Source organism: Argentina silus (genome assembly GCF_951799395.1).
Source record: "Argentina silus genome assembly, chromosome: 2".
NCBI lineage: Eukaryota > Metazoa > Chordata > Actinopteri > Argentiniformes > Argentinidae > Argentina > Argentina silus.
The window spans coordinates 27,018,990-27,127,231 of NC_139656.1; the positions used below are offsets into that span (position 1 = coordinate 27,018,990).

At 46.5% G+C, this 108,242-nt stretch overlaps 5 protein-coding genes across 9 annotated transcripts in view; all 5 read right to left on the reverse strand.

The window, feature by feature from the left end:
- Nucleotides 1-4,206, reverse strand: part of LOC310820328 (polymerase delta-interacting protein 2-like) — a gene marked incomplete at its 5' end in the record, with an annotated part of 12,046 nt that extends 7,840 nt beyond the window's left edge. For all 4 annotated transcript variants that reach the window (XR_014554810.1, XM_083691910.1, XM_083691911.1 and 1 more), the window contains 10 exons: nucleotides 104-183; nucleotides 403-528; nucleotides 746-772; nucleotides 933-1,069; nucleotides 1,537-1,644; nucleotides 1,767-1,842; nucleotides 1,966-2,065; nucleotides 2,242-2,342; nucleotides 2,479-2,554; nucleotides 4,028-4,206. Coding sequence is in view for 3 of the 4 variants with exons in the window: in XM_083691910.1 (XP_083548036.1) it covers nucleotides 104-183; nucleotides 403-528; nucleotides 746-772; nucleotides 933-1,069; nucleotides 1,537-1,644; nucleotides 1,767-1,842; nucleotides 1,966-2,065; nucleotides 2,242-2,342; nucleotides 2,479-2,554; nucleotides 4,028-4,206 (1,010 nt within the window). The remainder of the gene's footprint in view (nucleotides 1-103; nucleotides 184-402; nucleotides 529-745; nucleotides 773-932; nucleotides 1,070-1,536; nucleotides 1,645-1,766; nucleotides 1,843-1,965; nucleotides 2,066-2,241; nucleotides 2,343-2,478; nucleotides 2,555-4,027) is intronic.
- A 634-nt stretch (nucleotides 4,207-4,840) lies between these two features.
- LOC310801286 (smoothelin-like protein 2) lies at nucleotides 4,841-14,461 on the reverse strand (the record flags this gene model as incomplete). The annotated part of the gene is made up of 11 exons (XM_083665280.1): nucleotides 4,841-5,511; nucleotides 5,634-5,785; nucleotides 6,136-6,256; nucleotides 6,360-6,482; nucleotides 6,649-6,718; nucleotides 6,877-6,942; nucleotides 7,105-7,344; nucleotides 7,491-7,553; nucleotides 7,718-7,942; nucleotides 8,505-8,580; nucleotides 13,913-14,461. The coding sequence occupies 11 exons, from the start codon at nucleotides 14,459-14,461 to the stop codon at nucleotides 5,385-5,387; spliced, it is 1,812 nt and encodes a 603-aa protein (XP_083521406.1). The 3' UTR covers nucleotides 4,841-5,384.
- Nucleotides 14,462-24,406: 9,945 nt separating this feature from the next.
- tlcd3a (TLC domain containing 3A) lies at nucleotides 24,407-35,626 on the reverse strand (the record flags this gene model as incomplete). The annotated part of the gene is made up of 5 exons (XM_083665283.1): nucleotides 35,327-35,626; nucleotides 31,252-31,338; nucleotides 28,457-28,676; nucleotides 26,076-26,171; nucleotides 24,407-24,748 (listed from the first exon to the last, which is right to left on the reverse strand). Exons 1-5 carry the CDS (start codon nucleotides 35,446-35,448, stop codon nucleotides 24,407-24,409), a joined length of 867 nt encoding a protein of 288 aa, XP_083521409.1. The 5' UTR covers nucleotides 35,449-35,626.
- Nucleotides 35,627-44,635: 9,009 nt separating this feature from the next.
- Nucleotides 44,636-54,780, reverse strand: usp2b (ubiquitin specific peptidase 2b). Of its 2 annotated transcripts, none has more exons than XM_083691891.1 (12): nucleotides 54,214-54,780; nucleotides 49,733-49,780; nucleotides 49,316-49,439; nucleotides 48,480-48,591; nucleotides 48,108-48,218; nucleotides 47,593-47,657; nucleotides 47,362-47,465; nucleotides 47,106-47,186; nucleotides 46,759-46,837; nucleotides 45,971-46,078; nucleotides 45,445-45,565; nucleotides 44,636-45,221 (listed from the first exon to the last, which is right to left on the reverse strand). In XM_083691891.1, exons 1-12 carry the CDS (start codon nucleotides 54,370-54,372, stop codon nucleotides 45,137-45,139), a joined length of 1,197 nt encoding a protein of 398 aa, XP_083548017.1. In that variant the 5' UTR covers nucleotides 54,373-54,780; the 3' UTR covers nucleotides 44,636-45,136. The 2 variants fall into 2 exon arrangements, with proteins under 2 accessions (XP_083548017.1, XP_083548018.1); XM_083691892.1 differs by lacking the exon at nucleotides 54,214-54,780 and adding an exon at nucleotides 51,403-51,870.
- A 15,469-nt stretch (nucleotides 54,781-70,249) lies between these two features.
- On the reverse strand, nucleotides 70,250-104,388 carry tecta (tectorin alpha). Its single transcript, XM_083691850.1, has 31 exons — nucleotides 104,383-104,388; nucleotides 101,931-102,110; nucleotides 101,403-101,554; nucleotides 101,143-101,282; nucleotides 100,765-100,946; nucleotides 100,302-100,558; nucleotides 99,995-100,121; nucleotides 99,752-99,868; nucleotides 86,131-86,195; nucleotides 85,731-85,870; nucleotides 85,273-85,560; nucleotides 84,756-84,893; nucleotides 84,457-84,622; nucleotides 83,438-83,850; nucleotides 82,622-83,192; nucleotides 81,499-82,109; nucleotides 80,661-81,231; nucleotides 79,796-80,433; nucleotides 78,324-78,975; nucleotides 77,742-77,941; nucleotides 76,362-76,742; nucleotides 75,603-75,889; nucleotides 74,927-75,207; nucleotides 74,452-74,562; nucleotides 74,083-74,285; nucleotides 73,420-73,583; nucleotides 72,690-72,938; nucleotides 72,354-72,516; nucleotides 72,024-72,108; nucleotides 71,473-71,592; nucleotides 70,250-70,362 (listed from the first exon to the last, which is right to left on the reverse strand). The coding sequence occupies exons 2-31, from the start codon at nucleotides 101,951-101,953 to the stop codon at nucleotides 70,259-70,261; spliced, it is 7,599 nt and encodes a 2,532-aa protein (XP_083547976.1). The 5' UTR covers nucleotides 101,954-102,110; nucleotides 104,383-104,388; the 3' UTR covers nucleotides 70,250-70,258.
- Nucleotides 104,389-108,242: the final 3,854 nt, after the last annotated feature.

Sequence of the window (108,242 nt, forward strand, 5' to 3'; positions counted from 1 at the left end):
CAATATGTGTTGTTGATAAGCCGGCAGCAGTCGACTTTGCGTTTCACAGTGTGTGGGTGTGTGTGTGTGTGTGTGTGTGTGTGAAATGCTTGGCAGGACTCACCACATATGTCCACTGGGTGCCTGCAGGGAGACGTGACTGCTGTACTGGAAGGCTGGCTGCTCTTTGGACAACACAGGCTCCTGCACACGTGCACAGACACACACAATACTGTTAATTACACTGGGGTCACAACAGCAAATCATTTTGAAGTGATGCACCTCAACAAAAAAGAAGAGGGGGAATAAAATGGAGAATACCCAACTAAGAGAGATGAAATACTATATAATATAAATACTATATGTACAATTTACTAAGAGAGATGAAATGCATGCACGCACGCACATCTTTCTCTAACTCACCCGGCCCACCACTCCTCTCCCCCTGACAGTCTCCAGAGTGCCTGATAGGCTGAAGATCCTCCAGTGTCTCTCTCTCAGCTGCACCACCTCTTCCCCCATGTTCTCCAGGCGGATACAGTACCTCCACTGAGGGAGGGAGGGAGGGAGGGAGGGGGGGAGGGAGCGACAACACACAGCACATGGAAACATTCACTTGGAAACAGTTTGCTATACAAATGTACAAGACCACATGTGATATGTCAAAGCAAATCCCTATCAGCATGGTTGAATAGCAATTACAGTTTATAGATAATATCTCATATTATGATATATCATATTGTATATCTCAATTCAAGTCACTCACCCAATACACATGGGAATTCTGGGCTTCCTGACATTGAAAAGAGTAAAAAGAACAAACACACATTAGTATACATAAAATACAATTCAACGTGTTTAAAAAGTGAAGTAATTCCTCAGTGCCTTGGTTTAGATCAGTATAGATGAAGTGCCTTGGTTTAGATACCGTCAGTAGAGCCAGCCATACGTACCCTCATGCCCATGTAGAAGGGGATGACTGTGACCCGGATGTTCTCTGTGGTCTCTCTGTGTACGTCAGACAGCTCCAGCCAGGGGTGGTTCTTCTCCTGCCAGGCCCGCAGGGTGTCCCTGGGGATGAAGGGGGGGACTGGGGAGAAAGGCCACACCAAAAGGTCACACAAGAGGCAAAGAGGACCAAAACGCATCTTGAAAGGTCCCTCCCTCAATAGCCATTGGCTCAATCCCAATTTCAAGACACAGTACAACAGACTAGTGTAGCCACAGTCATTTAAATCCATTTCACTGCTACTTCAGACAGCGAGTGACAGCTAAGTTAAGCTTGCATTTACAATACATCTGAAGACAAGTCGAGTGAGATATCCTGTTGACATTTAAATAGCTCTTCACCCCCACTACCCCTCTGTACAGTTCCCCTACTGCACCTGGTTCTCGCATAGAGTTTTGCTTACGATGACTGAAGTATAGATGATTCACTTAGACAAATGTACTTTGTCTAAAGTTGCTTTGGATAAAAGTGTCTGCTAAATGTCAAAAATGTAAACGTCAAATGTAGTAGTCCTATGCACACTGGCTAGCTGACTAACGGGAGTGTACCTTTGGCTGCGTTGAACATGAGGAAACGCTCAAACAGCTCATGCTGAATGGGGACCTGGTCGGTGGAGTTGTAGGGGAGGATGTCTTCATGACTCACGTAGTCCAGGCCTGAGAGAGAGAGAGAGAGAAACTTGAAGGAGAAATTCTCTTGCCAAGCACAATTAGGCTGTCTACCATACAGACGACTACTGTCACATCTGGGTTAGAGTTACGCATCGCATCACAATCACCTGGAATGGCATAGAGCGCCCTGCTATCGTCGTGATTGGCCAGAAACGTCACCGCCTCCGTCTGTGATCTCTGGGACTGAGACAGAGACAGACAGGCACGTCATTTACATCAGTGGAAACGTCCACCAAAGAAAGCCAGTTCGGTATATCGACGTAAATGGGGAGACTTTGGGCGTTTCGGGTCGGACAGCCTACTCACAATGTGGGGGCAGTCCCTTGTGTCTATCAGGACCTGATAGTATGTGTGTGTCTTCCCCTTCACCTCTTTAGACCCATGGGCCCCTGGGGGTTCAGGCTTACTGAGGACAAAAAGCAGAGTGGGGGGTGAGAGGGAGTGGCGATCACGAACTAAGGTTGAGGCGACACGATCCAGTATTATTAAGTCAAGAGGTTCATTCAACACATTGAATTCCAGTTTCACACCGACAGTCACATTGTGGCGGGAGTAAATAGCATGCGGGTCAGACACACTCACCTCTCAGTGCTGGCAGGGGGAGTGACATCGCGGTCATAGAGACGGGCGTGCCAGGGGAAGAGCACAATCCCTCTGTACCCAAACACACTGTGCAGGAAGAGCTGACGAGGAGAAAACACACATGCACACACATGTAAGGCGATGATCTTGAAGGTATTAGTGAGAGAGAGAGGGAAGGAATTAGTTGAAAAAACATACAGGCCCAGGCAAAGTAGAAAGCCTCTCTCTCTTTCTCACCTGTCCTGTTTCATATTTCCCCTGCTGTTTCGGTGCCTCAAACACTCCTACCGTCTCCAACACCTTCCCCTCTGGCCTGGAGGACAAAGGCAACGTTTGGGATTCAAATTAATACAAAAACAGAACACACACACACAGTTTTAGATGCCCCTTTAAATGACTACATGCAGCTCTGTTTGAGTGTGTGTGTGTGTGTGTGTGTAGGAGATGACGGTGTTATGGCTAGACCTAAAGTGTGCTTGTGTGAGCCGAGCTAAGGCAATGAGGCTAAATACAGGAAGTGGGACCGCTCGTTCAGCTATGGAAGAACAGCAGGCTGTCTAAACTGGCATCAGACCAAAGGGCAGCGCCTCAAACACCTCACTGCGTTGGTGTTGTGGTGTCACCAGGGTTGCCATGTCTGTGGTTTTCAGGGCAAATTGGGCTACTTTGAAAAAACGAGGACGCAGGTGAAAATGTTTTGGTCGCGGGGTTCAGGTTTTTTGGGCGACCAGGTCATTTCTCTTTTTCACTGTTACCTGCTGTTGCTGACTATATGTCAGTCAGGCAGGCTGTTGATGAGTGATTGAGTAGGGACGGGAGGGAGGGGGAGCCGGATGGTGTGTGTGTGTGTGTGTGTGTGTGTGTGTTGCGAGAGCATGGGACTCTCACAATTTTGTGAGTGTGTGGGTGTGTAGATTAGACTGTATTAACTTGAGGCTTTTAGACCTGAGCATGCAACAACAAACTAACTGCACTAACTATAATGTTTGTTCTATCTGACCACCCCTGAATCATTTTTAATTAAATAAAAAAGCAAACTGTTTAGGCTTTTCGATTTGTCTACTTCAGTTGAAAATGTGATCATTTTAACATTGTGTAACACCATTTCAATAACATTTTCAGATTTTCTGTGATGAACAAATAACAAAGGGACAAATGCAGAGAACGAAGTAAAGCAATTATAACAGTTGTGTTTATATTGTCATTATAAGACACATGGATAAATGTGGCAACCCCTCTCTCTTGCTGCCTGGCCTTATGGGCGGTTTTTGAGTGGCCATTGGGCTGGAAATTTTAGCCAGACCTGGCAACCCTGGATGTAACTACGTAGCACTGTGGCCTAACAGTTAGCAGTCCGGCTCCATCCAGCATGGAGCACGGAACATTTAGTAAACGTACAACAAAGATCAACATCTGCTTGACAAATGACAAACTCAGACTACATTTGCTCAAAGCTGATGTGCTAACGCCAGCGGATAAAATGACATAACAGTACAACTACGTAGCTGGGAAGCTGACCTTGCCATGCTGTGGCTGCGCTGCGATGCGATTACACAACTGCAGCGAGCAATTATCAAGATGGTTAGCTGGCTAACAAACGACTAATTATTTACCAGATGTAAACCAGTAGCGCTACGTCAGCATGTTGAAAGATAAATCTGTCCAACTGATGAACTGTTCTAACACAAATTTGACAGCTGTCAGGCTCAGCGAGCTAGTCGAAGTTAGCTTGCTAACGACATAAAAACATAGCTAGCTAGCTAGCCTAGCAGCATATGTAACTTACCTTGACGACATAAACCGTTTCTGTTGGAGGTTGAGTAAGCTACATGATGAACAGGATAATAGCGCTCTATTCGGATTGTGTCTGCTGTTTAAATCAACATTCAATGCGCGAATAACTTGCTTTCTACTGTATTTATTCACGCTGGACAGCAGGGTCCGTCGTATGACGCAGGCTGCCATCTTTGTTTAGATGAGCAGTGCGGGCTGCGCGTTCACGTGAACGGTCCACGCGCCTAGTACGTGCAGAGATGTTACATTCACGTCCGCTTGTTGTGTTTTACTGTCATCTACAGCATTTATGTGTCAGTGTAAATTACAGTGTGTGCTTGGGTGTTCCTTTCATTGGGTACCTCATGTAAAGTATGCCGGATTGATTCCTGCAACAACAAAAAGTATTCAGTAACAATAGTTGCAATAGTTGCAATAGTTGCATCAGGGTCCTAAAGATGAGCAGGTGTACAGAGCTGGGTTGGAACAAAAGTGTGAACACTGTAGGTTTCCAGAAGCAGGACACTGGAATCAAAGGTGTTTTTAAGTGCCCCAGTTTGCATTGAGGTTTGTGCAGTGCAGGCACCACTTTTCCAGAGATGTACGAAACATGACCTCAGCTAAGAGGTCTGGACCATATCGGAAGGAGGCTGCGCAAAATCAACATCTCTGGCACCACCCTGTATAAAAGGTTGCTGATTCAAGCCCCAGTTGTTTATATCATACAGTATTTAAAACAGTACAGTGGTAAACCCAACAGCAGATTCACAGACGGTAAAGCTAGAGAAGTGACACATATTGCAGTCGTAGTTGGTTTAATAGTTTGAAACGAAAGCTTGAAAGTATTGACACCCAATGTTGGAACTCCTGCATGTTGTCTTATGCTTAATTTTATGTATTTTAAGTGGTTTGCTACATGTAACAAAAATAAGATATAGTTCAACTTAATTGGATTGTTAAAGATTTTCTTTTGCTTTGGGTCACATAAATTTAACCACTAAAAATGACCAGCAGGTGGCACTCTTGAGTTAAACTCTGTAAAACTATACAGCACAATTAAACATACGTTTGCGTATGTGTTACCTCTAAATGAGCTCAAATCCTTATACACAGCACATTACACAACTAGAATAATTCCAATACAATTGTATTTGATAAATTCTCTGATAATCATCCAACAAAAAAAGGCAACAATTTAAACAATCACAAAACAGGCAGCAGAAAAAACTGGTATGGCAGAATACTTATCAAATTGATTGATATAGAGGGATTGAATACATGTTCTGAGACTTGTTTCAGTTTCTGGAGACTATCATTGTGGTGTGGTGCAATGGAGGTGATGTCACAGGAAGTCGTATCTATTCCGAAGGTCACTCAAACGTCTTCAGGTGACTGTAGAGGGACTGGACGTAGGTGAACACACACATGGGGTCTGGCTTATTGCCCATCACCATCATATCATCCACCTCTATGAGACGCACACAGTCAGCTTGCTTCCTGAACGAGAGGGAGAGGAGGAATGTTAAACACACTCTCAAATAAACACGTTTTACTTACGTTTTTGACAAACACATCTCTCCCATCATATGGGACACGCACACACTTTTGAATACACTTACTCTGCCGTGGTGAAGGCCACTTCAAAGTTGTGTTTGCGATTGGCACGGTCCAGTGTGTTGTAGTCAAACTCCAGGGGGAAGAAGGAGTGGACAAGGGCACAGAAGGCCAACCCATCACACCAGCTGGACGAGAAGTTCTGGATGTCTATGTTCTGGTGGAGGAGGAGGATGGTAAGGGAGTGAAATGGAGTATGACTTCCATTTTTGGGTTTTAAAAAAACCCAATTAAAAACATATGAACAATCCTATATATTGACTGAGGCCTGAATCCAAATGAGAAGTGTGTAGTGTAACTATATCATTATATAATTTTTGCAAACAACGTATCTGAAGTTGGAATTCAGCGTTGTTGAGCCTGCTACTGTCTCGATCAAGGCTCAGGTGGAGCTATAGCCCAAACTTGGGGAGGGGGGGGGGGGTAGAGACTTGCCGTCAACTTCCCGTCCCCAATATCTCAATCGGGAGATGAGATTCTGGGTTGCGAGATAAGGTCTTGACTCACCTTGTAGCCGATGGTTTTGGAGCGGCACCACTCAAGGAGGATCTGCTTGATGCTGCTGGCGCTGGACACTCCAAAACTCTGAGAACGCTTCAGCTTAGGCCTGGAGTCTGGGGCCTTGGGCCTGTAAAATAGGATTATACAGTTTTAGAATATTACAGTAGATTATCGTAGTAGTACAGTATTCGGTTAGGGGGTAGAGGTCAGAACAGGTAGCTCTGCCCTACCTGCCAGGCTCTGTGTCCATTCTCTCAAAGAGAGCTCGTTTGGCCTGGGTCCCATTGCTGCGGGGCAGTGTCTGTGTGTCCAAACTACCACCAAATGACACACTCCCAAGCTTGTCCAGGCTCCTAGACGTGATAAGAAAACATAGATGCAATACTTGGTCATAAATCATAGACGCAATGCAAATTGCAATTGTAAATACCCTACAAAAACACAATTGTAGTAGTGTAGACATTTGAACAGTCAGTCTTGAACAGACTAGGTTTGACATGTCCAGGATGTATACTGTACCTATCTGTGCTTGCCGTGGAGAAACCAGATTTTCCCACTGATTTGGAGGACAAGCAGGGGAGGAGTGTTTCTGCACGGCATACAGAGGAGGGGAGAGAGGAGACAATGTTAACTAGACCATATAAAAGAGGGGCTGTGGCAGATGGAAGATCATCAGATGCACGACCATACAAACAGATAACATAGGCATTGGCTAGCTTGGCCCACTTCAAACCAGTTATGTTCTACCTGCTGGTTGGGGAAAGCTCACGCTCCGCATCAGATTGGGACTACTCGCTGTCTTAAGTGGTGGTCCTGATGTAACAAAGTCCGAAACGGAAAGGATGGAAAGGAATAGAAGTGAGGAGAAGTTAGACAAAGAAACAACAGGACAGAACAAAGTCAGAAATGGAGAGACGAGAGGAGATAGAGAGGAAGACAGGAGCCGTGGAGCCGTAGTGTCCTTGTTTCACTCACCACGCTTAAAAGGATATTGTCCTGTAGGGTTCGGTGAAGGGACATCTTTTGAGAGACTAGGTGACTTGGGCACTGAAGCAGGAGATTGTGTTGGGGTGAGTGCAGTGGGTGAGTCAGGGCTGCTTTTGGCCATAGCAGTGAAGGGGATATGAGGCTTGGTCAGGGACACAGGTTCTGTGTGCTCCTGTGATACCTGACCAATGATTGGTGACTTTACTTCCTGTGGCCCAGAGGAATTATCTGATTGGTTGAGAAGAGAAGCAAGAGAAGAACAGGTTACCTGGTAAGGTTTTGAGTTACCAAGTGTTGAAGAGAGCAGCAGACTGACAAATATTTACAATCTGTCAGACAGAAAATGTAGTACACTTTACTTGTGAGGCCCTTACCTGTTGCTTGAGGAAGGGTTATTGTACGCATTGGGACAGGGGTCTCCTTTGTCAGAGCTGATGCTGAAACAACCAAGATCAAAGCCAGACATCAGTGATCTTTCATTAGTCTTTACCTTCTGTACTGAAGTAGTAGATTACTAAGAACACATCTTTAATTATAAAAGTAAGAGGACAATCACAGGAGACGGTCAAAGCAAAGCCCTTGTGTCCTGAGTTTCACTCACGAGATCTGAAAGGATATTCTGATGTTGGTTTGGGAGTGGTGACGTCTGGTACAAAGTGACCGGGTGACTTTGGCTCTACTGAAGCAGGAGACTCGAGGCTACTCTTCTTCATGGCAGTGAGGGGGAAATGGGGCCTGCTCTGAGGCACAGGGTCTGAATGCTCCTGTGTTACCTGACCCTCCCCTAGTGACCCCACTTCTGGTGGCTTTGAGGTACTTTCTGGAGCTGAAACGACAAAAGTCATGCATTTGTTTATTCATGTGTTTTTTTTTACTTTAACCGTGAAGGTTGACCTGCTGACAAACTTTTATTTCCATCATATGAAAATAAGAAAGAAGAACCTCTTGAATACACATTTCACTCACAAAGTGTAAACACAGAATCAGGCCCTGGCTTGGGGGAGGTGGCATCTGCTATTGAGTGACTTGGTGTCCTGGGTACTGAGGCAGGAGACTGAGCTGCTTTGGGGACAGTTGGGGACTCTGTTTTGGTTACAGCAGTGAGAGGGAGATGGGGCCTGCTCAGATTCAAGGGGGCTTCAATGTTCTCATGTGACATATGACTGTCCACAAATGATCTCTCGGCCTCTGGCCTGGAGGAGATACCTGATTGGATGAGAGTAGATACACAGATGGGTAGAAGTTCAGAGCAGGGAGGGACGTTTGGGTTATCCGAGGGGGTAAGCTGTGGTATGGCTATCGCTGTGTGTCCCTGTGACAGTGTGTGTGTGTGTCTGTTTGTGTGTATGTGTGTGTGTGTGTGTGTGTGTGTGTGTCAGTGTACATACCTTTATTTCTATTTCCATTCTCCTGAACAGCTGTGGATACAGGGGCTACATCAATCGCTTCCGTTACACCAACACCCTATACAACAGATGACAGACCACACTTTATGCAAATAAGAGGATGCTACCTGGGCTCCATTCACTCACATAGATTTTGGGTCATTAATGCTAATGTAAGCAAATAATGGCTTTGGGAAAGAATATTGCATTGGATTGCAACCCCTCATAGCGCATATACGAGCCTACTTTTAAGGTAAAGCAATGCAATTTGGGAACTATCCCTTTAATCAACCACTGCATATTTCCCAGAGCGCCCAGCCTGCCTCTCCTACTCAAGCACTGTCTCTCCTCCATGACGGCCTGTCAGAGAGCCTGTCTGCCCCTTCTCCTCCTCCTCCAATAGAGTAGAGACAGCGAGTGAACGCTGCCTTACCTGCCGGCCGCCACACCACCCTGCACCCACTGATGGCTCGTCTGGGAAGCTAAGCAGGGTATGCCTCTGTGGATCCAGTAGGTAGCATTCTACCTCCATTTACATTTACATTTACGGCATTTAGCAGATGCCTTTATCCAAAGCGACTTACAAGAAATATATTTGTTTAAGTAAGTGAATCGTCTATCCATCAGTCATCATAAGATAAAGTAATCAATGCTCGGACCAGGGGCCAATGGCAGTCACAATGCTAGAAGAAGGAAATTTTTTTTTTCTTTTACAGGAGAGAAACTTGTACAGGGGGGTAGTGGGGGTGAAGAGGTCTTTAGGAGGGACAGTTATGATGTAGCCTGAAGAGTTGGGTCTTCAATCTACGGCGGAAGATTGGTAGTGACTCTGCAGTCCTGACAGCAGCTCATTCTATCTAACTATACATGGGTAGTGATGGGGTGTGTTCTCTCCTCATACAGCGTAAAGTGCTTTAGGTGTTTCAAAAAGTCGTTATATGAATGTAATTCATTATTATCTACCTCCTCACACACTCACACTCTCTCTCTCACACACACACACTCGCACTCTCTCTCTCACACACACACACTCGCACTCTCTCTCTCACACACACACACACTCACACACTCTCTCTCACACACACACACACACTCTCTCTCTCTCTCTGTGTGAGTGGGTGTGTGTGCGTGCACGTGTGTGTGTCAGTGCAGCACACATAACCCAGTCCATGGGGAGGAGGCTTGTCAAAAACAAAATGGACTGGAAGCACAGCCATAGATGGCTATAAGATCAAGTGCGCACATGCCCCTCCTTGTTCATAGAAATGGGAGTACAGCCTCCATCTCAATTGCCCCCCAAAAACCCCCTAGTCAAATTGACCCCAAATTGACCCCACGGCCAGTAACATAATCTCTCATTGTTTTTTTGCCCTGACTATCATACCCACCTACTGGTTTCAGCAGGTCTCCATTGTGGAACAGATCTTCAGTGGCTTTCAGCTCAAAGAAGCATGTTCTTAATGACGTGAAGTGTGGCTAGGCTCAGGTCTTTGGGCTATTTTAGATGTGTAATCAGTCCCCCCCCCCACTCCTCTTACTTCCTAATATAGCCCCAAACGGAGCCTTTTGAAATCCAGGAAGTGGTGGACCAGCCAAAACAGTGTCTATGGGTATCATATTATTCAGTGCCAGTTCAGAGCCTCACGCGCTGCGGTTGCTCCCCTGGCTGACCCCCCCTGGCTGACCCCCCCTGGCGAAGCTCCTTTGGCCTGGCACTAGCCGTGTCGGCCAGCAGCAGAAAGCTACAACCTGAGCCCCGTCTACTCATCACCTCAGTGCAGTGAGGCTCGGGCGGCGGGGATTAGCACCAGAGATGATCTGGTTGCTCAGCTCACATGCCTACTGTATCACTGTCTGTCTGTTTCTCTATTTATCACTTCATCCTGCTCCCCTCCTCCCCCCCCCCTCCTCCTCCTGCTCCCCTCCTCCTCTCTTTTAGTCCCCTCTCTCCCTCTTTCTTAGAAACCTGCCAGCATGCACAGAAGAGCGCTCTCTCACACACACACACACACGCACACACGCACACACGCACACACGCACACACACACAAACAAAGGCACACACGCACACAGACACACACACACACACGCACGCACGCACACAGACACACACACACGCACAAACAAAGGCACACACGCACACACGCACACAGACACACACACAATTCTGACAGAGTGGCTCATTCAGCACTGGGGTTGATAGAGGAAGAGCCAGGTGACATCAGCGCTGTGGAATGTTGGCATGGTGTGTGTTTCGAGAGGGGAACAGCTGGCAGTCCTACTCAGGGGGGATATCGACGGGGAGACGGAATTCAACTTTCCATCAGGAGACTCAGGACTGGGATAGGCTGGGCATAGCACTCGCTGTGCTGCACTAAAAAGAACTAGACCCCCCCCCCCCCGGGCCAACTCTTTTAAGGGTTTGCGTATGACATATGCTCCTCTGAGAGGGCCTGTAGGTGTGTGTGTGTGTGTGTGTGTGTGTGTGTGTGTGTGTGTGTGTGTGTGTGTGTGTGCGCAGTAAATGTATGTCTGTATGTATTCTGTATGAGAATATGTATGTTTGTCTGTGTGTGAGTGTGTGTGTGTGTGTGTGTGTGTGTGTGTGTGGGTGTGTGTGTGTGTGTGTGAGAGTGTGTGTGTGTGGGTGTATGTGTGTGTGAGAGTGTGTGTGTGTGTGGGTGTGGGTGTATGTGTATGTGTATGTGAGAGTGTGTGTGTGTGTGGGTGTGTGTGTGTGTGTGTGTGTGTGTGTGTGGGTGTGGGTGTGGGTGTGGGTGATGAGTGAAGTTGGAGAAGGGGGTGGGGTCACATAAATCACCCTTACGAGCCAGAGAACCCACACCTACATCTCCTACACACACTGATGACCACCTGTTCCAATCTCTTCTCACTAACAACCAACCAATCATAGCTAAGCCAACACAATTCCCCAAAGTGATACTCTTTTTTTTTTCTTTGAGAGCAAGCTGGCTCTTTCCTCCATACATATCTATAGAAGCTCTTTAGACAGATTCCAATGGAGACGCTGCATCACACTGTAACAAATACACTACATAGACTGCAGGGGAGGCTGGGTTAGGGTTAGGGTTTAGGGTTAGGATTATATACAGTCTATCAGGGGAGGCTGGGTTAGGGTTAGGGTTATATATAGTCTATCAGGGGAGGCTGGGATATGTTTAGGGTTTAGGGTTAGGGTTATATACAGTCTATCAGGGGAGGCTGGGTTAGGGTTATATATAGTCTATCAGGGGAGGCTGGTGGAGGTAGAAATCCGAGGCCGGGCTCGTAGGATGAGGAAGGGTATCAAACACAGGGTGTTAAACACATTCCTCATTCCATTCCATGCATTACAACAAGTTGTTCCAGTTCATTTTTGCTCACACTGGCATGTTTCCATACTTCAGCAATGAAGGATATGATTGTATATTGTGACATTTGATATATATCGTGGTATTATCATGAATGACATTTTGATATCGCCCAACCCTACTCCCTCCGTCTGTAGTACAGTTCTGTCTAGCACCATCTCACATTCTGTGCCTTGACCCCGACGTGACCCGAGCACGACAACGCAACATGGACCATGGTGGTGAGGTCATCTCCCAAACGTTGGAGCTTTACGGACCCATAACCGAGGTGAACCACAAACACTCATCAGTCACAAAAACAACTGTTGTGGAAATGGCGCAGGGAGCCATAAGGGTGCTGGACAAGTGAGAGCTAGGTTCCTCCCCCCCCCCCCCCTCTCTCTCCCTCTCTCTCTCCCTCTCTCCCCCCCTCCCCCCCTCTCTCTCTCCTCCCCCCCCTCTCTCTCTCCCTCTCTCTCTCCCTCCCCCCCTCTCCCTCTCCCTCCCCCCCCCCTCTCCCTCCCTCCCCCCCTCTCTCTCTCCTCCCCCCCCCCCTCTCCCTCTCTCTCTCCTCCCCCCCCCCCTCTCTCTCCTCCTTTTACTGTCGCTGTTTCGAACCATCCATCCCTGAACGACGTCAGAGTTCTGGGGAGGCAGGAAATGTGTGGCGCTATTAAAATCAATCCTGCACGCAGAGGCAGAAACACACACACACACACACACACACACACACACACACACACACACACACACACACACACACACACACACACACACACACACACACACACACACACACACACACACACACACACACACACACACACACCATTGGGCAGCTATAAAAAGTGAAGCCTGCTATAAAAGTTTAAAAATGACCCCCTAAAGCCTCGAATGTCCCCCCCTAACCAGCCCCACACTGGGCTGTCTAACCAGGGGGGTACAGAGTGCCCCCAAACAGCCACAACCCAAACCCCCAGGACCAGGGGGCTATCAATCAGTCCTGCCCTGCCAAAAATACATGTGCCCTTTTTGGGGGACGGGAGAAGCAGAGAGGGGGATGAGCACGCTAATCCCAGGGTAACAACAGGAAGATGGTCTATCTGTGGGATCCGTGAGTTCAATGGGAGGCACCATCTGCTGACAGTGAGAGGTCCACTGGATCTCAACTTCCAGAGCTGGGGTTTATGGTGGCATGGTGGGGCTCTCCACAATGAGCCAACTAGCAAATCCCCTGCACCGATGCTACTGATGCTAATGTGTGATGTATGTGGCAGTGGTTGAATGTGTGGAGGCAATTCTACTTAAAGGGATAGTTCACCCCAAAAATGTATTATGTATTTTAGGTGGGTGAGTGAGTGAGTGAGTTAGTGAATGAATTAATGAATTAATGAGAGAGAGGGAGGGAGGGAGAAAGTGTGTAAATGTGAGTGCAGGGAATGTGACTACAAGGACACGAGCCCAGTGATAATTACATCTGCGGTTGCCGAGTTTTCAAACTAATCTGAACAATGCAAGATATCTTTATAGATGTTTATAATTGGATGTTGAGCAAGAGGATGGGGAGCTTATTTCCTGTTACTGCCAGTGTACAATAGGACATGATACACCGTCATCTTCACACCGTGTGATTTATTGACACCTTGCTAAGCCCTGAGATTTAAAGGGAATTACCAGGAGCAGCACGGCACCCTTCTCACGAGAGAGACATGACAGATTTACAACTTAGAGCTTTGGAAGTTACACACAATCATATACAAACACACATACGGAATACTGTAAACAGGTTGCGTAAGCGAGCACGCACACAAGCACACACACACACACACACACACACACACGTAAATACACCCTGTACATACACAGAGTACAGAGAGGAATATGCATCCAGAGAAACAGTTTACACATGTGTGTGCTGCTTGGTTCCCAAAAATATGCTGTCAACCCAAATCTAACCGCGACTAACAGACAAATAAAAATCAACCCCAATGCACTCTGCCAGTGATGCTGAATTCTCCAGAACTGCAGTACCCTTTTGGAGGGTCGCTCAGGGAGTACTCACTTTGGACTGGGTCTTCCCACTGCTGGGCTGGGGAGCTGGGAGTGGAGCACCTGGAGAGGGGCATGGTTCAGAGCTAAGACCTGGACCTGAGGCTAGACCTGCTGGGAGGCCAGAACCTGATGACCCTGGGACTGTGGAGGTGGAGAGACTGGGTTGGCTGCGATGTGACATCCCTGAGGGAACCCGACTGGTCTGGGTCTGGCCTTCTCTCATACTGTCCCTCTCCCCCTGTGCCCCAGCCAGACCCTCCACCAGGTGGGCCAGAGCCTCCAGCTGTCTCCTGAGCTGCTGGTTCTCCTGCTGCAGCCGGGCCACCGCCTCGGCCAGGGGCCCGCCGGCCCCGCACGCCTCCTCCACCCGCCGCTCTATGCCCCGCTTGAACACGCTCACGTCCATGTGCACCTCGCACACCGCCGCCCGCAGCGTGCTCTCGAAGCGCCCCAGCGCCTCGCACACCGTCTCCTCGCTGCGCTCACCCTCTGCAGGCCCAGCAGAGTCCCCCCTCGCCGCCACCGCCGCCGCCGGGATTGAGGTAGGAGTCCCGTCCATGTCCCCCAGAGCTACTCTCAACCCCAGCTTGGAGGAAATGGGAGTGTTGAGGTTGGTTGGTTGGTGACCACAAGGACTTTAGAGTCTCTGAGTCCTGTTCGTCTCTTCTCCCTCCTCCAGTCTCCACTGCCTGAGGTGATGAGGAAAGGGGTAGATCCTCTCTCTCTCTCTCTCTCTCTGCAGAGTCAACGGGGCTGTTTCCAGGGGGAGAGGGTGTTCTATGACAGCTTCCCGGTACATGTAAAGGTTTAAAGGTTTAAAAGGAGGGCCGGGGGGTTGGCGGAGGGATTCCTGAGCAGTCAAGCCATTAAAGCCTCACAGGAGACTCACTGTTCCTAAGAGAACAAGAGCTGTTGTTATTTATAGACCGGGCTCTGTCGGAAAACGGAGTAGAGCGAATGCCCAAATGATACCCTGCGAAATGAAATGAAACATTAGCTTCTAATCGTTGACAGTTAAAGAAGAAGTGTTAATGAAGGGAGACGCATCAAACAAACCTTTCTGTCTGTTGGCAGTTGAGTCCTGTTGAAGAGGTCCAGTCGTGGTGTGGTCCGGTCCACGTGTGTGTGTGTGTGTGTGTGTGTGTTTGGTTGTGTGGAATACCCACAGCTCTACATGAGACTTGCAATCATCTGGGGTGGGTGTGTGTGTGTGTGTGTGTATGTGTGTGTTGTCTGTGCTCTACTGCTCTGCTGAAACCACAAGACTTGTGAGCAGGTTCATCTCTGTATTAGAGGGAGTTAGGGGGAGGAGGAAGTCAAAGGGGGAGGGCACAGTCTTCATGAAGCATATCTCCCCTTCTGCCTGGCCTGCGGTTGGCCCGACTTGCGTTGGAGTTGTGTGTGTGTGTGTGTGTGTGTGTGTGAGATGTATGTTCACATCACCCAAATGTTCACAACATAGGAAGATAAGAACGTGTTAGAGAGAGAGTGCCAGGCCCAAAGTGATTTAACAGTAATAAATATCTCCTACTGTTATCTGATGATGCAAGCAGACATGAGACGAGAGTCAGGAGTCTGGAATCTGGCACCCAATGGGATCTTATGGGGAGACATGTTCCTAGTGATAACTATGAACACGCCACAACACACCTAACCCTATGAACACGCCACACCGTAGCAGACCGCGTCAAGAATGCAATATGCACACAGTACAAAAATGCATGCCAGAAACACCCGCATATATGACAGACAGGTAGAGAAACACAGCGAGCTTTGATCTGCAGATGAACCACTATAAAACAGTGGATGGATTGATGTCTGTGTCGTGTGTTGTGTTATCCTCGGTCATGACATCATGGTTGCCATGCTAACCAGAGTACTAGAACCAAACAAAATCAAACTCCATGGAATGATATCATGTTTTTGTTTTTTTTAAAGGAAGCCCACCTTATCAGACAGGAACTGAGGAAGGGGGGGGGGGGGCAGAGAGGGCAGTAAAAGTGATTTATTTGTGGAGGTATTGTTCCCATGGCTGGTGGTGGTTCTTAAGTGTGGAGTGATTTGAGCCTGTTTCAGCATGTGTGTCAAACTAAAACACATACACGCACGCACGCACGCACACCTCAGACCTCACAAGACAAGAGTGGAGAGTGATGTGTTGAAATCTCCACCCAGCCTATTGGAAGTATTAACCACATTGCATAAACCCATCTGATCCTAGGAGATGGGGGTTGATGGCATGAAGGCCTTTGGCTTTGAGGTTCATCTCACAGCTCCTGGCCTCGTGTTGTCACCCCTCTGCTCCCCCGTCACTCTGGGAATCTGACAGGGAATGAGACATCTGTTCCCTGCCACCACACCACTTCTCTTTGACCTGTGACACGTACTGACCTAAGAGAGAGAGAGGGAGAGAGAGAGAGAGAAAGAGAGAGAGGGGGGGAGAAAGAACATCCAACCCACCACAGTAAACACACACTGGATTGACACAGCAGATCCTGACCCAGTGAGAAGACAGACAAACTGATTATCCATGAATTCAGATTAAACTCTTAAAGTTGCATTATGGAAGATGTGACTTTGGAGGTGCTCTTGAGCCAAAAGGGGTCCCCTAAAGTCAAAAAGAATGTCCAGAAATGACCTCATTGCACAGAAAGGGGCACACCTCCCCATTGGCTTATTTTGCCAAAGTGTGTAAGGCTATAGCTAATGATTGTGTAGTTTAATAAGGCAAAAGATGTATTGATAATATTTCACATGAGTACTGTATAACCATACAGTCAACACTAAAGCAGACATTTGATGCAAACAATTACCGACTAAACTTCCATCGTGTACCTTTAAAGCTGTCCTCGGTAAGTAGGAATTGGCTGATCCACCATTCCATGTAAACAAAATAGAGAACATGGCATTGCGCAGTGAAAGTAACCAAGGAGACAGTTTATCAGCATAACAACCCTGAAAAGTTGAGGTTCATAGCAGAGTTGTTGGGAGATAGCAGCTTATAAGGTCACCCGATCGCCTTCGCTGCTCCGCGGTCTGAGAGGTAGCGTGTAAACAACAACAACAACAAATGGAATCCAAGTGGAGCGTAAACCAGCGCTGCAGATTGTCCTTGTGCTGCTGGAACCTCAAACCTTACTATGACCTCACCTCTGCACGTCATGTTTAAGGGCAGTCTCTTAATGTTTAAGGTTTCTCAGTTAATTATACAAGTTGCAACACCACACCTTTCGCATTGTATACAAAGTGGTGGGCCAGCCAATTCACAACCGCGGAGAGCAGGTTTAAGGGCCATGTTTTCACTGTGTTAGGTAAATGGGGCTAGTGGGCCAGTATAACCAACACTCGGCTCATCCAAAGAGCTTTGTGAGATCGCCCTCTTGTGGCTCTGGACAGATCATCACCCTTAAATTTTCCACTGGAATGTCGAGGGAAAAAAACAGGTGCACCTCAATAATCTGAAGTGGCATCCTCACCGCCTCTCCTTCATCTGCACTGATCGGAAAAGACAGGGTCGGGAAAAGCCATATGGCAGACGCCTTCCGGGAATGTGCTATCACCTGTCTACTTCTTTCAGATGGAGGTAGGGGAGGACACCCCTTAAGAAAGATATCTGAGATAAGTGAGGGATGGGGTGTGCAAAAAATAAAATGGCAACTCATTTAAAAGGATTCATCAAATCAGATTTATTTGTCTTTAAGGGGTGTCTGAATTCACAAGTTGCAACAAAATAATTCCTCTCAATCAATGCTTAGGTTATTTCATTAAAGAGCCCATTCTCTTTTCTGATAAGAAATTCCTCAAAAAAGGTCACACTACAAACAAAAAACGTATATATGTATATATCAAATCAATATATAAATATATATGAAAAATCAGAATGTTATCAAAAATAACAGGAGGCAGGGAGTGTTAAAGGTTGTGAATTAGCTGCATATAGTAAACTACTCAGCCAAGGGGGGGACAGGAAGTGACAGAGACTATGGGCGACATCCTAACTCGAGATCCGCGAGGGTAACTCCGACATTCGTGTAAATCTTGCACTGGTGTCAACGGGAAATGTGCACGATGACTCGAGTTAGGATTCTACCCCGTTGTGAGGATGGAAGTCTGAATCAGGACAGAAAACGTTAACATACACCTTACTGTCAGAGAGAAGTCTGAATCCAAAACAAACAAGCACAGCAAACAAATTATGAACTTGAGTATATATATATATATGTATATATATTAAAAAAATAAAAATAAATGTGACGATGGAAGAGAAACACACACTGTATTGGAAGGGTCATGAGGAGAACAAATCGTTTAAAAAACACTTTTCAGTCTTCCCCAAAATAAAAAGATAGAAACAGAAGGAAGGGGGGGGGGCTTTTCAACATGAGATGTGTACAGTACTATTGTACCAAGAGGGCGGCGGGTGAACATGCAACGGATAAAACTGGCGCCTCCTCGTATGATAATGCCCCGGGTTTGTAAAATAGTTTGGAGTCGACCCGAAAGAAATACAGCCACAACCTGTAAACACTACCTGCCGACTCTGGCCCGTGCCGAGCTCGTTGGCATCACAAACAGATTTCTCACAAGGCACTGGATGCCAATTTGGTTCGCTTGTCCAGGGTTCAAAATCAATCTGGATGACACACCATTTTGCCCGGAGTTCAAATCCAAATTCGAGACAACAGAGTGTTTTGCTTGATAGTTGTTGATCGTTTTCTTTTTATTTTATTTTTTTGCATTTCATTAGCCCAGGTGTAAGGGGGTATTGGAACCCCCTTCCCAACTTGAAACCTGATTCAGTCTTGACTTAAATCCACTGGCCAGCCAGTCAGTGGGCCCCCCCCCCGCCCCTGTAGTCCCTGGATAGGTGGGACCGGCCCTGTATGGATATGTGAGAAATCAAAGCAGCAAAATACTGTATAAGTTCGGCCTCTACACCTCTATACACACACACACACACACACACACACACACACACACACACACCTCATGCTCCACCTAATGCTAATGCTCCTACATAGACTGGATCTGGATGGGCCTTTGGAGTTGGTGCTGTGTTGGTAGAAAGAGATGAGACGCTGCCATGCAGTCTGATTTGGTAAGACATGCATCCCTTCCTCCCTCCACTTCCCAGGGAAGCAGGCTCAAGGGAAGAGGAGGAGGAGGAAGGGGATGGGGATGGGGATGGGAGCGTGACATGAGATGACGGATCATGTTGAGGGATCTGTGCTACTGTACGACTGTGATTCTTTGAGACTTCTTTTTTGATTAACATGGTTGACTAAAGTGCCTGACAGTCTTTGGTCGACCAACCCTACAGGTTGCCAATATCGCAAGCCATGTCAGAAAGCATTTGGAAGAAATGAAAGGAAGAAAAAAAAAAAAAAAAAAAAACTCCCCGGCAAAAGCAGGAGAAGACAGCACACCATCATTCCAGGTCATTTCATATTCAGAATCCATCATTTTCATCATAACTCTTGTTTCACTCACAGTTTCATCATCTTAAAATAAACCTCTAAGGTATACAGATATATGTTAACATTTTCTTCATCAAACCCTGAGCAAAGAGAGGACGCCTCATGGGAGGCTGAACATAAGACTTCATATATTTTTGTTTAAAACAATCAATTCCTTCAGGAATAATAAAAAAAAAAAAAAAAAAAAAAAAAAAGATTATCATCAGGATATGTGTATGCATGCTGACCCTTGAACCGCAGGGTTCGAGGACTCCGGATTGGATGTTGGAGGGGGGGGAGATTGCACTTCAGTGACACGGTGAGGTTGAGCAAGTGTCAATGTGTATGAGACAACAAATTTCATAACCTCTGAACAGAGACCTAATCAATAAACAAAGGGAAACATCTACAAATACAACTGAAATGACCAATGCCACCATCATCATCATCATCTTCATCCATGCCTTCCTTATCATAACTGCTCGTCAATATCTGTCACTATATAGGCTAAAAATAATAAAATTCAAACTAAATATCCATATAAAGAACAACAGAGTACTTCAGGAAGAAGCAGATGCCTGTGAAATACAGATGTCGACCTCACACGTTCCTAAACAACATGGTGGACATGTGACTGTGAGGGCAGGGTAAGGGCGTTTTGGCCCTGCCCTGCTGACCTGTGCGAACAGTGTGTGCAGATGGTGCGTTGGGCCTTTAGGCTGCTGTGGGCTGAGTCAGAGCAGACAGCAGGAGAGAGAGAGACAGAGAGCTGCACTAAGCACATCTACAGCCTCCAAATCCACAGCCTCATTATAAAACAGCCTGCTGGCCCATTTAACCCCCTGCTCTCCCCCCCCTGAACTGCTGAGTGGACAGACAGACACAGGGAGCCAGACAGGGCCTCTCTCAAAGGACAAGGTTTCAAAGAGGAAAAGGGGGGAGGGGAGAGGCCATGTTCCAAGCCAAGACCCTGAACTACCCTTGGATCTAATAACACTGCAATCCAAGGCTATCTAAGTGATGCAATTCACCACTAGGCTTTCCTACTGGGCAAACGGGGGGGGGGGGGGGGGGGGGTGGAAAAGATTCAGAGGTGTTGAGCAGGGGAGGCTGGTGGAGGCAGAAATCGGAGGACAGGCTCGATGGTAATGCATGGAATGACACGTTACATACCACTCCTCATTCTGTTCCATGCATTACAATGCATTTCGACCTCCACCTAACCTCATCCCCTGCCTATTGCGCACAACGCATATAAGCCTGGAATAACAACGACTCAAACCTGGCCTTAGTGGGACTGAATTTACTGGGGATGCTGTGGGAGATGATTGATGTGAGGTAAAGCCAATGGCTACGTGCCGTCCGTTTCTCGACTGTCTTTCTATTGGCTTTAATGAAGGCCAAGTCTGACACGTTGGCCCACCAGACCTTTAAAACCATTTGGGCGGGGAAGTGTCTGGGAACGAGACTAACCTCCACCAGCCTCCACGGGCATTGAGAGAGTGTCGAAAAGGAGATAAATGTAGAGAGAGAAAGAAATTTTTAAAAAAAAGGGCACAAGCATGAGGGAAATGGATGGAGAGACAGAGTAGGAGAGGAGGATAGAGATAGAGGGGGGGGGGGGGGGGGGAATCTAGTCAGAGAAGAGAAGAGAAGAGGGGGCATGAGAGAGAAAGAGAGCACAACAAGGGGCCCTGGGATGTTTCCAGAAGCAGCAGCGCGGTGGATGGCCTCCACACAAAAGAGGCCGAGCGAGGCACATAAAGCTGGACTGAACTGCACCGCCTTGCTCTGCTCTGCTCTGCTCTGCTCTGCTCTGGACCGCAGCCAAACGGGACAAACAAGCCCATCATTCAGCCCTGCTGGGCTCCGCCCCGCCCGCCCCCCCCCCCCCCCGGCTCTGCTCCATCGGTTAGCGAACGGCCCGTGTGATACCGTCTGCCAGCCCACCAGCCCCACACAGCGCACTCATCACCATCACATGGAAGAGCACGCCGGAAGCACCAGGGAGGGCCTGGCACGCCCCAGGTTGGCCTAGCGTGGTTTCTGGACTGCAGCCCTCCCCCTCCTCCCCCTCCCCCTCCTCCCCTCCCCTCCCGAGGAAAAAAGAGCAGTCGCCACGACGTGGCCCAAACACAAGCACACTGGGTTACGCTGACATCACCGGCGTGCGGATAGGGCCTCTGTGCATAGATCACCGACGTTGGGTACGGCACGCCACCGATCATGCAGTGCCCCTCCGTATAGGTGTCGGAAAGAGAAAGCGTTTTGGCGCCTTTCAAGCTCAAAAAAGAGAGAATCTCTACCGTGACGCCATAGTAATCGTTTGATTTCACATCCAACCGGTTGGAGTGTAGAGCTGAAAGGAGACAAAATGCTTCCTCTTTCCAATAAGTATGGAGGACACCGTATATACAGACCAGGGCCTCCATTTTAAAATGGCCTCTTTAAGACCTGATAACTTTCGATAAATCAGTGTGATTTACTAAAGCTTCATGTAGTCATCGGGTGTAAGCTTGAGTTTTTTCCCCCATACACACACACAAACAGCCCGTCAAGTGTATCCAATCAACTCAGTCTGATCTGACACATACATCTCTACACACACAAGTCCGGGCAGTGTTTAAAAACATAAGAATGTGATGAGTGGTTAGGAGCAGAAATTGCTGTGTGTGTGTGTGTGTGTGTGTGTGTTATAAATGTACCTCTCAAGTGTGGCTAGATGGCGTCAACAGACTTTCAAAGTGCTAACAGAATGTACAGAAGTTTGTCAATTTGTCATAAAAAACTAGAATTCATATGGTATGCATTCTCTAAAAACATATTTTGTCATCCAGTATTTACATCCCTATGGTGGGTGCTCCATGCTAACGCTAATGCTAACACACAAGCGTCAGTCCTCACATGCCATGGGGGCACTCTGGAGTAAAATAACCAGCACCTCAATTACCGGTTAGCAATAATTATCGTAATACATTAACAAACGTTAACGTATACGTTAACAAATCATTTCATTTATACAGAATTATGCCTTCAAAAGATTTGCTGCCCCTCTGCAGTTCAAGGCCATGAGTATTTTTGACGACAACACAAAACTCAGGGGGAAGCATTTATCACCGTAGGACTTTAGGCCCTCATAAGGTATCGCATAAAAACTGTGCGTTATACAGGTTTCAGGTATGACTTGAGTCTCCCACTCTCTGACGCAGACAAAGAGCCAAGAAAGTCAGGAGAACTCCATCCCCCACAATGCGTAATCATGAGGAAAATGTAACATATGAAGTGAAAGTATCACTGTATCAAGCCTTCTTCTATCAGACAACTTTGTTTGAAAATATAGAGTATATTTTTTTGGAGCAGGGCCACATGCAGCTGTTTAGTCATCCTGCTCCAGCTTCATGCTAGGAACTCACTCAATATTTCTCGATACGTCTAACATTGGGGTACCTCAACTACGCGTGTGTGTCTACTTTACCATTGGCGGGCCCCGCCCCATCTTATTGCTGTAACTGGCGCCTGTGGCGATCCCGGGCGCCATGTTACCCCCCCAGTGTAATACGACTCCTCCCACATGCCCCCTGACCCCCCTCCTTGGAGGGAAACATTGACCTATAGAGAACCCCCCCCCCCCCCCCCCCTCGACCACCCACACAAACTTGACCTCAAGTGACCCTAAAAAAAGGCTCCACCCCTAGCAGCTCAGCCTGTCACCATGGCAACCGAGCATATAGTACCAAAAAAAAAAAAAAAAAAAAAAGCTGCAGCGCTCTGAGAAGAAGTCCTATGTGTGTGTAAACATACAGACTGAGCTTTGTCCATCAGGTAGGGAGGACAAAGAGATTAGAGCGACTCCTCCCACCTCCTGGGGGAGGGGTGGAGCTTGTGGTGCCCCGTCCCCTGTGATGCCGAGGGGCGGGGCATAGACTAGTGTAAACAGACGCAGCAGACTCTGTTGGGCCGTAAACAGAGGGACAGAGCAGCGCTGCAGCGCACTGGCCGGCGCCATGGAGACAGGCGAATGAGGAAACAAATGAGGGGGGGGGGGGGGGGTTGAAGTGGAAAAGGGGTGGAGTCCCACAATCAATCACATTAAATGGGTTTTGTGTAGCTATGCTGGTGCAAAGAGCTCGGTGGAAAAACAAAATAAACAAAACTAAAAAAACCTAAAAAACATGAGGTGACACCCGTACCTATAGGTTTGTAAACGCAGCACCTCAGTCTAACCACCCAGCAGCACTGCCTCTCCCTGCCCTCCTACTCCTCAGGGGGAAGAACTGGGTGGGGGACAACACTTCAACATGGGATTTCCTCAGGACTTCACACTTTAAAAACAACAACAACAACAACAACAACAAACGGAGAACAACTAATCAAAACCGGAGCGTCATTCAATCCACACTTGTAACAGATTGTCCATCAGTAGAGCCAGAGAACAGGAGAGGAGGAGGAGGAGGAGGAGGAGGAGGAGGAGAGACCAGGAGTGTGTCCCTCATCAGGAAGGGGACAGAGGGGGGGGTCTCAGCCTCCTCGCGTTCAAATGGCAGCAGCTCACATCATCATCATCTCTATTCTTCTCTAGGAGGTAACCCCCCTATTCGCCATGCCATCTTCGTCAGAAAACAGTGTAGGATTCAGTCCAGAACATTCCAAGTAGGAAGGAACCCAAAAACAATCAATCAATCAAAAAGGGGGAGGACATAAATCACCATTATCATCATCATCATCAGTAGTGGTTGGACTGGTGGGCTGGGTCAAGTGGGGCAGTAGTATTGCAGCAAGGGGAACGTAAGGGGGCGGGGGGGTGGGGGGGGTGGATGGAGAGCGAGGGGGAGCAGTAGCAGTACTAGTGTAATCATAGTAGTAACAATTGTAGTAGTAGACATAGTAGTAGTAAGTAGTTGGGACTGTGGTAAGGAGCAGAAGTGCCTTTGCAGTAGTAGTAGTAGTAGTAATAGTAGTAGTAGTAGTAGTAGTAGTAGTAGTAGTAGTAGTCGATGGTGGGTTCATTTTTGTGAGACTCGAGCGCAGCTGGAGACAAGGGGAACGCTCTACTGGTCGCCCTTGGTGTTGTCCGAGACGGCAGCGTGGGCGGGCGCCGGGGGCAGGGGGGAGGAGTCTTGGGACGCCGCGGCCGCGCGGCGGTTGCGCATGTAGAGCCGGTAGCCCTTGCGGCACAGCAGGACGAACCAGTAGACCTGCGGCGCCAAGATGCAAAAGTTGCCCACGTTGACGGCCAGGGATAGGTGGAAGGGCACGCCGTAGATAGGGATGCCGTAGTGACGCCCGTACACCCAGTACATGTAAGGGAACAGGGCGATCCGACACAGGAAGAAGCTGAGGAGGACCATCCCCCCGTTGGCCTTGTGGATCCAGCAGTCCTGGAGCCCCAGCTGAACGAGAGAGGGGGTGGGGTGGATGGAGGGGAGGGGAGGGAGGGTTAGGGTTAGGGAAGACAAAAGAGAGAGAGAGAGAGAGAGAGAGAAAAGGGAGTCAAGCGAGTCATTTGGATGAAGCGTAGTGCTAGCTGTTCGATCTGGCTGCACACTAGATTGTACCGAGAACCACAGTGGAAATAAGTCATCAGATTGGTTTTGAGTCCTCTGATTTGTTGTTTGGTTTGTGTTTCGCCTGTGTCGCGGTATCCGCATCCTGACATCTGTCAAACATAAAATAGACTCACGCTACACAATGGTGCGGAAGAATATCTGTGATACCGGACCTGTCAATTGTGTTTTTTGCTTTTCTCATACCTTTCTAGGTCTGAAAATGGTAAATATTTGATTCCATACTTCACAGACTTTTTCCAGACCCATGTAGGAGCACTGCTTTGTGTGTATTTTTGAATGTGTGTCTTAATAGTTAAAAGGTAAATAGCATATAATAGCATTAGCAATAGCAAATATCTTCAGTGGTGTGACACTGCCTGATTAAGCCACAAGAGGGCAATGTGAGTAAAGACAGGGGGGGCCCAGTGGCGAGGCTTTGCTCTTTTCTCTCTCCAGATGAAGTCAGACGTCAGCAGAAACTGCTCACTGTGCTTTTCACTGCTCTTTTCTTCACAGACAATATACACACAATGTCAGTGTATTTGCCGAGCAGGTGTGTGAAGTTGTGTGTGTGTGTATACAACTGCACATACACTCACCGAGCACTTTATTCGGAACACCTGTACACCTTGTCATGGTGGAGGTGGTGTAATGGTGTGGGTTTTCTTGGCACACTTTGGGCCCGTTAACACCAATTAATCATCGCTTGAATGCCACAGCCTATTTGAGTGTTGTTGCTGACCATGTGCATCCCTTCATGGCCACAATTTACCCATCTTCTAATGGCTACTTCCAGCATGATAATGCACCATGTCACAAAGTAAAAGTCGTCTCAAACTGGTTTCATGAACACTTCAGTGGCCTTCCCAGTCACCAGATCTGAATCCAATAGAACACCTTTGGGATGTGGTAGAACGGGAGATTCACAGCTTGAAAGTGCACCTGAAAAATCTGCGGGAATTGCATGATGCAATCAGGTCATCATGGACCAGAATCTCAAAGGGATGTTTCCAGCATCTTGTCGAATCAGTGCCCTGAAGAATTGAGGCTGTTTTGAGAGCAAAGGGAGGCCCTACCCAGTATAGTGTTCCTAATAAAGTGTTAAGTGAATGTATTGTAGGCACAGTGAATGTATATATGGGGTGTGTGTGTGTGTGTCTGTGTGTCTCACCTGGATGAGGATCTTCCCTAGGGAGACGAAGGGTGTGCTGAGCTCTGTAAGGAACAGGCAACCGATGAAGTAATCACCCTGGTCACTCCTGTAGAACTGAGGCACGGGGAGAGAAGAGCAGAGTCACTCACAACACAGACACAGAGACAGAGATACAGACACAGACACAGACACACAAACAGAGACAGACACAGAGACACACAGACAGAGACACAGACACACAGACACAATCAAGGCCAGACTTTGAGACATTCCTGGGGAAGTAAATAGCAGAGACTGGGGAAGTGAAAGCACAGTCGTCCCATGGCTTACACCAACCCAACCTCAGATCTATGATTACACCCAGGAAGGAAGGATGGAAGGAAGGAAGAAAGGATGGATGGAAGGAAGGAAGGAGGCATTTTCCAATGTATAGACCAGATAGACAGAGAGAGGGATGGCCAGACAGACAATAACATGTTGACAAGGCGGTGAAAGACATCCTGCATTCATATGAAAGGGTTACTGATGGATAATGTAAAAGTGTTCTTGGTGGATAATGTAAAAGGGTTACTGATGGATAATGTAAAAGTGTTCTTGGTGGATAATGTAAAAGGGTTACTGATGGATAATGTAAAAGTGTTCCTGGTGGATAATGTAAAAGGGTTACTGATGGATAATGTAAAAGGGTTACTGATGGATAATGTAAAGGGGTTCCTGATGGATAATGTAAAAGGGTTACTGATGGATAATGTAAAAGGGTTCCTGGTGGATAATGTAAAAGGGGTTACTGATGGATAATGTAAAAGGGGTTACGGATGGATAATGTAAATGGGGTTACTGATGGATAATGTAAATGGGGTTACTAGTGGATAATGTAAAAGGGGTTACTGATGGGTAATGCAAAAGGGTTACTGATGGATAATGTAAAAGGGGTTACTGATGGATAATGTAAAAGGGTTACTGATGGATAATGTAAAAGGGGTTACTGATGGATAATGTAAAAGGGTTACTGATGGATAATGTAAAAGGGGTTACTGATGGATAATGTAAAAGGGTTACTGATGGATAATGTAAAAGGGTTACTGATGGATAATGTACTAGACAGAGAGGACAAATGGTCTTGGTGTAATGATGAATAAGGCAGCAGCGACGCCAGGCCAGGCAGACACAGGTCTGCCATCTGCCCTGGAACACTGACCTGCGGCCCTGGGTGGAACACTATACCTGCCCACACCACCTCTACCTGCCTGCTGCTGCTGATGCCACCCTACCCTCTGGTGTGTGTGTGTGTCTGTGTGTGTGTGTGTGTGTGTGTGTGTGTGCTTTAGAGTGAGAGAGAAAGTATGTGTGTGTGTGTGTGTGTGTGACAGCCTGTGTGTGTTTGTATTTTAGAGTCAGAGAGAAAGTATGTGCATGTGTGTGAGAGAGAGATTGTGTGTGACAGCCTTTGTGTGTGTGTGTGTAAGCATGTGTGTTACCTGAGTGTGTGGGAGTAGAGACAAAGCAGGGAGCGCGGGAGGGAGGGAGGGAGGGGAGGAGAGGAGAGGAGGATCACAGCAGCTGGAGCTGAATAATGGAGGGGTGGGGTAAGGTGATCTCATATCACCATTGACAGCCACAGCAAACAAAGGGCCAGGTTTCCAATGCACCTGGCCTGCTACCACTGGGCGCTACATGAAATGGACGCTGCAGTGCCTACGCATGTGGATAGAGTGTGTGTGTGTGTGTGTGTGTGTGCACGCGTATGTGTGTGTGTGCGTATGTGCGTGTGCGTACGTGCGTGCGTGTGTCGATGGTGGGGGGTGGATAAACTCTGTCAACCTGATTTAGATTAGTGCCTAAAGGTACAAGGTGAATGCAGTTACATTAAGGCACTGTTACATTAAGTCTATTCAGATAAAGGGTGTTGACCCCAGTGTCAGTTCACATAGTTTACGTTTTTTACTAAATTACGATATTCATATTTTTTTTAGATAATTTCACATGGTCATAATATAATCCCCTTGTAATTTTCAGCAAACGTTTCTACATTTATCCAAAGATTGAATTAATCGCATTTTCATGGTGTTGAGTTGTAGGGGGGGCTGGCCAGGGAGAGGGTCCCGCCACTCAACTTCATCTGGGCTTGTGGCCTGGGGTGGTCCAGTGGTCCAGCACCACGGCCTGGGGTGGTCTACAGTGCACACATACACCCATGTTGGCATGTGTTCGAACCCGGCCCGTGCCCTGCTGACATACCCTGTCTCCTTCTTACTTTCCTGTCTCTGTCCAATAAAAACTGCAACCAAAATACGAGAGTAAAAAAAACAAAAGAAAAGAAAGACGACGTCTGGGCTTACACAACTTCATCCTACACCCCCCCCCCCCACACACACACACACCCCTCCCCCCCCTTTTACCAGAGTGACGGGCAGCAGGATGGTCAACAGGGCAATGTGATGCAGCACCAACAGGAACTCGCGGCGGACGAAGGAGTTGACCGTCCTCAGGGAGTGCTCTTTGTACTCCTCGTGCCCTTTGACCCGGAAGCGGTAGTAGTGGCTGAGGTACATGGCGTAGATGTCGTACGTCATGTAGGGCACGCCGTACCAGATGACAAAGTAGGTGGCCAGCCAGTGCCTGGGGAGGAAAACAGAAACGGAGAGAGGCCGTAGGTGGTTAGCATGGAGTGGTGAAGCCTGTCTGGAGTATGGCACGTCAGGCGTGTTGAGGACCTTCCCACGTTCCAACGTAACACACCATTATGGACTTCCACTGAATCATTCGCACGCATGGCGCATGGCATACGACACACACACACACACACACACACTTCTCATTCTCTCACATGGGCCGCAGGCCCACGCGCACACAGGTGTACACACTGGTGCACGCGCACACACACATGCACGCACACACCAACAGGGCTTTACCGGCAGCTTACGAGACTTGTAAGGAAGAGCTTGGATGGAGCAGCGCAGCAGAAGTCTAATAAAAGCTGACTGGCCTGGTTCATGACGTGGCCGGAGCTGGCGGTGAGCAGAGCTGCATGGAAGAAAGAGCTGATCCTCTGACCTCTGACCCCTGGCCCCCCCCCCGGGGATTCACCTGTAGAGCACTGCTCTCAAAGTCACGCGCTAGGGCCTTCATACACCTGCTACAGCTCAGAGCCGGCGTAGTTGTTGTGCGCCTAAGTGTGATAAGTTACAGACTTATCAAATACAGCGCAGTCTGTGCAGCTCGCGTGCGAGAGTGCAGATTGTGTGCGGGCCAACAGTTTAAATCAGCAAGTTAAACATGAATATGAGATCTATGGATCTATGGCTCTATGGCAACAGTCAAACGTTAGCTCCCCTCCGTGAAAACGTGCAGCTTTTTTTATATTTACGCGTCAGTCAGCACAAAATAGCTGAGCTACAGCAGAGAACTGGCATCAATAGGCACCCTACGTGCTACAGCAACGCACCCTATGAAATACGGGATAAAGTGAGGACTGTTCGTGTGACAGGAGTCAGTATTAGAGGTTCATATATGCCATTTAGCTGACGCTTTTATCCAAAGCGACTTACATTGCAGTGAGTGCATACATTTCAGTATATATGGTCCCAGCGGGAATCAAACCCACGACCTAAGCGTTGTTAGCGCCATGCTCTACCAACTGAGCCACAGAGGACCACAGCATTGGGACTTATCCAGGACAGGAGAACATCATTTCCTTTTCCTTGCCATGCCACCCTTGACTCTGGACGGTTGATGTCATGGCCATGGCGTGACAGAGACAGGAGACCGACGCATTTAATAAGTCCCTTGTTCTGTTATTTGAGGGAGGAAAGGACAAAAAGGATATTCTTTTACTTGGTCTGATGTTTTTTTCTTTTTGCCGTGGAATCGAAAACCGTGACACTTAAGCTGGTATCGGTATGGAAGTCAAAATGTTGGTCTTGTGACAACACTACTGCAACCGTATCTTAGATGGGGGGGTTTATAACACATGACTATGTTTCTAGGAGAAGAGTCAAGAAGCAGGAGGCACACTTCCACTCACTAGACTATTACGTATGTTTGCTCTTAAATTGAGATGTTTCTACATCACCATTTTGTTTTAGGTGCTGTATTTGTTTATTTCTGTTAAAAGTATTGCGTGGTGTAGGCAGGCAAGACTCCTTAATTGAGGTACGTCAGGTTCATTTGTGCTTGACATGGTACGGTGGTGGCTCTCTCGGTGACTATTATGCCGATGTGGCTCCCTGGCAGAAACGAGTGACTCCCACTGGCTTAGAGCAGATTTTGATATCCCTCATTATTTTGGAACACACACACACACACACACACACACACACACACACACACACACACACACACACACAGTCCAATTAGCTAAGTTGATCAGAGCATGGTGCTACCAGTGCCAACGCCCTGAGGGTTGTGACCATGACACCTTGCAGCTCTGCTACTGTGTGTGTGTGTGTGTGTGTGTCTGTGTGTGTCTGGCTTGCACCCAGTGACTCACACGCTCCCGGGCTGTGCTGTGCTATGGGGGGTATTAAGCCCGGGGGGGATTAGCAGCCTGATGATGGGTCATAAGGTAGCCAGAGCAATGCTCTGAGGCTGGGCTTGGCTGGGGCTCGTCTGCCTGGCAAATGAATCTGCTGGATTACACTATTAGCATCAGCCCATCCCTGTCCAGACTGGGACAGAACAGGGATGCAGGGGAGGGGGGGGGGGGGGTGGGATGATGGGTCTGGACCCAGGACAGCAGCTGGTACATTGGGGCTGGAGCTAACAGACGGGTGGGCTGTCCTTGAGGGACAGAACATGGGGTCACCAGATGTGGCGTGGGAATAGAGGCGGTAGGGAGGGGCGGGGGGGAGTGGGAAGCCAGCCATGGCCCGGGCCTGCATCTGGATCATCATTCGGCCTAGCTAGCTAGACAGAGAGAGAGGTACCGCCCTCGCTTACACTCAAGTGCACATCAACGGGCTCAAATGTGTCTGTCTGTCTGTGAGTGTGAGAGTGTGAGAATATATATTTGTTTTCACTCAGCAACAAATAGGGGGGGGGGGTAATAATCCCACTTTCCACACATGGTGGTGATTGGTTGAAAGATAGAGGGGTGTGGCCAAGTGATGAGATGCCAACAGATCAGGTCAGGAGAACTGGGAGGCGGAGGGGGGGGGGGGGGCACCAAGGTCGAGATTGTGTGTGGGTGCCTTACTTGTCCACCATGACGTTGCCCCGGCACGATGACACCACGATGACGCCCGCTGTGGTGGCCATGATGGCGTGGATGGAGGACACGAGCCTGAGGGAGAGAAAGAGAGAGACAGTTAATTTATGATGCTTGTAGCCAATCAAAGTATTGTTGCTAGGTAAACACCTCATAAAAAAAATTGACATGCTAGGTGGTGAGTGTTCCGGAATTCTTTGGCAGTTAGTGAGTTAATATCTAGCAGACATACATACGCATATGCGCTTTTGACACAACTGCAGTAGAACAGTTAAAGGTGAAGCATGTCGTTTTTCTGCCCTCTCGACATTCCGAAAAAGCTGCAAAGTTTCAGAAGAAACTTTGCAGCAAGTAACAGTAAGCTTATTACAGTAAATCAGCCTAGTATTACTCCCCCCAGGTATAGCCTACAGTATTTACATTCAATAAACTAACCCGAAAAGGTAACAAGAGGTAATTAAAGGCAAAAGCTGACTTCCGTACAGATACATGCACAACGGTCAGGACTCGGAGACAAAGCATAACCAGAGAGCATCTTAGTTGATTCACACGGTCGCTATGGGTTTGAGTATCGTGTTTCCTCTGCGTTTCAGCCAAATGAAAGATGTAAGCATTCTTCTGTACCCAGGGTTCTCTACATCCTGCCTCACAAGCAATTATAGTGGCAGGCTAACAGACAGAAGAACTATCGGTTTGTCTTCCATTTTGTCCAAGCCTGCAAACGCCTATTAACCACATTGTGACAGAGACGCATAAGGGACTTTTGATTGACCAGAGTCATCTAACCAGGGTGTTGGCGAGGGTGATTATGGATCACTCATCCATATAACATTTATTCTCCATAGATGGGATCGGGAGTTTGTTTCAAACATCAGTCATTCCAATGGAGAGTCCCCCTTGAATATTTGGACGCCAGGCTTTAGACAGCCAGGAACTTCCCTTGGCTTTGACAGACTTTGGCACCTCCGCTAATCAGCAGCTCTGAAATATGACGAAGCCTCATTCAATCGCCCTTACCACAGCGACTTGCTAATCATGGGTTTTATGCTCTGTTCGATTTTCAAATGATTAAAGGTGATTGTGTACAGCAATACAGACAGAGTCTCACTCCAAGCACACACACACAGAGAGAGAGAGAGAGAGAGAGAGAGAGAGGCAGTCGTACATTTCCTGTTTGAACCTGCGACCTGCTGCTCTGGAGGCCCCTTCTCCACAGGACCACAGCCATGACGCTGGCTCGGCATGGCAACAGCGGTCATGTGACCTGCCCCGGCCAGCCCTAGGCCTGAGCTGGATAAGACTAACCAGCCCTTCCTCTCCAACCCCCCCTTCGTTTTTACCCCTACGCCTCACTGCCTCCTAGGGCCGTACTCAGTCACAAGACCTAGATTTGCACAAACCATTCATTGTGTCCTCCAGTACCCCTTTAAAGGCTTGAGAGAGAGAGAGGGGGGGTTTGTTTTGTAATGTTTGTTTTGTAATGTTTTCTTGTTTACGATGATAACCTCGGTTTCTCTTCTGAGAACGGTGTCTTCTACTTTTTACTGTTACTGTACATGGCCATGTTTCTAGACTGCCCCTTCTCTCTCTCTCTCTCTCTCTCTCTCTCTCTCTGTGTCTACATCTCCTCTGAAGCAGTGTTTTCTGCTACTACGGTTAATGGGGTGTGTAATTTAGAGCAGCACAGTGCACTGGTGCCGGGAAGAGGGTGCAGAGCGTGAGGAAAAGTGACAGAGAAGAGAAAAGAGCAAACAGAGCAACACTCATTTACAGGCACTGAGATTCGGCCCCAGTCTCCTCTCTCCTCTCCGTCCCTCGCTTCCCCCCTATACAGTCACACATGGACGCAGGCTACTGACTGCTCCGTTTAACAGCCTAATCTGGGCACTGCCTGCCACACAAGCTCGGCCGTTGCTGACTTATTGACAACAAGGGGGACTGTGGAGAGAGTTTCAACCGACACAATCATATTCGTTCACATAATCACGCCATTGTCATCCCCTGTTTATTGGTAGGACGAAAAGCTGCTGGGAATCTGTTTTGGAGGGATGGGTTGAGCTCACCCACACATTGCTCGGCATTCATGAACGATGATTCACTTGAGATCTCTGGTTCATCATTTTGTATTATTTTTCTATTAAGTGTTTTGTTTTGTTTTGTTTTCCCTTTTTTGTTGACATGGCCGATTTGCTTAGCTGCCATCCCGGAGGTTGTCCTGTCCCATTGTGATTTGTGTACGCCTCGGTCTACTTATGTACTCAGCCTTGGGGAGGGAGTGGAGCTGTTAGTGGGAGAGGTTCTCTCTTTACACCACAGGTGGAGGAGCACAGCTGAGGTTTCCTCTGAGTTCGCTTGATGCAGGAGAGCCACGTTGGCATGGCGTCAAGAAGTTTGGGTATCACCCGTCCAGCGTGGTTCAGCACTTTATTGACAGGCGAAATCGGAAAGGGACGAGCAGCAAATGCCTTCTTGGCTGTTTTGTGAGTGTTTAAGGATCAGATAGAGGTCACATCCCCTGGTGCAATGCTATGACCATGACTTCTACGCTGGTGAGTGTGTGTAGGCCCAAATGAACACAGTGCTTTTTAAACTGGGACAAGGTCATGCCTTTAAGTACCCTCAGCTGATGTGACTTTATAAACAGTGCCACACAATAGGCAACAATACCACACAAGTGAAAGCAGCCCTAAACAGCGCGATTTGACACGATTCTTAAAGCTCAGCTGGTTTGAGCACGGTGCTTGTGACACACAAATTGTGGGTTTCCTGCATGGACCGCGTAGAACACTGAACTGATGTTTTGTTCACTGAGTTACTTTGGTTACAACTAAATGCATCTTGCTAAATGGCCGGGTAAGGCCTATAAAAAGGGAAAGCATGACCCAACGAGATGGCTACATGGGGATGTTTGGTAGAGATTGGGATACGTAGGCCCTGTGAATAGAAAGCCTGACTATACATCAGTCCTGTGGATGCAGCTGCAGGTGGTGATAAGACGTATCGTTTTACCCAGGCGACAAACACCCTCCACTACTGTTGAGAACAATCACATGGGGAGTTAGGACCAATGAGCGCAAAATGTGTTTTATGTTAATCTCTAAATACTTATATATATATATATATGATACAGTAAGGACTACGTATGGGACTGAAAACAAATACTGTCACTGTAGCTCATGCCGACGGCGAATGACCCACTGGCACTTTAACTGTAGCAAGCCATGAAATAGTAAAACAGGTCTAGGCCTATGCATCACTTTTTGTTGATGAGCGATGTCAGTGAGAATATGATGGTCTTCCATCAGTAGGTTAGCCGGCTCTACTGTATATATGATCAATGGACTGGAGTCCCACATAGTTGATCCTTGCAACCCCAAAGAACATCAACATGAGCTTAGAGATACTGTAGCAAACTGGCGAGGCATTGACTTGACGGAAGCTACCGAGCTATGGTAGCAACCCCCCCCCCCCCCTCCCCACCCCACCACCACCACCACCACCCCCCCACCCCCAGGCATCAACACATGCGTCTAAGAAATGCATTTCCCGTTAGATGAGCATTAGCGAATTAATAAGAGCGTGATTAAGGCCAAGCGATCTGCTCGGTATAGTTCAGCGCTTTACATTGCGTAACTGAACCTCGGAGGAGGATTACCAGTTTGAGTGACAGGGTTCAAATGAGCATCGAACTGACCCCTGCGCATGTGAGCGTGTCATTTTGACCAAGACAGAGCGAAATAGTCCGATGTTCTAACGTTGCAATATCAGTAAAGCCAACGACAGTGATAAATGCAACAACAACATGACACTAGGCTACGACAAATGTCGCTCATTATGGCAAATCAAATTCATTATGCCATCATTTTGTAATCTAATAATATATTTTGGCGCTGTTTAGAGTAACTGTGGCTAATTTAGTTAAAGCCCCTGCCAAGGCAGCTAGAGAGCTAGTGATGATAGCCTCTCTTGGCTAGCTAGGGGAGCTAATGCATGCCCCGGCAAGCTAATGGCCATGGATAAACCAACCGTTAGCTGCTATGTAAGAAAGGACAGAAATACTTACCTCTCACTGACAAGCACAACGTCGGCATCTGTCCACTGTTTGAAAATGGACGGTAGTACTTTCCGAAAGACGAAGAACAGACCGGGGAAAACTACGACGCCGCAAGCCAGCACTTGCAACATCCTTGCGCTGCACTTGTCCCGCTATGGAGCTGGTGACCTATCTATTCTTATAATCTGGGTCGAGGACTGTCGTAGTATTTCACACACCGCGTTTAAACACCGGTGACTGGGAATCGCCGTATTTGCTAGACTGCATTAGTGCTCACGCCACAAGATCCAGCCACCGGTGACCGCTGCGCTTTTTCCCTTGCCTCAGCAGCACCACACTCACTGTACACAAAAACTAGCGGTGAAGGTATCCGGTGATTGATTGGTCTTCACTCCTGGCGCAAAGCCGGTAGTTAGCCAACAAGCTACCTACATGCCGCGGGATAGGATCTCATATAGAGCCTTGAGCCAAGAATATTCCAGCAGCGAAAATGGGGCATGTTAGTCCACGTTAAAATATTCAAAATACTGAAGTCACCAAGAGGCAAGGGCTTCTCCGAGATGAGGTACCGTTAGCTATGCTAACCATCAACGACTCGACAAGCGCTTTTAATTCCTGACGGTGCAGAGACCCCACAAACCCAGTCGGTCGGACAAGTGCATGGGCATTCCGCAAGACAGCGCCATCTAGGCAGCAGCGGACTGGCACTGGACTATCATCCAAAATAGATTTTAGATTGACTGTCCTTTCATTAAATAGTCTCAAGAGAGAACTCAAAAACAGCAAAATTATGCATGTTTGCACTACAAAACAAAATAACCCTACGCATGAGCCTCTGTCTCGAAAAGTAATACAATGATCTGTTCTTCTCAAAATAATGTATGTGCAGGATTCCCTTTACACTGACCATGGGACATTCGGTGGGCTGTGGCTGCTCCATAGTATCCTATGGTAAACATTGTGAATTCAAATTCACATGAAAGTGCCAAACTGAGCTGTACTGGTTGCTGTACACAGCGCTAAAAAAAGGACCGTATGAAAGGAACATATTGGAGCCAGCACAGTGTGGTTGGGGATTTTGGCTGTGTCCCGTTGTGTATAAAGCCAATTCAGGTTTGACAGTTCTGAAGATATTAGTTTCTGTGGTACTTGCAATGGGAGCAGTAGTGAGCACCGATGGCTTGCATAAGGGGGCGGGGAGGTGGCATTGTAGTATTAGTCTGTGGGCTCACTGAGTGGTGGAGTGCTCGTGGTGTGAGGGCTTAGTGACCCACGGGTCACCCAGTGCTGCTGAGTCCACACAGGATCCCCTTTGTTCTCTGTGCAGCGCTAGGCCGTCAGAGCTTTAATCCTGCCCCCCCCCCACCCCCATCACCACACACACACACAGGCACGCACAGGGGTGATCCTGGTGGCACAACTTTCTCGCAGGGTCCAATCACCATGGCTGCCTGGGGGCAAACCCTCTCTCTCCATACATTAACATCAACCTATATTCAACCATCTCACACTAGCCTGAAGGCTTTCACAAGAGCACAGTATCCTCATTAACCTATATGGGATATGCATCCAGTATAGCTGCATTGTCTTCACCATCCCATTTCACTTTGCCCATTTGTTATTCGAGTTATTAGAGAGCCACTCTGTCCATTATCAATGTAGGAAACCGTCTGACCACTTGGCTCCTACCACTCAAGCTTCTATGGTCCAGTAGTGTATTATAATGACATGAGTTTACATAGGCGTTCAAGAGGGAAGGAGATTGGCTCTGCATATCAGTTAGGAGAGGAGCGCATTACAGTTGATAATACATTTATAATACCTAATAGAATTAGCATCTTTCCCTCTTGATATCCTAACTTACAGCTAACTTGTGATAAACATCGTATTAGTGGCCGTACAGCCTTAGAACATATCCCACACAGTAGTATTCTTTCCTCATTGGCCTAAGATAAGATACTGAAAGCACACCGGTCCTGTTATATACTTTTTATGGCTCTCTGGCCATAAATTGGCAATATATGAACGCTCATTAAGCAAATTTCAGGACGTACATCCTCAATCCACCTGGAAATAAATAAATGAGGAAATACACAGTCTCGATGGTGATGTCGACATGGTGAGGTGTTATAAACTGGGTTGGGTTGACTTGGGTATAAAAACGGATGTAAGGGAGTGAATCGTTCTTGAACGGAGAAAGACTGATACCCTCGCCACCATTTCAGGTTAGTAGTGCAGCTTATTTGATGATAGTACATACGTAGCAGGATTTTGATGATGTTTCCATATATGCGAAAACAGAATTCATGAATGTGGTGTTTGTGAAGAAGCAATAGAGAACAACACAGGTTGAAAACAGGAAGTAAGTGTGTAGGCCTTTATTGATTTAAGGTAGATAGAGTTGTTGTATCTGAGGTGTCGATTGTTTAAGGAATATCAGTTTGAAACATGGCTCACATACGCAGAAAGACAACCATTTTCAAAAACACTTGAATGTCTGACTGATCAAACAAAATGATTGGCAAATGGCACTGAATTGAATGTCCTCTTCTTTAAAAAGGCGGCAAAACAAAGCTGTTTTATTATGAACCGCTCCTTAGTCACAAACCTTACTGTCTCTCTACTTGTCGAAGGATGTTAATCCAAACCACAGTGGAGAATTGTTTTGTGTCTGTCAATATGTTAATTTCCTTTTTTTGTGGATTGACTGTCATGATAGATTTGTGAAAAGTCGTTAAATTAATTTCATCAGCATATGCCCTCTTTCTCCCTCAACTCTCTCTCTCTCTCTCTCTCTCTCTCTCTCTCTCTCCCTCTCTCCCTCTCTCTCTCTCTCTCTCTCTCTCTCTCTCTCTCTCTCTCTCTCTCTCTCTCCTCTCTCTCTCTCTCTCTTGTTCTCTGTATCCCTTTGTTTCTCTCAGTACACTTGAATTCCAAGCGATATCCGGGACGACAGTATGCCTCGTGTGAACCTGCCAACACTCACTGTTTGCCTTCTTGGCGCAGGTATGAAATAGTATAGACATGGTCAGATGCATAGCACAAATAAATGAGCAATAAATGAATACAGAAAAAGTACAGATTTACTGTAAGGTACCTAACTCCTTAACACTGTGTTGCCTTGTAATACTAAAACATCCAGTACTATTTACTTGTGCCTGTATTGTACTCAAGCAAGCTGAATGTCAACACTTTTTTTATTTTTTATTGACAGTGATCCTATTCGCAGCCACAACCACTTCTACTAACACTAGTATTAACGGTACTACAGATGCCCCCTCCAGCTCCTCTAGTCCAGGTAACGATAGCACCACAGCATCCACTGGCAGTCCTGAGTCCCCCTCTAGTCCAGGTAACGATACCACCACAGTATCCACTGGCAGTCCTGAGTCCCCCTCTAGTCCAGGTAACGATACCACCACAGTATCCACTGGCAGTAACGATACCACCTCCAGTACAGACTCTACTTTGAGCACTGAAGGCACCACCACTGAGGCCCCCCCGGGAGGATTCTCACCGGGAGAGACGGCTGGCATCGCCATTGGCACCATAGCTGGGGTGGCCGCTGTCGGTGAGTGTGATACATAGATAGCGCAATAGTGTTCACACGCACGCACCCACCCACCCACCCACGCACGCACCCACCCACCCACGCACGCACCCACCCACGCACGCACCCACGCACGCACGCACGCACGCACGCACCCACGCACGCACCCACCCACCCACGCACGCACGCACCCCCCCACCCACCCACCCACGCACGCACGCACGCACGCACCCACCCACCCACGCACGCACGCACGCACGCACGCACGCACGCACCCACACACCCACACACCCGTACTGTGAACCGTACTCCCACCTTGAATACTCTCCACCTTATCTTTCAATTATCAACAAAGGAGGCAGATCCAGTATTGAACCATAAAACTGAGACTCATAGATTTATTGCCAATCATGGTCTCCTGCTGTTCCTGTGTACCCAAATGAATGCAAATGCCACTATTCAAATAACCCTATTAGGCAGGAGGACCAACTCCAACTGCCAAATTAGAACACAAACAAACGCAACATAATGGACGACCGAGAGTGACATGGGGTTGTGGTTGTGGTTCTAAAGGCAGGACACAGCTGGAGGCGTGGTTCAGGGGGAAAGGGTGGTTTTGTTTGTCAAAGAAGAAGTTAATTGACCTGCTGCAGTAAATGATAGTCCTTACAAAACACACACACACACACACACACACACACACACACACACGCATACAACAGAGATCCATAGACACACACATACAATCAGAGTTTGTTATAACGCCTCTTACCAGGCTCTTTTTATTTTTTATTAACCGAAAATGTAATGTTTGTGTAAGGTTTGAAGTTGACAGCATATGGTATGGTAACGTTAGCATCACTGTGACTGGAAATGTACTGTTTGATTGAGCTACAGCAGCACACTGTCATCACAGTGCCATTTTTTACTTTCGTGATCAATGTTACTCCTAAATACCCTCCCCCCCCCCTCTCTCTCTCTCTCTCTCCTGCTAGGTGGAGGTATCTTTGCTGGTCTGAAGTTCAGTGGAAAGCTTGGGGGTTAGAGCTGCTGCGGATGGCAGGGTTAGGGGGGGGGTGGTGGGTGGTGGGTAGGTGAGGAGTGTGTGTGGGGGGGGGGTGTAGTGGTAAATGCTGGTAAAGAGGAGAATCTATGTTGACAGCAGTCCTAGACCAATCCTGATGTACCACAGTGTCAAATGTCTAGGGCCTCCCTATCCTACTCTGTCTGACATTCTCACCAAACAATAATACTACATTTACTGCATTTTTTAATTCAGAGTATAAGATAAGATGATTGAAAACTGTATAGCATGTTATAAGAATGCTAAAGAATGTTGAAGAATACAAGTGTTCTCTGTCCCCACAGAGAACCATATATATTAATTACACACTGAACTGTATATCACTTGTTCTGATTGGGTGATGCATCACAAATGTAACATAATGTTTTTCCAAGGGACAAATTCCTCCATACAGTATCTAGTGAAAGAGGAAGCATGTGGAGATAGGAGAACAGAAACATACAAAAAAATATATTATTGTACTGTAACAATTACTGCACTGTCTATATACTGTAGGCCTAATTTATCATTTATTTTTTCAAATCCTGTTGACATTTTAATCATGATGTTAAAATGCTGTAAAGTTTGTAAGCTATTGGTTATGAGAATGTTCTGCAGACAACTTGTTTGTTTCTGCCATGCAGAATGTTCTGACCAACTTTTAAACAGAGTCTCTTTAGCAATTGTCACTGAAATGAAGGCATAAGCACTTGTCAAAGGAACAATTAACTTATCATATCAATCATAATGCTTTCATAACGAATCACATAATCACTTTTTATAATGTTGTATCTTGATGAACTATACTGTACATAATAAACACATGATGCATTTCGTAATCACGTCATGCTTTTGTAATAAAGACATTTTTTTTTGTGTACAGTAGAATGTAGATTCAATGTAATAGTGTAGTATTCTACACTATTAGATTAGCATTAGTGGCTACTACTCGTAGCTACGTCTCTCCAATATTGGAGTACACTATGACAGATGAATTAGGCCTATAACATTTTGTTAAACCTGTTTTTGGCTCAAATCAAAAAAAAATTCAAATCAAATTTTTTGGGGAAAGTGTGTGTGTGTGTGTGTGTGTGTGTGCGTGTGCGCGCGTGCATGTGTGCGTTGTTCATTTGCAAACAAATGAACAACGCACACATGCACACGCGCGCACACACACACACACACACACAGCCCTGGGGCCTGCTCTGTCTGCAGGTTTTCATTGTGCCTCAGCACTTAGCTAATTACAGCCATTGATTGGCCAGACAGTGGTTTCACCTGGCTCCTCAAGCCTGAATAGACCCCTGATTGAAATGTCATAGTGAAAACAAACCCCACAGACAGGCCTAATAGGCTGGAGCTGAGAACCACTGCTACGCTGAGATATTAGAACACACACAGTGTGTATATTGCATGATGACATATTATGCAGAGTACAATGTATGTGTGATCTTTTTTTTTTTTTTTTTAACTCATGACATAAGAAACATCTCTTTTCAATCTATTTGTTTATTTCTCAACAGAGAAATAAACAAACAAAATGGTTGATACTAAGTCAGGGGTCATTACTTATGACGATATCGCTATACCAACGGGCTCAAAGTAGAATACTACACTATTACATTGAATCTACAGTAGGAACTCAAGTAAGTTTTCATACATTCTATAAATGGAAATGTTGATGTCAGTGAATCCAACCATGTTGTGTAAAGAGAGAGAGGGCGTTCTAGCTAGCCAATGGCTCCAGAGACTAGCAGAGTGACCTTTAGCCTTCAACGCCATTTACGATATGGTCATTAGCTATGAGAAGTGTCAATACATGCTGTTTGATGAGAACATTGCTGGGAGGGGTACATAGTAAAACTGCACAGCTGTTCTAATATCACTAGGGTGTGTGCGTGTGTGTGCGTCCGTGCGTGTGTGTGTGTGTGCGCGTGTGTGTGTGTGATAAAATCATGTGTTATGTGATTATGTAATGAATGCCTTCATTGAATGTGAACAAGTGATGTGAGGCTGCTGTACAACAAAGTTGTGTGTGTTTGTGTGTGGGTGTGCATGGATATATGTGTATCAAGGGAGGCTGGTGGAGGCAGACATCGAAAGACACGTGTTTCATACCATTCCTCATTCCATTCTATGCATTACAATGAGCCCGTCCTCCAATTCCTACCTCTACCAGCCTCCCCTGGTGTGTATGTCATGGTGTGTGTTGTGTAGCCCAATAGCAATTGAGTGTACATGAGTGTGAGCGGAAGGATTGTGGGTAGGTCATGCGTGGATCACATGGGGCACACAGGTTAAGTGGCATGTATTAAAAAAAGATAGCAAAGAAAGGAGTGACATCTCCCCCTCTCCCAGTCCCTCCCCCAGTCCCTCCCTCTCCCTCCCCCAGTCCCTCCCATCTCAGCCCCTAACAGAGCAGCATATAAAATATTCATCCCTCTCTGAACAGCTGCTTTCTAAACAGGATCCAATTTAATCCAGCACAGCGTCCTGTTCAACTAAAGCCTCTAAGCTGCACTCACCATGCCTTGGAAGAAGAGAGAAGAGAGGGGGAGAAGAAGGGAAATAGGAGAGAGGGAAAGTAAGACAGAGAGAGAGCCAAAAACAGGTTTAACAAAATGTTATAGGCCTAATTCATCTGTCATAGTGTACTCCAATATTGGAGAGACGTAGCTACGAGTAGTAGCCACTAATGCTAATCTAATCAGGCCTTCATTCAATATTAAGGCAGGATCCTGGTACAACTAGAACACTGTATTTAAGGCAAGGTGGTAAACTAAGCATGGGCTAGTTTGCAGAGGGGATGACAGGGGACAGTGTAGCCACCATGTTGCTGATGGCAGGGTCCATGTCCCGGCCTCTCGGTCCAGTGGGCCCAGGCTTATGGGGGTTGTGTTACGCCTGACACACCAGCCAGCCCCAGTGAGATAATTCTATCCTTCTTCTCCTCACAAGCAGATCATCTGTGTTTAGCCTGGAAACCTTATCTGTGGAGTCAGTGAGAACACGCACACACACACACACACACACACACACTCATTAACCTGCCCTTGTTAATAAGATCAGTGATATAAAGATTAGAGACCAACTCAGAGGTCACTCAGAAGAGAGATAGTGAGGAAGGGTGAGGTCAAGGGATAGACATAGAGAGAGAGAGAGAGAGAGAGAAAGAAAGAGAGGCGCAACTGGGTTTCTGTACCTCTAAATAAGCCCTACACTAAATAACAACTGGCCACTGTGTTTGGGCCAAACTGCTACTGAGAGGATTTAGACTCAAATAACCTTGAAGGACACACACACACACACACACACACACACACACACACACACACTCATTAACCTGCCCTTGTTAATAAGATCAGTGATATAAAGATTAGAGACCAACTCAGAGGTCACTCAGAAGAGAGATAGTGAGGAAGGGTGAGGTCAAGGGATAGACATAGAGAGAGAGAGAGAGAGAGAGAGAAAGAAAGAGAGGCGCAACTGGGTTTCTGTACCTCTAAATAAGCCCTACACTAAATAACAACTGGCCACTGTGTTTGGGCCAAACTGCTACTGAGAGGATTTAGACTCAAATAACCTTGAAGGACACACACACACACACACACACACACACACACACACACACACACACACACACACACACACACACACACACACACACACACACACACACACACACACACACACACACACACACGATGTGGTAATCTCCCTTGGGACAATGTTAGTGGATACAACACCCTCCAGTGGATGCTCATTGAAATAACATCACTTTTGGAGTCTGTTACAGTCATACGTTTAAACAATAACGTGTAAAAGATCACTATCATGGCCATAAATAATGAATCAATCAGTTCTCTTATGTAATTGATCCCACAAAAAGACAAACATCTGACTATCTAACAGTAGTGGTTGACGTGGAGAAGATTGCACTGTTCATCTAAGTCCATGAAATGTTGGTGTCTTTGAATACGATAGCAAACAATGCAAATGTGAGCCACATTTTTTAAAGCGGAGTTGTTCTATTACTTTTTTCCGCCAAGTAAAAAAAAAAAGAAAACAATTTTGAGTATTCAATCTCCTATAGGCTTTCGCAACTGTAAACATACTGAAAAAGATCCAAGATACCAATTTTGTGTTTACATTTTATTCATTTATAGACATTTAATTGACTTTTTAGGGGGGGGGGGGAAGTCAACATAATTTATAATCTGCATTTGATACTTCAAAAAAGTCACTCTTCACTGTTCAAAATCAGTCATTGTTTGACATTTACTCTCCAGAAACAGATATGTTTTTAAATGATTAGTAGTACCACAGTACGGTTTACATTCATGTCGCTTCATAAATACAAAAATAAAACGTGTTTAGTCATAAAAACATCATCTCCATCTCGTTGTACCATGGCATCATGATACATCCGCTTGTCCAGAGTGTGAGGAGGGAGACCAGGGTCTCTCATTGTCTGGGAGGCAGACGAACATGTACAGGCCCTCTCTTTAGCCCTACTGCTCTGACATTACACCACCAGATGGCGACAGAGAGTGATCCATTCAAGCTTCTAAGGTCACAGATACAGGCTATAAAATGAAATAGTCATTTACAAGGAAAGGTCAACGTGATAAGTCTTTGACGTCTTGGCAGTGACCTTGAAACAGATGACCAAACTCCAGCGTGGCGTGTAGTAGTCCATGTTGAAGTGCATAGAGAGTTGTATTACTCATCGACCTTGAGAAAACACACACATACACACACACACACACACACACACACACACACACACACACACACACACACACACACACTCACACACACACACTCACACACACACACACTCACACACACCCAGCTCAATTTGTCCGCTCTCTCACAGGGTTGAGAGGTGAGTCTATTAGGGTAGTCCTTCAGCTTTCCCTCTACAACAGATATGATTGGCTGTGTTGCAGCCCAACCTACTGTCCACATCTGTAGAGTCCAGTGCCGGGCTTACAGTCGACACAGTCCACAGAGCAAGGCTCACAACGTTACTACTGAGACCCAACTCAATCCATAGGCTTACAGTACACACAGTCCACAGAGCAAGGCTCACAACGTTGACTACTGAGACCCAACTCAATCCATAGGCGGCAGGCTCTATGTAGTCCACTCTGCCAGGCTTTATGAAGTCTGTATGTCCGTGATATGTAGCTTTGGTTTCGTCCTACATGCGTGAGGAGGTGGCCAGCTCGTAGAAGAGCACGTAGGCGTCACTGCTGCGCACCTGGCTGGACGACATGGGGCTCACTCTGCACAGAGGAAACAGAGAAACATGGGTTAGAACTGCGCTGTCGACACACAATGCATGCACGCACCCACGCACACACACACACACACACACACACAGACACACGCATAGACACACACACACACACACACACACACACACACACACACACACACACCCTTTTATCAATTAAACGTGTTATGAAGCAGAAGAATGGTAATCTTGGTTGGGGTGGTATCTCATACCTGGAGTCGTTGTAGCTGTACCACTCTCCCAGGGAAGGGTTCCTACAGTAGGCTGTGTAGTGGCCGCCCAGAGTGTTCCCAGAGTGGTTGGACACTGCATAAAGGTTATACACTGCATTCGCTACAAAGGGAGACAGAAAGAGGGAGAAAGAAATGAATATTGTTTTTGTCATCACTCCCAAAATCCCAACAAACCCATTTATGTATTAAGCAATTCAGTTGACAGGGACAGTACACAAATGAACCAACATATCAGTTTACACACCAATGTAAACGTGTCAGAGTTAGCTAGAGAGCTCATTTACATCCCTCGTCCCTGAGGTCTCAGGTTAAAAAAAAACATCAAACATCAACACAAAAAAAAACAGCGTTACATTAGACAACAAAATAGTCAGCGTATTATACAGACGACAGACTTGTTTTCAGCCATGTCTTCAGTTTGTGTTGGTGAAAGTGTTTTGCAGCTTCCTAATCCAACCTAAATAACTGCCTCAACAAATACCACAGTTTTTTGTTATACACTTACTGCTGTTCTCAGAGGTGAATTCCCGCAGGTCCAGCTCCTTGAGGGGGAAGTTGACGAAGGTGGACAGCTTGCTGGTTCTGACCCAAGACTCTGAGAAGCGCTTGAGGTCTGGGAGAGGAGCTCGGTCAAGGAAGAGTACATACACAGTGGGCAGTACAGCTGTTAATGCTTTATCATTGCTTCATTAAAGGTCCAGTCTGTAGATTTTAAAATAGTGCTAAATGGCCATGATAAATCGGAAGCAAGGTATGAGATCACATGATAACCCATGAAGACCCATCTCTTCAGGCTACATCTTAACCGTCCCTCCTAAAGATCTCTTCATCCCCACTACCCCCCTGTACAAGTTTCTCTCCTGTTAAAAAAAAAAAAAAAAAAAAAAAAAAAAAAGTAATCCTTCCTTCTTCTAGCTTTGTGACTGCCAATAGCCCCTGGTCCTACCATAGATTACTTTTCTTATGATGACTGATGGATAGATGATTCATTTACTAAAACAAATGTTGTAAGTCACTTTGGATAAAGGTGTCTGCTAAATGGATAAAGGTGTCTGCTAAATGGATAAAGGTGTCTGCTAAATGCCATAAATGTAAATGTAATGATAGAGAACGTTCAGTGAAGAGTGCTACTTGGGTCCAAACAAAGGGCTTTCTTAAACTGCTGCCGTTTTCACACATTCAGTGAGGCGAGACAGGGCAGCAAAGTGCAAAACGACATGTTTCGCCTTTAAGCTCAAGATCACAGTAGCAGCTGAATTGTGAGGACAGCGTCTTCATGCAGGGGAAGGATACGTAGCACTAGGATCTGGGGGAACTTCTGGATGGTGAACTTCTTGGTGCATTTCCTTCGGGCTTTACATCTGTAGCACGTCTGGAAGGGGAGAGAGGGAGAGATCGGTCATGACAGGCTGCCCCTTGGACATGCAGAAAGACACTCCTACTGTACACTCGCGAGGGTGGAACTCTTCCTCATGATCTGTGCGCATCACTCAAACCGTCGCGCCCATTTTCCATTAACATCAATGAGAGATTCATGCAAACGAGTTAGGCGAGCGGATCTCGAGTTAGGATTCCCACAGCAGCAAACATGGACACACAGACGCGCATGAAACAGTACGATCAGAGAACCGCTCCCTTACCGGTTTCTCATCTCCATCCAGTACGTCCTCCTTGGTGAAGAGTCGCATGCAGTCCGTCAGACTCACCTCCCCTGAGCTTTTCTGTGGACACACAGACCCAGCACCTGTCAAGACCCTGTGTGTGTGTCTCTGTGTGTGTCTCTGTGTGTGTGTGTCTGTGTGTGTGTCTCTGTGTGTGTGTCTCTGTGTGTGTGTCTCCGTGAGCTACTGTGCTTGCGGTGTGTGTGTGTGTGCGTGTGTCCATGAGCACACTCACCTTGGCGATGGGTAGCGACAGGTCCCAGAATGGATCAAACACAGTGGAGCAGTAGCCACACTCATTGCAGGTCAGAGAGCTCTTCAGCTGGCCCACAAATAGATCTATAGAGATACACACACACACCAATTACACACAATATACACACACACACACACACACACACACACACACACACACACACACACACACACACACAGTTTTCAGTGTCTCACTGTCTCTGAGACTTACCGACCACTTTGCTGTCCTCCCTCTCCAGGTATTTGTTCCACATCCTCTTTCCTTTCTCGTCGTCACTGTGGAGGGGGACAAACACAGACCCCAGGTCAGCCTACAGTCACACAAACACAGACCCCAGGTCAGCCTACAGTCACACAAACACAGACCCCAGGTCAGCCTACAGTCACACAAACACAGACCCCAGGTCAGCCTACAGTCACACAAACACAGACCCCAGGTCAGCCTACAGTCACACAAACACAGACCCCAGGTCAGCCTACAATCACACACTAGCTGTTCTCTTCTACAGAAACAGAGTCTTGGTAAAAAAAAAAATGTTTCTAGCCAGGATCTGGTGTGAAGTCATGACCCGTTCGACGAGTGGCTACCGACCCGCTATAAGAGGAGACTCAAACCTACTTGACTGATCTTAGTGAATATGGGGCTTAGGGCCCGGTCAGGCCTGTCTCGTCCTATAGAGACAGAGAGGGGGGTCAGGGGGGGTCATGCTATAGCAGGTGACTTACGAGAGGTGGTCTAAGTCCTCCATTGGCACCCTGGGCCGCACCGTCACTCTGTTGACTTCGTTGTGGAGACCGTCCAGTAGGAACCGCAGGAACTCCTGAGCATCCTGCTGACTGGAGGAGAGACAGAACGAGAGAGAGAGAGAGAGAGAGAGAGAGAGAGAGAGAGAGAGAGAGAGAGAGTTACTTTAACCGTTTTTTATTTCAACCACTCAACCGTAAAAGGAGAGTCCTAAAAAACCAAGAGGGCTGCAATGAGTTCCCATATACTGTATTTTGGTGCAGAGAGAGCGAGAGAGAGAGAAAGAGAGGGGGGAGGGGGGAAAGCAAGACAAAAGATTTAGATATGCCTGTGAGTAGGGGTGAGGCACTTACTTGTACCCCACAAATTTGGGAGCATATTTCTGGATCTGAGTCTTAAAGTCCGAGGGACTGATCGCCTCACTGCTAACAGATGTCCACAGGGTCTGGGTGAGTTTGGCAAACTCTGGTGTGGAGAGAGAGAGAGAGAGAGAGAGAGAGAAGGGGGAGAGAGAGAGAGAGAGAGAGAAAGGGGGGGACAGAGAGAGCGAGGAGAGGAGAGAAAATGAGACCACTTTTCAAGCCCTTGTACTGTTAAGCTGGGGTCACATTGCAGGGGAAACGAGCCATGCAAAGAATAACAATCAGGCGAGGCCTTCCTAGCAACTGTACCAATGTTAACCATCTCTAAACCCTGTCTGTGTTAACCATCTCTAAACCCTGTCTGCGCTGCAGCTGTTTGCACACAAAAGCTTTGTTTCATATCAACTAAATAACTAAATGTTCATACATTAAGAACAATCAAACTAAGAACAACTATCAACATAACTGAATGACAAAGACACATGCCATGATAATATATCTTGAGAGAATATACGTTAATACATACAGTTGTTGAGTAGCCACATTAAATAAGACAATATGCTGTGGTTTCTCTGGTTTAGAGGTGGATATCCATATCTGTTGTCTGACTTAGGTCTCTGTTGTCTGACTTAGGTCTCTGTCGTGTGTGTGTGTGTGTGTGTGCGTGTGCGTGTGTGTGTGTGTGTCTTACCCACCATGAGAGCAGCCTTGGACTGCTGTCTGACTTAAGTCTCTATTGTCTGACTTAGGTCTCTGTCGTGTGTGTGTGTGTGCGTGTGCGTGTGCGTGTGTGTGTGTGTGTGTGCGTGTGCGTGTGTGTGTCTTACCCTCCATGAGAGCAGCCTTGGACCTGCAGTTGTTGTTGAGGTCTGTGCGGTGTGTGTTCCTCAGGCAGTAGTCCCTCAGATCAGGGGTGTTACTCAGACACTGCAGGATGGAGTTCATGAAACACTACACAGAGAAAGAGAGAGAGAGAGAGAGAACAGGAGGAGAGAGAGATGGAAAAGGAGGAGGAGAGAGAGGGAAGAGAAAGAGAGAGAGAGAGAGAGAGACAGGTACGATTTAGACAACAGCAGAATTCATTTCAATGACCGAGATTGGACATTTCAGACATAACACCTGCTTCAGAGCAGACGTAAACACGTTATAGAAACAGACACACATGTTGGACTTGTATACATTCCTTTATAAAGTGCTTGAGTAAAACAGTAGAGTAAAACAGAGGAGTATAGGAGTATACGTACTGTGTTGCCAAGGTTCCTTAGTCCGACCAGGCCTTGAGGACTCTTGTTCTGTTTAGACAGAGAAAGAGAGAGAGAGAGAGAGAGAGAGAGAGAGAGACTTGTTTCAGCATGGCAGAAAACATTGTTTATTCACTACCTGACATTAGACCACCTAGAAGACCGGTTTTAACCTGCTCATGTGAATAGAAATGGAACACTTTGATTTATTTTATTGATAGCCTCATGGCCTGAGGGAATACCGCATATAGATTCTCTCAGACGCAGCCTTGGACTGAAAACATATACTGTACACTATCAATACGTGGCAGAACTGGCTGCATACACTGAACATAATGTTGAGTGAAGTGGTGTATCGTTGCTTGACCTAGGGGTGTTTGAAGGTCAAAATGGTGGTGGCGACTACGTCACGAGTGGTGTGTTCTGTGCGGCACAGGACAAAGTCAGCCAATGACGCTGCTTGTCATTCCCTCAAAATACAAACAATCCCATCTGTGGCATCAAATCAAAAACAAACTAATCAACTTATCAACGCTGGATCGGCACCAAGGCCGAGATAAATCAAATCCCCCTTAACTCTGTATTGCTGCGTTGTTCTGGACACATAGATGACATCCGGCCTGTGCTGCTCGGTATAGTCTGCATACTGAACATACAGCGCATTCTTTAGATACAGTACCAATCAAAAGTTTGGACACACCTTGCCAAGAGTGTGCAAAGCCCATCATCAAAGCAAAAGGTGGCTACTTTGAAGAATTTAAAATATAAAACATATCCTGGTTTGTTTAACACTTTTTTTGTTTACTACATAATTCCATATGTGTTCCTTCATAGTTTTGATTTAATCTACAATGTAGAAAATAATTAAAAATAAAGAAAAACCATTGAATGAGAAGGTGTGTCCAGGCTTTTGACTGGTACTGTAGATAGGTACTTTATTGATCCCCGAGGGGAAATGAAGGCGTTACAGCAGCTCACATCACAAACAACAACCACAACAACAACAACAACAACCTAATGAAGTGACAATAGAATAATCTAATAAAATAAGACATCTGAAACATTTCCTGGTGTGTGTTTGAGCACCTCCCGGCGGGGTGAGTCACATACGTGTCACGTGACTCCACCGCTGTTGGAATGTGCCACAGCTCGGTTACGGAGAGAGGTGTCATCATCAATTCCACGAACTGAACGAACGTTGCTATACCCTCCTTACGCCCCCCCGAGTCTGATTGGTTCATCATGACTGCCATGGTGGTGTCAGCGTGGCACGCAGGGGTGACGACCAAATATGGCAGGACTTGAGGTTCACAGAGATTTTTGCTTTGGGCTGATGGTTTCAAATGGCCTTGAGGTATGAAGAAATCATTTCACTGGATAACTCAAACCAAAAGAAGCGCACAGACTCTCTGTATTGCTTTCGTTTCAGCGGAAACTTGGCTGGTGTCAGTGTCAGGGTCAACAATCTAATCGTGAGACGTGACACGTGAGGGTGTGATGTACACCCATGTAAAATACCATTCAAAATGAAACCACCAGATCACACTGTGGAAAGGTCAAGTGGATGAATGGATAATGGATAACCATTTTACTGGCATACGTTTTCACCTCCCCACAATGCACACGAGTGTCAATCCAAGGATCATGTGTACAGTCTTTGTCAGTGAGCTTACAAGAAGTTACACATTGGTGTCTTCTCCAATCTGGTTGAATCATTGGTGAGAGTGGAACGTGTCTGTCTTCGTGAGTGAGTTCCGCTATGCTTCAATGCCACTGCTGACGGTAGAGGAGCCACCCGGACACACCAGCAGCACCAAAGACGTCACACACAATCTCTCACACACACACACACACACACACACACACACACACACACACACACACACACACACACACACACACACACATACACATACACATACACATACACACACACACACACACACACACACACACACACTTGAGTTCACAGTAAAGCATTACATCAAATGTCAGGAAGAACCCAAAATATAACAAAGGTCATACAGATATCATGGAAACTTTGGCACCTTTTTTTTACCACATAACTAAATTTCCCATAACAGTCGACAACGAGCAATATCTTGGAAGCTGCTTAGCTGCTTATGTCATGACTGCACATGACCAAGGCTACCAAATATCAGTACCTCCCCCAACCCCCCCCCCCCCCCCCCCACACACACACACACGGACGTCAACGAAGGAACAACAGTCGTCTGATACACGTGAGTAACTCATGTCCCTGTGATCTCACACCCCACGTCACATAGCACTCCACTACCACTTCTCACACAGAGGCAGGTACCAAATGCCTCATACGGCAGTGGTGTGGAGGCTTGGAGGAGGTACCAAACACCGTCACGCCATCCATTCCCCGCTCCATTCCACGTGTTACAACGAGCCCGTACCTCCGACGTCTACCTCCACCAGCCTCCCCACTGGCGTTGTCTCGAGGTCAGGCTCGTTGAGGTAGAGTGCCGGACATGGCCGGACATGGCCAGAAGGTCTGGCACAACGGCGCGTTGTTAGAGTTTGAGACTGGCCATATGGCGTGAGCCCCACGCACAGGGTCAGCTTCTCACACCCGAGGTAGAAATAGAGCTGAGAGCCAGTACACTGATACAGTGATTACTGTAGGGAGGCTGGAGGAGTGCTTGGCTCTGTCAGCGTGTGGTTTCGCTCAGGAGTCTGGACGCAGAGGGGGGGTCCAGAAAACAGGGGCTGTGATTGGCTCACGGCCCTGGCACTGTCCTGAGGATACAGGCTTGCCACTGGTTGGCACCGGTTGAAAGTGCGAGAGCAGAGGGAGAACGTGCTGTTCCAACCTGACTGTGCCGGGCTTGTCACAGCCAAACAAATTGTCACTGAGAGACACACACACACACAGACACACACACACCTCCCTGGGGGCTGACCTCTCTGAACTCTTCATATAAACTCCTAATATAACCCAAACACTATGACCACACACACTGACAATGTGAGAGATTGTTATCAGTGTGAGGGGTGCTGATTAAGGAACATCCAGACCTAGACGACTGACTTTAGGACAGCCATATCTTCAGGCCCTCGGCCGTTCTCAGAACCTGTGCTCTATCACACTGTACTGTACAGAGATAAGAGAACATTCTTGGAGACAGACATTCCTTATCTGAGTGTTCGTTCCTAAAAAATGTATGCAATGTCACGCCCCAATTGTTGCAGTGACACGGGTCAAACCATGTTCTTAGCCTGTGTTGTTATATAATGCATAGACAAGGGTTAGAATCACCAGACAAGTGCTCATATGGCTTCAACTGGAAGGACATGGAACAGCTCTCTTGTTAAATGTATATTGCGGCTTAGTGTCACTGGGTGCACCATGGTGGTTTGTTTGGTTTTACATGGAGGCTTGTTGGAGTGATACGTTATCAGGTAGGGTTGATAGCGGTGCTGTGATCCTAGTTGTCCAGTAGGGGTCATCCTGTCACAGCCTCAGGGTTCATGTGAGGCTGCCTGACGATATCTCTGTTCTGCATCGTCATGTTGTGGTATTTCCAGATCAATATGCACCGGTCCTAAAATACATGATGTCATATGTGGTGTTTTAATAGTGCAACATTATATAGGCCTAATGATTTCCCCCTTTAATGACATCTCTTTGCAACATAAGTCCTTGAAGTTAGAACTTTCATGTTGTGGTCAGATCTTTGGCAGCGGTGTGGAGGCCTAGAGGACGCACTGAACGCCATATTACGTAACCAAGTCAGCTGCGCCGGGTTACGACACAGTGACGGGCTGCGCGACAATTCCGCGCTTTTCAGAATTCTGATGAAAGCCTTTTTCAATGTCAAACTATTCAGAACTCGGTAATCAAGCCTGGCCTGTTATGAGACCAACCCGGCTGGCATACACAATCTTTGGACCCCAAATCTATAGGCGGTAAGGAAACCAATCGGACATACATTCCACCACACACTCACACGCAGCCAGCCAGCCAGCCATCAAATCAGTTTCCAAACCCCTCATCCCGCTGGGGCTTATCACAACCCAGCACAACTTAAGACTGGGCATAAATAACTCTAACAATTACTTTTAACAATTCACTTTTAGAATAACTATTCATGGCCAGACAAATTCCAAGTCCCAATAGCTTGTGTGTGAGCAGTTTGAGGTTCAAGCATTAAACTATTTCATAACACATTAAATTTGTTGCTGACAGAGTAAAAGTGGCATTATGTAAGTACGCCGCTGCCCAACGTGCTGATGAGGTTAACGTTGGTCAGTGAGTCGCAGTTGGCTATACAACACTACAATATCCTAAAACATCACTGTCTCCAACCGCCGGTAGGCCCACAGTCAATCATTGCCAAATTGTCCAGCATATAGAATGAGTCTAGAGGGTCAACATTTGCGAAATGATGGGCTATCGGCTGTATGGACAAGCTGAATATGCGTGCAGACAGCATAGGCTGAGGCTCACTCACCTTGGCTTGATTGATAAGCAGACCCACAAATGTGGACATCAACATAGACCGCGACATTGGAGGACTCTTTCGCCGCAGATCCTGCTTTATGAAGGGGAAAGCGGTGGCCGGAGGCTCCTCTGGTACTGTCACCGTGTACGACTGTCGCATACTAGGCATGATGGCGGTGTGGCGTCTGGTCTACAGCAGAAGATACAGTATATATATATATATGCTGTGACGATGATGAAAAGTTGTCAACCGCGATTGTAACAGTGGCTGGTCCTGCGTAATGTTGTTGCGAAGATGTTCTCATCAAGTTGCCTTGACGCGGTGATAAATTCTAGTTTCCCCGTTTGACACTTGATACGGTCAAACGAATCAGGAGCTAATCAATCGTATACAGTCCTTCAGGGGTGAAACAGCCCGATAGATATGGTGGATTATAATAAATACAAAAGTACTACTTCACCGGTGCCAAATTTACGTAGACATACACCTCAGTCTAAAATAGTAGCCTTCTGCTATCTGTCTGCTGACTGAGGGCTTGACGAGATCCAAGTCGGTTTTAAATGGCAACTCCTCTCAGCACTGTGTAGGTTGAAGAATAGACGCGAGTTGGTGAGCTCTTTCGTTTTACTACACGCCGCACACGCCCCCTCGGATTCAGTCGGACGTCACAAAATGCTTCATGCTTTAGTCCAGACGTCAAACAGCACAGAGGACGAGACCCTTTCCACGACACGACACGGAGGAGGAGAAGGTGGAGGAGGAGGTGGAGGAGGTGTAGGTGGAGGAGTGCATGTAGGACAATATCTATCTATCTATCTGTTACCGGTCTCTGTCTGCTACCATTAGAAACCATTACAGACCTTTACAAGACACCTTTAGGAACCAGAACATCACCCATAGAAACCACTGTAGTGTTTTTTCACCTAATGTGTTTCTACTGCTTTTTAGCAGGATGTTGACTCTCTCTGACTGTCTTCATCAGCTTTCGTGCATTACAATTGGCTTCTTTAACCTTAGTTATTGAGTTGAATTTGACCATTTCATGCATCGTAACACTGTAATGACAGAAGTCCTAAGAATTGTAAAATAGTGATCATCAAAGTCAAAGTCAAAGTCAAAGTGGCTTTAATGTCAATTCTTCACATGTCAAGACATACAAAGGAATCGAGAGGACGTTCCTCACTCTCCCACGGTGAGACAGATAAAGTGCCCAGGCACAACAGATAAGACAAGACATACTAAAAGTAAAACATTCAATTGCACAACAGATAAGACATTTACTAGTGCTAGGATGATCATGCTTAAAAGTAAAAGATAGTATCATCCCACGTGGGCTGTCACCTCATTGGTTTACATGGCTTCAATCTTTACCCTTTTGTTAAATTATTGGTAAGTTGTTGTTTTTTTTTTAGCTTTTTTCAACATGGTGGACCATGTGTGGACAGCTGAAAGTGATTTTTCTCTCTCCCTCCCTCGCTCACTCGCTCTCACCTATTGTTTGAAAGCGGACTCAGAGTTGGACTCATAAATTCCACTAAAACTTGCTGCAAGGACCTGTCATTCTCAAACAGTCTATTTTTTAATGCAATTTCCACCAGTTATGTGCCCACATGTTTTGTAATTGGGGAACATTCCCAAAACACCCTGGCCAAAGTTTCCGGAAATTGATTGAAAACATTCCACCCCTTTGCAACCCTCAACATCAATATTGCCAATTGAGCCATTTTCATACACCAACATTTTTAGATGTTAGAAAGGTAGAAACGTACATCACGGCGTAATACTCTCCTAACTATGGTCATGTGTCTGCAGAATGTTGTTAATGAATTACAAAACTGGGGTTTAGTTGTGAGATGCAACAGACTATTTGCCCAACCAGTCTCTTTCCCCTGGATTTATCTTCACATGTGATTTCTACCATGTGTGTTTGATACCATTTCTCATTCCATTCCATGCATTACAATGAGCCATCATCCGATTTCTACCTCCAGCAGCCTCCACAGAGTTGTCATGCCAGCTTCTCCCTGCACATAGCGACATAATCCCACCGCTTGCCTCATCCCACAGCTGCTGTATCTGAGTCTGGTATGCCAGGCTACCCCCACCAGCCACCACTGTCTAAGTTAATATTCAATCCCTCCGCTCACGGGCCACCAAGAAATACATGTAACACTCCCGAAACATAATGAGACCAGAGAAACCAGAGGAGCCTGCTCAGCGCCATTGCGAAACATCCCTCTCGTTGCCCGTCATTACATAAGTAGCATCAAAAGCAGCATGGAACTGGACCGGTCCCTGTGAATAATTGCATTCCTCTTATGAAACGCCACCCTGAAACGACATTATGTAAGTCCTGTGAGAAACTCTGTTTACAAGCAGTTAGGAGTGCCTGTCGTACCGCATAACCTGGTCTAGATTTAGTTTTAGAGAGGGGTAGATATTGAGATTATGTCATCATGAATAACATACTGCCTGGACAGGCTTCTTGGCACAGAAGACAAAGATAGTGGAGACGAAGCACAACCCCCTATTATCTAATCAGTGCTAAGCTGTTACCTACAGTATATCAATGCTTAACTAACCCTGACAGCCAGTAGTATCTACACTCCACTCAATTCAGAGTCACATTCAGAAAATGTTATTGTCCTACATTACAAAACACGTATAACACGTATAACACAAAGACAATTAATATACAGATACACAGGCATAATATCACACTAAAGTGCAGCATCAGTGATAACAGCAAAAAAAAGGGCAATGTTGAGTCAAGCGGGGCCATAAAAACAGTCCGTAAACTTCCATAAGTGTGGTGTTGACAGTGTACAGTATCAGCCTGTTTCTGCCTGTGAGTCATGGATGCCTAATATTCCCTCGCTCTGACTGTTCCACCTGTTTGAAGGCCAAGACAGTTGAAGCATTCAACAAGGCTGGGGTCCCAGAGTGGATGGGCTAAGGGAGGGCCGGGGAGGGGGGGGGGGTCTATGATCACAAGCAACATTCTTGGCCCCCTGCCAGCTCTGATCACATGACCTTCACTGGCCCAGCTGAGGAAAACAGAATGAAGGGGCCACAGTCTCAACACTGACCCCAGCTGTGACCTCATGGCATTAACATAAGAACATTACACAAGAAGGACCTAACCCCAAATAGCCCATTTTCTACTATTTTTTTTTACATTACTGTAAGCCCACTAAAAGAAACGTTCTGTAAGTCGGTCAATTATAACACAATGGGACACAATGTGTGCCACTCAAGTCAAGACAGGTCTTAGGTGTGTAGGGTGATTAATCAAACCACCGAAGCCAAATGTACAACAGCCACAACCCCAATGCAGAGGTTTATTGTTAGTTGAATACTCCCCTGCTCAACCATTGACCCATATAGGGCAGCTTCAGACAGTTTTATGTTGCACAAACTACCGGGTCAGCAAGGTTAGGGTGGGGAGGGGGGGGCGTAGGAATTGGAGCGAAGCAGACAAGTGAGAAAAGTCTATGTACAAATTTCTATAAATACTTGAAGCACACAAGTGGGAGAAAAGTAATCATAAAATGCAGGATTTCGTTCGATATGAGTATTGTGAATAAATAAATATATGATAGTATATTGCAATGATGATGATGATGAATAAATACATATGCATTTAGGTTGTGTATATCTCTATCTACACCGTACACGAGGAGCCCTACATGTGCATTGGGATGTACATCTTCTACGTACAAATGTCTATAAATTCACGACAACAGAGCAGCATACTAAACGCTAAAGGCAATTACACAGCCGCTGCGATGAGCACTGTCCCCATATCAAGACAAGACGCTGCGCATTAGCTCAGACTCTGAGCCCTAGAGAGTGACAATGAGAGACAGATGAGAGAGGGAGGGAGGGAGGGAGGGAGGGAGAGAAAGAAACGAAAGAAAGCGTGGCTTCAACTCTGTAACAACAGAGTGGCAGCCAGGGCATGGGAGTCGACACAGTCTAAAATAAGCTGCAGACAGAGTGATGTCACCGGGACCACTGCAGTGATTTAGACTGCTCTGGGCCCCTAAATAGCTCCCAGAAACACATCCAGCGTTTCCTGAGGAAGGCTGGCCAGGAGGCCGCAGCAGCCTGACCAGGACTGACGTGTCCGACATTGGACAGGTCACACCGCACTGCCACAGGGACTGAGTGACTGACGCAGTGTCACACCAACACACTTGCTCACGCACACACACACACACACACACACACACACACACACACACACACACACACACACACACACACACACACATTCGCATCACCACAGGGGACAGGACTGAGTGAATGACACAGTACTAACACACACACACATCCGCTCATTAGTGCGTCCTTCTGGGAGAAGAGCTAAACGATGAGCAAAACACCCACAAACAGCTACGCTGCTACAACGGCGTCATCTCTCAACAAACTGAGCACATAATGATTGCAATTGCTTATGTAAAGGAGTCAGTGACATATTGTGTCAAAAAACCCCACAAAAACTATAATATAACCCTCACACCTGCAAGAGGTTACAAGTGATAACCCTTACCCTCTAACTGACCCTAACCAAGAGGCCTTACTCTGACAAGAGGCCGGACTCTGACCCCATAACTGCCTCTCAGCTCTGGGCCACTCATCTTCCCCACTCAGCTCTGCGGTGCAGCAACTTTAAGCAGGGACGGCACTCAGGCAGTGTCTGAGACATTCCAGCCTGTAACCTGAGCCCCTCCATTACCATTGCTACGGTAATCCAAAGACACTCTCTCAGGGGGACGGTGTTCTCAGGGCAGACACTCTAGACAGAGGCACCTTTGAGCTAATTAATACTAGATCTGCGCCCCAGTCTGAATCCAGTTGGCAGACTCGACCAAAGCCAGAGTTGGACCCATTTGACCTCGGAATACGTAAATGGAAGATATATTTATAAAGATAAATCACACCCTGTCCTTCCTTCAAGGTTCAAACTTGAACTGACGAGTATTCCATTCATGATTCATGAGGAGTCTTCGGTCCTTCTCAGTCAAAAAGCAATGTGGAAGTAAAATAGAGCATTGGACTCTTGAGGACAGCGCAGCCTGAGCCCTAGGCTATTCCAACAGTAACAGGTAGTAGTGCTGCACTGGTGATGCTGGTGTATGTATGTCAGGGAAGGTAGCAATCAGAAGACGGGGGTCATTCTAAGGCATCATGCAACAGAATGAGGAATGGTATCAAACACACATGTTTGCTACCATTCCTCATTCCGTTGCATGATGCATTACAATGAGCCCGTCCTCCGATTTCTACCTCCACCAGCCTCCCCTGGTATGTAATTGTATGTAGAGTAGGGGACAGGCTATTTTTTGCCTCGCAGAGGAAATCCTGAGGGACACTGGCCTCAATTATGGCTGGTAAAAGTCCATCTGCCGCCGGCTATTAATGGTTACATAATATCAATGGGTTTTAAAGCGCCGGCATGGACCGAGCTGCTCTTCCAGGGCCATGTGTCTGACAAATGAGTAACAAATACTAATAGGAGTGTGAGTACACCGAGAGAGGCAAGCAGAGGCATGTGAGGAAAGCTTTTGGATTGGAGGGGAGGGTGGTGGGGGGTGGGTGGGGGGGGGGGGGGGGGGGTTAAAGGGATAAAAATAAGAAAAGGCAGAGAATCAAGGGGGTGGTGATGGTGGTGTGTGTGTGTGTGTGTGTGTGTGTGTGTGTGTGTGGAGGGGGAGGCATTGGAAGGATTGAGAGCAGTGTTCCAGACCGGACAGTCATGGAACAGGCCCAGGTGTGTGTCCAAAACAAACAATCTGGGTACAAACTCTCTGTCACTGGCTACATGCCTGCATCTGTGTGCGTAGGGACATTTTAATTTACTATAAGTGGTGTGTGTGTGTTTGTGTGTCTGTGTCAGTGTGTTTTAGTCACAATATTTATGTGTTTAAGCTTGTATTGGTCTGTAGGTGGGATTGGGTATTTAAATTCCATGAATGCCACGAGAACAGCAAAGACTGTTTACTCAGGAACAAACTGAGCCATACCTAAAAGGGAGGAGAATAGTAAGTTGTAGCCTGGAACTCACTGTTCCTCTCGAGGAAGGAAGAACTCATTCAGGACCGCCCAAGCACACTCCGAGTCCTCCTAGGAGTTGGCTGAAGAAAATGTCCTGTAATGTCCCTTAAAGTAGCCATTCATGTGACAAAGGGCCTCCGGTCTAGTCACAACAAGGAGTCTCGCGTACAGTAAACATGGACAAACACACATTTTCCCGACTAATCTCTTCTGTGGCCTCAGGGCTTTGGCCTCTCTGTAGCTGTAGGTATAGTAGACGCACAAACCCTAACCCTTACCTTCACCGGAAAATCACCTCACGTTTTGGGAATTTTTACGGTGACCACAAATTAACAGACTAAACAAAACCAAAATCCAGCCACGGCCCAACAGTGTCATCCTGTAGGTCTACTAAGGAGTGGACCGTGCACGTACAGTACACATACGCCTGGCGCTGTTGCTATGGTAACAGTAACAGTGTTGAGGAACTCTTCCGTCTTCCGTCTTCCGTCCGGTCAGTTTGGGGCCAGTGTGAGAGACATTACCCCTTAAAAAAGAGGGGTTTGGTTTATTTACTGGGATGAAACGCAGCGCAGGGTAAAAACAACAGATCTCTTGTTTTGCATCCTGCCGATGCCAAGAGGAGGGAGTGTGCTGTGGGGACTTCTGAACAGTTATGTAACGACAACAGGTCACAGAGGGGGACAAGAGGGCTGATGAGTAGAGCAGCCATATAAATGTCACCATCGCTTATTGGTGGTGTCTCAGTGGGGGAGACAACGGAGGCACCCTCCACTACAGTGCCTTTGTCAAATATTCAGACCCTTTCACTTTTCCCACATTTTGTCGTGTTATAGACTCAATTTAAAATGGATTAAATTAAAAGAATTTGCCATCAATCCACACACAATACCCCAGAATGACAGCGAAAACAGTTTTATTAAAATTGAAATACAGAAATACCTCATGTACATAAGTATTCAGACCCTTTGCTATGACACTCTTAAAATTTGCTAAAATGCAAAAATGTCACCAACAAATCACTCAATAAGTTGAATTGAGTCCATCTTAATGCAATGATAATAGTTAATGTAATTTTGGAATTAATATCTTTGTTTTTATAGGGTCTCTGATTTGCATAGGAATCAATTACACACTGTGTGGATCAGGTTGTCATTACAAACTGAGCAAATGGAGAGGAACAAAACTGCTCAGGAATGAGACCCTGAGCCCTGGGGAGACTTACAAAAATCTACAAAGTTGAATGGTGGAGAGGAAAAACCACAGTTGATGGGACAACATCATCTCAATATGTTTATTTGGTTTTACTATAAAGCATTAAAGTGCAAATCCAGCACATGCAATGCAGTTTCCGCACCATCTCTCGTGCAAAGAATAGTGGTAGCTGCATCAAGTTATAGGTATGTTTGTCACCATCAGGGACTGGGGAGTTTGTCAGGATCAAGAGAAAATTATGAAATTTGCTGTGTTGGTAGTGACATCCTAATCTACACAGTGTGTAATTGATTCCTATGCAAATCAGAGACCTTAAAAAACAATGATATTAATTCCAAAATTACATTAACTATTATCCTTGCATTAAGATAGATTCAGTTCAACTTATTGAGTGATTTGTTGATGACATTTTTGCATTTTAGCTAAGTTTAAGAGTGTCACTTATGTACATGAGGTATTTCTGTATTTTTATTGGATTGATGGCAAATTCTTTAAATTTAATACATTTTAAATTGAGTCTGTGACACAACAAAATGTGGAAAAAGTGAAGGGGTCTGAATACTTTCCGAAGGCACTGTATATCTGTCAACTTGCCCTTTCTCCAAGAATGAGATGAATCATCTAGTTTGTCTGTTTTTCTCAAACACATGCAGACACACCACACAAATCCTCTCACTCAGCCTTCACTCACAGTGAAGGTTGCAGCCTGCCCTTCCCCTGCACTGGTGTCACAAAGTCTACCTGTCACTGGCCTCGGGCCACCTTGACCTCTAATAGGTTGCCGGGCTGCACAGCAACTATCACACCGTGCCCACTGACCAATCAGCAGGCAGTCACCACCTGGTCTCCTCAGAGCCCCTGCTGCTTGTTTTGATACGTCTCCTCACAGCAGCCCAAGGGAGGAGCTGCTCCTAACCTCTGGGTTGCCATCAGCCCTTGGGCTCACCTCAAATGGACCCTTTCTCTCCCAGGACAAGCTTTGACTTTCTCAACACCTACATTTACATTTACATTTATGGCATTTAGCAGACACCTTTATCCAAAGCGACTTACAACAAATACATTTGTTTAAGTAAGTTAATCATCTATCCAACAGTCATCATAAGACAAAGTAATCAATGCTCACACCAGGGGCCATTGGCAGTCATAATGCCAGAAGGCATTATTTTTATTTTTTTTATTATTATTTATAAACAGGAGAGAACTTGTACAGGGGGGAAGTGGGTGTGAAGAGGTCTCAAGGGCTGGGGTTTGCGTTAGTACAGGGAGGGTAGTGGGGGTGAAGAGGTCTTAGGAAGGACTGTTAAGACACCTCCAGTGGTGTTAGTGCGTCACTGGCCAACACACCATTTACATTACTCTCACTATTGGAGTGTCTTTGCTGGTGTGTGTTCGGTGCGAGGTAATAAACGTGTGTTCTGTCCATCTGTGTCCTGCTGCGTCATTGTCCTTCTGACCAAGGACCCAGGGTCAATTGTTTCGTACATCTTAAACAGGCACATTTTCTCGATGTCCACCCACCAGTTGGATGGCACTCTTTTTCAAATATTCTTCATTCCACAACATTAAAAACCTGTTTGTTCCTCTGCTATTCACCACAACGTGTTGTTCATGTGCTCATCATAAGGGTTTTGCCTGTGCAGGGCAACAGTCACCCACAGCGTAGCCTATGGTGATTTCATGTGAAGAATGCAGACAAGATGTTCAGAGTTGATTACACAGAGTTCCTCATCACAAGGTCTCCGGTCTCCTGACAACATCACCACCTACACGACTACGCCTGTCAATCACAGCTATCAGCACGACTCTATCAGAACGCCACACTGGAACATCAGCTGGCTGTGGGCCTGCTCTGCTGTGATTGGTTCCTGGGGGGGCAGTGGAGCAGTTATCCCAGCCAATAGCAGGACAGCCTTAGGGCGATTCATGCATCTACACCACATTTACTTTACTTTATTTGGATGAATCACACGTGCAAATTAGCATTTCATACTCCATGCTGATATGATCTTTCTGCCTAAGACAAACACAGAATGTTACCTAAGCCTTGATGAAAGTCCCAATGGTAAATGGAGAGAGAGTGAAAGACAGACAGATTGAGGGAGAGAGAAAGAACTGAAAGGAAAGAGTGTCAGTCTTTTATCTACAGTCTTCCTGTTATAGATAGCATTAATATTTGGTGTGCCAGCAATTAAAATATAATTAGCAGTTATTGACAATGTATTAAAGCTGTTATCATGTTTCCTCTCAGTAAATACCAGGTAAATATTAGAACATAAAATAAAGAGTAGGAAAAGAGTAGTTCCTTGTAAGAACTGAATGGCACTGATACTGCAGATACTGCAGGTGTGTGTGTGTGTGTGTGTGTGTGTGTGTGTGGGTGTGTGTGTGTGTGTGTGTGTGTGTGTGTGTGTGTGTGTGTGTGTGTGTGTGTGTGTGTGTGTGTGTGGTACGTGATGGAGCCCACATGGACCAGAGGTCTGGTTAGCTGTTCCTCCAGTGATGGCTGGGTTCTGGTCTCTCTGGGCCGTGTCAGAGGAGGGACAGCTCTATTCACATCAAAGAGCTGGTTAATGTTCAGACAGGAACCATGAATGAGCGCTGCTTAAGACTGGAGGGTGGAGGAGCACTCCCGACCATGACATCTATCTATGGCCAGTCAGCGCTAGCCTTGCGTGACACAAAAAAAACCGCCCAGGCAGCAATCACAGCCTTGATAGAGTCCTTGTAAACTTTACAGCACCTGCTGTCTTCCATGGAGACAGGTGAACTTTACAGCTTATGGCCCTGGCTCAGAGCCATTAAGTGCGCACTGGGCAGAGTCCAATGCCAAAGCCATGGAACTCCATGTACTGTCCTTATTAATGCTGATTAATCGGTATGCCATGGATACCATCCTCAACTGTTGTAGATAGGAGACACACACACACACACACACAATAAGACATGAAACCTTGGTCACACAGACAATCTTGAATGAGTCTGGATGGGATTCAAGTCACACATTGAACCTGGTCTCTCTCTCTCTCTCTCTCTCTCTCTCTCTCTCTCTCTCTGCTGATGTCGTACCAATATACTGTACCAAGTCAGACCACATTCCAGGATCAAGGTATCACTCTGGGCACATACATACATACATACATACATACATACATACAGACAGACAGACAGACAGACAGACAGACAGACAGACAGACAGACAGACAGACGATACTACATTCACAAGCACACCCAAGGATACACAACTTCAAACACATACCCCCAATGAGCATAGGCCTACACATTCCAAAATATGCAAACATACACACCCACAGCCACACCCACATCCACATCCACTAAAGACCCACTCCCTTTGTGCTCAAGTACAATTATATAACATGTAGAAACCAGTTGTAGAGACACAAACATTTGATACATTTTTGAATGAAACATGATGAAACAATGGAGAACCTTTTTGTGAATAGCAAATTATCTGAACTTTCCTCTAACCCTAACTCTAAAAAAAAAATGCAGTTAAGAAGACATTTCTTCTTCAGAACCTTTCGTGAATCTAGGCCCAGGAGTTCATGACACACATTCAGGGGAACCCTCACTGGGAAACTCATACCAGGGAATCCTGCCCTGCTAGGCAGGGCCGCAACACCCCGGAAACCAAACATTATAGCATGTCAATTAAGATGACTCACACGGGCAGCTCCTAGCTAGAAATAAGCCTGACATACATTTATCACCAAATACAAATACCCTCACCTATCTACAGTATCAAGATGAAATACACATCCAAACAAAAAACAACAAACCAAAGTACAATATAACCCTGAACTCATATATAACTCAAGAACCCTGAATTTATGTTAGAGCTATTATCTTACAGGAGGCCAAATTGTGGCTAAACCTCACTTCTCAATACCACTGAGGTAATGTAACTTCTGCCTGCATTACTGAAACTGTGTTGCAGGCTCTCCCTGACAACACTGCCTGGTTTAAGTGAGCGTCACAGTTGCACTTTAAGTACAGGTTTCACGGCCCAAAAATAACCTACTATGAGGCTGTTGGCTAAAATTCAATGAACCCTCACACTTTGTTGTCATTCTGAAGCGGGTCTGGCCCAGGTCACACTGTGGGTACAGTACAGACTTATGTAACCCAGTGCATACAAAACAATCTGAACAGCAACAGTCAACACACTTCATTCCTCTCATACTTCATCCACTGACCCGGGAAAGAGAAAGGAAAGGAAAACACACTGGAGGAGGACTGGAGGCGGTGAAAAGAGCACACACCCTGCCTCACCTCACCCTTTTGTAGATTCAAGCCACAATTTGAATAACATCAACATCTATCAAAGGAGCATTTGAATGATGTTCCAACAGAGGGAGGGGTTAGGGTTAGGGTAGGTCTGTGTGTGTGTGTGTTGATATACTACATTGGAATCTCAGTCATGTTCGTAGTTTTGTGTTTGCATAACGTGCGTCAGGCTTGAATGTGACTATTAACTATTTGCCCAGCAGTACATCAAACATGCCCTAAATGTATTTAAAATACAACATAGGTCGGTTCTCAACTTGACCAGAAGCAAGGTACTCTGTTGAGAGAGAGGCAATGATGCCACCTAGTGGTATATGAAGCATGTGTGCGCCTCAGTGTTTTTACTTCTGTGTCCTTGTCTGTAGTCTCTTAAACAAGCAGTGTGTTTTTACAGCAGTGAAGCCTAGCACATAGGCCGAGCCTTATAGCTCTGAGAGATGCCTGGGATCATCGTAGTCATGAATGGATGTCCTTACCTGCATCATGATGTGTCCCAACAAACTTAAGACACTACACATGTCTCACTCAATTCTTAATTGTTTATTTGGGAGAGGAGCACTTTTCTCTCTCTGGCTTTCACTATCTAACTAACCCCCCCCCCCCCCCCCATCATCACTCACTCACTCCTTCACTCATCCCTCTATTTCACTATGACGCAATCATGTAAACAGCAAGTTATTTGGTTTGTGTAAATGCCCATCAACTCAATTGAGATGTTGCGATTTTAGAGAGTGAGTCTCTGTGGTAAACTAAAAAGAGCTTTGTTTACCCTGTGACTTAATAGTGAACATTTGGTACATAGTAGTACATAGTACATTTGGATCCTCACAAACTCACCTCAGAGACCCAGAGGATAGAGATGTAGTGGTCTGTCGGGCCCCTCTCGATCACTCCTCTGGCTGGGCTACGTCCTCGGCTAGTGGGGGGCGGCTGGTCTGAGAGCCCCATGAAAGCCAAGTCCTGGCTAAGGGCAGACTGGCTGACAGAGCGGTGACGGTGAGACAGGGGCGATGTGGAGACTGAGAGGTACCCTGGGCAGGAGGGAGAGAGGCCCCTAGCCCCATTCACATTCACCCTCCGCGCTTTGGTGGCCCCAAGGGCTCGGCTAGAGCTCTCGCTGTGCCTGCCAGCCTGAGAGGGCTCAATCCTGGGCAGAGGGAGCACAGCTCTCCCCCTCTCTGGCTCCAGCAGTGGGACGTGAGGACGGCTGTGGGCAGGGCCCAGGTGCCTGGAGGTGGGGAGGGCATACCTGGAGGAGGAAGGGAGCTGGAGAACATCCCCCCGTCGGGTGTAGCCCACGGTGGGTTTGTAGGCACTGTAGTGGCCTAAGAGGCTGGAGCCAGGGCTGTATCTGGGGGTGGAGGACACTCGAGACATGCTGTGGTGGATGGGTCAGTCGGAGGGAGTAGACAGCAAGGCTAGACTGACTGGAAGAGAGCAAGGAAGAGTATCAGGTTAGCTGTGAAGGACTCCCTACGATGCAGCAAATAGGGCTGTCAGCTTCAATCTAGATCAGATGCGCTGTGTTGAAAAGATGTGTGTGGGATGGACAGGGATATACACACATAGCCTACACAGTTCACAGTCCACAGACACAGTCCACACACACACACACACACACACACACACGCACACACACACACACACACACGAGAGCAAATCTCACTAAAAGAGTGAGCAGGGAGACTCCTCTCAGCTAACATACACAGTATCAGTTGTGAGACAAAGTGGAACACAGGAACACAAAAGGACAACGGAAAACCTGACAAAAAAAACACACTCACACGCTCATCACTTGCATACACAGACACAGAAGCACGTTACCGAACACACACACACACACACACACACACACACACACACACACACACACACACACACACACACACACACACACACACAGACCTTTAAGTCTCCCCTCTGATCATGATATCCATGACACTCTAAAAAGCCAACAACACTAAAACATGAGAACCTACTGTAGTGCGTGACACAAAAGTGGCCATCAGGATAGGCTCCAGCTACAAGACTGCCAAATGCATGCCAACGGTTGTTGTTGCCAATGTATAAATCAAACTCGAGTCAAACCTGCTGGAGCTGTGCCTGCCGTTGCTATAAACACACCTGCAAAGGGACGAGAGCTAGAGAACAACTATCATAGCAACAGCAGACTTCAGTCTTCTTCACTCGTGGCTCCCCCCCCCCACACACACACACCAAGAAAACAAGCTTACCGGAGGTCGGAAATAGGCGTTAAGATTTACTTCTAAGCCAGTTACATCATTACAATAAAGCTACTGCACATGCACGGATGTATCTCTCACCTTTTAAGTCTCTGCACATGGGTGAGGTGTCCAAAATCCACAGGTATTGTAGCCTATCTACCTAGCAATGTCAAATCAGCGGTAGTATTTCTCCGAGGCCTAGGTGTGTGCTCCTACCATTGTCCAGGTAAGAATAACGGGGTGTTCTTGAGCTACCTTTATTTTATTTATTTATTAGATTTTTATATATATATATATATATATATATATATATAGGACCCGCCCACCATGCGCTCGTCGTCTTGGTAATAACAGCGAAAATAACCTTGCGCGCGCTCACCTATGGAAGCGGGCCTTGTACGGTACACACACGGTACACACACACGGTACACACACACGGTACACACACCGTACAGACACACGGTACACACACACGGTACACACACACGGTACACACACCGTACAGACACACGGTACACACACCGTACACACACACGGTACACACACCGTACAGACACAAACAACCTGCTGTAAAGCTTTTTTTTTTTTTTTTTTTTTCAAAAGCCTCAACCTTCAAATATTTACAGTAGGCTTTATTGATACTAATATGATTTTAAGTTGGCTTGTTGTGTTTCATCATTGGTTGCTTTTTTTTTCCACACAAGTCTGTCTGGGAATTGGATTTGGGATTGGATTCCAAGCACAGTTTTTGTTGGAATGTTTTATGTAGGCCTGTGTAATATTTGCAGGTAACAACTGAAAAGACTTGAGACATGACAGAGACACATTGTTGAGTGAGAACTTGTTTGGTTTATTTGGGAAACATTGGGATGGTTGCCTTAGATTCAAAGAACAGACCTTCTCCAAAAAGGCAATTATAAAAAGGCAAAAATATCACATAAAAACCTGTTCTAGCGATTAGGACTGTACATTTGTACATAGTGGAAATGTAATGGAATATATATTCCCATTATCAAATAGAAATTGTCATAGCTACAGCGATGACAGTAGCTATAGCACATCTATGGAATAAACAGGTTCAGTGGCAAATATTGTAAAACATTACCTGCTTCACCTGGACATGGAATGGGCATCCATCCATGGCATGAAACTCTCGCCGCATGTGCCAAATACAATAGACCCAAGGCTTATTGTTCTGCATGTTCAACTCATATTGATTATGTTAGTTTAGGTCTTGAGAACTGAGAACTGGCTCTAAATCAGTAAGCATGGATACAAAATAAAACGGTCTTTAAATGGGAATTGATTTCTTTACCAGAGGTGCCATCATCAGTCATAGTATTGATGCCCAAGGCCGGCACATTTGCCATGAAGTAGGCACCTAGCTGACATAGCATTGGAGTTACCAAACCAATCTCAGTTCGTTTCAGTTATTGTGTAAATACTGATCTGACCTGACCAGCCAGAGGAGGATGGCTCCAACTCTAAACCTGGTTCCTCTCAAGGTTTCTTCCCACTGGGGTGTTTTTCCCTGGCTTGCAGGTGTTTGTTCTTATTGTTTACATGTATTTATTGTTTATATTGTTCATGTTGTAAAATATTTTGTGACAATTGTCTTTGCAAAAAAGTGCTATACAAATAAATGTAATTAGAATGTATTTGACTGATCAAGTATCTACCTGACCACTGCCCTATAACACCATGGTGATTCATACTAACGTTTCAGAGCTGAGACAGGGTACATACAAATAATTAATTCACGATGGTCTCTGACATCACACATAAATAATAATTTCATTCAAAAAAATCACCTTTGCCATCAACGATAAATGTGGGGCAAACTATGCCCTCACTTTTAATTTAAAAAGACACTGTATCTAGCATTAACACACTAAGCTGTTTGATAAACATGAAACCATCTCTCTCATCTGTATGTCTAAAGTCTACGTGAGTAAAAATAGTCATTTGAGGATTTGAGGGGCTTTTAGCCGATGTGATCCCATGCCCCAATGTTATGATGTTGTTGTTTTAGTTTGAGGGGTTAGCATCCGGACAGAAGGGCTGTGTGGGCACTGATTGGTTGCTTTGACAGTCTTAGTGACAGTGAGCAGGAAGTGAAGGTTGTCTGCTCTCCTCTGGTTCGATATGCGTGGGTACTCTGTTTGCTCCTCCTCCACTTTGTTGTCTCTCCTCTATTCTCTCTCTCTCTCTCTCTCTCCTCCCAGTCTCTCACTGTCCTCCCAGGGTTAGGAGGATAGGGACGTGTGTGTGTGCGCCAGGAGAAGGGAGACAGCAGTACTGAGAGCCAGCGGGAGAACCAGGGGTCGTAGGTCACTGCTGGAGTTAACAGCTGTCAGAGAGGGAGTAAGAAACATGAAATATCTAGTCGAGATGAGATGATCTACAGGAGCTCAAACTATCAAAAAAACAAAACCGATCACCATTAGTTTGCTATGTTTAGGTTAAAGGGGCAACCTGGCATTGGTACATCCATTTTTGGACGTTTAAATTAATGATATCGAGCCAATGATTCTTGAATAATATAATTTGCCTCATGAACTTTGTTCCACAGTCTTATCCCATCAGAACCCAAAATATAAGCTTGTTATACTCCATTGTTTTTAAACAATGTAACTGTAAACAAACACTGTATCTTCAAAACATGATTACAACAATTATTTTGATCTCTTGGATGGTTAGTCCTGTATTTGGTGTATTTGAGAATGGTTACATTTTTCCAGCCCCATCTCTCAGTTGTTTAAGTGGCTGGGTGACCACTTTGTTATTGTTTGAATCCCGATTGCCCCTTTAAGTGGACAATTCATTGAACAGCTTGTTGATAGTTAGCTGAACAACTATAAACCACCTTTAGAAACGTGTTATGAAGAGAGAGCAAACAATAAAGATGGAGAAGAAGGTTTGGAGTCTAAACACAACATGTGTGACTGGAATGAGAACGCTTCAAAGGTGGAACATCACTCCAGGTGACCTGGTTGGCTTTGTAACACTGCACCTCTATGGTGGTTAGACCTACTTTCCTTCCAGCATGGTGCGATGCTGTGAACAGTGAGATGGAGGGGACACATGATGAAAACGTGCCTCATTTTGGTTTACAGTTTCAGAAAAGTGGAGCGACACTGAGCCAAGAAGAGGAGGTCACATGCAACTGTGTTTATAGGTCAAACATTTCATTACACTTACTATTGAAATAGGATACAAAGTCACTTTGACTTTGGACACACAGAGTATGGGTGTACAGAACAGAATGTGTGTGTGTGTGTGTGTGTGTGTGTGTGTGTGTGTGTGTGTGTGTGTGTGTGTGTGTGTGTGTGTGTGTGTGTGTGTGTGTGTGTGTGCGAGTGTGTGCGAGCGTGTGCATGCTTGCAAACAATAGGATCAATGTTTAGGTGATCAATGTATAGGTGATCAATGTATAGGTGATCAATGTGTAGGTGCTCACCCCGACAGCTCTTGCCGTCCCTCTGCAGCATCCCAGTCACACAGCTGCACACAGCACCCAGTCCTTTACTGGTACAGATCTGCTCACAGCCTCCATTGGCCACCTCACACCAGTCAGACTCTGAGGGAACACACACACACACACACACACACACACACACACACACACACACACACACACACACACACACACACACACAAACAGACACACGCACACACACACACACACACACACACACACACACACACACACACACACAGACAACAGACACACGCACAAACGGACGGACAAACATACACACACACACACACACACACACACAAACAGACAACAGACACACGCGCACACACACACACACACACACACACACACACACACACACACACACACACAATAGTCAGATCATACAAACACTGGTACAAATACATCTTGAAAAGAAATCAGACCTAACACGATGCCACTAGCATTGATTAAACCAGACATTAACACACATAGCTGCACGCACGCACGCATGCACAAACACACGCACACACACATACACAGATAGTTACCTCTCCTTCTGATAGGTCCAACACTCAGAATTTGCTCCTTGTGTTCGCTGTAGTCTGAGTACATCCTCCTGTTATGGGGACAGTTCTACAAACACACCACGGACACAGACACAGACACAGACACAGACACAGAATGAACATCCATGAAACAAGAGAAACACTCCTTCTAGTTACCTTGTGTACTGTCGGTCAGTGTGTGTGTGTGTGTGTGTGTGTGTGTATGTGTTTGTGTGTGTGTGTGTATGTGTGTGTGTGTGTGTGTGTGTGTGTGTGTGTGTGTGTGTGTGTTCAGTAACTGTGCTCAGTATGCCGAGTCGTCAGGAACCTCACCACTTTGCATGCGTTGGTCTCGGAGTCACACAGGGAAACGTCACAGTGGAGGTGGACCTCGTCATAGTCCCCGATGAACTTGAAGACGGTGACGTGAAAGCGACAGGTGAGGGACACACCGTTCTCTGCCATGCCGATGGTGTTGTCCTTGACGTTCGGACACCTGAAGGCAAAGAGGTTATAGGGTGGAAACACAAACAAACACGCAAACACACACACACTCTCTCTCACACACACACACTTTATTCAAGTGTCATGGGCCACACACACACTCTCTCTCACACAGACACACACACTTCATTCAAGTGTACCTGGGCCACAGTGTCCTATACCCACCCTCTCTCTATAATGATGTAGCGTAGCCTGTCACTGCTGTAGCGGGAAGGCGTGGCCCAGCACATGTTGACGATGAGGATGAGCTGGTTCTCGTCGGCCCCCTCCACAAAGACCCCCACGAAGAGGACGTCTCGCGTGCTGAGGATCACCTCGCCCTCGCGGTACGGCTGCCGGTACGTGGAGTTCTTGTACAGCGCCATCTTGGTGATGAAGTTGCCCTCCTGAGTGGGGAGGGTGAGGTTGATCACACTAGAGAGAGGGAGGAAGGGAGAGAGTGAGAGAGAAGGAGACCATGGGAGGCTCGTGGAGGTAGGAATCAGAGGATGGGCTCACTGTAATGCATGGAAGGGAATGAGGGAGGGTATCAAACGTTCCATGCATTACAATGAGACTGTCCTCCGATCTCGGCCAGCCTCCACTACAGGAGACATACAGTACAGACATATCAGTACAAATGTCTATTTGTGACACCTCCTCTATGGACCATGGTAACAATTTCATCTTCAAGAGATTTGGCTTTTTTTCACAATGCATTGAATCTGTAGATATGACACAGACATTATAAAAATATTCCAAAATAGCATAGAGAAATCACATACTCGAATGACCACCACCGACCTTAGATTTAAATCTTGCTTTTTAATGTTATATTGTGTCAAATTTGCTTTGTCATGTTTGTTATGATAGAAATAAACAACTATTTCTCTCAGTTGGTTGTCCCATATCTGACCTGAGCATGGGCTTGAGCACGGTCTCCAGGGAGATCTTGAGGTCGAGCTCGTAGGCGCAGGAGAACTCCACGTTGATGGTTTTGTCTCTGGTGATCACGTTCCCTGTGTTGTTCACACTCTCGATCCACACCGTGTTCTTATACATGATGTGTGTTCCGTTGGACTGTCAGAGAGAGAGACAACACACAAGCTAGACTATTACAGTAGCATCTTGATGTCAGGCCATTGGTTTAGAGACATTCGGAATACAATAATAATAATAATAATAATAATAATAATAATAATAATTTAATATATGCCATTTAGCAATGGTCCCAGCGGGAATCAAACCCCCAAACTTAGCACTGCTAGCACCATGCTCTACCGACTGAGCTAAACAGGAACACCAGAAAACCAAAAATGTTCGACTATTACTATTACAGACTATTACATGATGTCTTGCTGCAACTGGTGAGAAAACAGTCCACCAATAAGATTTGAGCACTAACTGGCCCCATAGGATTTGGAGAACAGTGAAATGGAGCCCGGTTGGTTGTATCATCATAGAGTTCCGATATTACTCTCACTGTTACTCTCACCAGTAAGATAGGACACGCCCCCCACATCTCTAGCCAGTCAAATGGGGGCCTATTGGTTCTATGGACCACTGCAGGTTTCCTCACCTGTACGATGGAGCCACAGTGGCCCTTGGTGTTATTGATGTGGAAGGAGATGAAATCCTCGCCCTCGATGCCGGGGCAGTGCTGGTCGTTGATCCTGACGTCCTCCCTCTCGAAGCCCAGCTGGAAGAGCTTACACTTGGAGATGGACACCTCCATCTGAGCATGCTTACACGTCACCTCCGCCTGGATGATGTCATCTTCCCCTGAGAGGAAACAAACAAACAAATAAATAAATAAAACACTATCTTTGAACCACCTGTCTATCGGTGTTCATGGCCATCTCGGAAACTTTTGAACTTCAGGGTTCATGAGTGCATCAAAACACATACTCAAACAAACACATACTCAAACACACACACACACACTCACCCGCAGCGTTATTGGGCAGCTCAGGGCAGCCACACAGGTCTCCTCCGTTCTCCTGCTCACACGTGTTGTTTGTGCAGATCTCTCCTGCACAGGGGTCGTAGATCCATTCTGCTAAAGACAGGTGCAGGCACAATGTTAGCTGCCACACCACACACCTCCTAACCCTATGAGAACCCAACCAAGCTGTGGTTCATCAACAACCACGTCCTCATGGCGCACATTTTGCCTACAGAATTTACATGCAAATATCAACAAAAGACATCAAAGCATATGCTCCACTTGAATTGCCTGTGTGTGTATCTCAACTTAAGATTCAGGACTAAATCCATTGTCTATTAAGCTCAAACCTTTTTTTCGACCCCCCAAAGCCTCCACCCTCTTACACCCTCACCCACCACCGCCAATCTATCTCTGCAGGTGGCGCTATGTGCCAACAGAGCTGGTGCTCATGCCGTGCTGGTGCCAGTGCCCTTACAGCAGTTCTCCTGGGTGATCCACTTGGTGGTGAGGGTGCCCAGGGAGCGGCAGGCCTCGGCATAGGCAGCCAGGGAGCCACAGACCTGGGCCTTGCGGTGGTTGTAGCAACCGTCCAGGTAGCAGGCCTGGTAGAAGGGCCGGGGGTCCAGGAGGCCGTGGCAGGGCTGGAAGAAGCCCTTCTCCTGGGTCAGTTTCTGGCAACCCTCCTCGCTCTGGAGACCCAACACAGCCGTGTTCTCACAGGACTGGGCCAGGGCCACATACTGGGTCTCATCACAGCTGGGGAGACGGGAGATGGGAGAGAGGGTCTGTCAGTTCTACATGGAACCTTCAAACATGGTTCTATGGTTTGGTTCTACATGGGTCTTCAAAGGGCGTTATCCCACAGGGGACAGTTGAAGAACCCTTTTGGAGCCCTCTTTTTTTATATATATATATCTATTATTTTTTTAGGCCATTTCTGCTTTATTGGAGAGAGACAGTAGAGATTGACAGGAAGGATGGGTGAGAGAGAGGGGGATGACATGCAGGATATGTCGATGGCCGGAATCGAACCAGGGACCTTGCAATAATACAGCATGCGCCTTAGTGTGCTACGCCACTTACGCACACCAGAGCCCTCTTTTCCAAGAGTGTGTCTGTAGCGCTGTGTCTACCTGTCTTCCGCCCCTCACCTGTTCTGCATGCCATTGGTCTTCCAGCTCTGGGCCAGCTCCAGGGCGCTGACGGCTGGCTTGCCCCGGGAGGTGATGTAGTCGTCGGAGGGGTCTCCGTTGAAGTTCCCGCAGAGGCCGCACACCTTGTTCTGCAGCCGCTGGCCCATGGTGATGCTGAGTGTGTTGAAGCGGTTGTAGTGCACCTGGATGTCCTGCGGCGTGTCGATGACCAGGAAGCCCTCCGAGGTGGACACGCGCGTCATCAGGCCCGTCACAAAGGGCACAGACACAGGCGTGCCGTTCACCTAGGGGAGAGGGAGAGAGAGAGAGAGAGAGAGAGTTGTGAGATGTACTGTATGTATTTGTAATGTCTTTATGTAAAACGATCAAGCCTGTAGAATGGTAAATACAATTTGTATACAGAGAACAGGACACATGAGGTACAGTAATAAGATCTTACAGACAATACACACCAACGAGACAAAGTCATGAGAATGATCATCCTCTTCTTGAGATTCACCAATAGTCATTCATTCATAAATGCATTACAACCGAAGCTCCCCTCCTCTCTGTCTTGCACATTATTGCACTTGTACTGTTGTCACTTTTTCTTACTACCATATTATATTGTATTGTTGACTTGTTGATTGTTGCTGACTGTTGTTGTGGAGCGAGGAGCATGATTCCAAAGCATTTCACAATGTCAATTACGGCTGTATGCGACGTATGTGACAAATCAAATTTGATTTGATTTGATTTGATTTGATCTTCTCTAACCTTCACAGTGCTGCCAGAGATGAGGATGTTCTCCTCGTTGATGTAGAGGTAGACGTGGGAGATGGTGGTCAGGTTGGGCGTGCTCCACTTGTCAAAGTTGGCTATGAGCTGGAAGGAGAGGTCGGGCAGCTTGTGGCAGTTGGTGGACAGGACGAAGGAGCAGGAGGCGGGCAGACGCAGGGACGCCCCGTCGAAGGTCCTGAAGACGCCCCCGCCAGAGGCCACGCAGTGCTGCGAGCGCCGGGCGAAGCAGCCCCTCACGCCGTATCGCAGGGTGCACTCCTCCTCCGCCTTGCAGCGCCGCGGGTCGCACTGGATGAGGTTGCGGCCGATGCACTGGCAGCGTTTGGTGCAGTCGCCGTTCCAGAACAGCTGCTTGGGCTGGTAGAGAAAGAGAGAGAAAGAGAAAGATAGGTGGGAAGATGGAGAGAGAGAGGGGGGGGGGGTGGAGAGAGAGAGAGAGAGAGAGAGAGATGGAGAGAGAGAGAGAGAGAGAGAGAGAGAGACATGAGAAATGGAGGTAAACCTTATTGAGCCTCAAATAAGCCTCAGAGACATGACCTACAGTAAGGATTTGGATATTGTTTCATACAGCATGGGCTAAGGTATCCTGTATGTTATGATTAGGGACCTGAGGAATTACTGACATTTATTTTGCACGAAGAGGATGACATAGCGTCCTCTTAAACCATGTGTTGATGCACAAATTGCAGACTCATAATACTAACAATAGTTGGTATATCAACAATGTTCATAGCAGGATTCCAATCATACAGGCAAATTTGAAGCAAAAAGTCTTAAAATAGGTTGCTTATTGTCTGGAGTGTGGAGGCACATGCAGTGCTGCCTTGAGGATAATCTTTGAATTACATGTTGATAATGTGACAAGTCAGGTGATCAACAATTTCTCAGGTCCTTAGTTATGATACATCTGTCCTCATCATATATGCAAGAACCTTATAGTATCATATGAGAGTGTGTTGTTTCACAGCACAATGTCAAAACCTCTATTTGGATTTGGCGTTGGCCTGATGCTGAGTTGGTGGTATGTGTGGTGCAGGGGAGGCTGGTGGAGATAGAAATCGGAGGACGGGCTCCTTGTAATGCGTGGAATGGTTTGATACCCTTCCTCATTCCATTCCATGCATTACAAAGAGCCCCGTCCTCCGATTTCTGCCTCCACAAGCCTGACATTCCATCACTTCCATACACTAGCATCACCAATCCAGCACCACTACCTGTGGTAAACTACCTGTGGTAAACTACCTGTGGTAGACTACCTGTGGTAGACTCCCTGTGGTAAACTACCTGTGGTAAACTACCTGTGGTAGACTCCCTGTGGTAAACCTACCTGTGGTAAACTACCTGTGGTAAACGTACCTCGTAGTACTTGCCATCTGTGTAGCAGCCACAGTTCTGTGGCAGGATGCAGCTCTTGCCGTTGAGGACGTAGCCCTGGTCACACTGGCAGCCCTCCATACAGTCCTGGGTACAGTCTCGCTGCCCGCGGGCAGGGGCACACTGGGGCTGGCACGCCGGCATACAGATGGAGTAATGGCTGTTGGTCGGGCATGACCAGACTGGGCAGAATCAAAGGAATGAAACAAAAATGAAAAAAAATGAGTATTTGATGGGTAGCCTTGTGCTGCCAGGCCAAGTCTTTTATAAGACAGACACAAGGCTGGTGAACAAGACTACGGGAGAGGCTGGTGGAGGTAGAAATCAGAGGACGGGCTCGTTGTGATGCATGACATTGAGCAAGGAATGGTATCAAACACATGGTGGTAGATATCATTCTTCACTCCATTACATACGTTACAATGAACCAGTCCTGTGATTTCTACCTCCACCAGCCACTCCCGTAGTCTTCTTCACCAGCCTTGTGTCTCTCCTTGGAAACGAGATGAGTTTGGAGCTGGGCAGGGAGGACGGAGAGCGGCCAGTTAGGGGTTAAATTCTCACCACAGGGCGTGTCCCTCCTCCACCCAATCACAGGCACTCCCTGGGTCTGACAGGTGCTGGCGTAGATCTGTAGCCAGTTACAGATGGTCTCCGGGGCGCCCTGATCCAGACAGGTGTCCTGCAGGCAGCTCTGGTAGAAGAACGCTGGCGCCACCTTGCTGTGACAGCGGGCAAACACGCCCCCACGGTCCACAATCAACCCGCACAGCCTCACCGCCTCAGGCTCCACAAACACGTACAGCCCGTCTCCCGTGTGAAACCTGATACCCAGGTTGCCCTCGTTGGCTCCCTCTCCGACCACACCGTTGGCGTCCCCCACCAAGAGAGGGGCGTCGGCGGTCAGACCCCTCTCTATCAGGCCACAGCGCGGGCAGGAGTCGCCACAGCCTACCTGGCAGAAGGTGTCCCTCTCGGCCCAGGCCATGCCCCAGTCGCTGGTGGTAATGGCGGGGGAGGCCAGAGGCATGCCCTGACACAGGCCACAGGTGGCGTTGAAGAGGCTGCGGGGCAGGCTGAACACGAGGAGGGTGTTCCAGTCGAAGGCCACCTTGAGGCCGAAGTCTGTCTCCAGCACCAGCTGCATGCCGGAGGTGAAGACGTTGACCTTCCCCGGTCCCAGCTTCAGAGGGAGGTACAGACGCTCCTTATTCACCTGGAAGAGCATGGGAGGGAGAGTCACGGTTGTAATTATCACACATTCACATCAAATGTTAATGGTCAGTGTGTGTGGATAGATGTGTTCTCTCATTGTCTGTCTCTCCCCCCCCCCCCGCCCTGTGTGTGTGTGTGTGTGTGTGTGTGTGTGTGTGTGTGTGTGTGTGTGCGTGTGTGTGTGTGTGTGTGTGTGTACTGAGGGTCTGAGTGTATGGGATTGTGTGTGTTTTCTGGTTCTCCTCAGATCTTTGGGTCGGTTTGTGAACCCATTCCAAATGTCGCTCAGGGTCAGGGTTTCTTCTGAGCCAGATCCAGCCTGATAAAAGATGCCGATTGAAATAAGATCCACTCTAAGCCAATCAAAGAGGAATTCACTCTTTGCTCGGTTATTCTATCGGCTTGATTAGAGAAATAACGTTCAACAACCATGACCTTCACAAGACATCAGTCATGCTGTGTTTCTGGAAGGATAAATACACACTGGAATGAAAAGTGTCAGACATCATGACACATTTTTCTTTCATTTTTCAATTTGATTCTTTGGAAAGCTCATGATAGGTATGATGATGATGATTGTCTTTCTCATTCTCTCTCCCAGGTGTCCCTTCAAAATGAAAACAATTTAACAGCATGCCTCATTCACCTCACACCCTCACACACACACACACACACACACACACACACACACACACACACCCTCACACACACCCTCACACACACCCTCACACACACCCTCACACACACACACACACACACACACACACACACACACACACACACACACACACACACACACACACACACACACACACACACACCGTGATAGTGTGCTTGTAGCTCCTGGACACCTCGATCTCATACTCGTACACCTCCAGAACAAAGCCCCTGACCCAGATAGCCTGGCCCGTATCCCGCTCCTCGTTCCGGGCAGACAGTTTGAAGCGAGGGAAGGCGCCGGACGCCCCCTGCTGGTCCCCGACTTCCTCCCCCTCTCCCCCACAAGCGGTGGTGGCCAGCCGCAGGGTGCAGGAGCTCTGCAACTCGAATGGCACCCCGTCGAAGGGCAGGAAGTGGCCGTAACCGGCGGCGACGCACAGGGCCTCGGAGCGCGGCTGGCAGAAGTAGAGGCCCTCGCTCTCCTGGCAGTACTCCTCGGGGTAGCAGGGCGAGAGCTGGCAGTACACGCTGTTGTCCGAGCCGTTGCAGAAGCAGCGCTCCTGACACTCCCAGTCGGTCCAGAAGGTCTGGTTGGTGGCCAGCTGGCGGCCCAGGCTGAGGCAGCCGCAGTCACTCCTCGCCACGCACAGGCCGTCCCGCAGCGCGAAGCCCTCCTCGCACTGGCAGCCCTCCTGACACGGCAGCGGGCACGGCTCCGTGGGATCATCCAGGCCGGCGCAGGTCAGAGGGCACGCGTTGGTGCACTCGTCAAAGTGGCTGTTCTCCGGGCAGGGTAGTGCTGTGTGGGTGAGAGGGATGGAAGAGAGGGTGAGAGGATGTAGAGAGAGAGAGAGAGAGAGAGAGAGGGAGAGGGGGAGAGATTAGGATGCAAAGAGAGAAAGAGAGAGAGAGAGGGACAGAAAGGGAGAGATTATGATGTAGAGAGAGAGAGAGAGAGAGAGAGAAACAGAGAAACAGAGAGACCTAAAGAAAGGAGAAGAACGATCAGAAGGCGGGTACACATACGGCAGTTGGTGGCGCTCCTCCAGGCGGCGAGGCCCACCTGAGCGTCCTGACAGGCCGAGGCGTACGCCTGGAGAGAGGAGCACAGCGCCGACCGGTTGCCCTCCCTCACACACATGTTGTACAGGCAGTTCCGGAAGAACGGCGAGGGGTTGACGGCCACGTGGCACGCCAGGAAGGAGCTGTTCGCCGGGTCGTTGATGTTGCCACACATCCAGGGGCTCTGGTAAAGCCGCAGGTCGGTACACATCCGGTACAGGTCGTCGCAGTCGCCGTTACAGGTGAGGTCGTCCGCGATGGCCCGCCAGCCCTCCGTGAAGAGCTCGGCGGACTCCGCCTGGCGGCCGTTGGGCAGCCGTAAGTCATCGGTGGAGTTGCCGTTGAAGAGGCCGCACAGGCCGCACGTGGCGTTGTAGAACACGGTGGAGAGGGTGATGTTGAGGAGGCCCTGGCGGTTGTAGCTGACGCGCAGCAGGCCAGTGGACTCCATGACGGTGGCGTTGCCGGGGGCGCGGTAGATCATCAGGGTCTCCAGCGGGCTGACGTACGGTAGAGGCACTGGTTCACCGTTCAGCTGAGAATCACAGAGATGTTATGCTCCAGTAATACAAACGGCCATTGATGGGCACTGAACTGTAGCACCCCCCATCCTCTCACTTCATCACTTCTGACTTTCTTTTTTGTTTTACACATTTCAAGGATTATTATTATTTTTTTTATATATATATATATATTTATTTATGAATGTTTTAGGACTAATTCCTCTTTACATGTAATCATGTCATCATGTAATAAACCAGCCTGAGAACTAACTCTCAAGAACATGAAAGTGGTAACTGACCTTGACTGTGTCAAAATCAGAACCCCCCATCTGGGCCTCCAGGTTCGCCACCCTGACCACCACGGGACGCATCCAGGTGGGACCCTTGTTCACCATCCGCCTCCCCATCTTCACCTCCACAGCCGACACGTTGGCAGGGGCCGCCCCGCACGACCTCAGCAGGTAGTAAGAGCTGTCGTCAGGGAAGGGCACGGAGGCTCCGTCGAAGGAGGACGTCACCATGTTCTGGGCCAGAGAACACATGCCCTCCCTGCGAGGGTAGCAGCCTAGCAGGCCCACCTCGGCCACACACACCTCCCCCTCCCTGCAGGAGTCATTGAAGCAGGACACCTCTCCGGCGGGCCCGCAGACGCAGCGGAGGGTACACTCGCCTCCCTCGCCAGCGGGCCCCGCCCAGAAGGTGTCGTTGAGGGGGTAGTAGAGGCCGTCGCGCTCGCAGCCGCAGCCGTCGCGGCGGACGCAACGGCTGCCGCTCAACACGTAGCCCCGGTCACACTGGCAGCCCTCGGTGCACGGGTGGGCGCAGTACAGGTGGGAGGTGAGGTCAGAGCAGGAGGCGGGGCAGGCACTGGTGCACACCTGGTAGTTGCTGTACGCTGGGCACGTCAGGGCTGAGAGCCAATCAGGAAGAGGACAATAGGTTAGATTTAAGAAACAATCAGTTATGTTATGTAACATTGCGTTATGTTATATCATTCCCATACGATATGTAACAATATGATGTTTGTAGTGATAGGGTGCACACACAAAAAAAATACAAGTTTGTTCTTGCTTCTTTTGATTTATTGAATTCAACATGATATGGCCAGCCTAAAAAAGGCAGTTGAAATGTCTTATCATATGAAATTCAATAAATCAAGAACAAACTTGTATTTTTTCATACGGTATCACCAATTGCACTGCAATACTTTTTAGACAATAACAGCTTTTTAGCTTGGTGTGGGGGACTGCTGACATCAATTGAAACACTATGTTGAGAAATGTACGGTGTAAGGATTTAGGATACTTCCTACAGACCCAGTATGTTAAAAGTGTATTTCAAGGTGCGCCTTTTTTTATATTGAATAATGTCCCTTTCCACCCCCTGGTCCCCAGGTGTTTTCTAGGACAGGAGAGGACCCACCACAGAAGGTGCGAGACCTCCAGGGTCGTATGGTGACCCCCAGGGCTTGGCAGGCCAGGGCGTAGGCCTGGATGGCCTGGCAGAGGGTCGTGATGTTGTCCCTGTTGCTGCACATGTCATAGACGCAGCTATAGACGAAGGCTGTAGGGTCCACCACTGCTCGGCAGTCTCTGAACGGCCCGTCCGTCTTGTTGATGAGTCCACAGTAGTCTGAGCGGAAGTAGAAGGCCTCTGTGGTCGGGTCACACAGACTGCAGTTCTGGGCGCAGCCGTCAGTGCATCGCCAGTCTGCGTCCTCCGCCCGCCAGCTCCCCCCCAGCTCCACCACGCTCTCCGCCAGAGACCCGTCGGGCAGCACAGGGTCATCGGCGGGGTCGTCGTTATAGTTACCGCAAAGGCCGCAGGTGTTGTTGAAGTAGGAGCTGGGCAGAGAGATGGAGGCGTAGTGCTGACCATCGTACGTCACCAGCAGGCCGAAGTCTGTCTCCAGGGCGACTGCCACACCAGACTGGTACATCCTAACCGCACCCAGCTGGAGTTGGACCGGCAGGGTCTTCATCAGGCCATCCACCTAGAGACAAGCCAGATAAAAGAATCAGGGTGGAGAAAATGGACACTCTGTGGACAGTGGAACTACACATATACCTATTTTAGTGCCTCACTCATTATGACATTTTAGAGATAATGCTTCTAACCAAATGTCACGGTCTCGGCTGACTGAGACCTGCTTCAACATACACCTTCAAAGTGTGACCCTGCGTTTGTGATGGCAGAGACAGAGACGGACCTAACTCATCTGGAAGGAGCAGCTCTCACCTGCACGGTTCCCAGACTGCCCTTGGGCAGGGTGACGCGGTGGCCGTACACCTCCACGGTGACGTCTCTTAGCCAGGACACGGAGGCCATCCCTCGGTTCTCATTCTTGGCCTCCACGCTGAAGAAGGGCAGGCCGGCCACCTCCCAGCAGGGCCGGGCCAGCAGGTAGGAGCAGGTGCCCTGGAAGTGGTAGAGGAAGCCGTCGAAGGTGTGGTAGTGCGGGTCTCCAAACACCACGCAGGTGCTGGTGCGGGTGGGCTGGCAGTAGAAGGCGCCCTCCTGCTGCTCGCACGTCTCCAGCTGCCCGCACGGGGCCTCCTGGCACAAGACCTCGTTGTCCATGTCCAGGCAGCGGCACCGCTGGGAGCACTGGTCAGACAGCCAGAAGATCTCACCACGCCGGTAAAACCGCCCTACAGAGGAGGGAGGGGAGATGGAGATGGAGATGGATACCATGACAACCAAGAGGGGACTCACTAGCGTTGTGCCAGCATCTGTATAGCTATTGAATGAAAAGAGCTGCACTGGGAGCACTGGTCAGACACTGGTCCCAGTGCACTCATCACAACCTGTCTGTTACCATTTGGGCATATGCACTTGCCGGGTTGATGTAAATGTAAATGTCTGTTAACTATGTATGTTGTAATGTTACGTACTGTAATGTACTGTTATGTGCTTGTATGCACTGATTATTATTTCCTGTATGTGTCTGTCACCACAAACGAAGATCCTTCAGGAGAAATAAGTTAATTCTCATCTACAGTATACTCATAATGAGCTGGTGTACCTCCCTAGCCCCATATGTGACATCCCCCACAATGGTGTGTTTATAGAATGAGGACAACCAGTATACTGTTTTCTGACAGGAGGAGAGTGATGTACTGTATTTGTATTTTCACTATAAATAGTTAACATTCTCTTTATAAAGTGTTAACTGATTTGTAGAGAACCCTGGTCACTGTTCTGTATTCCGTACATAGTAGGTTTAAGTCTGGTAGCATGTTGTACTTTTCACTCACCATTGTAGCTACAGCCGTTGGCAGGGTCTATCAGCTCAGTGTCCACACGGAAGAACCAGCGGCCAGGCAGGTTGACATTGGTGGTCTGCTCAATGTTGACCACATCGTTTGACCGTGACCCGGGTAGGTTGAAGAAGTGACCAATATCTCCTCCATTAAAACCTGACTGGAGGTGGGAGAGAGAGCAGAGGAGGCAAGTGAGGAGGTTATCACGTTTTTACTTCGTAGAAAGTGGTGGATGACACATGAATCTGTTTTTGGAGGTCGTGATATGGAATGAACTCTCGGTTGACTGTTACCTGTGCCGTGGTGCCACCCAAGCCTGTCAGAGGGTCTCCTCCACTGGCTGTACCTGTGCTCCAGGTGATCTCTCCATAGTTAAACATGGAGAAGAATGCCACGCCATCTGATATCAGCACAGCCTGAAACGTGTTCACCTGTGGAGAGGTCAGAATGCAGGAACAGAATGCATAGAAGGCAAATAAAAAAAAAATGATTTCACCATGAAAAAAGGAAACATTCCTGATGAGACAATATAAAGATTGACCACCTGGCAGAATTCAGCTTTTAACCAAAACAAACATCTTGACAAAACAAATATCTACCCAAAGAAACAGAGAGATTCTACTAAAGGCATCTATTGAATAACACTCTCCTCATAGTTCTGGCATTATTACTCACAGAAAGTTGGTGTGGTTTGTACTTCTAATAGGGGTTGAGGGACCCATCCTATTCTTTGGATTCTTTGTGTGTGTGTGTGTGTGTGTGTGTGTGTGTGACATGGTAATTATTGTGAAGAGTGAGTTTGTGTTTTACCGGGGTTGTCTGACTGCCTCCGTAGAAGGTGACCTGATTCCACGTTGTTAGAAAGACCCATGTGGCAGTGAAGGTGGGCATGTTCTTGAAGTACTTGCGAACATCTTGAGTGGCACGCTCCAGCACATCTGGTTCAGTGCTCTCGCGGTAATAGACATCTCCACGGATGCCATTGTGCACATCTGCCCATAGTGGAGCAATGAAAGACCTTGTGTCACTCAGGGGGAAGCCCTCCGGGGTAAACTGGCTGACTTGCACGTTGAAGGAGATCACACCATTGTTGTTGACCTGTTAAGAGAGAGAGAGAGAGAGAGAGAGAGAGAGAGAGAGAGAGAGAGAGAGAGAGAGAGATGGTCTTCTTGTTATATAGATATACACCTCAATTGGCTTGATTTTTATTTAAACAGACATTAATATAATGACTGATGATTAAGAAGAAGAGGTAAATGGAGACTGACATAAATGGAGCGGTAGGGGACAGTGAAGAAGACAAATGGCATTAGTAGAATAATTTCAGTGGAACTCCCATCGTCCATCTTTGGGGTCTCCAGATCTCTGTTGGCTAGTCCAAAGGGGTACAGGATATCCGGAGAAAGAGCTTAAGAGAGAGGGGGATAGAAGTGTCTCATGAGATCAAGTAAAGAACAAGGAACTGTTCATAAACACATAGGGAGAGCTACCCCAGGTGAGCTGATATACTTCAATGGAGATTTCAGATAAGATCAGATAAGAGCAATGTCGTGTTTGTGATAAACTGTGGGACAGTTATATCCAATGGCTGTCTATTGAGCACACTGGTCCTCATCATCGCATCTAGACACTGTGAGAAACAGATTATTGAAAGAACATTGCACTCACCTCCTCTCTGGGCAAAGACACTGAAGAGGTGGAGCAGAATGACTGGAGTGCCTGGCCTGACCATCCTAAAGGAGAGCGAGAGAGAGAGAGAGGTGGAATAAGTTGGAGCAAAGACCATTTGGGAGTGGTTGCCATCATGCTGTAGTGGTTGCAACTTTTAGTTGTGGTCCAAATTTCTCAAAATCTATGGGAGCATTTATTTTGTCCTCAACATTAACTGGATCCTGAATCTGTTTCCATCCCCTCTTCTCCCTATTTGAGACTTAACAGACCATGAAATGGGAAGAGAGAGAGAGGGACAAATGGCCATACTACACCACCAGCAGTTCTGCATTATTTCCCCAAGCCTGGTAAAGGGTAAAAATGAGTCACAAAGACAACTTCTCATAAACAAGAGCATTAGACAAAAGCGGTGGGGAGGGTGAGCCAGCAGGCTGACGATACGTAACTTCTTTAAGATCAGTCTCCCAGGTCTCCCCCGAGGACAACCCCCCCCCCCCCCACAACCCTTTCCCCACCGCAGTGGCTGGTTAAAGGAGCCTTGAAAAGGCCCCATTATGCGTTTAGGAACAATGTGTCAGGATCACGTTCGCCTAGCAGTCCCATGTGAGTGGACCACGTCGGGATAGGGCCCTCTTGGTGCCAGGGACCCTGTGGCCCAACCCGACCCGACCCGCTCCAGCGTCTCCCTGTCTGAGGGCGGGAGCTGCCTGGGACCTCATTACCAGGTCTGTTTGGGAGCCATGCCTTGTTGGCTAAAGAGTGGGGAACGTAAACAGTGGGGCTCTAATGGCTTTAATTGAGCAGGCTTGAATTGCCAAGGTCCTTACTGTGGTCCTCAGGGCTGTGTTGGTGCCTGATTTGGCTGGCTTCCCATCGCCAAACCGGGATGTTCAGCCAAGTCTGTCCACTGTACAAGACCAGGTATAATTCAAAGCTGTGTTGAATTGAATGAAGGTTGAATGTCAGAGGAATAGTTATGTAATCAATTGAATGAAACAGTGCGGTAATTCCACTTGAATCAATCGATCCGTATCCGCTTGATTACAGTTGACCTAACACAGATGCTTTGAGGGGAGTCTCAGAGGGGTTGAGCGGTGTAGGTAAATGTGATGCCATAGGTAATTTGATATTTTATCAAACCCTAAAATGCCCAAGATCAAGTTCTAAGCACTGTCAAGATGATAAAATCAACTAATTATAGCATAGTTGTTTCATCTCCCAAACCAATGGAGTAATTTGCCATTTGTCAACAACAAGAAGGTAGAGTATAATAAACCATAAACATTTGTAAACATATATAAATAACATTAGTTCTCTGGGGGTTAGTTAGCCATCAGTAAGTAATATTTTGGCCCATGAGGTATTTGAAAGTTTATGCAAAGAACGATATATAATTTGTAACACTATCCAAAATGTGACATTTGAGGAATGTGATATAAATTAAGTATTTTCTAATTCTCAAATCCCCACTGTCATCTCTTTAATGCATGTACTGTATTGTCTGATGGTAAATTGTGCCCAGGTGTGCCAAGGTTAGTGGACCCTGGTGAGAGAGGATCATTGTGCAGTCATCACCCTGTCATCACACTTTGTCAACACAGAGATTAGCACAATTGCTATTTTGATTCCTACAGTTCCCTACACGTTGTCTGACAGGCATTTACAGTTTCAACAAAACAACTTAGATAAAGACCATGGGGCCTCACATAGGGTTTGACAATAAGGTTCTACTGGTGGTATAATAAAATAGAACCTTTCTAGGGTCACACTCCAATGAGGTTCTACTGGTGGTATAATAAAATAGAACCTTTCTAGGGTCACACTCCAATGAGGTTCTACTGGTGGTATAATAAAATAGAACCTTTCTAGGGTCACACTCCAATGAGGTTCTACTGATTCGACAGGTTACTATCTACAGTTAACAGAAAACCATAAAGAATATACAATTCATATAGAGCTGCAGAAATAAATAAATAAATAATGCATCATCAGACAGACATGTCTTGGAAGAGACAGACCAAAGACAGTTGGGCAACTGAGATTCTTGTAAATCAGAGACAATATCTTATCTATTATCTAAAACGTTGAACATATAAGACTAATATTGATCAATTAATGACACAAAGACGTTACGTTACACTAAGACTAAATACCAATGATAGCACACATCTTTCCTTGAGTTATCACAAGATAATAAATTAATATTGTGTGCTCACACTTCTCTCAGGATGCTGTCATGTACCAATTTCATAACAAATGAAGTGGGTGAGGCAGTTTAGTACTGCATAAGCAAAGTACTTCTAATGCAGTGTATTGTATTTCCTCAAAAAGCTGTGAGATGACAAAGGTAAATCAACACAAGCACAATAAGTTTCAGGTGCAGCTTACCGCCAGCACCTGTCTACCAGTGATGCACCTGTCAGAGGCAGCGATGGAGAGAGGGAGAGAAAGAAGGCTAGAGAGATGGTCCACTCACCTGCTTTCAGAAGACGGACATTTAGCACCTCACCACTCTCAGCAGGCTGCCTCCAGTACAGAGCTGAGTTCCATTCAACTGGGAACCATCCACAGGGTTTAAAAGAGCAAAGGGAGGACAGGAGAAAGATGGAGGGGGTGGTGGTTGTGGTGATGGGAGGAGGCGAGGGGGGGTGGATGTCCAAACAGAGGGACGCTTCTCGTCCTCCACCTCCACAGGATTACCAGGAATAACGAGTCCCAGAAAACAGCAGAATCCTCGCCTAGGATGTCCAGTGGATTTCAAAAGCGAGGAGAAAAGAGATCCCTTGGATGCGGAGGAGCGGAGAGAGTGTACTGTTAGCCCCTGCCGAAGCTCTGGAAGGAACTTCACTAAAGAGGCAGGTGCAAAAACTTTAGGGATAGTGTTCAACTTAATCTGAGATCAGTGTTTGGGGAAGGGGTAGGTGGGAAGGGGAGGGGGGCTTTGAGTGTACGGAGAGGGAGGGAGGGGAAGGGGAGAAAGAGTGTTTGAGATAGTATGAGTGAGAGAGAGAGAGCAAATGAGAGAGATCCTGGAAATGAGGGAGGGAAGATTGCAAGCAAAGGCAAATATTGAAACCAGACTGTAATTTCCCCCAAACATGGAAGGTATAACTATTTGAACAAAGACGATTTTGGATGTAAATGTCAGCCTCTTGGATTGGGCCCTGATTCCACAGCAGCTCTGACGACAGGGTTCGCTCTGTGTGACTAAATCTTTCCACCTGAGCGCTCAGACAAGCCAAGGCAGCAGTCTCACTCTGGGGCATTTATGGACAAAAAAAGAGAAACACACACACACTAAAACCCTGCTTTTTCAAAACCCGGGGTAGGTAGAGTTACAGAATTAACATTAGTCACTTAGGACACACTGTACGCTCTCGTCTTTAATTAGGGACGGCCTCGTTTAAAAGGACACACAACGCCACTCATTACCATAGATCCTGCAGAGATTAGGAGAGGGGAAATCGCAGGTGAATCCGTGCTGATAGAGTCTGGGAAGGAGAGGGGAGTCAGTTGGGTCTTTGTTGCAGGGGGACAGTGGAGGTAACTGGAGAGGCTAGAGCAGGACGTATGAAAGGCTGCAGGACTGAGGCCGACCCTGGGCTCCCATTGACCAATGTAGGGGCTCTCTGTGGAGGATTCTTTTACACCTCCCATGCCTTGTTGTGTAAATGCACACATACTCTGACCCAACCTGTGAAAGAGAGCGACACACAAAAGGGGACAAAAAACAACATGATCCCAGTAGGCCTGCTGGGCTCGGAATCCTCCGGTGCTACTGGTTGGTGTTTGGGGAAATGTCGAGGATGGAGAAGTGGGAGAGATTGAGATGAGACGATAGGCCTGATTTTCTCACTTGAACTCTTGAATCTCCCTCCCTCCTTTTAACTGACTGGGAATGGGGACAGTGTTGTGTAACAGGGCATTACATGTTGGGCAGAGTGGAGGTGACACTGCATTTTCCCCATCTCTACAGTACGCTTAGTTCTATGCATCAGTGAAAAACATGACACACAGTATATACGGGTATACCCACTCACTGGCTAAGAGGTCTACATATGACTAGGTGTTTTGATTTGATTGTGGTTCCAATTGTAAAAATGTGGTAAAATACCACTCATGGTTGATCTGAAACAGACTGGTCCAGTAACTTTACTGTTAATGAGTAAACAGCATTTACCATCGACAGTTTCTGTGGGATAAACGAGGGTGCTTTGTGGGAACAAGGTCTGGTGTATCGAACATCCCAAGTTCTGGAGAGTCCATCAAGCTTGACCTTCTGAAAAAAAGGTCCTGGACTGGATTCCGGGTGAGCTCAGTTCAACAGTCATCCAATTCCTAGAGTGGGTCGCTCCACATCAACCCTCTAACCTCCCCCCTATGCCCAGCAGTTGGCCTTGCCCTGCCCTCCTCTCCTCTTCTTTCCTCCACAATGTAGAACCTCCTTCTGGTAACCCAAACCTCCCTTCCTCAACGACTCCTTCTCCTGGGCACACAATGGGCTCTGTTCAGCCCTTCCTGCCCTTGCTCCAGCTCCATAATGCAATGGGGCAGATTAGGATACCGGCTGCCCAGCCAGGTCTTGGGTAGGAGACAAGTCGTGAAGAGTTACCGAAACAACTCACCCCCACCACCTCTTAACCTCAGTGTGACCCTGCATTAGCGGGCAGCCCGTTGTCGCAGCCGGCTGACCGCATTGCCAGCCTTGTTGCTTGTCTCCAATAGTTCTGTCTTCCCTCAGTGAAGACAGCCATGGTGCTCCAGCGAAGCAGGGCTGAGGGGACATAGCTCAGCCCTGAATGCTGCCTGGTGAGAGGGGGTCTACGGGGTTGGAGACTGGACTTTGGAGCCGACGGGCTGGGTGCTTTAAGCAAACGCCCAGTATTAGACGAGGGGGGTGGCGATGGCGTCAGACAAACTTGGCTCGCGCGGTTCACACCCTGCCTGGAGGAGGTGGAGGATAGAGGGTGGGGAGGGGCTTTTGACACCTCAAGGCTCTGTGACACCAATTAAGCCTGATTGTTTTGCAGCCAAGTTGTTGCAGTGATCCGGCGGTTGTGAGACTGGACTGGCTCCAGTTGGAAGGCTAAAGCTTAGTGGTGGTGACTGTTGTAGGTGGCTATTTCAGGTCTAATACAACTCACAGAGTGGCGAGAGAGAGAGTCAGGAAAGTTATACTTCAGAAAAGTCAATAACAAAAATGATGACTGAAGTGAATCCAGTGGATCATTTGACTTTGCTATTGGCTCCACTGGTATAATGGTTCAGGAGAGAACAACATCAGCACCAGGCAACTCACTTTACAAAGGTGAGAGTAGCCACCAGAATGTCTGTGAATCTACTGACCTCTGTGGTGTCGAGTTGTCACCCAAACCTGTATAACCTCACCCCTATCCATGTGCTCCCATTTGGGATACAAGGATAACCTCTGTGGCTAATCTGAACCCCCTAATGGGTCTTGAGCTTGTGTTAACACCCTCCTACAGGATAGGGTTGCACTGGGTTACCCAGAGAAGGGGTCTCGTAGTGGAGGAGGGGTGGACACAAGTATATTCCACTCAGATCAGGATTAGGCCTGTTTTGGTGGGAAGCGGAGGGGATGGCCCAGAAACCCAACACCGTGACACATATGGAATGGAGATAGCTGCTTCGTTAAAACATGCATGGCAGAAAGAGAGAACGGATCTGCTCTGGAATGACTTACCAGCAAGCATGCAAGGCATCTCAGCCTATGAAACAGAGCTGTATTGGCTGGATTTAAAATGGGCAGCATTTAATGTACAATCAGCAGTGGAACAGTGACACTTTCAATAAAAACATGTGAAGATATAATAGTTTCCATATTGGTACTCTTAAGTTCTTTTTTAACCACACATTTTGGCATACATCTGTCTAACACCACTCCAACAGCTGAAAGTAAAACCAAAACATGGTATACAGGTATACCTTCCTGTATACCATGTAGCATGGACACACGCTATACAGTTCCCTCCATACGTATTGGAAAGAGGAAGCATTTTGTCTTCTTTTAGCTCTATACTCCAACAGTTTGGATTTGAAATCAAACAATTACTATGAGGTTAAAGTAGATTCTCAGCTTTAATTCTGTTTTTTTCTGATTGGTTTCACCATTTAGAAATTATAACCCTTTCTATACATAGTCCCCCTATTTCAGGGCACCAAAAGTATTGGAAACTTGGCTTGAAAGACGTTTCAGGTGTGTTCTGTCACATCATTTGTGCAGGCATAAGAGTCAATGTCTAGTATTGTCTATAACAATGTCTAGGATTCTAGGCTTTGCATTTGCTTTTGGAGTCTGCTATTGTTGTCTGTCAACATGAGGACCAAAGAGACGTCAATGAAAGACAAAGAAGCCATTATGAGGCTGAAATATGAGAAAAAATTAAATCAGAAACATGGTCAAAAGCCTAGGCATACCAAAATCAACAGTTTTTTGTAACATCATTAAAAAAGAAAGAAAGCACCAGCAAACATACCCAGCATCTAGTGGGGTCAATGGGTCGCAGACTTCAGGCATGCAAATGATTGTCGACCAAATACTAAACATGAGTACTTTATTTGGACTTTATATGATTTTTTCCAATACTTTTGGAGCCCTGAAGTAAGGGGAGTATGTTTAAAAATGCACTTTCAAAATGGTGAACTCAATATGAAAAAAAACCTCTACTTTGACCCAATAGTAATTGTTTGATTTAAAATCCAAACTGTTGGAGTATAGAGCTAAAAGAATACAAAATGCTTCCTCTTTCCAATACGTATGGAGGGCACTGTATTTCACAGTCCACTAGTTACTTGGAATTGACATGGTCTTGTTTCTTTGGGATTCACTGAAACAACACAACTTAACATGATACCAGGTGTTCAGTAATTGCCTGATCATTAGGACCATTAGGAACCCAAAGTTACTCCATAATTTGTTTAATATCGGCTGGAATAGGACTTTCTTAAAGCATGACAGCACTCAACTCATAAAGCAAAACTTCTTCACAATATAATTAATCTGACAATGAACCTGATAAATGACTTTACAGACAGCAAGAAGGTGAAAGGTCTTACAAAAATGTCTTACACAAGTTGTGTTTCTATACAGTGCTACACATACAGCCATCAAGGACCTAACATCAGTCTGTCAACATGAGCAGGTAAATGAATATAATCCCTAAGTGTGCATGGTCATGTTGATTTTCAGTGAAGATGAAAGAGGACACAAACTGAATAATATGAAAAAGAAAAAGAAATCAATAGGAAGCATCAAAGCTTTCTGAACAATTTGTATCAGTCCTCCAATACAAATAAACTCTGTATAATATTACAATAAAAAGAAACTTTGCATAACATTACATTAAAGCCTTATTGCAGATCCGTCATACATCTGCATTGAAAGTCCCATATATCAGAAGTCCCACACATAGTATATATTGTTGCCTGACAGACAGAGGGCCAAATTACCACTTGTTCTAGAAGAATGAAACACAATGAGGTTGAATAGATAAAATCAAGATTTAAGTGGGGAATAAATTGTAAAACTACTGAGGAAATAATTCCACATTTACTTGGAGATGCAAACCTTGCTCTGTTGCAAAAGCTTAGTATATCTGGTCCAGAGACTAGGCAGCAACAATAAGTTATTTTCCATTGGCCCACTCTCGCATCCGTCCACCAATCAGAAGAAGACACAACTTATTGAACAACATGGACCAATTGGAGAGGAAAGCAAAAAACAGTGGGGTACATTGTGACCCGGGGTCTAGTGAAACAACAGACACTGGTTCCAATGGAGGTGTTGGGTGTGTGAGACGGATGTGAGGGAGAGAGAGGGGTGAGTCTGTGGAGGGCCACAGCCTGTTGGGTGAACCCATTGTAATCTAAGCACAGTGGAAGTGGCCGTGACACAGCAGCCGGTGTGTAGTTACCCTGCAGGCTGGGCTGTAGTTCACAGTCTCTCCCTCCACCAAGAGAGAGCTACTCCATTCATAGGGAGACAGACAGCAGGAAGACCTGAGGCAACCTGAGCACATCCCTGCTCCCCTTCCCTCCGCCCCCAATCCCCTCCATCTCAGTCTCGTGTCTCTCTCCTCCAGGTCACCCTTCTGAGTTGAGGTCAACAGTGAGTGTGGTCTGTGTGCATGGGATCTTTTATCCTCAACACTTAATAGGCAATCCCATTCAATACTAATACTCTACACTCAGTGATTTCAACTGTAAGGTTCTCAGGATATCTCACACGATATCATGTCTCATGTGATTTGAGAGTACAACTAAGGTTATCTCAAGATATCTCACACGATATCATGTCTCATGCGATTTGAGATGGGGGGGGGGAGAGAGGGCAAGAGCTGTTAAAAACAGGTGTTCTAACTGTGTCACCATTCATAAAAACAAATATTTCTAATAAAAGATTTGAAAGTATGTATCTATGTATGTACAGTGCCCTCCGTAAGTCATGGGACAGTGAAGCATTATTTAGGTAAAAAGATGCATGTAATTTCCTGATGATAAGATTTTAGGCAAAAAACCCCAAAAACAAACAACAACTGAAGATGGCTGCAGTACAGGCCTGACAGAGCATCACCAGAGAAGATACCCAGCATCTGGTGGGGTCAATGGGTCAATGGGTCGCAGCAGTTATTGCATGCAGGATTGTAAACCAAATACAAAGCATATGTTCTCATTACTTTTGGTGTCATGAAATAGGGGGACTATTATGTATAAAAAGTGTTTCTAAATGGTTTCATCATTTCTAAATGGTGAAACCAATATGCACACAAACACCATCAAAAAAGCAGAAAATCTATACTGTAAGCTCATCAGTAAAAAAAGAAAAAAAAAAGAAAAAAAAATGCTTCCATTACTACGGAGGGTACTGTATGTATGTTTAGTGCCTTCAGAAAGTATTCAGACCTCTTCACATTTTGTTGTGTTATAGACTCAATTTAAAATGGATTAAATTAAAAGATTTTGCTATGAATCCACACTCAATACCCCAGAATGCCAAAGCGAAAACAAGTTTTTTGACATTTCTAAAAACCTGTTTTCGTTATTGTCATTCTGGGGCATTGTGTGTGGATTGATGGCAAATTATTTTAATTTAATCCATTTTAAATTGAGTCTATAACACAACAAAATGTGGAAAAAGTGAAGGGGTCTGAATACTTTCCGAAGGCACTGTATATATGTACGAGTACTGTAGGATTGGGCTTTTAATGACATCTTTACAACCAAGGTTTTTAAAAATCTTACAATACAATCATTTGGCATAAAAAAACAACAAACTCAGCATAGAAGGTTGGTATCCAGAAGCCAGTCAGTGTATAATTCCTGAGGACTTCCTCTTCCTCTCACACGTTCACCAACCGCCCACCCACGCTGACTCAAGATTCCGAGGAAGTGGAAGTGGAGGTCCGGGTCTTGACCTTTGGCACCACCAGGATCTCGTCTCCGTCCCGGATGCAGTAGGAGTGGAGGGCCCTGGTTCTGTACTTCATCTCCTCGTGCCCCTGGGAGGAGAACAGCTCCCGGTCGACGTAGAACAGCCTCATGCCGTTGGCGGGCAGCTGCACCAGGGCCCTCAGCTCCTTCTTCAGCTCCGCCACCGTCTGATCCAGCCGCAGGCTCAGCGTCTCCACGCGCTCCCCCCAGCGCACCTCCACCAGGGCGCTGGGAGGGCTCAGATCCACTTCCGCCATGGGGGCCAAACGCCCGTACTTGGTCACCAGGGTGTGGTACCTGAGAGAGGAGATAAGTTTAGGCATTTGAAGCACTAGTGTTATTTTTCATCCAGATACAACAAGCCTGGGTTGATCAGTGTTATTAACGACGCATGTGATGTCTGATCTACTTTGTGGATAATGTAAGTTTATCCATGGTCATTACTTACTTTCAGAACTCTGCAGCTCGACTCCTGACGAAAACAAGGAAGAGAGAGCATATAACCCCTGTCCTGGCTGCACTGCACTGGCTCCCTGTATCTTTTAGAGTTGATTTTACTTGTTGATTATTTTACTTGTTTTTAAGGCTCTTAATGGCTTAGCACCCCCATACATCTTAGAGTCCTTGGTGTCCTATGTTCCCTCACGGTCCTCAGGTCCTCTGAGACAGGTCTTTTAAACGTACTGAAGGTTCCCCAAAAGAAAATTGGGGAAACCACCTTCATCCATTACGCGCCAAAATGATGGAACTCCCTGCCAAAAGGTATTAGAGAGGTGGACCCAGTAGACATTTTTAAACGACAGCTGAAAACATATCTTTTTGGCATACAATTACTAATACTTTTATTTTCCTACTCTTTTTACTTATTTGATTATTTTATTGTTTTTTATTTTTTACTTTTTATTAAAATGGTTGTGCTGAACTATTCATTATTGTGATATGGTTGTGCTGAACTGTCAAAGCACTTTGAGCTGCATAGTCTGTATGAAAGGTGCTACACGAATAAAGCTATTTTAATTATTATTATTATTACTTGAGCTTCAATGGTGAACTGCTGTTGAGCGGTTAAAACAACACAAGATAAAAGACAGCAGAGTAAGAGACTACGCAGCTTCACGTTCACATGTTAAGAAAAAGAGGTTTGAAGAACGACTTTTTCCCGAAACTGTGGAGGTAGGCTGGAGCAAATGTAGACCTACGAGTGAGTCAATGCTTGTTTGAGAATGTATGAGTGAGTGTGTGTTCATTTGAGTGCGTGCAACACAGCAAGCTCTCTGCCCGTGAGAAAGCACTCACCCCCCCTCGGGGAAAGCTAGGTAGAGATAAGGCCCAGGAACGATAAAATAAAATCCAGTAGAAAAGCCTTTGCTTTCAAAGCTACTGTAACAGCTGGGCCAATCAAAGCAATTTCCCTTCCCTCCCCGAGAGCTCACTCCACAAAGCAAAGCCCCTGGCCTGGGTTTCAGCCTAAAGCTCCAGGCCTTGCCATGGGAATTCTCCTCTAAGGCCGCTGCGCACAAAGTGCCATTCTGTGAGAAGCCATTTCACTCAAAGGTCTAATTTAATGTGGTAACCACTCATATACTGAGGTAACTAACATAATCATCACAGGTCTCCCGAATGCCATTTCTAATGCACATTGGCATAGGAGCTGAAAAAAGCAAACTGGCATTAATACCAGTGTTCTATACACAGCCAAATGTATTGGAGCCAATACACTATCTAGCCTAGATCTCCCGCCACAACCTAACGTCTGGTGTTTCAGGCTCTCTCTCTCTTGCTGTTCATTAATCCACTTGGGCCGCCTGGATGAGAGATGACGTGCTAAAAGGTTTGTGATGTTGATTTCCTCACTTGCCCGACTTGCCCTCAATCCCCCTTAGTCATTCTAAATGGAGATCCACGGGCGTGTGTGAAACGGTGTGACTGTTTATGATAAGAAAACTGCTGTTGTGAAACTCATGTCCCCCTCCTTCCTGGACTTACCTAAATGCCTGTTTTTTTACATAATGGCATTGTTACAATTTCAAAATGACACATTGTGCATTTTCATGACAACCACACCTTTTTTGATAGCCAACATCTCCAAGTCTTGTCCTGAGGCACGATTAACACCGTACCCCCCCAAGTGCAAATGGTCCATTGAAACTAGCCTCATCCAGCTTTACCGTCATCATGGTCAATCGAAACTGACAGTTATAAATGGCTAACCCATTTCAACCGTAAGCACAACCGTAACCGTAAGCACCAGCACAGACAGGAAGACAATAACAGTTATTTGCATGATCAATTGCACAATTACATGTGAATAAGTACCCATTCATCACACCCCTATGTCGAACCGCAGGCTTATTGTTTTCCATTTTTTCTATTCAAGCCACAACATAGTTTTGCTCTGTCTATTTATCTATTCAACCATCATGGTTATCAGCAACATAGACAGAAAGAGCTTTTGGAGAACTGATGATGGGCGCATGCTTGTCTTCGCAGACACCAAGTAACAGAACCGATTCCAAAAATCCAGTATCAGACGGGCTCTAAACATCACTGTTGATGAGCAATTATTTCCAACAAAAGTGTTTAAAAAAGAAATCGACTGAAATTGTGGTTCTTTTTTTTTTTTTTTTCTTTTACAGTAGGCTAGCTATGTACACGAATTATGTCCTTCAATATTATGTTATATTCTAATGAATATTTGCATGGTACTGATCTAACTCAATAATTACACTGTTACCCTAACATCTCTCTCCTTCTTCTTGCCCCCAAATCCTCTGTCTCTCTCCAGTCCCCCTCCTTCTTCCCCATACTTATCGGCCTCGCTTTAGAAAGCCGCTTAGGCCCAACACGTCCGTCTCTGTATCTATAGCAGTGGCTATGGGCTGAGGGCTGAGGGCTGAGTTTATGGTTACTCAAAGGCAGCGGGGTCCCTGTGGCCCGTGTCAGATCTCTGCAGGATGTGTGTTCACCTGAGAGGCTGTGACCCTCTCCCAGAGCTCTGATCTTAGAGGGGAGCCGGGGCAGGGCCCGGCCCGGGCCGAAAGAGGATAGCCGTCTGACTCCTGTCCACTGCTCACTGACCGTGTCCAACATCACCACACACCCACACACCCACCCACCCACCGACCCAGCCACTCATCCAAGCCTAGCCCAGAACCTCATGGCCCCACAATCCCTCTCTGAGAAACTGGCTTAGAACCAAGTGCAGACTCATACCCAAGACCAAGTTGAATGGCAGGGAGCCAAAACAAGAGAGAGAGAGAGAGAGAGAGAGAGAGAGAGAGAGATGGGATGTAGGCCTTGCAGTTCCCTGCAGTACCCTGGTCAGTTGAGATCCAAGGAGGGCGCTATGTTACAGTAGTTCCCATTCATCAATTCTCCACCATAAACAGACCTGAAGAAGAAGAAGAAGAAACCGACACCACTTTCCCCTACACAGTCCCTCCCCTCCCCATATCTAAAAAGGCACTTTGCCAGTGTCATAATTAGGTAGACAATTCTTGCTAAGGCAAAGCTACATCAGCTCCTGTTACACAGGGAAATGAGTCAACCTCTCAATCCCCCCCGAAAGAAAAAGAAAAATAGAGAGAGGGAGGGAGCAAGGCAGGAGGAGGTTTTTAAAAAAATAAAAAAACAACCTGCCACCTTGTGTATCGGTTTTCCGATCGGAGTATTCCCGGCACAAAGGAGTCATTGAGTGGGCAGAGACTGGTGGCATTGTCTTCCAAAGGTTACTTTCCCCCAGTCAGGGACCGCGCTTTTCCCCCACAAATCCCTCCCCCACATTCTCCTAAGGTTAAGTGGAATGCGCCTGGTGAAAAGCGTGGGCGATTCGTTTTCCAGCATCGAAGCCCCGAGGCCTTCCCCGAAATTCCCACAGAGGGGGCTCCCAAGATGACAATGTGTCACGGGACGTTGTGTGTTTCAGTACACTCAGGAGAGTGTTCATGTTAACAAAGGCATTGGCAGGTATTCGAGAGGCAGTGACTCAAAGTGGAAACCATCAGTTTTTGTGACTGGTGTCTCAATGGAGTTCATATGATACCATGACGATACCATGACGATACCATGTGATAACCTAAAACATGTTGCACCTGAAATAAAGGTCCCCATCAGATGAGTAGCCTGACTGTAGATCGTGTGTGTGTGTGTGTGTGTTCTTCTCCTGTACCTTTGAGGTAGTTCCTCTTCAGGAGAGTCCTGATAGTGTCTGATGAAGAACCTCTCAGCATCCTCTCTCTCTCCCTCTGTCACCACACTTCCATTCAACACACAGACAGATGGCAACCTGCAAAGGGGTAAAGGTCAAAGACAATATGTGTGTGTGTGTGTGTGTGTGTGTGGTGTGTGTGTGTGTGTGTGTGTGTATGTACGTCTCTCTCTCTCTCTCAGGTGTGTGTGTATGTTAACTCACTGTGCAACGACAAGGCTACGTCGCTCTGCGTTGGTGTAGGACTGCAGTAAGGGAATCCCCATCAGCCTCACCTCCTTCAGCTTAGGGAAGAAGTTCAGGCTCTCAATGTCTTCCCATTGATTAAGCCCTAAATGACACACAGAAACACATGTTATGGACATTTAGTATGAAATATAAAAATAAATATATAATAATATAAACTTTTACTTAATTTGGGTAATAGTGGACTCATTTCCATGAGTGCGTGAGCGAGCGAGTGTGTGTGTGTGTGTGTGTGTGTGTGTGTGTTCATGTTGCTGGAGCATACCTGAGTTGTTGAGGTTGATGCTGCGCAGGTTGGGGAAGAGGTTGTGCAGTGTGTCCTGAGGCTCCTGTACAGAGTTCAGGGTGTTGTTGGCCAGAACCAGCGTATTCAGGCCCGGGTACATGGGCCCAAACTTACGCACCTCTGCCCACTCCTGCAGCTGGTTGTCTGTGATTTGTAGCAGGCGCAGGGAGGAACAGGGCTCAGGGGACTCAGTCACAGAGTCATACTCATTTAAACACAAGAAGAGCTCCTCCAACCTGTAGGGGGCGATAGTGCACCGAGAGGTATATAAGTGACAGCCAAATACACACACACGCACAAATATTGCATTCATTTCAAACCAACATATCTATTAGTGATGCAGCCACAATGCCAACATACAGTGCCCTAGATAAGTATTGGAAAAAGGAAGTATTTTCTCATATTTTAGCAGTATACTCCAGTGGGGGGGGGGGGCTCTTACTCTGGGGTCTCCCGGGTGAGTGTGTGTACTGTGTCCCAGGTGACATGTGTGTTGATGAGCACCAGGCGGCGGATCTTGGAGAAGACCTCTGCCCGGCTGGGCTCCAGCTCCACCCCACTCAGAGGGTTCATACTCAGGTTGAGGAAGTCCAGGTTTGGGATTTTGGACACAATGGTGCTGATCTGGTAATGCAAAAATAGATGAATAGATCTGGTCAGATGCTATTTTTACAATTTGCCTTGAGCCAAGTAGTTAATCACTCCCGTTCAAGAATGAAAGGCTTTAAAATGTGTTTACTTTCCTGCGTTAACAAACAAATGGACAGGTTTCTAAAAGTGCTCAGAGGCCAGATGGGGCATACACAGGATAGATACACACCTCCCCCCAGTCCTGGAGTTGGTTGTAGGACAGGTCCAGCTCAACCACATGGGCACAAAAGGTAGCGACCTCTGCCTCATCACCAGCCTTAGTGATACCACAGCCAGTCACCACCAACACTCTGGGCAGGTTCAGACGATCTGTGAAAGGATTCATTATTTGGACCTCTATTAATATCACAGCCTATGCACTCTCAGCAAGCACTCTCACACGGCATGTCTACCACTGACCATCCTGCTTGGAGCTCCCTGACCTCTCACCTTTGATGGGAGACCCCTGAGGGCTGGGTAGCACCACCACACCCATGCTATTCCCACGGCAAAACGGGAAATTATCTGGGTTGTACTTCTCACTAATCACTTGGATGAAGGTGCGCCCCTCCTCTTCATCCGAGGATTCCATGACTACAGCCCTACAGAGAGAGAGAGAGAGAGAGAGAGAGAGAGAGAGAGAGAGAGACTGTCTTACACTCTTGGGTATGGAGTGAGAACACCACATGCAGAACATAGGCTACATAGGTCGAGTGCACACACACGCTCATGTCAATCAGACAGTTAAGACTCTTAAGACACTCGGCAGTAGTCGTCAATGGTCTTTGCAGACCCAGTATGGCAGACCCTCCATGGCTTTGGAGATCAATTTTCTGCTATGGTTCCCTGTCGGCTGGTTTAGTTTTCAACTGCTGCATAGAATTTTAACTACGTACATGTTAAATCTCTCTCACGCTTTTATTCTGAAATTTGACATGTCATGCTGAATAGACACTGTTCCGGAAAAAACTGACTTACAAATCAGGCTCCTCTTGTGTCATACCTGGAGTGGACCACTGCCACTCACATGCACACACACGGGCACCTCTGAGCTGTAGTTTGTGGAGGAGGTGCCCCTCTCTCTCTGGCTCTGCCCAGGCCTGGTGGTGGAGGAGGTGGCAGTGGCAGGGACTCACACAGCAGGACCCTGGTACACTGCTGCTAATGGGGAGACAGAGAGAGAGAGAGAGAGACTCTGAGACTGAGACTGAGACAGAGAAAGGGAGCGTGTGCTACATGAGACAAATGAGTGAACCCATTGTCCTTCAGCTTTGTGACATCATCTCAATTAAGTAACAATGATCCAAAGAGTGGAAGATCCACTCTACTCAGAACTTGTACCAGTCTGACTCTCTGATTAAACCGTTTGACTTACTCTGATTAAATACTAATCATTGATCATAATCCTGCAACTTCAGTTTGTATGATGTGCAATGCATTTTCAGACTGATTGCCTTCACTAAAACTCTGGTTGAATAATTTGTTTTCAACAAGATTTGCTACAATAGCACTGTGCTCATCCTACATATGCCACAATTGTGTGTGATTCTCTGATGTTGTGTGTGACTCAAATTCCCTATGGGCGCAGGGGAAATCAAAGAAACAAATAACCACAAAAGAAAACGGGACTCGAAAAAGAGTGAGTCCCTGCTCCTATCTGAGCTAAAATAAAAGTAAACACCAATAAACCAAAACCTCACTAACTAAACAACAATCTCAAACAAAAGTACATAAACCCACAGTCGCCCCTAGCCCTAGTGTTTCTAACATTAACAAACTACGTGACAAGGTGAAGTTGTGTGAATCAGTGACTAATAATAATAAAGTGAAAATACTGTTACCTGTTCCTCAAGCTAAACCTCCTCAAAATCACTCACACACACAGCAACCAGTATCCCTAAATGGATAATCACTAATACTCTAAACAAGATCGAACAATACACATAAGGTGGTGAGCTAGCACCGCTCCAGAACAGTGACTCAGTAGGCTTTTATAGTCCATGTGGCTTGGGCTGATTGGTGGAATGGATTGATCAACCAGGAAGTAGACGGAGCCTTCGGACCATGGACCATATGGAGCCTGCTGCACAACATTCAGGAAACAAACACAGAACACACACAACAACAAACACAGACCCGGGCGGAGTGTAGCTGCGACCGTCACAAACAGCATACATGTTTCAACTGGTGAATTGACACTCTCTGGAGTGGCAAAATAACATACACCAGAGTGGCACAGGTGTCTTGAATTCATACAGTGCTTCTTCAATGATCAGACCTATTGATTTCACAGCTAGTCAGCTGGTCAAGGACTCTCTGCCTGCAGCCTGATTCTCTGGACCAGACCCATCTAAAATCACTAGACCAGTATCTCTAGTGGTTCCGTTTGCAGTCCCTATCATCCCAGATATAATACAATCACAATCGACGGGGATCTGTCAAGAACCTGTGTGAAGTTCTCTCAGAGATGGTTTCTCATATCAGAGAGCCTCTGGTTTCTAGCCCTGACACACCTGGGACCAAAGAACAGCCTTTCCTAACATCCCAGATCAGGTGCTTCTGAGGCTGCTGAGGGGCAAATGAAGAGCATTTTGGTAGCTTGATGAAAAGGCTCATGAGATTTGGGCTAGAATCTTCATCGTGTTTGACTGAACCATATTGCATTGGGAATTAATGGATTGAAAACCACAACCTGGATGACACCATGTAAAAGAGGACTAGCCTACATGTGACTACATCTTTGCAATGGTATGCCTATCTGACAATAGCTTACAAGACGTCCATTACAAAAGATAAGTCCTATTCTAAAGGGACAGTTGAGTTCACATTGTAGGTCTGAAAGAACAATTGTGTGTGTGTGTGTGTGTGTGTGTGGGGGGGGGGGTACAGGAAGGCTGTCATGGCAACACGTTTGTTGAGTGCGTTAACAGTAGGGGGAGGACCAGTAGAATAAGTGTTAACAGTTGCAAATGTAACAACTCATCATTCTAGAACATGTGGTGTTACAATGTAACAACGCCAACAACTAATTGTAACTGCAGCGGATTTTAACTAACACTGGATTGAAAAATTCAATTCGATCCTAGATTTACAGTTTGTTATTTTTCAATGGTAAAAAACCTTCAACCTGAATAATAGAATAAAGTCAAATATCTTCACTGACAGTTAGCAAAAGCATGCAGGATGAATATAAATGACTTGTTTTGAAACAATGCTGTCGACTCGTGACGAATGAATCGATAGTTCCATTTCATTTGACAACCAGAATGTCAGTCAGGGTACGATTACAGTTATGCTCATATAGTGAAGCAATTTGTAAATAGTAAATGGCCTAGCTACATATACAAAAAAATGTGCCGTCAATTAAAATGTATTGTAAAGTGTGTGCACAGTGCAGTCGGACACCGTTCGATGGACTTACCGAATTTACCGAACACACCGAACACACCGACCTCCGTCGTTCTCTTGTAATGTTTGTTTTTGTTGTTCAGTTTGATAACAGACAAGACCCTCCCCTTTATCCAGGAAGTGACGCAATTTAAAAGACAAATCAATCATTCTCTCAAAAGAAAACAAGCATCCAGTTCTGATCTGATCTGTACGGGTTTGACGGGTTTGACAATATATTGTAAATATCTTCTGACTATATATATATATAATGGCAGTATACATTAGGCCTATAGGATATTATTTAATCTCACCAATATTTATCCACCTCATCCTCTCTATGCTCAAGGATTATATTAAGATGCAAATATTAGGTTACTTGTCATTGCTGTAGATGTTTCCTGGTTCTTATGCTATTCTTTAATTGTTGGCACACTAAATTAGGATGAGAGCATACAAGAATACATTCTCAACAGTAAATTCTAGCCTATCACTCTGACATGTTCAGATGAAAACACGGGCTATGCATTGAATAAAATAAGGTCATAACTCCCTCTGTTGGACGAAGAGTCATAGGTTCACAAATACAGTCGCAGGGTAAATTGTGGCATATTTATGTGAACCTAAACAGTGGCTGTTGACCTATATTTAGGTTCTCTGCCAGAGACGGTGTCAGCTGGAATTCGACTCGGGTATGAAATTCGACTCCGGATAGCTTCTGTTCCGGGTCGTTTTGATATGAATGAAAATAAATATAGTACAGCTCACAAATGTGTGCCATGATCCGTAAACAAAAACACACATATAATTTACTATCCAGACGAACTTGTCTAGAATATACATCCACGAAAGGATTATCTGACAAATTGTTATCTTTGTCAAAAAGCTTTATTGGAAGAATGCAGATCACACATGCGCAGCAAGTAAGGCAACCCAGCTGGCTAGCTGAGCTATATTTGTGTTCGTCCTCATTACCATTCTGCATCCTCAACTTTGAAACTGCTTTGCTAGTCATACAATCATGTAATTAAGAATGTCGCCGGAAATAAACTTCTTTCGCCTGTCCCACTGTAACCATGGCAACGTTTGCAATTGAATTACAGCTTCCCGATTGGCTGGGGAAATGTAGACTTTGACGTCGAGCGGTGAGATCGTCGCTGCGTGGGCGGCTCGGTTTGATTGACAGGTTGGATTCTACCGTTCATGAAACCGACAGTGGTTGAATAATAGCCGCTAGATCTCAATACGGTGACACAGTCGTATCGGTGATTTAACGACCAACACTTACATGAGCGGTGTGGATTGCATTCGACTGTTTGGTTTTCACTGATTGAAATTAAATAATTATAATTATAATTTGACTGTTGTTTGTTTGATTTGAAAGGTGCTTGTGTTCATTCAAGAGACATGGGTTGTTTGACTTAAACATTGAATCCGACTAGAATTCAGGCTAGGCTAAGCCGGTCTAGGCCAGGCAATTCTGACTGCAGGGCCTGACATCATGAAGGCTATTTCAAATTTGAATAATCACCACATAACACCACCAACTGTACGTGCAATCAATAGATCTCGCGATTCTCGTAAATCTCAAGCAGCCGAAATCAAGCAACAGATTTTATCCCCATCATGCAACAGGTATTGAAAGGCGCTGATCGGCACTGACAATTTGATGTTTTTTGTTTGTTTGTTTGCACTTGCTTGTTTCATCTGTTGCTTGTCACTTTGATTCAAAAATATCTGTGTTCCACCCCCCCCCCCCCATATGCCACAGTATAATACACATGATTATACATTGTAAACAGTAGCATGACAACTTACTCATCAATAACGCACGCAATATGATACCAATAGTACACAAGAGAGAAGCGTTGAATAGCCAGGAGCGCCGGTAACGACAAAAGTGAACTTGTCCTGGCATGTTCAGAATTATGTCACACCTAGTAGACCGCTTGATTCGCACAGTAATAGTTGAAGATACATGTAATAGTTCATATAGGCAATTTAACAATTTATATTGGCCTTGATATGTTGAAGTGTTTTTTTGTCATTCGGTATACCTCATTTGTCATGTTGGTCCAACAAAAATGTGTTTGTCTGAATGACAATTTCTGTTACACTGAATGACAATAGTTACTTTATTCTTTGTTATAAATGGTTTATTAAACGTTAAGCACTAAATACATTTCGTATCTATTTAGGCATAGCATATAACCTCAAATATTGATGCTGAAAGGCACATTTATCTTTCTAGATACCACTATCGGCTAAAGAGACGGCCACCCGGTTCAAGGCGAGTGAATGCAGAACCACTATTTAGGCAGGAGTCCTATGCAAGGTTTTTATAGCCTACATTGCGGTACCAAGTTCTGATCATATCATTCTTGTATTTCACCAACAAGAAGAAAACAGGATGGCCAGACAAATCATTCCTCAATCAGAAAGATGCCGAGCTCTACCGCTAGGAAGGTAATGGTTTACAGTTGTTTTACGATGACAAGCCATGGAAGTGTTTGGGGAATTTAATTAATCTGTACACTCAGATTATTCATGTGCATGTAATACTGACGTTGAACTGAAAATGAAAGACTGAAATAAACGAGTTGTTCTCAACCTTGACTTCATGTGTATATAATATGAATGTCTGTACTTTAAATTGTAGGTTACTTCAATCTATTTAACAATGTTTGCCACTTTGAAAACCTTATCCGTCTTTGACCCATAAATGTTAGTGTATTTAACAGGTGTTTTCGGGAGTAAATTAGCTAATATGCGCCTGTATCGAGCTAGCTTTATGGTTCGTAAATTCTACTGTTGTCGGGAAAAATAAAACATGTAGAAACATGAAAAACATTTTGTGGTTTGGTGACAATGTTTAACTGGTCTATGTTGTACATAAACAGCCATGCCAAGGTTAATAACTTAACACCCTAACTCAGAATTCAACTTTGAAGTTAAACAACCCCGCCCTACAGGCCTATCTAATCTTGCCAGAACATTCTGGGACGCTGCGTACACAGCTCCCACACCCAGACACAAAAAAACGCTACAGGTCTCTCCGCACCCGAACCAGTAGGTTCAGAGGCAGCTTCTTCCCCGCGGCTGTCACCCTACTGAACTTGAACACTGCACCGACCTGACAACCTACCAACCCCTGCAACCCCCACCCCCCCCCCACCCGGACAATTGCACTATTACTCCCCTCCCCTGCCCTTACTCAATACCACTGCTCTTCTGTACATACCTGTCCATACTGTTCATAATGCACATATCCTTATATTTTCTTTAATACTACTGCACATACTGTACATACCTGTTTATACGGCATTCCATATTTATATTTATTCTGCTATCTACCTCATGTTACTGTTAATACATATATACTGCTAGACTGCATTACCCATACAGCTCATATGCTGCTACACTGTTCATACTGTAACTTATTTATTCTGCTATAATGCTACTGCTACTCATATACTGCTATACTGCACTGCTTATATTATACTGCACTACTTACTGATCATATATTGCACTACCTGTAAATACTGTTCATTGCACTTTCTGCTATTTTGCACTTCTGGTTAGACGCTAACTGCATTTCGTTGTCTCTGTACTTGTACTCTGCACAATGACAATAAAGTTGAATCTAATCTAATCTAATCTAATTTTATTGCGCAACACCAATAAAGCGTGGGAGCCAAACGACCCGGAAACAGAAGCTTACCAGAGGAATTTCAGCACAGAGATAGGAGGAGCCAGAGGGTTCACTCAGCATCCATTTACGTCCACGGTCTGTGGAAAAATAAGGACTGAGACGTTTTTTCAATGCTGGAAAACAATAGCAAAGCTGTGAACATTTGTGTTTTACTCATGTTTTCACCGTGTCCTTATTTATTGGTTTTATCT

Coding starts and splice junctions, on each gene's coding strand:
- usp2b (XM_083691891.1), bottom strand. CDS start 54,372: ATGCCTAGTATGCGACAGTCGTACACGGTGACAGTACCAGAGGAGCCT. Junction 48,592..49,315: donor CAAGGCTGCTCTCATGGAGG/GTAAGACACACA, acceptor TCTCCACACCAG/AGTTTGCCAAACTCACCCAG. Junction 46,079..46,758: donor CCCCCAGATCCTAGTGCTAC/GTATCCTTCCCC, acceptor CTCCTCTCCCAG/ACCTCAAGCGCTTCTCAGAG.
- tecta (XM_083691850.1), bottom strand. CDS start 101,953: ATGACACAAGAGGAGCCTGATTT. Junction 81,232..81,498: donor CTGATTTTGACACAGTCAAG/GTCAGTTACCAC, acceptor TGTGATTCTCAG/CTGAACGGTGAACCAGTGCC. Junction 75,208..75,602: donor ACCAATGGCATGCAGAACAG/GTGAGGGGCGGA, acceptor CCGTCTCCCCAG/CTGTGATGAGACCCAGTATG.